Source organism: Elgaria multicarinata, chromosome 8 (assembly GCF_023053635.1).
Source record: "Elgaria multicarinata webbii isolate HBS135686 ecotype San Diego chromosome 8, rElgMul1.1.pri, whole genome shotgun sequence".
Classification (NCBI taxonomy): domain Eukaryota; kingdom Metazoa; phylum Chordata; class Lepidosauria; order Squamata; family Anguidae; genus Elgaria; species Elgaria multicarinata.
The window spans coordinates 93,802,415-93,946,593 of NC_086178.1; the positions used below are offsets into that span (position 1 = coordinate 93,802,415).

Here is a 144,179-nt window from a genome sequence, read left to right on the forward strand (position 1 = left end):
ATACATACATGAAAAATCTATACACAGATAAAGCATCATTGGTTCTTTATCCTTAAACTGGGCTTCACAGCACTGACTGGAAGCTGTCGGAGCAATGGCACCATGAAGGAATAAAATCAGCTTATCTTTAACTGTTCAATGTGATTAAGCACCAAGAGGTGTGTATAGCTAATACTGTCTAACTTGATTTTATATCATAAAAGGTGAAATCTGTTAAAATCTTTATAAAAAGCCCATTTGTAGTAAACAGACGATTTGAAGCACCAAAGTATAAATTCCAAAAACTGAATAATTCAATCAAGGTTAATAACCTAGCCAAAATCATTTAACTATACAATTATTATTTTTTTTGCTTAAAATGTGCTTGAGAATCACCAGATGTTAAAATATAGAAAGTCACAGTTTAAGAAAAAAAAACCACTTTTTTTTTTAACTCAGCCTTCAAAATGGTTGAGATGAACAAAGAGTAAACCATACAAGACTTTGTTCTTTAACAGCACCTTTAGGAATCGTTGTGTAACACTGCTCCAAGGCAAAAGTTGTATAGTTGCTATAAAAACCTATGCCCAATGGTTATATGGCCCTGCAACTCGTGTGAGGGCATAAGTAGACACCGTTATGATGTTATCATGAGTTACTGTTAATGCTCGGCGGGATGGAATTTGGTTGAACTCATTGTCTTCATAGAAAATCTCTTGGTTGGCATTGGCTTGGTGTGCATTCCTGTCATTAGGTTGTAAATTGGTATTTTCAGTGCCCAATTTTCCCGCTTCTTTCTCTTTCGCTCTCTCAGCCATCTTTGCCTCCCACAGCGCTATCCCATGTTTTGGCTCATTTAAGTTTTTATGTTGGTAGAAGACTAAAGAGATCCGTGTGGGATGATTCCTGTTTGGCTTTTTAATAGGAGTTGTGGCATGTAGTTCGCGGCGCGCACATTCAATTAAGATGGAGCCATGTGATGGTGCTACAGCTACTCCGCCAATGTCATTATCCAAGAAGTTATGCTCACTGTCTGACCACATTTCCTCTCCTTTTTCTTCAGGATCTGTGCGCTTCAGGAGCTCACTATGTGGCTGTTTATCCACAGTGGCAGAATCACAATTTGGGGTTTTTTTGAAACCACCTTTTTGCATTGGACGCTCCTGGGAAGAACTAATTTCATTTCTGACTATATATTCTGGAGCATTCGACGGCACTGGTAATTCACAAGAGCTAGCCAACTGTGAGGCAGGAGAGCTTTCTAAGTTAATTTCACAATTTTGCTTGTTGACTACTTCTTGTTCAAGTCTGTGGGGCAAATTCTCTCTGTTGGCTGTGGACTTCGAAACAGTAAGGTCTTGAAGAAATGGGGGCATGCCATTCCTCCTCTCATCCAGCAAAATTCCAGTATGATCACTAATGGACACATCAAAATTCTTACCTTTGGGTGCCACATGAGGTTTGTTACTACTGCATTGTAAATACCCGTAGGGAGTTGAAAAATCTTGTTGACTATTAGTCACTGGCATTATACCACCAGCTTTGTGAGTTAATGGAGAGCAAGAATGTAAACTATCCAGCTTTAAAGGGGAGGAAGGAGCATATTGCTTTAATACAGAGCAATTTTTAGTAGTGTCTGAATTATGGTTTATGGTAGAAAGGTGTTCACCAGTCTCCATTTTTGTCCCAGGTTGCAATGTACTCGTTTTGCTCCCTAAGGGAGGGAAAAACATAAATATTTCAAATGCAGGTTTTAATTTTTCTATAAATTTTAAATAAAAACATGCTCCATATGACAATTCAAATTTCTCCTCAATGCTTCCCCCCCCCCCCACAAACTGGGGGGATTTGGGCCATCACATTTTCAGGTGTATCCTTTTAACTATCAACCTTACAAAGTTAGCTTTCTTTCATGAAAAACTGGAATTCCCAGAAATCCAACAAAATCCTGCAGCTTGTACAGAAATAACATATTTATGCACCCATAGGATTTTTGCCATCCACTCATGGTCTATGCCAATTTTAAGTGTTTAGTGAACAAGCAAAAATAGCATCCTAAATCCAGTTCCATGCTCAGGCTCACACAGTGATCCAAAACATTTGCCTGAGAAGTATGAATATAAACAAAAACAATTGAGTGCCAGTGATATATATAGCACATGGTCTATAGAACATAGAGGTGATATTAACCCTGTTCAGAATAGAGAAACACTTTATATTAGATGGGCAGGTCTGGGATGGAAAGGGAGAGGTCAGAAACAGGGATGGAGATAAATAGGAGCATCTTAAAGGGTAAGAGAGGCAAGTTAAGATGAAGCAAAGGTGGTTGGGAAGAGCCTTCATTAAAGTGAGCTGTAAAAAGAGGGAATATGCAGTATAATCACAGCTATGTGGACATATGGAAGTTTCCACACAACATTGTTTCCCCCCTAAATTGAGAGTATCGCTATATAGGAAAAGTGCCACACGTGAAGCTGTCTAATCAGGGGGTGAGCAGTAAAGACTAGGATTTTGGCGTGTGACATAAAAGTCTAGTACAAGGACTCAAAAGAGAAACATGTTCAAAATAGTGAGAGAGAAATAGGAGCTGAGCAGAGACTGGACGAGAGAAAGCAGATATACCAGACTGCATCCATATCACAAGCAAGGGTTTTAGCAGAAACACAAAAGCTATAAGGAACTTGTATGCATTGGGCAGGTGTGTGTGTGTGTGTGTGTGAGAGAGAGAGAGAGAGAGAGAGAGAGAGAGAGAGGGAGAGGGAGAGGGAGAGGGAGAGAGGGAGGCCAAAAAGAAAAAAGTGATGACTGTTTGCGTATGGAAAGAGAAAGACAAAGGAGGAATTCGCAGATGTCTCTAAGGTGTAGTGCTTTGGGCCAACCGGAAAGTAATTTTAAATTGTCAGTTGGAGAACGACTTGTGTGGTATGCAAAATCCTACATCTTAATACCATGTGCGTGTTTGCTTTTACTAACCCTATTCCTTTAATGCAGCTTTCCCTCCTCCTCTACACCAGATAAAAAGTGAGCACAAAAAGCCAATATGGTCATCTTCTATGGCATCCTTCTAGTATCTCAATGATATTATCAAATGTACTGCTGAGATGTTGTTCCTCTTTATATTTTGCTTTGTTCCGCCTTGATACTTAATATATTAGAGACATCAAGGTTGAACCCTACACAAATTTGAATGCTGATTTAGTTTTAGTGCTATCCCTTTGCCAGCAGATTTTCCCCAGTATCAGCTCACTTTTGAAACTCCATATATTTTACCTACCTAAACTTTGCGATGTTTTACTGGTATTTTCTGGCACTCCATTTTTCCCCTTTACAGGCGTAGAATGCTTCTTTTCTGCTGAAGTTTGCTTCTTTGTTTCTGGTTTCTTCTTCTTTGTTGCTCTACGTGGCTCAGCTAACATTCTTACTTCTCGAGGGAAAGCAGTAAGCACCTGTATTGCCCCAGCTTTTATCTTGGCTTCCAGCCCTTCCTCTGTACCAAATTCATCTGTTTGTGAAATTTTGTAAAGAGGTAACACGTGCAGCTGCTCATCATTTGGAATCACTCCCACTGTACGGTTGTCTTCTTTTGTTAAAGTACAAACCTAACCAGGGTGGGAGAAAATACAATACACTCTGTGTTACTGAAGCAACTTATGTGAAGAAAAATAATAAGTGCTCTTTTCAATTTTTGGTTAAAAAGGACAACATATCCTCTATTTCTCCCTCCCTCACTTCACCAAGTAGGATAATTTTATAGATAAGAGCATGTGTAATATTATACCTATAAAGCTGAAAGTATGTGTGAATGTATGTCCAGAAATGTAAAATGTAGTGTATAGAGGATGTTACTACAGTAATTTAGACACAAGGTGATAAACCCATGGACCACTGTGGCCAAATTCCCCTTTGGTGAATCTGGGTAAAGGCACTCCTGGCCACCTGAACATCCAGGAGCAGCACGGAAGAGTACACCCAAAGTTACTTATGCGAGTTAGAAACTTGAAATTTGGCACGCTGATACATCTGGCAGTACAATGTACCAGAAAAATCTAAAAACACAAAGTTTTAAGTATTTTTAAAGAATTTAATAAAAAACTAGGCTTATGCCTACAACTCCCAGCATGACTTGGGCAGGAGGCAAGATATATCAGCCTTTGGAAGCCATCAGAAGAAGTAGTTATTGATAGCCTTCTCCTTCAGGAATTTGTCTAACCCCCTTTTAAAGCTATCAAAATTGGTGGCCATCACTACATCTTGTGATAGCAAATTTCATAGTTTAACTATAGTGGTCCTGTTGGTCAGTAGACAGGCCAACCCAGGACTAGGAATACAACCTGCTCTGGATGGGTTTGCACTCCTTCTGAAGGATCACATAAGTAACTTTGGGTGTACTCTTCCGTGCTGCTCCTGGATGTTCAGGTGGCCAGGAGTGCCTTTACCCAGATTCACCAAAGGGGAATTTGGCCACAGTGGTCCATGGGTTTATCACCTTGTGTCTAAATTACTGTAGTAACATCCTCTATACACTACATTTTACATCTAAGGTCTTCTTCTGAGTGAGGCTCAGAAGGCGTCAACAAGGGTGAAGGCCTTCTCTGTCAGAGCTCCCCAATTATGGAATGAAATGATCTCCCCGATGAGGCCCACCTAGCGCCAACATTGTTATCTATTTGGCATCAATTTTGCTCTTTTCTTAAGCATTTGGCAACATATGAGTTTGCATCAGGTCCTGAATTTGTGTTATGGTCAATTGCTTAAAATCTACTCTCCGCTCTTAGCTACATGGCCACTGCAGTGTCCACGTAAAAGTTGTTTTCAAATATATATTGTCTCTGTGTATACTTATTTATTTATTTATTTCATTTCTATACCGCCCAATAGCTGGCGCTCTCTGGGCAGTTCACAAAACTTGTCTGTTTGTTAACACACACAGATATATATTAAATATATATTGTCTCTGTGTATACGGTCTGTTTGTGTGTGTTATGTACACTTTTTTAAAGCTTTGTATACTATATCGTTAATGGTTTTTAATGTTTGTAAACTGCCCAGACAGTTTTGGCTATGGGCAGTATAGAAATGTAATAAATAATAATTTGCCAGACTTTTGTCTGATGTGTATTTTATAGAACATATTTTATAGAACTTATGCTATAACACACCACCTAGGTGGATACTCAAGAGAGGGTCTTCTTTGTAGCACTTCTACAGTTATGGAACGCACGACATGCAAATAGTTGTCCATGGAGTGGGCAGGGTTGACTACTGTGTCGTCCAAACGTGCCCAGTGAGTAATGTTGGTTTTTTATTTAAGAAGGTTCCTGTTTTACTGCAATGTATGCATTTTATCAGTTTTATTTTTATTTTGTTGGGAATTGTAGTGTATTTGGGCAGAATCCAATGGGGCACTTATGCCTCTGCTGATTAACTTATGTCCTGCTTATTCCATTGCACAAGTGGTGGCCCACTGCTTGTGGAATGGCTTGCTGGGAGAGATTCGTCAACTTAACAGTCTTCCAGAATTTAAGAAAGCCATAACGACTGATCTCTTCCGGCAGCCTACCCACTTGAATTTTAAGATGCCTTTTAATAATGTGTTGCTTTTAATAATGTATTAGTTTTAAATGTTTTAATTAGTTATATGTATTTTATGGTGTTTGAATTTGTGTTGCACCCTCCCTCGATCCAGAGGGAGAGGTGAGTAACAATTATTATTATTATTATTATTATTATTGCGGAGATTTAGCATCACGGTAACCTGAAACGAGTGGAAGGTGGCAGATCGGTGAAGCTCACATAAAAGAGCTCTGCCAACCTGCCTCCTTCTAGGTTTCCCCTAGGAAGTGCTAAATCCCCTTTGCCTAAGCGGTGAGTCCCGCTTGCGCAATGGAATTGGTGAGACCCACCGCTTGCAGAAGGAAATTAGCGGGGCAGAAAGGAATAGGCAGGAGTGAAAGCACCCCATTGGATTCTGCCCAGAGTTGTGTACAATTGCTTTATGATTTTATTGTAAATTGCCTTGAGCATTCATTGAGGGGAGGGGCAATTCAGAAATAAATTAAAGAAATACATTTCTTGTACAAACATTATAATTCTGAGTTGTATAAATGTGGCTTGTTGGCTAACTTTATTTTATTCTGTTGTTATGTTGTGCTTTTAATGTATTTGATTTATTATTGTGTTATTCATGTTTCTATTTTAGTATGATTGTTAGCCATATTGTGTGCCATTTTCTTGGAAGAAAGGTAGGGTACAAAACAAATAACAACAACAATCTCTGCTATTAAAATATGCCAAAAAATGTAGAGAAGACCATAACTATCCATTTAAAAAGCAACGGAAATTGCGAATAAAAAGAAAGCATGCAACTATGGAGTAGCTACACCAGGAAGAAAATGAGAAAATAGGACACTGAAGCCCAAAAGCATTACATACCACAGTGCTTCCATTGTGCATGTTGTGTGTATCCTTATGGGCATGAGCACAGAAATCAATGCAAGCTGTGACACCAGAAAAAGGCCGACCATCCTTGATTCCCAGCCGACAGTCAGGACCCAGATGCTCATTTTCCACCTAAAAACAAGGTAACTTTATCTTATTTGGAGATAACACTGCATCATGTCAGACACCACCAGGGTCTGGGGAACTGTTCGTTTGAAGTAAAAATGTAGACTGAGAAAACACCTTTTCACACTTACCCATGCATTGTTGTTATGGACATATTTGCTGACCATTGCTGTGGCAAGAATCAAAAGTCAAATCTAAAAATCCAGTTAAAACTATATTTGTAAGGACCTGCAAGCTTAGAAAGCTGCCTTGTTCTGAGTCAGACTATTGGTCCATCTAGTTCAGTATTGTTGACACTGACTGGCAACTGCTGTCCTGGGTTTCAGGCAGGATCCTCTCTTAGGCCTACATGGAGAAGCCAGGGAATGAAGTGAAGACATTCTGCATGTAAAGCAGATGCTACAGGTTCTTCTTGCAATACACTGACTGATGGCAATTTATACACTCACGATGGCAGTTTATTTGGGGAGCCAAATGGCAGAGTTAGCAAGTAAAGGACTGAAGAGCAGGAATCTGGGAGCTGTAATACTCTTAACAATAGTTCAATCTGTTGCATGTCTAACTGAGAAGCAGGCCTCGCTGTGCTGAATAGGGCTTCCTCTCAGATAAGTGTGTACAGGATTGAAGTCTAATTTACATTTTGCCTGCAAAGGTAGCAAAAGGCCTTCTTCAACGAAAGATGCATAAGCATTTGTATTAACTGTCATGCTCAAACCTGAACAGCGTTCTCCCACACTTCAGCAGTATTAAAGTAATGAGGTGTCACAGAGAAACAGCGTGTATTTAAATGACAGAGTTTTCTCAGACCTACCTGGTTCTGGAATGCATCAGGGGCAAGTTTCTGATATAGCGGAGCCACATCAGTAGCTAAACTTTGCAAATTATTTTCCAGATGTTCTTCCTAGACACACAGAGAGAAGTCATCCTATAATTTTATAGTTCGCGAGCAGACCATTAAAAAACAAAAACAAGAAAGCAACATTAATGCAGTTTCAGTATGATGTTCATTCGGCTTGCTGTAGTTTTGATGACTACCCCACATGTCAACTTGCTATCATAATGGCAAAATACAGCAACATTTTAAAGAGTTGGTCAAAGAAATGGGAAAAAACGTCAACAAATCAATCATTTGGCACAAAAGGAATTAATGAAGGATTCCAAGTCCAGCTTCCATTTCTAAGACCAACAACTACTGGAGATCTTGGAAGGGAGCTCACGCTAGCAATGAAAGACAGAAACTTATTTCTTCTGTATACCAAATACTATATTTGGGCATCAGCTACATAATGATAATTGCATTTATACAGTGCTTCAGAATATTCTAAATGTTTCACATACTTTTCGCTAATTTTTACAACTGTCCTGTAAAGTGGGCCATTCTTATTATCACATAGTAGATGGAGAGAGACGTTAGGCCAAAGATAAAAAATAATTTGTTTGAGGCTACCTACTGAGTTTATGGCAAAGCTGAGATATGAACAGGGGACTTCCTGGGTCACAGATTCAGAGACCCAATTTGCACGTTACAACGACTGTGAGGATGAACGGAGTGCGAAAGGCATTTCCACAACCCTCACATAACCCATGGTCTGTTTTATTTAACCCTCGTATAACTCATGCTCAACAGGTTTGCCTGACACAATTTATATATACAATTTGGCATCCCTGGGCACTGCAGCTCATCACGGGATACATAACCCACGATGAGCCATGGCATATTGTCCAAATCTGGTCAATGATATGTGGCAATCTCTCTTGACTCGACAGAAAATATTTCATGTAGAATGCTCACTGTAATTGCATTATTGTAACTTCGTTTAGGTTTTGCTTCACCTGTAGTGACTGTAATGGTTGAAACAAAACAATTATTTTTACTGGATACTTAAGCTTCCACTTCAGATTAACTACAGTTTAGTGTGTCATCCAATACATACACTGTGGTTAATCTTAATTACTGTTTGTTGAAAAAAGTAGCTTCACAAGTTCTGGCTTGTTTGAAGTAGGCTTGTTTCAAACAAATTGTAGTGAAGATTGACTGCAGTCTCTTAGGACTGAACAACATGACAGCCAGTGGAAATAAAACCTTCTAAACCGGGGGAGGGGCAACATGCCATGCCGCCCAGGCCGCATGCAGATCCTGTTGCTCACCCTTGAATTTGGCAGCAAAATTTTGGACAGGGGATAAAAGATTGTTATCAAGCCAAATTTTATTCTTTAAGTGTTCTGTTGCCCCTATGGAGCACTAATTTGACCCTTTCTGGTACATTTTTTCACGGGGGCAATCTAGGGGGCAAAAAAGGCCCCTGGACCCCTGCAGTTGCCCACCCCTGTCCTAAACTCTTCCTCACAAGTACTCCAAATGGGGATGGAAGAGAGCATAAGCCCAAAGCTGGCTGCAGCTTGTTCTTATAATGCTAAACTGTAAGACCAATGTTGCTATCTATTCAGTCTTTCTTCTTGACTCCTTTCTATGCAACAGTCTTCTCCAGCTTTATAATCTATACTACAAGCTATTCTTACCTAAAAGTATAATCTTATACTTCTTTACATTTAACCTCATCTCACTCCGTCCAGTTGTTCAAGTGATCCATATCTGTCTTTACTTTGAATCTATCTTCTTCTGCATTTGCATTGCTATACATGCTAGCTTTAAGTCATCTGCAAAATGATCAATATTCAATATTTAGCTAAAATAATATATTTATCTAATAAAAACAATGACAATGAACACCTTTATGAAGTGAGGGCTCTTTTTCACCCTTAAATTAAGAACAATATGACTAATACTTGCTTCTGCAGGACATAAATCATAACAATAAAGATTAGCAACATCCTGCAAAAGGATGACATACAAATTCAGGAAGTGTTCCATTTTTTAAAGTCCAGGAGTATGGGAAATAAACTTTACATAATTGGAAGTACATTGTTTAAACTAACACCTTGAAGGTAGCTAAAGGTGAATATTTGTTTTTTAATGGGGAGGGCATATTATATGTGCAGACCTGTAAACTACAGTGGACACGAGCTACAATGGACGATTATGGTTTATTTTTGTGAAAGAGTCATTAAGTCAACTGCATGCAAAAGAATAATGTGTTAAGTAAAGAAAAGACTTGATGCGCTATTAACTAATAGTGTGTAAGTGTTTTATTATAGACAGAACTCTCTCAGAAGGATGCTCAGCTGGTATGTAGAAACGATACAGTGATGATAATGAGAGGGTAGGGGAAATTATGAGATTACATCAGATATCAAGTTGCCCTAAATGTTTACAAAGTGTTTGTTTACAGGTGCTGTATTGCTCCAATGGGCAAAATGTCTGCTCCCTTTCTACTTCTAGTCCTTAAAAGTAAATTAAGAAATTATTTTGAGAAAGGAAGTGTGGGGGACAGATGAATGGCGACACACACTTACTTGCTTATGATCATCTGTGAGAAGTCTAAATTTCCTTGGGATTTTGCTTCTGGCAAACTTACAGCCATTGTAATACATACTCCATGAACAGCCAAATGAAAACGATGCTCCACATGTCTCTGGATCAAGACCTTGACAGGCACAAGTACGACTGTGGAAGAGGGAAATGAAGGAAATCACCTAGCACTATAACAAGATTCTATAAATACGTACTCTGTCTAACTCTGAACAGAACGATGCAAAACATGCATCTAACAGTTTACCAGCTGTTTTTGATTATGACCAATTTAAGAACATATGTAAGACATGGTAAATCTCTTCCACATGCGCTGAAAAGCTCCATAGTTTTTCCCCAGGATTCAAAATGTGATCTCCCTCCTCTGCCACACAATGGAATTGCAGAAATCCAAAATACTGTTGATCCATTGCCACATAACACGTCAGTTGTGTCATACCAGAGTGACACCACAACTAGTTATGGGGAGAAAATAGAGAAAGGAAACTAAAGGCAAAAAGGGAAGAGAATTTCCATAGCAAATTTTCCCTTTAGACGACTTCAATTTGTAGTTTTATCATTTGAATGTGACCATCACCATTCATGGACACATATAGGAGCCAAAAGGATAGACCTGTCTAAGACCAAGTCAGAAACAATCTCTGTGAGTGTTTATGAATAATGCAAGAAGGAGGGCTCCTTTTTGGTCCATTCTTTCTTGCTGTCATTGGATCTTATAATAAACATCTTAAAACAATTGTTCCATCTTTCAGGGAACACCAGAAGGTCTCCCAACCCATTACAACCCTAGTTGCCTTAAGAACCTGTAATAAAAGTCTAATTCCAGTGTCACATTTGTTTATCATCAGCGACTTTTTGAAGAAACTGTGAGCTAAGGCTCAAGGGCAAAAATCAGCACTAAATGGGTTATCTGTGTTACTTTTCACATGTGAAATCCTAGATTGCTACTGGATATACTCAAGGAATTGCCGTTAGGAAAATGATATGGATAATGCATTTCAATTTAAGTATCCTGTGCATACCTGCTCATTTACAGCCTCTATAATTGTGTGAGTAAAACCTTATAAAACTCTGCACAAATATCCTTGAAGAAGAACTTAAAAAGCCGCTTTGCCCTCACAAGAGCCATTTTCCTAACACTGCATACATGCCTTCCGGTTATGAACATACAAGTAGGATTCCAATTCATTCAACTTTGATTAATTTAAAATATGAAAATATGTAGCACACTCTCTTTAGATTACCTGACCGCCAATAAGTATAAATATATAAGTATAAGCCAATAAGGAAATGGGTATGTGAAAACCAGCATTTTTTTTGGGTGGGGGTGGGGGGATTCAAACCAGTTTGGGGAAGGCTGGTCTATGTGAATACTGATACACTTATTAGTGGGGTACCTGAGTTTGCATTTCGCTATTTAGAGAAATATACCATTCTTTGATTAGAAAGCTTGAGAGGTTTGCTTGCAACCTCTAGATAGCATCAGAAGGTGCATAGCAAACTGTGGCCCAAGTAAAGGGCATACTCTTAGAAAATGAAGGGGGGACATGTTTTCATACAATTCTTTTTTTCCTAGGGAAAATGGAATGAGCAGAAACTAAATTTTGGTTGTCCCTCCCTCCTATTATGTTTAGAATGGCAATTAAATGCATCCTACTAAGAACATAATGCCACTAAAAATGACTCTGTATAAGCCCCCCACAATTTTTTTGTATTGTAATTATAATTATAATCTGAAATCTAAAAGACTAATTAGATTCATCTGGTAATTATATGTGATAATTATACTTTTATGCATGAAAATACCAGTGCTTTGGAGTGCACTTACTCTTCATTTAGTGCACATCTACGGCTGGTTGGACAGCCATATTTTCTGAGACTCTGGGTCAGTTCCTTGTACAGCGTGTCAGCCAGAAGGTGAGGGATACCTTCCCAAGCCAAAATAAGTATCACAATGACAGCAGTCTGGCAGTGATGTCCTGCACGCTGACGAACCAAGCACAACAACTTTTCTTCATCGCTACTTCTTCGTATCACCTGCAAAACAAATTTGGTTGTTAGATCAATCAGAAAGGATCTAAGATCCTGATGCCAATTAATGGTTTACCAAAAATCTGTCATACTGGATTCTTTCTAAAGATTGTATTATTGCTACTACCACTTACTTACCTGAACCTTTTGTTCTACCAACTTTCTACCATCACCTTTCTCTCTCAAGTTCATTATTCAGAATCAGTCAAAGCCATGAGCCTCACCAATGAAATGCACCTCGCTAACTGCAGCTTTGTGTGGTGATTTGGTACCAATTCCCACCCCACCGCAAGCTATCCTAAATATGCAAACAACAACAACAACAAAAAACCCAAACTAACCTACCAACCAGCCAAAACAAAACCACTATTTCACCATTATTTCTATTACATATTGCTATGAGCTCTATCCTAACATCTTTATTTAGGGTCACGAGTGTACTAAATGATGTTACTTGCTAATTATGAAGTAATTCTTTCTTAAAAAACATACCCACAATGGCTACGATCCCCCGTAAGCCATACATAACAGAACCCAATTTCTATCTCCTCCCCATGGACTATGTGCACAGACAAACATACACAAGTGTTGAAGAGAGGAGGGGAAAAACAGGGCTCTGAGGTCCTTGGGTCCTTCCAATCGTGGGCACAGTGCCCATGCAGGAAAAGATTGTGCCCCAAGTCCAATGTTCATTTTGTGTACCTGGTGAATTAGATTAATGGGGGTAATCGGTATGTATCATGTTACATAGTTTGAAAACTATGAGACACAAGACCAATAGGATTGCAGCTATTGACAGAACTGTTCTAAATCAACACAGATCACTGGCCGTCACAAATCAAAAAAGTATTATTATTTAAATGCACAACTATTTGACTTTGCTGGAGCTACATTTACAAAAGCTGTTTAAGAGGGAACCTGGCTAGCATAAACCAAAGTTGGTGCCCATCCATAGGTTAATTCTAAGCCATGGCTAAAGTTGACAACAATACTATGGAGAGGAAAATTGCAGCAGAATAGAAGGGGAAGAGAAGGGGCCACAAGAACCAGCTCCTAGCTGAGAGACTGGAAGTGTAACATTTACATTTGGCCGATGAGATTTGTTGTCACATTCAACCTGACTCATGTTAAATAATAGTACTGGTACTGCAAGAGCACACAAAATCAAAACGTATGCAAACCAGCATCTAAGGAAGTTATAGGCCATAATATGCAAAGACACCCTCCCTCAAGTATATTATGAAACACATGTAGGTGAAATATAGCAAATGAGACAACAGGGCCACAGCTGTCCATGCAGCCTCTTTAGATGGAGGGATTACCCCCAAAAGCAGCCCAATCAAGGTACCACACTCAACAAGAAACCCAGCCTTCATCTAGACCAGCTTCCCCAACCTAGTGCCCTCCAGACGTTGGGACTACAACTCCCATAATTCTACAGCCAGTTGGGGAAGGATGACCTAGATTTACGTGTTTCACAAGTACCATGGCTCATTTCCCTTTGGAGAAATGTACGTGTTAAGAGTGTAACACAGTGTCAGCATAAATAGATTCACAAACAAACGGGGGAAGTATAGGAGGCCAAGCTGCAGATTCTACATTTAATGGTGCTAGAAGGAAGTAAATGGCAAATTACTCAGATATCAGAATTAAAAGGTCAGAAATGCAGCAGCAGCCCCATGAGCCAAAATCTTACTCTTCTGAGTAGGTGGCATAGTTCATTCTGGGTTGCCACCTGTATTGATTTTGGGATCTTGATTTACTCAGGTCCTAGTCAAACCAGATTTGAGGGTTGCCAAAATGTAACAAAGTCATAAATGCATCAGATTAACTATTTATTGACTGTATTTGGGATGCAGAAAGAAATGAAAACATAGCCCTTCAGCTGATCAAAGTGGGCCTCAGTCACAGCTGGCTGTGCGCTGGGGTCTCTACAGCACACAAGATATTACCCCAGGGGCCTACAGATTCCACCAGGCGGGTAGTGCCCATTACTCCCCTCCAGAAGGAGCTTGAAGCATCCAGGCTAGGAAACAATCCCACCTTCTACAATGTATTTTGAGGGATGACAACTTGTGTATTGTAAGGACCCCACTACACAGTCAGCTGTAATAGAGGCAACTTCAATCAGCTGAAGAACCGTGTGAGCTATCTTAGCATTTTTTTCTACATTCATTTATCGCCTGTGTGTAAACATTCAACTGTTAATCTGATGCATCTGTGGCTTCATTTCATTTTGGCAAACCTTGAATCTAGTTTGACTGGGATCTGAGTAAATCAGGTCTCCAAAATCAATACACCGCCTTTTTGACCTTGGTAGCAGCTCACTGCCTTTAACAGATGCATGATGTGTAGACATTCAACAGGTGCAAGTTTTTCCCATCACTGCATTTCCTTGGCTGCAGGAAGCCACACCTGTGGAATTTCTGCCTGTCATGCAGCTATTGGAGTATGAAGTGTATGAAGTGGGATGGGGAAAGGCGGAATCCCTAAATCCAACATGTCTCATACAAATACAGTTCATTTCACTTAAAATATCTTGATTCAAGCAAACATTTACATTTACTGGACAAAATACTGGAGTCCAAAGCAAATCTCCCAGTCCACAAAATTGTATTATCCCAAGATAGTAAAATTCCTCATTCAATCATTGAAATTTCCAGACAAAGTGCAGTGTCACCAAAGCTCCTAGGGCAATTCTGAATCCCCACTTTATATTACTTTCTAGATAGAATGCCAGTCAAATGTCTAATGTAAAGCAAACCAGTACATTTCCCTATGTGGGTTTTAAACAACTAAAATGCACTGTAAATTGGGTTTTTTTGTAGGGCTGCAAGCTTTAACTGGATTAACTACTAGATCAACTATAGCTTTAGTTATTTAATTGCTGGAGGCCAAATGTAATTAGAGAGCACAAATTTTAAAACCAGTGGAACTGTGATTTAGGAATTAATAACTTATTCATGTGTTGAGGTCATTTTTTTTCCTGGATACTACAACAGAAAATGAGAAAGAAAATATTAACAGGGTCTATTCTTCTAACAACTGGTAGCTTTTGTGTATCGCATTGACAATTTTAACACTTTTAATTAATAATTTAATTTTACAGGAGATATACTACAATTACACGCATCTTATGAAAACAGCATCAAATTATCCCTCAAACTCTATTCTCTCCAAACTATCCCTCCATCTTACGCTTCCTTTAATTCCTAAATGGGCTTCAATGTTGATTTTCATTGTATTATGACCACAATCAAATCAATAAATCAACAAAAAGATTGTTCTTGAGTAGTTCAGAATCAATTTTTAAAAAAATTGTGTTATTTTATGGGCAGAAATCACCACAATTTTAAACAGATTCTTGAGGTCTGTGCATTATTATTCCAAAATAAATGGTTATTTATTTATTTAGCATTTATTTTATTCCAAAATGAATGCTATAACTGCTAAATGGCAGGGGATGTGAAATGGCACTATAATTTTTTTCCTCAATTTTTGACAAGAACATCTTTCATGGATCAGTGCATTCAACTATCCCCATGACTCAAAAAAAATGTGTATACATTTTGTACAAATTGTACAATTGATGCAGAGCTGCCATTTTCAGCAGCAGCCTTGTATTTCTAGTAACATTTAGTTCTGACCCTACCCAGTAATGTAGGAATCTGTAGATTTTCCACATGTGTGATTCACAAAAGACTTACATAGAGTGGCTTCCCATCGTCAGATAACAAATCCTTCTCTCTCTCAGTTGTCACCCCCAGCAGCCATTCTAGCAGACTCAGCTGAAGGAGATGACAAGAGAGAGAGAGAGAGAAGCTACTCCACCACGTCTACTGAAGGCCACCCTCATGAGGGTGCCTCCCTCAACTGTCACCACCAGCAGCCATCCCAGCAGGCCCATACTGAGGAAGATGGCAGCGGGAAGTGGGGCCATTCCATCAGCCTTTCTAAAAGAATTATTTTCCCCTCTTCCCTTCACCATTCCTTTATTTATTATTTATTTTATTTATTTATTGCATTTATATACCACCCCATAGCCGAAGCTCTCTGGGCGGTTCATGTAAGTTAAAAACATTTTAAAACAATATACAAAAATTAAAACCCACAAAAACGTGCAAAATTCACAAACATTTAAAACCACTATATCAACTTTAGAAACGATGAGCCAACGATATTGTAAGCCTGCAGAGGCAGGGACTATCTTATTTAATTGGTTATATGTAGGCCACTCTGGAAACCTTTATGGCTGAAGTGCAACATAAAAATACTACAAAACAAATAAATGAAATAAACTGTGCAGAGCTAAGAACTTTGGACTATTTGTATGCTATCTATAAATAGCATACCAACAAACACACTTCAGTTGACTCTTGCAAAGCACAAATAATTAAGCCCTAGATCTATAAGCATTAACATTCATTGGCACACATCTACATTGGAGCGGATTTTCACAGTGCACTATACTCTTTATGGAACATGAAGTAGGCAGTATCCCAGTAACCATGGTATTTTGCAAGCTTTCTGAGTATAACGACTGCATGCGCAGTGCAGATATAATTGTATGGGTAGTAGGATGCAGACTAGGTTACGTTATTCGGGCGGTGGGGGGGGTGAATAGTTTTACAAGAAGTTTATATCCTGCCTTTCTTCAAGTTGGTGCAAAGAGTTCCCAAGCAGTCTCCCCAAAAGTTCTGCTTTGTTTCAGACCATCGCTATATAACCTCACTCCTATATTACTCACCAGTAGGGAAGTGTATCCATTCACAAAGTAAAGAAATAAAAAGGTCGAGAACACATCCTTTCCTTAGATTCATCCCAAGAGAACATCAATAGCTGGGTAACTTCCTTTCTTCAAAGTATTATGTTGAAGAAACCCAGTGTTTCAACAACTTCAAGCAATTATATTCAGTATTTTATAAATCTGTCATAGAGTGGAAGTGAGTGCAATTGAGATAGGACTCTAGTAACTACTTTAAATATTTACCCTTCATTAAAATCACCCTCTCTATAAATGCTTTAGAGGAAAGCAGTAATTTGTACAAACTTAAGATTTTTAAAACAGCCTATTTTTTCCTAAATGCAGTGATGATACATACATTTATTATTGATGTGTAAGTTATCATACTGTTAACTACTGGAAGTTGCAGTTGAGAATGTAATGTTAACTGGCAGTCCTTATAGATGAACATTGGTATTCACAGAGAAAGGGCAGTATCAGTTCTTAAACATGGCCTACAGTACGCCTTGGCTTTGTTCCAGAAAAAACAAAATACTTAAGATAAGCATTTATGCCTACATGTTTTGGTTACCCATGGCCTCTTTCAGAACCACATTAGCTAACAGCAACTAGGAATGACTAGTTCCTCCCACTGAAACACTGGTGATCTACACAAGGTACATGTATATTAGAGTAGAAAAAGCACACAAGCAACCACCAGGCTTACAATCTCCACTTATAAATTCTAAAATCTATCTGCACATTATTCCAACATTGCATACTTACTAACCCTCAAACCAGAGGTGGACAACTTGCGGCGGCCTTTCAGATGTTTTGACCCCACCGACTCACCCAGAATGGAAGTTGAAGTGGTACAGTCCAGGAAGGACTGAAGCATGTGCTATTGCTGCATGCTTGGATTGGCTAATTAGGTTACTTGCATTCCCATTAAATGACATGCTCTAACCTGTTCTGGCTGCAATTCACCTCAAGGGTGATTGCCATTCCCACCTTTCCTACATGCTGAAGTCTCCTGAATATAAAATGAGCAGGGACAAGATAGTATTACAACATCTTTACAACCACAATTAGCTTCCCACTATGCTGGTGTTCCCTGATGGCATATAACCAGTAGTAATTATGCCAGACTGTTTTTGTAATCTTAAGGTCATAAGGAGTGCAATGCTGGATCGGAGCAATGACCTATCTAGTCCAGTATTCTATTTGTACAGTGTCCAACCAGATGGCAACTAGATGATTTTGTATGATCTAATATGCTAGAGGTATTTAATTCCTCCAGTGGTATTTTGAGTTTGTAAAAAGAGAACACACATAATCGAATGTCCACAATATGATTTTAAATGTCATGGGCAACCATACTGCCTGCAGAAAATTAACTGCTTGGGTTCTACTTACTTGAAATATCTCTTTTAGATTGTTGAAGCAACTGTTTCAACCCTTGGCAGGAGCTCTGGAATAAGGAATAAGTTTTCCGTGAATAAAGAGTACTTGATGTAGACTGTCGCCTTCAAAAATCAGTCAAGCTAACTAATATGAGTGTGCATGGGTTAATACACTGAAAAAGGGAGAAATGACTTTACACTAGTGTAAGCCCAGGACGTTAGGCAAGCTTCTCTCTAGGGTACTCCAGATTAGAGGGGAAATGTCAAAATGGAAGGCCTTGCAGGCTGCCCACAATGTTAGGCCAGAGACACAAGGCCAGCTCTAGTAAAGATTGCAGAGCAGTAGTTTACAACGCAGGCAAGGCAGCCTTAACAAATGGGAGTCACCCTTATCAAATGGAGCCCAGTTTAAAAAGACAAACTCCCATCAATACCACAACTAAGATCATAGCAGCTATGTGTTGCTCCCACCAGCATCAAGAGCAACCAAAGGGCAAAAACTACCAGAGACAACTAGGAACTGAGGTATGTTAACAGCTAACTCCAATGTAAGAGTGTAAATGCTGGTGATCTATTTCAAATACAGCACATTGCTAGAAAATACATTTGGAGAAATTCTAACCTATTCTTCACCAAACAATGCTATAACCATGGATGTAACTCTGTATCTCAGGACTTATCACTAGTATTGGTGAATGCAGTAAATGCTCAAAACTCAAAATGGAAAGCCAGGGTAGATATAAAAGACAAGACTCTACTGAAGGCTGGAAAGCTTGGAGCACTCCAATTTCAACATGTTCAGCTTTGCTTCCCCCTTTAGGAACATAGGAAGCTGCAGTCAGACCATTGGTCCATCTAGCACATTATTCTCGACACTGACTGGCAGCAGCTCCCCAGGATTCTTTCCTTGCCCTATCTGGAGAAGCCAGGGATTGAACCTGGGACCTTTTGCATGCCAAACATGTGCATTATCACACTGGGCTATGCGCCCTTTACAATATACTCTGTTGCCCCTTCAATGCACTCTAATATTTACTACTCCCAAATTGACTACAGATTGAGATGGGCGCCAGAACATCTTAGCTCTAAAGAACAAAGGTCTTTCTTCAGCAACAGAAATGCACATCTCATCCTTTATTTACAATATTACATTGTATAATGAAAAACAACAGACATAACTAGAGTAACAGCCCAAAGGGACAGGACAAAAGAATAGGATGAAGGTTTTAAGATGGTTAAATATGCAATTCTGCGGTCTAGCTGTCTGCTTTACTATATATCACAGCTAATTTCAAACAAATACAACTATTAGAGTTGTGTATAATTAACGCAAAAAATATTTTGGTGGACTCCATAACGTAAGGTATTTATAATGTATAACAACGCCTTATTCTTGAAAGTTTCTCAATAACCCATCAGTGACTATAATTTTGGATCTCAGCTCCAAGCACTGCTTCTAGGGCAAGCACAAGAAAGGAAGGAGAGACACCATGGGCCCTCAGATCTCTAGAGCCGCAACCTGCTGAGAATCAGTGTTCTGCCCAAGCTCATGATCCAACATGGTTGGCAAGTAACACTGTGCCCCTCTGAGTCACTACCTAGAATGACATGACATCCTCCCTCCAATCCCATGACTGACCGCTGGAGAAGTTGGCTAGCATTCCAAGCAGTAGCCAGTCCTCGGGGCCACAGCCATCACTTGCCTTAATAAGTGGGGTGGGGGGAAAGTACCTTCCACTTCCTTGCCCCTCAGTTCTTCAAGCAACCAGCAGCAGCAAAACAAAATTGCTGGGTTTGGTTCTCCACATAGGGGACAGCAACTCCAAGGAGCAGCTGCAGAAGGCAGTACAGCTCTTTCATTCCTTGGCCACGTTGAATAGGCCAGCATGCACAGCCCATAGTCATGCACACAGGAAATTCAGCAAAACTTTTAAACTGCTTGATCTCTCAATGCCTGCATGAACTTTTAACAGAAAAAGAGAAATCAGTCTTTTCCTACATATATGAAGAATTCTCATACACCATAATGGCAGTATCAATACCCTGAGCAGACCTGAGTTTCTGGCAGGTGTATTACATATGTATGGACACACGGAACAGAAAATACAAAGAACTAAATTCGAAGGTGAAATTGAGCATGGTGCTGGTTTTAGAAACACACATTTGTTAAAAAGACTAGTAATGGGCTGATTGTGGGCGGGGTGTGTGTGTGTATTAAGCAGGCACTGTATTATGCTACAGTGTTCTGGCTCCTTCCCCGTCGTGTTGGTAATTCAACTTGCCAAAAGGGCAAAGTTCTCAGCCAATTGCACTCAAGCCTCATTGCTCTTCTGTGAGCAAAGGAGAGGGAGGGGGAAGGGAAGTCCACTGGGCTGAGACCTAGTCAAGGAGGGAAGAAATGCATGTGTAGGTCACCTCTTAGTTTAAAAGCAACCACAGCAACTCCAGAACAATTAGCACGAAGTAGTCAGGAATGCACAATAGAAGCAGAACAACTTTGGTGAGCGCTCAGCATTAGGACGTTCTAGAGCTAGCAGCAGAAGAAATAAACAGAGATACAGTTCTTATGCCATGATAAAATGCAAGTTTTTCCAAAAACCAAAATCTTAAAAACTGGATTTCCTTCACTGATTATTCCAAGAACAAAACACAGAATTTGTCGTTATTCCTTGCAATATTAAATTAAGTTCCTAGTACAAATTTGAAGTCCACACTGAGTCAGTAACCTATTGGGTAAGCATGATTCATGTGAGTTTTCTGCAACACAGAAAATTGAATGGGGAGAGCAATCCTATGGCCCCTAGACAACATCTGGAGGGACACAGGATGCTTTGGAGTCTTGGATCTGAGAATGAAGTCCGTGCTCTGACCTCAGACCCAGGGGTCCAACCTCCCCCCCCCTCCACCTCACAACCAGTACAGAAAGGACCACAACAACTGCCTCTCTGCAGTTGCAGAAATAACCTTGGAGGGACATGGGCATTTCTGTGGGTGGAGAGAGGCAGCGACTGGGGAAACAGGCATATGAGTTATTCCAAGCCCTCCCCAGCCCCGACATCTCAGCTAGATGGGCAAAAGAGCCTGTCTAGCTGAAATGCGGAGCAGGAAGAGTGCAGAGGCAAAGATCGCCTCTGCCATTCCTCCCACTCTGCATTGGATGGCCATAAGGTTAGGAGGTTTACGGCCATCCCCATAGGACTGTGGCTTTAGAGTTTACTAGCCTACAAAAAAGCTACTTCACTGTGTCATTGTCCTAACCGCACAACTCAGGTAATGTCACTGACCTAAAATTAGAGGGACAAATACTCTCATTGGTATCAGAAATGCAAGATGAGGCTTAGATCAAATGGGTCTTTACCAATACGCTTATTTATATAATAAAGTGACTTGATAAAATAATTAATTCAATGAAACAAACCTCAATTGACTCTTAATTTTCCAAGAATGGAAAACTGACAAGTTAACCAGGAAATTAGTTTTCTACGAATAATATTCATAGCTGTATGCAAGCATGGAAAACGTAATGGGACCAATAGCCTTCACTTCAGAGTGCTTCCATTCCAAAAGTGAATTCTCACTTCATTCCAACAGCTGTGACGTCAACTGATTATCAGTAAAGGACAACAAATTTATATACTATTTTCAAACTCAGCTCACTGTACAGGAACCAATTTGAGGCACTTAGCAAGCTATGCCCCAAATGTTCCCGTATTGTTTGAAAGGGATGTTCAAAGATGTTCACAAAAGCAACCACAGAGTCAGAACTGTCACCCACAAATACAAGAGTGAAGAAAGGAGCAATACATCTTATCCCAGGACTACTTACATACATTTCTATACCACCCAACAGCTGAGGCTCTCTGGGCGATTCACAACAATTAAAACCAAACAATTCGACATGTTAAAATACAATATAAAAGTTTAAAACTACAGTATAAAATAAAAATGACCAAATAAAACCTAGCAGCAGTGCAAAGATTTAAAATACAGTAACAAACTTAAAACAGAAACTGAAAGACTAAAATGCCTGGGGGGAAAAGGCCTTCACCTAGCACCAAAAAGATCACAACGTAAGTGCCAGGCAAGCCTCTTTGGGAAGCTCATTCCACAACCAGGGCGCCGTAGCAGAAAATGCCCTCTTCTTAGTAGCCACCCACCTCACTTCCTTTGGCATGGACTCTTGGAGAAGGACCAATGAAGACGATCCTATGCTGACATGGTACCTGGAAGACCCCATCCCAAGGATTGAGTTATTAATAAGACTTGGAGTCGACTAATAAAATAAACCCTATACACATCTGTATTGACCCAGGTACAATATACCGAGAGCTGGTTTAACACAGAGGTACTAAAATTTTGCAGAGAGATCCTCCTTGGATATAAGAGCTTCTCTGTTCTCTGTAGATAGTCACCCTCCATGCATAGAGGGACAAATGAACAGGGAGGGGGCGGAGCTAGCAGTCCCATCCCTGCTCCACCTTCTTGTGTTTAGAACTTACACACGAGGAGGACACCTGAATAGGGATTTCAGATGTAAGAATTGGCTGTATTTAAACATTCTAAACCATAGTTCGTAGGATCATGAATGCTGCCCTTTTCTAAACAGTAACAATCTAGCCTCTGTCATCCATACTTCAGTCACATCCAGACTGGCTACTTTTTACATGGGGCTGCTTCTGTAAATGTCTCAGAAAATATAATTGGTTCAAAATACAGCTCCAGAATTACTAACTAGGGCAGGCTGCAGGGAACACAATGCCAATTTAAAAACAATTTAACTGGCTCCTTGTTGGTTTCTAGGCCCAATTCAATGTGCTGGAGTTAACTGGAGTTAAATTGTTTTAAATGTTAGCTGTTTTTATGGTTTTAAATATTGTATATTGATTTTAATGTTCAGTCGTTTAATCACTGTAAACTGCCCAGAGAGCTTTGGTTATGGAGCAGTATATAAATGTAAATCATCATCATCATCATCATCATCATCATCATCATCATCATCATCATCTGGCAGGAATGGACTAAACGGACAGACACAATACAGCTGCAAAAATAATTCACCAACAACTGAGCGTCAAATTCAATATTATCAAACAACCTACACCATACTATACATACTCACCTGAAACAATCTTGGAAAATGCAGATCATAAAATATACTAGGACCGAACAATTCATACTGACAAAACAATATCTTGCAACTGACCAGACATAACAGTCATAGACAAAAAAGTAAAACACATATACCTCTCAACATAGCAATACCGAATGACAAAAATGCTGTTGAAAAGGAGGAAAAGAGAGAAAAATATACACCATTGGCCATGGAAGTCAAACAACTATGGCAACAGGAAAAGGTCATAATTATTCCATTAGTCACATCAGTCACCAGCATCACATCAAAAAACTATACAGAAAACCTTCAGAAACAGGGCCTACCAAAATTCATCCACACCAACATCTAGAAAGCAGTCATAATTAAAAAATGCTCAATTGTCAGGAAATTCCTGAATCTGTAAAAGACAACATGACTTGGCAAAGCCTAAGTTTGTCTAGAAAAACCGCCATGAGCCAGAAAGAAATAATAATAGTAACAACAATAACAACAACTATTATTCAGGCCCTTAAACAGTTTGGCTGCAGGATATCAAAAGGACTGTTTTTTCTTCTGTGAACCTACCCTTAACTTTAAGATCTTCCCTGGAGACCCTACTCCAGATTCCCTTGCCATGTGAATCACAGTATGGGGCTTCCTGAACAGGGCCTTTTCAACTGTAGCAACGAAGCTCTGGAACTCCCTCATGAAGTTCATTTGGCCCCATCCCTTCTGGCATGTTGACAACAGATAAAGGCTATTCTCCTTCAAGGGAGCTTCTGGAGCTGTCCACTGAGTTGACTTGAGGTTTTTCTTTCTTTCTAATTTTTGTTTTGCTTACTGCAACTGAGTTTAATTAAATTAATTTATTATTAGTTGTCTTTTGTATGCATTCACTTTTTATTATTAGGTTTTGATACTAATTTTGATTGTTAGCCATATGGTAGATCCTTTGGGGGTTTGTAGGTGGTATAAGCATCGTTAGTGCAATAGGAGAATAAACGTCAATGGTTACAAGTAAATATATATTACTCTAAAATAAAAACTCACCCACTTGGCAATCGGACACCCCTGGGAACTTTTTCCTTCTCTGCCTGTGTACACCACTACCTCTATTCTTACGGCACTTCCTTTTGCTCCATACCTGTATAAAGAGGAAATTATATGAGGAAAAAAAGTACAGTCTGTAACATTTACTAGTCATTAATTCAGTTAACAACTGAGCAAATAGTAGCAAAAAGTACTGCAAAATCCATCCCGACCCTAAGAAATTGCCAGAGGCAGTATTGTTTTGAAAATAAAAGCCCACCCCATCGCAAGAAACTGCACATAAAATAGCATAATTAAAAACAGTAACAGATTTGTTTTTAAATGCAAAGTCTTAAAACTCCAGGTACCACCTAATCCACATCACCAAATCAGCACAAATAGGGGAAACTCATATTGTTTCTGAAAGATAAAGACTCTCGCTTTGGTAAACCTCCAAGGGAAGAAAGTTCGAGATTTAGGGGCAGTCACCGAACACGTTATAATACAGCACACTGCTGTTTTTAACTAAGAGAGCACCTTCAGGGGCTTATGCAGGGATGAGAAGCTTGTGGCCCTCCAGATGTTTTAGATATTGCTGGACTCCAACTCCCATCAGCCCCAGTCAGCATGTGCAATTGTTGGGTGATGGGTGGTGTAGTCCAACAACTTCCTAATGGTAAAAGGATGCTGTTGTAGTTGCATTCTTTATTGCAGGCCCCGCATTGAGCAAGGGGCTGCCCTAGATTACCTCCACAGTCATCTCCAGTTCTAGGACTATGATCAGCCTAACCAAAGACAGAAGCCAAACAGCAATGAAGAACAAGCTGGTCCCCAACTGAACAGTTCCATAAGCAGCCCCTGCATCAGCCAGTCAGTGCCATGGCAAATAGGTCCTTACAAGTGCGACCTACAAGATGCTACAACATACTCTCCCTACTTACAGACAGCCATTCCGACAGACACACACACGCACCCTATTCTGCATTTTCTTTTCCAACTATCATTCCACATTCCATGGCTACTAAAGATACTCAATTCTGACTGCTCTGTTTTTGGGGATGCGGGAGCAGGTTTCCCCCCATATTTTTTTTAAAAAAGATTCTTTGTAGTTCTGCAAACTTTGGGGTTCCAAGCATGCTGAACCATCTCTTTAATTTCTCAGTTGCCTGGTTTTAGCTACAATTATGATAACACTCACTAACTGAGGCCTTTATTACAAGGGTGGGGGACCTCTTTCAGTTTAAGGGCTGAATTCCATTCCAGAGAAGCTCTGGGGGAGGGGGTTGAATTCCAGTGGTGAGTGGGAGCCAAAGGCAAAGGGGGCAGGGCCAAAAACACCAGCCTATTTTCTAGGGCTGTGCACCACCTTGGGCCGAGGCCCTGAATCTGAGGCAAGGCGGGCTGATTTGGCCCGCCTCGCCTTGGTTCCGGCTCAGTCCAAGGTGCCCCGAAGCTGAGGGGCTCCGAAGCACCTTGGGCCGCTTGGGAGTGGCACTGGGCGGTCCTCCTTACCTGCTGCCATCACCGCCGCCACCTTGTCACTTCTGCCAGCTTCCGGTGCCGGATGTCAGTAGAACCAGGCCTCACGCGATTTTAAGGTATCACGGGGGCGCTGGAGATTAGTACCTCTATGGCCACCACATGACACACATGTTGTGCAGGAACTGTGTGGAGTGTTTTCCAAAAAAACCCTCCACCATTGTATTGAGTTTTCCCACCAGACGACACGTTTCTCAATGGTAGTGTAAAAACTCCACTGCAAAGTTCTAAAACCACCGTTGACTAACATGTCGTTCGAACCAAGTCGAAGACAGCTAAATTTGCTCATCTGTCTTTGCTAAGAGACTTTGTCAAAAGCATTTTGGAAGTACAAGTAGACAATGTCCACCAGATCAACCCTGTCTACATGTTTATTGACACTTTCTAATAGATTAGTAAGACAGGACTTATCTTTGCAGAAGTCACATTGACTCTTTTTCAGCAGGGCTTATCCTTCTATCTGCTTACTAATTTTGTCTTTAATAATGCTTTCAACCAATTTACCCTGAACACACATTAAGCTAACCAGCCTGTAATTTCCCAGATTCTCCTTGGATCCCTTTTTAAGAATTAGTGTTACATTGGCAATCTTCCAGTCCTCTGGTATAGAGGCTGATCTTACGGACATGTTGCATATTTTGATCAGAAGATAAGTAATTTCAAATTTGAGTTCTTTGAGTAGATGGGTCTGGTGATTTATTTGCTCTCAATTTATCAATAAAGTTGAGTACGTCTTTTGTCACCATTATTTGCCTCAGTTTCTTAGCCTCCCTTCCTCAAACATCAGTTCAGGCACAGGTATCTATCTTATATCTTCTGCAGTGAACAGTGATGTGAAGAATTCATTCAGCTTCTTTGCAATCTCTCTGGGTTTCCTGCTTCTGATATAGTTTAAAAATCTTTATTGTTGGCCTAGATATTGTTAGCGATACGCTCTTCAGAATGCTATTTTGCATCTCTTATTATCTGCTTGCATTGCCTTTGTGCAAGCTTGTGCTCCTTTTTATTTTCCTCACTTGGGATAGACTTCTGTTCTGTGAAAGAAGCCCTCTTTTCTCTAACAGCTTCCCTGACATTGTTTGTTAACCAGGCCGGTGATCTCTTGGACTTGGTGCCACCTTTCATAACTAGTGCTATACATTTTAGCTGAGCTTCTATTACTGTGGTTTTGAGTAACCTCTATGCATTTTGAAGGGATTTAACCCTCTTGACTCCCTCTTTCAACTTCCTTTTTACCAGTTCCCTCATTTTAGAGAAGTTTCCTCTTTTGTAGTCAAAATGTGACTTTGTTGGACTTCCTGGGCAGTTTCCCACTTAAACATATATTGCAACATTGGAATGCAGCCTGAGAGGCTGCAGTTCAAACAAATATGTTCAAAGAAAAATAATCAGAAGTCTTGCTGGGCATATGCAACTCTTTAGACATACCTAAAAATAGCACTCTAAATTATGGCCAAACCCTGATAACAGCAAATATGTTATTAGAGTCTTAAAGGGGAAGCATGCATCTTGCAGCTCTTGCAAAGGAAATCATTCAAACTTTCTTCTTATCAGGTTGGTACCTGAACTTCCCTCAAGCTCAATTTGGCCTCTAGCTCAATCCTCCAATTGGTCACAATGCCCTTTATTTACTTCCTCGGTCTGACTGTCTGTCTTGGATACAGTCCTTATGAACCAACCATGAACAAATGAATCTTCCAGAATCCTGCAAAGCAGATCATATACTCACTTCCTTTCCAACTCCCAGCTGCCATTAATTGTCAATGGCAGTTGAGACTACTGAGCCTCTCTTCCTAGGACAGATTCAGTATTTAGAGAGAACTAGCATTCTAGTTACTGTAGCGCACTGCATATACTGTAGTTCAGACCCAGCATAATCAGGCAAGGGAGTGCCTGGATAAGTACAATAAGAAGAAAATAAGGTATAAACCACTTGTATTACTACTGTCACCAGAACTATTTTACTACATGTATACATTTAATAGATGTTTATTTATAGACGTTCATTTCCTCACCTGTCCTCCATTATTTCTCTGACTGCAGCAACACTTGGTCCCGTTCCAAGGTGTGTATAATATGGACCTTCATCCTTCTCTATAATTTGTTCTTCAGAAAGGGTTAAAAATAGCTGTTAAAATTATTTCACGTACAGAGTGTACACACACACACAGACACAGGCCTGCCCAAATCCTATGAATGTCACCGTGATCTGTAATCCACAGTCTCTGAATTTAGCTAATCTTCTCATATTGTTAACAGAAGAGGGTCCCTTCCATTAGCTATCTATTATTGTACATTGGTCTTCATGTACTGGAGTGTGACTAACAACAATCACATAAAAATAACAGCAGTAAATAAAAAGCCATTAAAATAGTGGCACCAGAAACACAAATCATCCAAAAGTTGGATATGAAAACATGTAGCACACATCTAGCACACCAGCACAATCAACTGCTGAAAATCCCTTTTCAATACAAGTGTTAAAGATACAGGAGCCCTGTCCTTCTTTTCATATGATCACACTAGCTATTATAAACAGCCTTGGGAGGATAATCTACCCTGAAATACTGTTTAGAAACCCATTACATTCATTAAAATAAATATTTTACTAGATTTGAGGTAATTATTGAATTGGCTTATCATTAACAATGTTCATAATTGCCTTTCAGTTTTCTAAAACCAGGAGCTGAAAACATCTGAAAAGTTATTCAATATTACATCATTTTTTAAAGGACACACTGGAGCCCAATGAGCTGACCAAATAAAGCAGCAAGAAACCCGTGGCATGATAAAATATCTCCCCTGTATTATTTATAAAGGTTGTTAGTCATGTTTCTATAAAATCCTGAGCTAAATAAGTAAACTCATTCCCTCTTTGCTGTGGAAGAGAAGTTAAAATTGCCCTATTGAGTACATCTGGAAAAGTATTTCCAATTTTTAGAGGGCACCGTCAAATTTTTAGTTAAGTGGGAATTCTTCCAGCTTTACTATCTATCTATCTATCTATCTATCTATCTATCTATCTATATCTTCAATAAGTGGTTCACAGTGAGCCGGTGACCTTTAACTGGAAGAAAAATTTACAAGCAGTTACTTGCATGAAATATGGAATGATTCAGAAGCATCTTTTCACTTATGGGTGGAGACTCATGAGACTTTGACCACAGGGCAGGTAAGAGGCAAGGTTTGCAAAACAAAACTTCCAAAGGGCTCCTTAATGAGAAAGCACATGTTTGAATTATTTGTTTCAGAACGCCATGCAAAAAATAAACCAAATGGCACTTACCAACACAATCACAGATTGGAAAATCAGTCTGCCCTTTCTTTGTAGGAGTATCAATTAGGTTCTTTGTAGGGGTGTCCAAGAACTTCATAGGAGATTCGAGAAATCTACTGAGCGTATTCTTTGCTGGAGAACATCCTAAAATACCTGCACCCTGTGGATTCTCAGTCCCCAAGCTTCTTGATGTTGGAAATGTAACTTTGTTTGCACACTCCACATTCCTGAGAGTCTGCATGGTATCCCCTGGAGAGGCTTCACCACAGTTAATGGGCATCGTTGGCAGATTCTGACCCTTTTGTGGCTCCGACGCATCCTGCTGAAGCTTTGCTTGGTCTTCCTTGCCCTTCTCATCTGCTCGTTGGCTAAAGATCTGAGGCAAAGGATGCACTTGAGCAATATTCATGGTTTGCTGTACCTGAGAATTCTTGTCTTTTTCTGTAAACGTATGTACATTTTCACTTCCTTGGTTCAAACAGGATTCTGCTTCTAAGTTAGAAACAGTCAGAAGATTATTGGAGAGTAGGCCACTATGTTGCAAAGCAATGTAGGCACCACTTGGAGGATTGGTGCCCTGTGCATCATTGGAGCCCACAGTTTTGATGTGCTCAGGCACCATTTCATGACCAAACAGCTTGTCTTTTATTTTGTCTTGCGCTGAGGCAGGTAAAGGCCTGTGGAATATTATTTGAGTTTTGGGGAGAAATAATGCAGCTGGTTTTTGTTGCGATGACAAAGTACTCCGATTCCGTGCCTTCTGTACTTTGGTTTTGGAGGGTTTTTTCCCCAAAGCAGTTAGCTTTGAATCTTGTGAAACAATCCGACCAAGCTTGCGTAGTTTAGTAGGCTTTTTCGGTAAGTCCTGTAATTCACTATGCGGGCATTCTTGTTGTAGCTGATTTTGTTGGTCAGATGTTACTTGAGGCTTCTTTTTTAGTCTTTTTGCCCTTGGTACTGGTTTATCATTTTTCCGTGTCGGCTGCCTTTGCTTGACTAACAAGGAGCTGTAATTATTCCTTACGAACACCGATTGTTTCTTCTGCAATAGGCACTGATCCTGTTTAAGTTTTGATTGCATATCGGGCGGTATTCGACTGAGAAGCGATGTTTTCTGATCTAGGCTTGTTTTGTTTGATTCAATTATTGCTGCAAGTTGAGTTAATTGGGTGGCTACTTCTTCTTCATCCTGGCTGTGAATGCCGTCCCTAATTATAGAATTACTTTTTGAATTCAGGCCATGAACAGACTTTCCCTCCCATTTCCCAAGCATCTCTACTCTGTTCCTCCGTTGTTTGATAGTACTTGAGTTTTTGGAACATGGCCCAATGGCAGCTTTATGAAGAAGAGGATATTTCTTGGTAGTATGACCTGAATTTCCACTGGACACTAAAGCAGAGAAAGACTTGGTATCGCGTGGGGAGCAATGTAATCTACGCAACAAGCTAGATGGACCTGGGGATTTACTGGGGAATTCAGAAATAGCACCTTGACCATTGTAAAGCAAACTCTTAGGAAGGATTCTTTTCTGTGAAGAAGCATGAGAAAAGAGCTGCTGGTCTTTTTGTGGGCAAGACCCTTTAATTGCTTTCAATGTGGATGATGACAAATAACATGAATTATCCTTTCTGTAATTGTTAAGTGAATGTGAAGTTTGCTGCTCTGTACACTGAACTCTTTCTGTTTTGGCTGATGAAGAAGCTCCTAGAGGGAGTTCTGACAAACGTGTTAATGCCTCAATAGCTACAACCTGTTCTACAGTTAAATTTCGGTTTTTAATCAGAGATAAAAAAGTTGACTGAAGTGATAAATCTTCAGGTTGGGGATTTTTGCTTGGTATTTTTGAAGCACCATCCTCAAGGCTGTCATCTTTTTCAAGGACAGGAGCACAAGGTGACTCATCTCGAAGATCTAAAAGTGAAATGGTTTGCGAAAGCAAGTTCTCAGTTTCCTGAATGGCATTACAGTTTTCTGTCTGTTTCTCTAGAACGTGACCTTTCTTTTCCGGAAGAGCACCACACGTTCCAGTTGTCAAAGAGCTGGTGCTGTTCAGCTGAGCCGCAGCCCCCCAAGAGGCACCAGAGTTGCTTTCTTTGCAGATGTTCGCCAGATCTGCAGTTGTACTCACATCTGTTTTTTTCTGCGACACATCACATTCTGCTGGTGAGTAAGGTATGCTTTTAATGCCATTTTTAGACGTTTGGGCAAACAGCTTTTTGGGCTCATCTAACACACTGGAAGAATAAACCGCTTTTGCATCCTTTTCAAACTGTGTTGAGTTCTCATTCCTTGTTCCAGTTCTACAGAGGTCACCGTTCACATGAGCACTAAGCAATGGCTTCTCATTCTGTGCCCACTTCTCCGTTTCTAAGCCGGTCATACTTCCCTTTTCATTCGTCTGTACATTTTCCCAGGGCAGTGACTGGTTTGGTTTCACCTTGTGTTTTTCGCCATGGCTGTGGGCAACACATTCCATGAGCTCTGGTCTGTAGCCATTGACTGGTTTGTTTCCCGAGTTTTCCTGAAAAATAATACATACACATATTTTAGCCAATGCTATAAGCCCTGAAAGTACAGAAGCATTGAAACTACACTAACTATTTTATAAACAAAGGAAGTTAACATCAGCAACACAACACTAACAGTGTCGAATATGTGAAAACTCAGTTTATTATTCCTCCCGCCCCCGCATTTGTATACTGCTGAATATAGTAAAATCCCTCAGTGGTTCACAATATTAAAATACATTAGATACAACTAGCTGTACCCAGCGTAACATACGCCGTTGTAGCATGTCAGCCTTGGGCAGCTCGCATGAGATTAGGCCGGGGCCTGGGCTCGCAGCAGGCAAGCGGCCTCCCACCCGGCCACCAAGGGCCCCGGCCGTGCCTCGCTCATGCTCTGGACTGTGGCGCTACCCCGTTCGTGGGGAGCAAAGAGACAGAAAGGGGTGCAGGATTACCTTGGAAAGCCAGGAGCCAGAAGGGCTGGAGGGGGGCGCAGGCTGCTTGGAGGCCGCCGATACAGCGCCGTCTGGCAGACTTGGGGGGCAGGGAGGTCGGAGGGAGGGGAAGCAGGTGTCCCCCTCTCCCGGGGGTTTCTGTCAGCCTTGGGCCGTCCGCCCAACTCGCATGAGATTAGGCCGGGGCCTCGGCTCACTCATGCTCCAGACCGTGGCACTGCCCCCTTCGTGGGGGGGGGAGCGAAGAGGCAGAAAAGGGAGTAGGATTACCTTGGAAAGCCCAGAGGAGTGAGTCGAGGGACTTAGCAACCTGTATCAGCTGACGTTACATGTTGTTACTGTTGCTTAGCAACCTGTATCAGCTGAAGCCTTTACGAAACATACCTATGCGTTTTATATAGATAGATAGATCGATAGATCGATATAGATATTAAAAATACAACATTAAAAACACAGTTTGCCTGCCCTATTGACTTCAATGAAATTCACTTCTAAGTAAGTGTGGTTAGAATCATATTTCAAGAATCAAGATACCAAGTTTGCATACTTTGAAATCAATAGGTTGAACATCCAAATAACACCACACATTTATTTAGGTGCAGTTATAAAGTTTAGGTTTTCACTTATATAGAGACTGACAGCCAGGGCTGTGGAGTCGGAGTCATGGAGTTAGAAGCAATTCTTGGGTTACTGGAGTCAGAGTCGGTAAAAATGTACCGACTCCGACTCCTAATAAATTTAAATTGTATATAGAGTTGCGATATGTCCCTGAAAACTAAGATTGTCCTGGATTCCAGCCAATTCCAAAATATTCTGGCTGGTTGGACAAAAATCCCGGATTCGCAGTCCAGCTGGCCAGAGAAATTCAGACCCCTTCAGCGGATCGGCAGCAGCAGAGAAAAAGACGGATCAATGTGCCGCCTTTTCCAGAGTGCCGCTGCTCCTTCACAGGCAGGCTCAGTTGAGTCACCATGACTCAGGTGCTCCAAGCATGTGAGTTCCAAGCACAAGGCGGAGTTTGGTAACCTTGGCTGGTTGCGGTAAGCGCTGGGCCCCGCTGGGTTGTTTGTGGGGGAAGAGAGTTTTTTGGGGTGTATGAGGGAGGGAGTGGGGGGAGGAAGGGCTTCTTCAATAAATAAAATAAAAAAACCAGACTGTCTTAGCTATAGCCTTTAGACCCGGGCTTTAACAGGTTAGGGTTCTAAAAAGTTGTGTGCTTGCAGTTGATGTATGAAATATATAGGAAATTTATTTCCTATATCGATATATAATTAAAGGAGTCAGAGGTTTTATGTGCCGACTCCACAGCCCTGCTGACAGCAATCTCAAATAAAATAGTAGAACTGTATAGTCTAACATTTTACACCCTAGGGCATGACCCCACATTCAAGAACTGCTTCTTTTTTATGGGAATAAAAAGGCCAAAATTGCTTAACTGAATATGCATCTTGAGATTAGCTCACTGATTTGTGAGCCAAAGGAAAACCCCAAAGACAGCAGGTACATGTAATCAGGAAAACGGAAGAGGAAGAAGGGGAATAACTTATATTGAAGCATAGTCATCCTTATCAATTTTGAGCTTTTGAACTATTCAGACATTAGGAAATGAATATGTCCTTTACTGAACCTCTTATTGCATAAAACCCCCAACAGTATTCTGACCTTTGTCATTCTAACCATTATTATACTGTTGTGAGTTCTTGATTATTCAAGAAATGCGATAGAAGGGCGACTGGAAATAACAGTTTATCAACCACAGCCCTTTTTATTAGGTTATTTCAGTTAAAAAAGTTAGTTCACTCAAATGTAGTTAGTTAGTTCATTATTTATATTGTAATGGCCACTATAATATTTATTTATTTATTGCATTTTTATACCACCCCCTAGCCGAAGCTCTCTGGGCGGTTTACCAATATTAAAACATTGAACATTTAAGAAAACAGATATACAAAATTTAAAACCCGTAAAAACATAAAACAGATAATATATAAAGACAATATCTGTTTAAACGGATATTGATCTGGGGTAAGTTAGAAAGCTCAACATCTGCTGTTAAATGCCTGGGAGAAGAGAAAAGTCTTGACCTGGCGATAAAAAGATAACAATGTTGATGCCAGGTGAGCCTCATTGGGGAGATCATTCCATAATTGGGGGGGGGGGGTTTACCACTGAAAAGGCCCTCTCCCTTGTTGCCATCCTCTGAGCTTCCCACAGAGTAGGCACCCGGAGAAGGCCCTTAGATGTTGAGCGTAGTGTACAGGTAGGTTCATGTCGGGAGAGGCGTTCCATCAGGTATTGCAGTCCCAAGCCGTGTAAGGCTTTATAGGTTAAAACCAGCACCTTAGGTTGATAGGAGTCAGTATGGATATCTGGCAGATATGAGGAGTGCATAGCTCAGTGGTCAAGCACCTGATTGGCATGCAGGAGGTCTCAGGTTCAATTCCCAGCATTTTCACATAGGGCTGGGAAAGATCCATGTCTAAAACCCTGGAGAGCTGCAGGGGTAATAGAGGAGTAACATTAACAACATTGTGTGTGTGTGTGTGTGTGTGTGTGTGTGCGTGTGTGACTGGCAGAGTTGCATCATGGCTCCATAAAGCTTTCAATGGTGCTGTACCACAACCTTATCATTTCTTAAACTCCACTTCTCAAAAAGGAGGATGCCCTGCGGTAGAGTTTGTCCCACTTCTGCCTCTAATCTCCATTTGCCCCCTGATGTGGGATAAAGCTGGGTCTGAGAACAGAAGAAAAGCAGCAGTTTCAACATGCAAATCCAACCTGCACTGTTAGTACAAACAGATAAAGTGATTCCCTAAAGGTCATACCTGCAGAATGGCAAGCTCCAATAAATGCCTAGAGCCACAAATTTCCCAAGTCACTGTTTCTGGCTCCAAGCCCATCTCTCTGCATCATTCAACTGCTATTTCATCTGGCATAATCATCACTCAATCTGATTCAGAGATGGAGGAGGGCAAGAAAACGTTAACCAAGTTTAGCCTGCTCTTTGCCAGGAAGAGAACCTGGTCCTGGCTGCTGCTGTGTGCATGCATAACACAAGTACCATAAAGGCTTTTAGCTTTATTCCCCTTAACCATTTCCCAATGACAGACACAGGCAGCCAGCTGATGCTACAGCAACTGCTGTCACCGATTCAGTTCCCCCCAGCAACACCAGCAGCCAGTTTCTGGGCTGGTCCTTCACTGAGCACGACAGCAGTTGAGAGCCCAGCACTTACCAAGCCAGAGTTAACTCTTTGTACACTGGTCGCAAGGACAGAGAGGCAGACTGAACAAAGAAAAGTTGCCTCCAATGTTGAGACAGACTGAAGAAGGTCTCATTAGGTGCAAAAGACGGCTGTAGTGTCAAAGGTAGCAAACATCAATTTTTGCAAATCAGTGGCAGTGTTTGCCAGATAGATCCACTTCTCAGCCACTTACTTTTTTTTCCTCATCTCCCACACAAAACTGAAATAGATGCTAATCTGGGAAAAATCCAAGCACACTAGACTTTCCTTAAAAGGCTGGTAGAGAAATCAAACTCCTCCATATCTTTTGCAACAAGCTGTGCCCACCCCACACTATAGAAGGACGGGGTTTTCCCACTTCTCTACTTCCAAAAGACAAAAAAGAACACACATACACACACACACACGAGAGAGAGAGAAGGATAACTCTGGATTAAGCAACGGTTGGATGTGTAGCTGAACCAGAAATATCAAAGCAGGAAAGAGTAGATTAGGTGAAGGAGTGGAATGGGTGAAGTAGCAGAAGCCTATTCAAGTCTCAAACTGGCCCCATGTTTAATTTAAAACCTTCTAGCAATCTGAACCTATTATTTGAAGAGTGACATTTTATTCACTTTTGCAAATAATTTCCATTAATGAACAACTCATGTTTTTGTTCATTTTGAAAGGTTTTCTCTAATGGTGGTGCCTTTGCCATAGGAACCAGACTATTGAGTTTCTTTTAGGTAGAGAGGGTTTATCTAGCAGCAGCAGTTAAAAGATTTTATAGCGGAGGCGGCATTATCTAGTGGTGAAGTCTAATTGAGAGCTTTATTAAAAACTGTGGCAGTGAATTCTACAGACCCAAGCCTCAAAGTTGATTAAAAAAAGAAAAGAAACATAGATGGAATAACCCACATGCTGTTCTATCACATCTCGTAGCAGTGGCGGGATAACCTATATTCTTTCACATGTCAGTTTTAAATTCAAACTATATTGCTACAGCATCTAACCAGAACAAGCCCAGAAACACAGGACTCGATAGAACAAAACCCAAACTGTCAAGAATGCACATTTTCTTCCATTTTAAAATTAAGTGGCTCTACTCCTGTATTGGGAAGATGAGCATTGACTTGAAGCATCCCTAAATGTCTATCAGTAAAAAACAAACATTAGATAAATAATTTTAACAAAGAATGAAAGGAATAACTATGCTGAGAATCTTACAAAGAGGATTAAAAAAATCCCACCCCCCATAGCTTCCTTATTTCTTGAGTGCCATTTTTCTTACTAGAAAGGCTGGATACAAATAAATAAATTTCCAGAAATTTTACATCTCTTAGTCTTTCTATAAAAATCTTATTACATAGTTTTAGAAGTCATTTGGTAGAAATAAAAGCTTGGTAACAATATTTAAACACTTTTTCTTAAATATTTTATTCAGCATTCTAAAATTTATTTATTTATATTTATTTCTTTTTACTTTATTTTTATACTGCCCAATAGCCGAAGCTCTCTGGGCTGTTCACAAAAAACAAAACGATAGAGTACAGCTTGAAATATAAACTTAAATCACAATATAAAACCATAGTTATTTATTATATTTCATAATCCACAGCTGTTCATTTTTTCAGGAAAACAAAAACAAAAACAGTCCATCGAAAAAATGGGAAATCCTGTTTTTCCCCTGGATTTTTCCTGATGGTTTCCCAGTACATCTTTACATCTTTAGTTGAGATCAGCTTCCGTTGGTCTCACTTACAGATGTAGAGGACATACGCTGGGAGTGGGGACATGAGCCAGTTCTGCGCCCATCTTAGCAGAAGAAAGCCAGTTCAGTGATACTGGGTTGTTTATTAACTGCAATGTGGAATGCCAGATGGTCTCAAATCTGCACCTATTTGGAACCTACTAAAAACTATCAAGCCAGAATACAGATAGTTACTGCTCTGTCTTGCTGAGTAGTTGTTCAGCAGCTTCAGGCACACCAGATTACCATCAACAGTGATGAAAATATTTACCCAGGGGGAGCTAGCAGCTTCAAAGATTCAGTTGCCTAAAGACACCTTGCACATGCCCCTCATGCACCGGAGAATGAGCTTGCCTCAAGCCAGGAATGCAGTATAAAGACTCCTGACAGGTGGCTGCAGGTGTCCATGCATGTTCTTCCCAAATACACATCAGCTACAATATGTTATATTGTGGAGAGGATTTTTTTTTTTTAAGAATAAGGACACTTGGTCCTGGCCATGAAGAAAGTCATAAAGGATCTGCAGTGCAGAAATCCAAATAAGCTTATAAACTACATGCAATTACAATGGGCTATTAAAAGAACAAAACCAGATCGACTAATGGTTGTTCATCTTTCTTCTGCTCTATATAAAATTACCGCCACCCAGCTGTTGGGTATTAGGGTAGGGAGCAGAGTGAAAAGTTAAAAACCAACTCCCAGGGCTTGGCCATGGACAGTGGTCTGGAGACAGTCAGGAGCTAGCAACCAGGACCAAAACGCAATCAGGATTCAAGGTCAAACCAGAAACCAGGACTAGAGAACAAGCCAGGACTAAAGGGCAAGAACAGAAGTGCAAGACACACTAGTGCTCAAGTAAACGTTGTTCAATCACTGCACAGCTAGAAAAAGAAGTCTTCTATACTCCTTCCTGCCCAGGAAGGGCCAATGGCTAGTTTGGGTGCATGGAGCCAAACCAGATCTGGAAGGTTCTTCCTTGAGGAACTGTGACTACATGGAGCAGTTCCTGACATCAATTTACTTGTGAAAATCACTGGCACAATTTGTTTCAATCAAGTCTGATCCAGCCCATTCTAAGCACCTGCTAACTTGTCTGATATGGATATAAAAGTTATTTAAAAGGAAATAGCTCTAATTTAATAAGATAGTGTTATTCACTATATCAGACACTACACTTAGATCATTTGTTAACATCAGGGTCTCTTTGACACCAGAATTCTATGGTTCACAGAGCAAAATGCAGGCAGACAGGCAAGGAGTGTTCAGAATCTGATTACTTGGATGGAATTTACACACTTATCTGGCATTATAGTTTGAAGCCAATGACACTTGTAATTTGTATTTTTATGTGTTGTAAACTACCCAGACAGCTTCAACTAGGGGGCAGTATATAACAACAACAGCAGCAGCAGCAACAATTTGCCTACTCACCTGGGGTGAGTTTTCATTGCCCTCAATGAGTAAAAAAAATGACAAACTTTGACCATTTGCAGCCCTCTAGAGGTTTTGGCCTACAATTCCCATGATCTCTCACCATTGGCTCTGCTAGCTAAGGCTGATGGGAGTTGTAGGCCAAAACATCTAAAGAGCCACAAGTTGCCCACTCCTGTTTTAGAGTCCTTAGACCATAAACAACTCAAAGAGGTATGTATGGGAAGGCTAGGAAAAATGTTTTCAGCTAGTAAAGCTATAAATGAATCTGAAACGGCGTATAAAATTATAGCCTATGCGGCAGAGTCTTGCTATTTACTGTTTTACTCTGTACAGCACCATGTACATTGATGGTGCTATATAAATAAATAATAATAATAATAATAAACACAGCCAGGCAAAACAGGTAAAGTGAGGCTGTCTGGCCCAGCTCCATGGCCAGATACAGGGGAAACAGACAAACACAAAAGGTTCACTGTGGAGGTGTGCCGACAATTGTGTGGGGGAAAGAAGCCTTCGTGGCTTGTCCTGGTGGTTCCACATAGATCCATCCTCCGATCGGAGTCCACCAGGGGATGAGCTTTCAGCATGGTGGCCCCCCTTCGATGGAATTCCCTGCCTCTGGAGGTCAGGCAGGCGCCAACTTTGTATTCCTTTCAGCGCCTCCTGAAAACATCATTATTCCAGGAAGCCTTTCCTTAATGACTAGCCACGGTTTACTGTACATTTTGCTACGTTTAAAATCTATTTTAAAGTGTTTTATTCTGTTTTTATTTTATCTTGTACACCACTCCGAAATTTTCAATGGGGAGTGGTATATAAATATTGTAAATAAATAAATAAAATAATTTGTCCCCCTGTGTGTGTTCCTGTTGTTTACATAATTACCCGCACAGCATGAACAGGAGCCTGTCTTATCACTTACAAAATAAAATACATTATCTAGTTAAGTAAACTGTAATCCTGCTGCCCCAAGCACAGATTTAACACTAAGAATCAGGTTAGTCAGCTGGCCACTACCAGCTAAGGTGCCAGAGACAAAAAGTTCTGCAACTTGTGATAATGAACTTCATTTCTGGAAACAAAACTGGAATATTGGCAGCCGCAGACAAGTGCCCCAAATACAACAAGCTGCTGAATAATTATCACTGATCTGAAAAACAAAAACGAAAAACAGTGGCTACAGTTGCCAAAAATAGATAGATAAGCCAGGTTTCTGGAGAACCATGGCTTATTGTGAACCACCTGCATGCTTCTGCGTGTAGCTCGTTTACTCCTGCTTGGCTCCTGCTTATCCCCACAATTCCTGGGTTAAACAACCCAGGAATTGCCAGTGTAACATCCAAACTGAGTCAATGTAAATTTTTGTTTCAAGGAGGAAATAGTGAAGGCTTCACACAACCCTGATAGGCGATAGAACGCAAAGGAGACAAGTACATTCTCAACGAAAATCACACCCCTCTTATTTGTGCCTGCAGTTAATGACTATATTTGAATGTCATGACCGACTAAGGTTTATTGTGGCAGGAACAAGCCTAGCCTCCCTCTGGTCCTGTCAGGAAATGAAATCACTCCGCTGCTTGTTGCTATGGCGACAGCTGCAGCGTGCCTTTTGCCGAATAGGCAACCCTGTGGGCATAGTGTACACCATGGATGACTATTAGCATATCACATTCAACGCAACATGGTAATACTCAACCATGGAGTGGACTATGCCCACACGGTTGACTACTGTGTCGTCCGAATGCACCCTCATTATGTCTGAACCCTAAACTGTGGTTAATCTTGGCTTTGGTTTGTTTTGGAAAAAAGCTAGCTGCATAAACAATATTTGAAGTTGGCTTGTTATAAACAAACTATAGCCAAAGTCAACTACAGTTTGTCCAGGTTCAGATGACACAGCTGCAATTAATAAAAAATGGAAGCAAAAGCTTCTAAATTCCTGCCAGCTGCAGCATATTAGCAGTAGGGGGTAGGGAGTAAGTGCACGAGCACAGACTCATTCCCGTCATGATAAACCAAGGTTTAATTGTGACATTTGAATACAGCCAATTTGGGCTCATCTACACCAAGCTGGATATTGCACTATGAAAGCGGTATATAAAAGGCAGGAGCCACACTACTGCTTTATAGCGGTATTGAAGTGCACTGACAACTGCTGGGGCCCATTGGCACATACCATATAACACTTTCATACCACTATATCCTGCTTGGTGTGGCTCCTGCCTTTTATATACCGCTTTCATACTGCAATATCCTGCTTGGTGTAGATGAGCCCTTTGTCTCTGGACCTGGAGTTGTTTTTGTTAAGTCTACCTCTTCAGCCTTCCCCAACCTGATGCCTTCCAGATGTATTGGACTGTAACTCCCATCATCCCAAGGTTGTTGGCTACACTGGCTGGTGATATTGAGAGTTGCAGTTCAAGACTTCCAGATGGCACCAGGTTGGAGAAAGTTGGAGAAGTAGTGTAAAACCCGTGTTGCCACAGGAGCTACTAGTGTGAGAATAATTAGATAAAAAATATACTCTCTCATTTCCATTCCCACTGGAAGAACTGTATACTTTTAAAATAAATCTTCTACATATAAACTGGCAAAGGTGAAAACAAAAAAGATGTACTTTTTAAAAGAAGCATTTACCATTTCCAAACCTACAGAACCACAATTCCCAGAGTTCTTTGTGTGTCCCTTGGAAGAGGATTATTCCCCACCACCACCAATGCAAATGGTTTTGGGGGTGTTAAAGTTCATTTTCCCATTTCATAAGCTTCCCTCCCATCACCCCTTGAAAACTACAACTCCCATAGTGCTTTGCACTCACTCCCTCAGCTTTCCCTCAGCCTATTGTCACTGGGCCTGCTCATAGTGCAGCTCCAACTTCTCCTCTGCTGCAGGTCGTCCATGGCAGCCACTTTCTTGGGGGTCTTCCTCTGTAAGCTGGGCTGGGCTGGGCTCGGGCTTTGGGCTTGGCCATGGATGCACCTGAGAGGGACTGAGGAGGAGGCTGCACTTACATGAGCAAAGGTAGCACATGGATGGAGCTTCTCCTCAGCATGTTCATGTCTCTCCAGCCAAACAGGCCAGCTTCACCAGCAAGAGGGAAGCCTGGGCAGGACTCACCAGGGCCACCATGTTGGCCAAGGTGTGGTGACAGCAACATTGACAGAAATACAAAATATTTCCATTGCCAGAGGAATAGGAGACTGGTGCAGGGCCAAGAAATATAGTGGTTTGCTATTAAAACTCAAGCTTTGAACTTTTCCACAGTTTCAAAATGTTCTGCAAGTCTACACTACTCAAGCTTCAATTTAAAATAAAAATGAGCAAAATTTGTCTTGTAGATATCGAGTAATAACCGTTACACTACTGTATTCCTATACAGACTAGTGTAAAGCCCATGCCACCATGGGTACTAGCACTCTTGCTCCTTTCTTGCTTTTTCCTGCCCACAGTCCCCTCACCACAGAGGGGCGCATGAAGAATGCAAATGCCCCGCCCCACCCCCTCCCTTGCACACCCCAATTGGCCGTCTCTGTCCCCTTCCCCTCCCCATTGGCAGTGACAGCCTAACTGTGCAGCTGTGCCCTGGGACCGCCTTCATGCCACACTGATTTGCTGAGCAGGGTTGTGTGTCATCCTGCTGGCAGAAGGGCTACCCTGCCTGTTTGGCACAGAGGAAATTAATTGCTACGGAAGCTCGACTTAGAACTTTTTTGAACTTCCAAAAGTATCTACTCAAGTGTCTACTTAAAACAAAAATGAGCAAGATCAGTCTAGTATATCTCAAGTAATAAGCCTTACACTACTGTATTCTTATATAGATTCTTTTAAAAGGCTATTTATAATGCTAACACATGAGCCCCAAGTGTAAACTCAGGGAACAGGAAGGCACTCTGTGGATCATTATTTCCAATTTGTTCAAAACCAATGGCCATCAGAAAACAGGGGATCACAACAAAAGGTTTCCACAATAGCAGATTTTACTAAAAAAAATATTAAATTGCCAAATTCTCTTAACAGGAATCTTTGCCTGGGAGCCACATACAACAGGCAATAACATAAAAATAATGATTAAACACTATTCTATTCAAAATACATGAAGCTTTGTGAACTAAGTCAATAGTACAAAAAACATCCTGAAACACAAAATAAATACATCATAAAACCATGTTAGTAACATTACAAAACCAGCTACGCCTCGGAAAGCTCTCGCAAACTTGCCAAGTTTTACCTCAACATTTGAAAAGAATGTAAGGATGATTTAAGGCCGATTTCCCTGGGCAGAGAGTTCCAAGACGCCACTGCACCTATAGGAAGTCCCTACTCCGAAATGTCACCATGCGTACACAATTTGCAAACCACCATGTCTAACACAGCCCACAAGCCACATATGGCGTCCTGTCAGGAGTCTGTTTGGAGTTCCGTAGGGGCAAGTATACATGGTATTCAGCATCATGCATCACAAACATGTAATTGCAAACATTTCAAACCAACACAGAGCACTATACTTGAGGCAAATTGAACCTGGAAATTAGTGTCTTCCTTCCCAAGGCCACTATCATCAATTGCTCTTGAAGTCCAAGTGAGGTTGGAATCCAGATTTCTGAAAACTAAGAATTACAATAATTACGGAACACAGAAGACTCTCTAGAGCACTGATCTGCCACCTTTTTACACTCTTCAAAGCAAATATTGCAAAGAATTGCTTCCACAGAAGAGATGGGTTGAGAAAAGAGATGGGTTAAGAAAACTGCCCCTTCAGTTTGCTCTGGGCACCTGTTCAGAGAGATCTTGGAATTCAAGCCAGATCACAGCCAAGTTTAATATCAGGCAAAAGAGTTCAGGGTTTATTTATGCCAAGAAACAAAATGTGACAATACATTGAAATGATAGGAAGAAACAACTAAAAGTCATGTGTGAACCTTTTTATCAGATTTCCGGAATCTAGTGTCCTCCAGATGTGCTGGTCTACAACTCCCATTACCTCCCAGCCAGTACAGCCACCGTGCTTGGGGAAGACTGAATACACCTGGGGGGCACTAAGTTTGGAACATGTCAGAACTACCGGTACTCTTATGCTTTTGAGAGCCTGCTTGGGTCTTACACAGCTCATCATCTCCCTTGGGCTTACACCCTCCACTATTTCCCTTTTCTCTTAGCAGAGAGACAACCCCTTTAAAAAGGATTTAATCTTCCAGGATCAGGGGAGCTTTTGCATTGAAATAATTGAGATCTATGTTAGTTTGTTTGTTGCTATCTCCCAGCAGTGAGAGGAGTGAAAAGCTAGAGGAAAGAGCAAGAAAGGGAATATGTGAACTTTTGTCAGCTCCCCTTCCTCTTCTAGCACCCAGCAGTGCTTCCCAGACTGTTCTGGAGGGTCCTTCAAAATCTATGGAGCAGATTTTTCAGAAGGTGGAAGGGGCTGCAAGGGGAATGGGGAATGTCCCATCTTCCCCACCAGCAAGAGCATTGTCTGGACACAGGGCTTTATGTTTCCGCTGGCCAGATTTGTATTTATAGCCACACAGCAGTATGGTGTGCCTATACGTATGTTAATTACACACAAGCAACATAAGCTCTTTAGATACTATTCCCTGTCCTTGAGATCTCGAATCAGTTCTTTGCACTATGGCGACCAGCTTATCTCATTTACTCACCTATGTTCTGGGGCCTATAAATCTGTTCAGCAGTACTGGCTCTAGCTGTCTCAGGAATGAAAAGGCCCCTGACTATGCGCATTTATTTATTTATTTATTGCATTTATATACCGCCCCATAGCTGAAGCTATCTGGGTGGTTTACAAAGATTAAAAAACTGGACATTAAAAATCAATATACAAAATTTAAAGCCATAAAAATATAAAAACAGCTAAAATTTAAAACAATTTTTAAAACAATTTTTATGTTTTTACTTTGCTTCTTTCTCTCTAACGGGAGTCAGTAGACTCTGACACTCTCAGATTTGCGGGTGTTCCTCCATCTTTTTTTTGCTTATCTTTTTTTACATAAGGGAACCCTCAAGCATTCTACACACCTCTCACCTCCAGTGGTACAGACCAGGCAGGTGGGTACTAAGTCTATGTTTCCCTTGTTCCTTCTAGTCTTTGAGCTTGCATAAAGCCTCTTTAAAAGTTTTGGATCTGGTTCAGTACATCCCCTTTTTCTAACATGGTATTTTGGTGCAAGGACATTTTGAGCCAGGTTCTTCCAAGGATCAAGGCTGTCCTCTAACAAGTCAATATTCTGTGTTCACAAGTCCACAGGCACTCATGCAACACAATGCAAAGAATGCACACTGACTTCTTGTTTGCTCAGGCTTAAGCCCCTGATATTGATAGCCCAGTATCAGAGATCTCTGTGTGTGTGTGTGTGTGTGTGTGTGTGTGTGTGTGTGTTTATGAACACAAATATTGAGAAAACAGCAGTACCAGGAATAACAATGCCACCTGATAGCAATGTGTACATGTACGTACTGCAGAAAGCTCTCCCATATGGTCCAACCAGCCCCCAAAGCCCACTTACTGGAAACCCAACATGAAACATAATATAAGTAGGGGGGGGAACCCATCAACAGAATTTTAATATTCCTATTCATATTTATAACAGCTCCATTCAGACAATCCCTCCTCTGTTTCTCTTGAGAATGGCTTCTCTCTCCCTTTCCTATTTAGCACTAACCAAAATTTGCTGCAATACCCAAGTAGTCAAAGAAAAGTTAGTGCTTGCCCTCCAAACCAGAATCAAAACCCATAGTTGTCTCCTCTCAAAATTCCTGGAGTGTGCTACTTAGTCTTCTTTTGCTCGCCCCTCCCCACACCATGCAACCCCTTCCAATCTGGTCTATGAACCCCGCCGCACTCTACTGAAACTGCCCTCACAAAAATCACTGATGACCTCACCACCACAAATCAAAAGGTCCTCATTCAGTCCTCATTCTTCTGCTTCTGATATCACTCTTTATTAAACTCCCTCTTTGTCCTAGGTCTCTGTGATTCTCAGATGGTTCCCTTCCTACCTATATAATGTTTCCATAGGTGGGAAGCCCTCTGCTTTTCTTCTCCGTGTTGCAGTCAGGGGCCAAAGTATAATATATATTTCACTATCTTACACTGTCAACTGTTATTCATTCAAGAAACAAATAAAGCAGGAACAGCACCCAGTATTTAGACATTTCCTGATTTTGCTCAATGTAGACTGGATTGTGTTTATAGAGCTCAACAATACTGGCTCTGCTTTGTCTGACACACAGAAAAACAATGATAAAAAGTAAACAAAAGAGCTAACCACTATAAAACCTGGTTATGCTGTTGTAATATTCATTTAGCATTGCATTTGTTATTGTTGACGTCTGTTAAGCATTGTAGATCTCCTATATGCCCCCTCTTTTTTAAATCTCCATCTGTACAGTTGAACTCTGCAATCTCATTTCTAAAAGTAACTTTGGCACTTTTGGAACTTAGCGGAAAGACTGTACTACTTCATCAGCTGTTATGCTCAGTTGGTTGTTTTCTGATTTGTTCCAATGCCATCTGTACTAATAAATATAACTCTCCCTATCCTAGTATGCCACCATATTTCAGCTGCTGCATTTTACCATCAAATTCATGTAAGTCTGAAGCATGAAGAAATCCTTGTATTCCGAGAAAAGTATCACACACACTGTGGATAGGATGCATGTCAAATAATTCAAGAAACATGGGGGGGGGAGAGAATTCACACATCTAAACCTACGTTTGTTATACCTGCCTTGCAACTTTGCTACCCATTTTCCCCACATATTTAGCCATTTCACAAACACCAATAAAAATTGGAGTGCAGGTTAAGAGAAGTTCCAACATGTGTTAACATATGGCTTAGTAAGGTGAAAATACTACCACAGTGTACCATAAGTGTGTATTTCAATACATCTACTGAGCCTCTTCAAAATCAGTGGATGATACACAACTTCTGCCGTTAAATCTTTGCAGTAAGCCATGCAAGTTTCATACTGTTTTATGTGGTATGTATGTGTTAGATTTCCTTAAAGATGTGTGCAGATAGAGAGTTGGCAGGTATCTTCACCAATAATCTTTATTAAAGCCATGGCTTTATTATTTATTATTGTTTATTACATTTCTATACCATCCAATAGCTGATATTTCTGTCCAAATTTAGGAAACAGTAAAGTAGTTGTGTAGTGCATGAAAAGCCTATCATACCATTTGTATGCCTTGGGGACTGGTTGTCAGATGGACAACATTCCCTACCTGTTCTGTACCCCTATTCTAATTCATGTAGTCCTCTTAGAGAGGTTGAATCATCATTTAAGATTATCCAGGAACATAAACAAGCCTGACCCTTGGGTGGCATCCTTATATATTGTATATTAATAAATTACCTTCCACAGTCGCTTATACTCCCATCAGTCATTTTTTAAAGACACCCTCGGTGAACGATTCATATCAGTACTGCTGCTAGACATGTTACTATACTGACACTGACAGCTTTTGCTTGCCCTTTTTGTACTTACTACAACTGGACAGATATGGTCTCGCTGTTTGCTGTTATTAGTATTTTACTAAATCCATATCTTGTTTTCTACTTGCCAAAGGCTTGTCGGTACAATGGGAAGTATTTTCTTTCTCATATAAAATATAATTTTGATGTTCTAACTTATTGGTATCTCCTTCTCTTTTTCTCCCATCTCTGTCTGCCCCATTCTTGTCATACCATATTCTCCAATGACACAGAAGGGCACTGCAGGCACAAGAGGGTTAGCAACTCTAATGGACCAGGAGGATTCTAAGAGGGACATTGCAATTCTAATACTAAAATGGCCTTCCTGGTACCCTCCCGATGTGTTAAAATACAATGCCCTTAATTCCCAGCCAGCATGGGAATTGTAGTCCAACACAACTGGGGGTGGGCACCAGGTTGGAGAAGGCTATTCTAATGTCACCAAGTGCAAACTTCCTTAAAATCATTTCATCCTTATGACATTTAATTAGCACAAATCAGTTTATTAGAAACAATCATTTTCTACTTGTATGTTTGATGGTAATTAATGATATTATTCCTGATAATTGTTTTTAATTTTGTTGTGTTTTACATGGACATAGTTCTCAATTTACATTTGCAGGATCATAAAGGATCGCTAAGATTTATTTATTTTTGAGAACTTGCAAATTGCATTAAAGCATACTAGCATATTTTAGTTGAAAGCTTTTACTGCCAGTAGCTAAGCCTTAGGAGAGAATGGGGGCAGAGGGGTCAGGGGGAAATGCCAGGAAACCTCCAAAGAATAGGTGATCATGGGAAAGGGAGTGGGGTCAGGGGGGCTATCTAAGGGTCAAATTTGGCCCTAGGCCTGAGCTTCTGAACAAATGGATTACACATGCACCCAATTCCTCACCATGCCCAGACCATAGTAAGCAACATGACTGCAAAAGCAGATGAAAAGGAAAGCTGGGTGTTATGACAGTAATCTCCAAGAAAGTGTGTAATGCATTAGATTCATTTGTTCATCAGGCAAAAAGGGCAGTCGAATAAAATATACCCTATTGCAATACAATGAAATCTATATGTATCTTTTATGTATTTTATAATTACTTTTGTTCCCTGCCTCGATCAAAATGGAGAGGCGGGTAAGAAATAAAATTATTATTATTACTATTATTATTATACTTGGCAAATATTTTTCAAAACTTCAATGCTCTGTTTCATAATACTTTTTTTTGCACCGGGGGAGGGGTGTGTGTTCCTTCCCACCAAAATATCCTTGAAAAAAGAAGCAACTTCCAATTAAAGAATGTAGGTTTGGCTTTCCAGATTTTGGTTTTTATTTATTTATTTATTTATTTATTTTATTGCATTTTTATACTGCCCAACAGCTGAAGCTCCCTGGGCAGTTCACAAAAAGTGAACAAACAAACAGTATAAAACAAACAGTATAAAAACATGATATAAAATACACGTTAAAAAGTGATTAAAAACATACCACACATGATTAAAACATCTTTAAAACATTCTAAAATTTTATCATCGGGCCTATTTGTTGACCCCATACTAAATTTTGGTCTTTTCCACTTAAGATCAGATTTTCCACCTTGATACACGTTGGAATCTTCCTGTATGTATCCTCACTCTAAATAGTTGGCATTAGGTTTTTAGCACATTAAAACAGATAGGGTTCCTCCCACAATTACGGCTGTTAAAGACGTGTGGCACATAATGTCAAGTCAATTACATTTTGATCCATTTTCTCATGCTAAATTGACTCTATGGGGAAACCAAAATTGGTAAGAAAACGTTTTTTATGGAGAACTTGGACGGATACATTGATTTTTTTACCTTGGATCAATTAGTGGATGCTGATTATGAGATTTTGTCATTCTTGGCTTTATATATCAAATGCACTTTGCTTGTTATGGCTAAATGGCAATACTTCCAACTCCAGCATTTGTTCGAATCTAGGTTTGACCCTCCTGCTTTTACAGCTTCAGTCTCTGCTATTGGAAGCACTTGTTGAGCCTGATCAGTTATATTAACCCACGATCCTGTGTATAAATACTTGTCAGCAAATAAATATGATACCCAGGGTCTTAAGCATGAATGAATAGGGAACTGGACTGTCCTGTTTTACCCTATCAATGGATTGCTGCTTTAGCGCCTGTATCTGAAATGTCTATGGATCTCAGATTATTCAGCAGAAACTCTTGTTCCTTGTCTACTGGATGCCAAACATCTCTTTAACAAGGATTTTTCTAAGTTGGAGGTGTAACACAACTAATGCTTCTTTTAAGCATATGTTTTGGCAATACCCATTGGTTGCCTCTTTTTGTGAGGAGGTTATTATACAGATAAACCCTGTATTGGAACAAACTTTTAATATTTACTGATGGACATGTCCTGTGAAATTATCTACCTGCTTCCTGGAATTTAATGCATGATTAGCAAATGGATTCTCTGAACCCTTTTGACAGCTAAATGATTGATATTACAACTTTGGAAAAATAAACGCCCACTTCCTATAATGTAATGGACTGAGGACCTAACAATGCTTTCAACATTTGAATGGACGGTATATAGAAACCACTTGTGAATGGATACTTACTTGCCAATATATATTTGGTCTGCCTTTGTTGAAGTTTACATATAATTCTTACAAATCTGCATTATATATATATACACACATATACTTCATATGCATATAATGTCACTGTTAAAAAAAACCAATGCAATAAATAATCAGTTTCCAAAAACCTCTCATGCTTATACATACAAACAAATTTAGGCATGACAAAGGCCAGGAAGGGCTTACTGGCAGCCCATCGGTGCATCAGGACTCTATCCTGCCATTTTGGGTCTCCCCACCTCTCTCTAACAGGTAGAGACAACCGCCTACTACCTGTATGCTTGGTCACCTAGCATCACCAAGTTGGAAGCAGTGCTTACAATGTACTGTTTCCAACTTGGTGGGTTCCCACGCAGGGCAAGAAGAAATGCCCCAAGCTACATACTCTTCTCATTTTGTGCATTGGGCTGGAAGCAGCACATCACCTGCTAGCAACTATATTGGATGCCATTTCTGATCCAACCAGTCCCTTAATGGCTTCCACAATAACACTTGTGAAGTCTTTCCATTATCACAGAACCTGTGGGGTATCCTCAATTGCTTCATGTGGGCTACTCACACCAAGCTGGAAGCAGCACATCACACAACACTTGCACTGACCAAAGTCCTGTTGCCAACCCAAGCTGAACCTATGCATACTGAAAAGGACATCCCATAAGCCTATTCTCGCAAACGTCTTGGAGTACTCTGTCACCAGAAATGGAGCCTTGCTTAATACTTGCATTGGGTGAGACACAGATTCTGACTTCAGGGGAGCCCAGCACAAGGGGAGCAGAAATCTTGCAAGGCTGAACAATCCCCAGCAGCAGCGACATCACTTTGAACCATGCAAATAAACCATAATGTGGCTCCCCTACCCCAGACATAGTATGAGATGTACCCCCACTCTGGCACTGGATGATCTTTGGGCACTACAAGCAGGAGTAGCTCATGTGGATTTATGCCTAGATAGTTAGATTCCTGGTTGAACTGTGAGGCCTCAGCACACTGTGGAGGTATGTGCTTGGTACAGGCATGACTCCACACACACATGCTGCTCCCTGGGAGCAGGATTCAATTGTCAGTACTACTGAGGACTAGACCCCCAGGATCTATTTGCACTCATGGAAACCTAAGTGTCTTATCCTCTATGCCCAAGATCCAGAAGCCAATTGTACCCATAGTCATGTCATCTCAAGTCCAAAACTTTATATCACACATTTTCTGTATTGTGAAGAGAAAATCATCAATATATTTATTTATATCCTCAAAATAATAATAATAAAGAAGTAAAACTTGGTTATGAAAAAACGACTCTGGCTCAGTGAAAAGGGTAGATAAAAATCTACTCATTAAATTGGAGGTCTTGCCCCAGGACTTATTGCATCCAATAAATAATAATGTGTAGTCAAGATCACTTACAAGGAAGTGCTTCTCAAACAACCTTGAACAAGCCTGTTATATTTACAACATTGTTTCCATTATGCCAATGTATGCATGCTGGATTGCATCCTTCCAGCACAGCCAAAGTTGACTAATAACGCAATCTTAGGCAGGCCTAACTCAGAAGAAAGACCTGGAGTTCAGCTGGGCTTACTCCCAGGTAAGTAGGTGTAAGATTGCACTGCAAGTGGCTCTACCCCCAATAGAGCTAAACTGGTACAATCCACATGTAGGTTTTCCATTTCAAGCCTCATGTACTTTTATTTACTTGCTGTTTCAGCTGTCTTCTGGTGGCAGCTGAAAAACAGCAGCAGCAAGAAATGAGTGCGAGGAACACATCAACGGAGTGGAGCTGAATGGAGCATATAGGAGAATTTCTTAGTAAACTCTGCCCAAATGGATTTTTGGCTGTGGACCGGTCTGTTCCTTCTTTAAATTACCATTTCTTATTGAGTATTTTTACCAGTATCCTAAAACATATTTACTTGAAAATTAATCCCATTCATTTTGGTGGAACAGACTGCTAAATTAGGATTGTAGCTTGAATTTCTGTGTTTATTTATTTATTACGTTTTTATATTATCCAATAGCTGAGGCTGTTGGCTTGTCAATTAAAATGCAAATAAAATAAAAGTCTAATTTGCAAACACTCAGCTCCATAAAAAATATCAACTAATATAAAAATCAATGCGTTATCCCAAACCCAAGTGGCAAAGAGTGACCACGTGCAGTGCTAATAAAGTTATGGATGTATTTGAAAAACATAAAGCACAAACACACCTCAGAACTCATTACCATTCTTAATACAAATGGAACTGTAGCACATTCAAGTACTCTTCAGTACAGTTCTATACATGGGACTTACTTATGAGTATACATTGTGTTTACAGCCTATGATCCACAGAGTTTAAAGGTACTTAAATTTTCTCTAAAGCCTATCCAAAGTGTTTGAAGAACTCATTTTATTTTTATAACTAGTTCCCTTCATTTGCTACTGTTTTGTCTAATTATCACATGTCCAATTTTTAAACAACGAATTCCAAATAGCACAGCCGGCAAAATACAAGTTAACTATTCCACCGCTCATGCCGAGTAATCTTCTACCATCATCCTAGTTCCTAAAACATGGTATACCAGTTAAGTTGGTAGCCACGCCAGGGCTTCATCACATTACATGAAGTTATGCCAGAGTCATAGGCAAACACCCCGATACAAACACACCAACATATATGCACAATCCATTTTCACTTTGGAATCCTGACAGTAAACACATCGGCCAAGATTCAGAATTCTGCAAAGCTCCAATGACACACTGAGTCTGCTTATGTGGGAGGTGCCCAAATTCTCAACTATGGGATGGGGATTCCCCATAGTAAACAGGGATTTCCTCCGCACGTGCAGAGGAATTCCCTGTCTCAGTGAAAAGAACATGATAGCTATTTATAGGGGTCAGTAGTATATGTGCACAAATAATACTGACTATGCACATGAGAACCTTTTTCCTGCAGCTTTTTGCCTGTGCAGCTCCATGCCAAACCAATCCGCTTTTGAAACTCCACTGAATTTAAAAACCTGTTTTCAGTTCAACACACATTTACGGGGTGGGTGAGGGAGAAATCCATATTTTGTGAGGAAAATCATTTTAAAGACTTACCCATTTCAGACCGCAATTGTCTGAAACGTGCTAATGGTTACAGAATAACCAGAAATTCATATTTATTTTGGAAAAATGAGTTTGGACACCCCACACTGAATATTCAAACACTGACATCCCTCAGTTAATGTTTAACATACATCCTGAACAGCTCTTAAACACAGCCTCCTCTTTAAGAACCCAATTGTCACTTTCAGCAAAAACCTAATCATAATTGCTCAGAAGTAACTCAATGAATTCAATGGGATTTACTCCATACTAAGCATGTTTAGGATTGCAGCCTTAATGAATCAAGGATGATACAAATCCTTTTCAATATATCAGGAACGGTTAGATTTTAAACTGCAGCTTTGTGCACAAAGAGTTAAATCTCTGCAAAACATACCATAACCAGGGAAAGACAAAAATGTTACCATTTTTTAATATTAGTCATAAATATGTAAAGTAGTACTTCCTGGCATGTCCACCCTTTTACTTTCTATATCATGTCAAGAAAGCCTGTTTAAAATGGATTGCTTTTTTCTGTACAAATTATTAATACAGCAAATGATCAGTTATTACCTTCCGAACTGTTTGCTTTCTCTTCTGAGGCCTTTTGTTTTCAGTTAGCACCTAAAGAAAGATATATTGCAAAATAAGTCTTGGTGAATAAGCAAAGAAATTTATTTCTTAAAGCATTTTCCCCCCTTACAACCCTAGAACACAATGTTTAAAACACAGCCATAGGGGCTTTCTATGCAAAACTTTAAAAGGAACTGATAAGACTTTAGACGCTGAAGTCACCGGAATCAAAACAAAAACGGGAAAAAGGGGGTTAACAAGGAAGGAGGGGAAAAAAATAACCTTTTCCCCCACTCAAAGTCGGGTTTAATAAGGCTCTGCATTCTTCACAGCAAAACCCACAAGGTAGCCATCTTGCTTCCTTCTGCAGAAGAACCCTCTACAGTGTAGCACTTCTTCACGCTGCTTTTTGGGTATTATTATCATGGTGTTTTAAAAAGGAACAGCAGCAGCAGCAGCAACAGAAAGCAGCAGCACAGCAAGCTCTGCCTGCCAACACTAGGGACGTGCTGGGCATGCCTCTGAAATATTATTACGAGGGGGGGAAGAAGAAGGGGGGGAGAGAAGAGGCTCCAGAAAACGATCAGCCAATGGCAGGGCGAGGCCAGCCGCTTCCAAAGCGCTCTTCCCTGCCTAGCCCTTCCCAAACAAAGGGTCTCCTATGTGTGGGCTTTACTCCGAGCAAAGGGACATCAGGGCGGGTGCAAGCTGTGACATGGACTCCCTGCGACCGCGGATCCGGCCGAGGGGAAGGCAAGGCTGGAGGGAGAGAGGCAGACACGGCAGGGGCCAAAGCGGAAGCGAGGTGTAAAAAAAGGAACGAATGAACGAAAAGTCCCCAGCTTGGGGTCTATCTGGATGATCCGAACGTGCGAGAGAAAAGATCCGGACGAGGAAAGGGAATATGATCCCTTTGGGGAAAGCTGCGATCGCTCCCTCTGCCTGACAAGCATCTCACACTCACTCACACTCACTCACTCTCTCTCACACACACACACACACACACACACACACGCGCGGAAGGTATTGTGCATTTTTACTTTATAAGGCAAGGGCTACAGATTAAGTGCTTTTTTTTCTTGCCTTTTTTTTTTTTTTTTTTTTTTTTTTTTTAGAAGAGGGTTATGCGAGGACACAGGTACCGCTAATGCCTGGGCAACCCACACTCCCCGTTGCACGCGCACTAGCCGCGCCTCGAGGCTAATTAATAGCTAATGATAAGAAAAATGAAGGGAGTCGGAGGGAAAGGGCGGCTGGGGGGGAGGAGCACGGAGCGACAGGGAAAAGAGCCGAGACAGGTTAATATCCTCCGCCTGTTGCGAGGGCAGGGTAAAATATTTTGCGTGCTCAACAAGTTGATCTTTTCGTTTTTCTTTCTTTTTTGAATCCAGAGTCATTAAAGAGTCCCCAAACACTGGCTGGTTGGCCCAGGTTAAGGCATTGTTCTGCCATGGTTTCAGAGAAAGATAGCTCTTGTTCCTACAAACGCACACACAAGCTAATGTGTGACAACGCAGCCCTTGTACACATCTCCTCCTCCTCCACCCAACAGCAACATGATCGATTTAATAAAGGAATAAATCTCTTCAGAAAATTGAGATTCAATTGGGTTTAGTGCAGAACACTTCATACTAGCAGTAAGCGCTTACAACATGGTCAAATTCTACATGGACAGAGAGAGAAGAGAAAAAGCAGTTTAATCAGCTTCAAATGCCTTGAGAGTTTCAGGCAAAATGCCACCTCCGCTTCAGTGGTCTCTCTGGGAGAGAGAGTGCTTCCAGACAAGGCTTTTTACCTCACCATTGCGCTGCCTCATTCACAGAATTTTACATTGTCATCATCCAGTCATGATCCTCCTGTGTTTTCCCACCACTTCTGTTTTTTTTTTCTTTTCTTACTGCAGAAAATCCATTAGGAGAAAAAGCTGCACAATGGCCCAGTTCACATGTCATAATAATCCCTGCGTTAATTCCAGGGCCAAGCAACAGCACGTAATCGCAATGCCTCAAACATGCCCATTGGTTTCATCCCATTCCTGGATTTTTATCATGATGTCTAAACCTGGAACTCTGGGGTTTTTAGGTGTTAAACAACCCTGAGTTAATCCAATAATTACCCATGGTCAACTCTGAGCTGTGAGATTATGGGAGTTGTTAGTCCAACATAACTAGATGGCACCAGGCTGAGGAAGACACACACACCCTATATCCAATGCAATTTGCAGCAGTTCCACAATTCTTCAACAGATAAGTTGAAGTAGAAGGGTTCCCTGAAGGATGAGAATTTAGAAATCAGCAACATAAACAAAGTCCCTTCCTGGTAGAGCATACTGGCTATGTTGCATGTTTAGAGAGAAAAGAAGCCCTACAACTCCCAGCATTCCCCAGCCAGCCCTAAGCTACTAATCAGGAAGTTCCTGGTTCAAATGTCACCTCTACCATGAATCCAAGAGGTAGCCTTAAGTAAACCACTTTCTCTCAGGCCGAGTCCATCACCTACAATATGGATGGTGATAATGATACAGACCTTACAGGGTTGTTGCAAGGATTTCAACTATATAGTGCATGTGAAGTTCTTTGAACACCTGAAAGCACTATACAAATGCTATTGCTAAGTATCATTATTATTGCTTCACATTACAACTTCCACTACTTTATGAACTGAGACATATGCATTACTCACATGATTTAGTCCATTTCTCATTTTATTTTTATTTTATTTTACTGGACGTTTTAGGACATGTCTTGAACTAAACACGCCTCATGTCAGCAGAAAAATTCTGTAAGTTTCTTATTTGCATATAAAGAATACTGTACTGGAGTGGATACTATTGGGAAAGTCAAATGTTTAAACTTACTAATCCAGCTTTGCAAATAAATCCGCAATGGTTACTAGCACTCACAACATACTGAAAGCCTCCAACTACCTACTTTTCCATGTTACAAGATCTTCCCAGACTGCTCACCAAGAACCAAATCCTACACACAACCAGATAAGTGGCTATTCATAAGCCTATATTTGTCATCCGCACTGTAATTTAACACCACATAAAATGCATTATAACCCATTACAGTTTAATCAACTAGTTACTAATAAACACGTGAGATCATCATAGGACGCCATGCATCTAGTTCTGTAGTTGGGAAGCTGCCCCATTAAAGAGGTATTCTCAAGTGCTCGGGGACATGCTCAGCTTACCCTGGCCTTTCCAAGCCCAACACATAGTAGGCTTATCAGACAGACACACAATGGGCCTGTTCAGACATGCTAAACCATGGTTAGGTCACTAACCCATCTGCAGTAAATGGTTAGTGAGCATGTTTAAACCATGGTTATGTAGCCACCATGGTTCGGAATGTTTCACATGAATGTTTCACATTAAGCATTTTGAGCTAAACATGGCTTAGCATGTTGTGTGAACCAATCCTAACCATGGTGACAGTTTAAACATGCTCTCTAACCATTTACTGGAAAAGGGTTAGCAGCCAAACCATGACTTAGTGTGTTGTCTGAACAGGCATGCAAAGTCATGGTTCACTCGACACGCTAAGCCATAATGTTTAGTTCAAAATGCCTAACCACTGTGGTTTAGCATGTTGTCTGAACAGGGTCAATAGTGACCAAACCTCAACCTATGAATACCAGACCAGAAGGAAAGCTTCTGCCATTTCCTGTTCCCCCCGAATTAGTGATTAATCCCAATTTAACCAAGAGCAAAGGTACATACTCACAAGAAGATTAGTTACCCCTCATCCAACCTGAACTACCCTACTGCAACAACAATCAGTGTGGTTAGGCACTGGTTAAAAATGGTGATTTCCTATGCATAACTTGAACTTTTTCTTTATTAAAGTAAAAGCCATTTCATGAGTTATTCTTTTTCTGAATAGAAGTATTTCCATGTATATGTGAAACATATATATACATTGACACATGTAACAACTGCATATTTTGCTGGTGTGGATTTGTCTGTGTGCACAAGCGCATATTTACAAAATGCGGTGGCTTACATGGGTGTTACTTTTAGGTTTTTTCTACCAAGAACTCATGCCTTTTCTGTAGAAAAATTATAGCGTATGAAGCAGTTTACTATGACAAAGTTTGAGAATTCGTGCAGCCCAATCTTCTGTATGTTTACTCAGATGTTGGTCCCACTTTCTACAATGGGGTTTATTTTCAAGTAAGTGTGCATAGGATTACAGCCTTAGGATAAAATCCTGTGCCCACTTACCTGGTAGTAAGCCTCATTGAACACAGTAGTACTTAGCTCTGATTAAATATGCATAGGATTCCACCGTTAATATAGTTTTGATACATCACAGCTTGTTGTTAAAAAAAACAGAATTTTCATCTGCTATCCCTTCACAGCCAAGATTCTAAAATTGCATTTATGCACAGAATCAGCCAAAGAAAGGACATTTTGAGGATGTAAGGTGCACCTGGATTTTTTTCTTATCAAGTTTCTGAAAGTGTATCTAAGTTATATAAGCAAACTCAGTTCCTGTTTGCCTGTCTAGTGGAAGAAAATTAGGTAAAAGTTGGAAACGCTACACATGATTCACTAAGTGTAAAGCATCAACTAATACCTTCCTTGCTAGCTATGCTGCGCTGTAGGAGCCTGTCAAATGTTTGCATTGCAGAACCGTTCTTCCGTTTCTCACTTTTTACCACGTTGCAGAATATTCTGCCTACAAATATTTTACTCTGTTTTTACAGGAAATTCCCCTGTTTGTTTATACACCATAAAGGCCAAGCAGGGACAAAAATGTTACTGATGCCATTTTTAGAATTCTCAGGATGAAAAGTGTTTGTCGCCGATACAAATTAGAAGAGACAGGGCTAGATTCATAAACTGAGAGCCTTATATTCAAGGTACAAAATGCACACCATTCCCCCCGTCCCACAGAAGTGCCCACAAAAATGAAACTGACAGCAAAAAAGAAATAAAAGAATAGGGGCTAGCTCATTAAAAAGGCAGAGAGAAGGCTTAAAGGAAAGGGTGAAGAAGCAAAGCCACTATACAATGAGAAGGTCAGAAGAAATCAAAGGGAAGCATGTTTAGCCTAGAAAAAAGATCGACATAAAAGCTAGAATTCATCCTTTTCTTGAACTGGCCTCTGCCGAAATCTTTTTTGTTCCTTGCCTTAATCGCTTCTTGTCTCAACTCCTGCCATTCTTTCATGGTGACCCGGGCAGCTGTCTGTTTGCTAGATAATAATAATAAAAAATACACAGGTACACATAATATTGCAGCAACAATGTTGTTGGAAAGCTGGAACTAGCTTATGTACTCCATCACTGTTCGGCTTTTAATCAAAAGCTTATGTGCTTTATGTGTTCAAATGTTTCCTTGTTCATTTACTTCTACAGAGTCCCCACCCCCTCAAATGTACTCAGAAACCTTTTTCTTAGACCTAATACCAGTTTGGCAAGAGAGGGTCCACTTCACCTTCACTTGCTCCCTCAAGTGACCCTGGAAGTGCTCCAATGCCACATCAGTGTTGGATCCTGGAATGGATCCTGGTTATGTTTCCATGGATTTACTAATTGCTGAGGAGCTGGAGGAATCAGAAGACTCAGCAGAAAACTTAAAGGTCAACGTTGCACCTGGACATTGATGTCATGATTGAATAATTGGTAACTTGATTGTTTCAATTAAGGGATTGCAAGCAGTTGCATCACTGTACAGTTAGCCTATAAAAAGGAATGTATTCCCATGTACATGTATCAGAAATGATCACTCAGTAATGATCTATGTATCAGAGCTGTATTGACTGACCGTATATAAGTATTTGTATTTGTGATTGCCATAACTAAATTATATTTTTATATGCCAGTAAAGGTTTGTTTAAACCTACTGAAAGTCTCAGTCTTAATCTGTGTCTGTGCTGACTTTGCTGGAAACCGCTGCAAAAACTCTGCTATATGGTTATTGGCCAGAAGCCCAGTCTGGCAATAACTAAATCAGGTTGTAAATATAAAACCAACATATCCCAATAGGTTATGGGCCCAGGTCCCAAAAACAACCAGCAAGCAGAGTGGTTACAGCAAGAACAGTAGGACTGAAGAATTAAGCCGTGGTTGATTAAATTCCTGAGCGTCTTTGTTGAAAGTCGTTGGAACAGACAGCCGGAAAGCTATTTCGTATAGCTGGTGTCTGAAAAATCACATGGAGAGAACTGGCAAGAGTGGTTTTGAATTTAAGGGGGCGCTGAGGAAGCTGAAACTGTATAGCTGGTCAGGCCCTAAAAGAAATTAAACCACTGAAGGGGTTGTATATCAGAAACAACCTGTTAAATTGAAAGTATGGCACTAAACGTTGGGAACACTGTCCCTATGGAATTACTTACAGACGAAAATTACATGTCATGGTCATTTAAATTAGAAATGAGCCTGAGAAATCTTGATCTGTGGGAGGTTGTAACAGATGCCCCAGCAGAAGATTTGAATGCAGCAGATTTACGGGAGTGGAGGCGTCGCGCTGAGCGGGCAAAAGCCCACATTGTTTTGTCCATGAGGAATGACCAACTGTCGTATATAAGCAGAGAAAACACAGTTGATGTTATCTGGACTAAACTGAGAACTGTTTATGTTAGTGATACCGCAGGAGCTAGAATAAGTTTAACCAGAAAGCTCTACCGTACACTGATGAAAGAGGGAGAAGATGTAAAAGCCCATTTGCAGAAATTAAGAGACTGTTTTGAAAGTCTAAATGCAGCAGGCTTACCTCTGAGTGACGAAATGAAAACGTATGTGGTTCTGTCGAGCTTACCACCGTCCTGGGACGTGCTGGTGACAACTTTAGAAGCAATGCGGATCCAGGACATGACTTTAAATTTGATATCGGGCAGATTGATAGAAGAATGTCAAAAGAGGACTTTGAGAAAGTCAGCCCAAAGCAGTTCAGGCGACAAACCAGACGCGTTTGCAAAATGGTCTGGGTATGAAGGGGTTAAGGCTTTGGTGAAGAAGGAGGAAAATGAGTCAGCGTTTTCAACTTCGAGAAAGCCCAAACCTAAGAAACCTCTACGGTGCTTCAGGTGCCAGAAGTTGGGACATTTGCAAAAGGATTGTAGAGTTAAATTACAATCAGAGCCCAACAAAGAGGACAGAGGGAAGAATAAATCAGTGCAGCTAGTGACGGCAGAAGCAAGGAGTCAGCTCTGCAAGCAAGCAGAAGGAAAGAGCTTCCAGTGGCTCATAGACTCTGGTTCTTCTACAGTGATTTCAAATAGACCTGAGTTCTTCCAGGGCTTCAGGGACTCTTCTGAAAAATCAATCACGCTGGCTGATGGCAAAAAAGTCCAAGTGTCTGGCGAAGGCTCGTGCAGACTACCTTTTTTGAAAGAATGCTTTGATAATGCATTGTTTGTCCCCAGTTTAAGTTATTCCCTTCTAGGAGTGTCAAGTTTAACAGAAAAAGGTTTCTGTGTGTCTTTTGAAAAAGACAAATGCTTTATTCGGAAGCATGGACTCCTAAGAGGAACTGCAAAGCTGCAGAATGGATTGTATTTTATACAGGACAATCCAAATGAGGAAGAAACTCCAGAGGTGCAAGCAGGTTGTATGGAAACCTTTGAAAATGTTCCTAACCATGACAATTGCATCCATGTTTTACATAGGAGACTTGGGCATTCAAGTTTTAAAGTTCTGAACAAAACTCTGAGTTTTTCAGAGGGTGTAAAAGTTTAGAAGTGCAACAATTTTCTGGATTATTTGATTTGTAAGGTTGCCAAGTCTAAGGAGAGGAATATTCCACGTGTCAGAGACTGGCGGAGTCAACACGTATTGGGACTGGTGCACATGGATCTGACCGGCCCGTTTCCAGAGAGCTATGGAGGAGCCAGATATGCTTTAGTCATTCTGGATGATAAAACCCGTTTTTCGTGGGTATATTTGTTAAAGCACAAATCTGAATGTTTAGGCACAGTGCAGGAATGGGTTACATTCATAGAGAGAAAACTCCAGAAGCAGATCCGGCAGCTGTTGACAGATCGTGGAGGCGAGTTCCAATCGAATCGTTTTAAGCAGTTTTGTAAAAAGACTGGAATAAATCATAAATTATGCAGCCCGAGGACAACGCATCAGAACGGCAATGTTGAGAGGCGCGTCGGCGTGCTTAAAGAAAAAATGGAGTGCTTATTAAAGGACGCCGAGGCAGAGCCACAATTGTGGGGAGAAGCGTTTGTGGCAGCCAATTACCTTTGCAACAGGACTTGGACTAAAACCATAAATAACATACCTTTCTTTTTGCTTTACAACAGGAAACCAAATCTACAGCACTTGAGAACTTGGGGGAGTTTTGCTGTTGTAAATGTTCCAATTTCACAGAGACGTACTTTTTCTCCCAAAGCAATCAGATTGTGCTTTGTAGGTTATGATCACAACAACTGGAGGTTCTTGTGCGAAGGGGGAAGGATAGTGGTCTCTAGGTCAGCTAAATTTAGTGAAGCGAATTGGAAAAGGGTGCACGACAACCCGGAAGTGCTGGTAGAACTAGAAAGCAGGCAGGAGCCTGAGTTATTGGTTAACCGTCAGAGTGTAGAGGCTCAAGAGTTAGGAGAGCAGGAAAAGCAGCAGGAAGAAGCTCCAAGACGCAGTCAAAGAGTTAATAAAGGCATACCACCAAAACGGTACGGCTTTGAAGCTTGCTGTGTGAATTATGAGCCTAATTCTTACTCTGAAGTAAAGAAGTTGAATTCTTTAGAGAGGCAGCAGTGGGAAAGTGCCGAGCAGAGGAAGCAAAACAGTCTTAAAGAGACAGGAGTCTTTAAGGAAGAGACGAGTTTGCCAGCAGGGCAAAAATCTCTAAGCTGCAGGAAGGTGTTTAGACACAAGCAGTTTGAGAAGGCGTGAAGAAATTCAAGCCTCGGCTGGTTGCCAGAAAAGTTAAGGAGGCAGTTTGAAATTGAATGTTCTTCCAAATGTTTAAATCTTTTGTTGTTGGAAAGAGTTTTTCCTAGGATTGAAAAAGGATCAAGCAGGTGAAAAAGAAGTTTTGCTAAGCAATGTGATTGCAGGATTGCAAAAGGAAAAAGCCCCATGGAAATGAATGTGTGAAGCAACCTGCAAAAGAAACAGCTTTAGCAACTTCAGGCTGTATCATTTGGTGTTGAGAAAATGTTATGTTCAGTGAACAGTTTGATTGTCTGTTTTGTTACTATTCTCAGCAGGTTTATGATGACGTTTGAAAAGATAGGAAGCAAGTGAAGTTTTTTCTATGAGGCTAAGTATTGTGCTGGTGTATGGTAAGGTTACTTGGCTAATCCAGTTAAATAAAGGACTTTTTAGGTCCCGGTGGAGAAGCCAGTGACAGTTAAAGTTAAAGCACATAGCCACAATTTTTCAAAACATGAAAGAACACAAAACAAGTGGAGTTTATTGTGAGTCTAAAGAAAACCTTGCTGACATGTTCACAAAACCACTAGGTCCCACCAAACACAGGGAAGTTTGTGAAACTTTAGGTTTCAGGGAGGACAAATGAAAATAACTGTACAATGTGTTGTTAAATCCTGTGTAAACATAAGAAGGGGTGACTTTGCTGGAAACCGCTGCAAAAACTCTGCTATATGGTTATTGGCCAGAAGCCCAGTCTGGCAATAACTAAATCAGGTTGTAAATATAAAACCAACACATCCCAATTTGGGATAACCAACATATCCCGTTTCCTTGTTCATTTACTTCTACAGAGTCTCCCCCCCCCCCAAATGTACTCAGAAACCTTTTTCTTAGACCTAATACCAGTTTGGCAAGAGAGGGTCCACTTCACCTTCACTTGCTCCCTCAAGTGACCCTGGAAGTGCTCCAATGCCACATCAGTACCAGAAAGAGGAGGGCACTAGGGTAGGACAAGTGTCACCCATCACTTCATCATCATTAGCGCCATAGAGCTTCAAGACGCAGCCTGAGAGACACTGAGCCGGTTCACACGATCAAACAGCCCACTCTGAGTCGAATATTAAAAAAACGCCTGGGTTCACGCAACACAACAGTGTGGGTTGTTGTTGAATCGTGACTTGTCGTTGAACCATGGGCTGTTGTGTTGTGTGAGCCAGGCCATGCTAACAAACCATGGTTTGTAAACCATGAACAACCCACATTTCACAATCCAACAACTAACCATAGGTTCCTCTTCATGGGTTGTTCGTAGTTAACACACCATGGTTTGTTACCGTGGCCTGGCTCATACAATAATCCATGGTTCAACCTCAAGTATTATCATATTGAGTGAACCCTGTTAGTGTCCACAAGCTGGCACTGCACAGCCTCATTCTCCAGACCTAGTGCAGCCAGGAAGGGAGGGGGTTCCCTTCCTCCTTAACAAAGCTTGGAGCAGCAATACCCATAGTTTAAGACTGGATTGGAATAGAGAATTGGAGTGTCCTATCTTGCCTAACCAATGGACTGTTGCCCTAGCATCTGTATCTGAAGCTTCTATGGATCTCAGGTTACATCTTATTCAGCAAAAAAAAAACCTGTTTCAGGTTTATTGGACTCCACAACGCCTTTTTAATAAGGGTTTGTCTAACTTGCACAATTGTTGGAGATGTAATGCATCTAATGCTTCTTTAACTCATATGTTTTGGTAATGCCCCATAGTTGCCCCTTTTGGAGAGGAGGTCATAATAAGGATTAACTTCATACTGAAACAATCTATAATATGGGACAACGTGCATGTCTTCCTAAATTCCTACCGGCTTCTTGGAAGTTAACACATGGTCAGTGTAAATGGATCTTCAGAGCCCTTACGGCAGCTAAAAGACTTATACTATCACATTGGAAGGACAAATCCACACCTCCCATAATGCAATGGATCGAGGACCTAATAACATTATAAACATTTCAACAGGTGTTACACAGATATCTGGTCAGCTTTTCCTAAAGCCTTTGTATAACTCTCTCTCTCTTTTAACAGTACACATGATGGAAAATCACGATAATCTTATATATGTAATGTATGGTGTGTGTTTTCGTTTTCACGATGTATTTTCTGTTCTGTTTTGTTGATATTCACAATAGAAAATAAAAGATTTTTTTTAAAAAGAAGCTTGGAGCACGCTGAAGCCAGCAGAAAAAAGGAGTCGGTGGGCCTGTTCGGACGATCACAGAGGGTGGGGGTGGGCAGTGGAACCACAGTGCAGGGAGGGGTAGGGAAACCATGGTAAGCTGGGCCCCACATGATCACAGAACCACGCCAGGCAGTGTGGTTCCCTTACCCTTCCTCTATCCACAGTCCCGCCATTGCCGTCCTGCCACAGCAACTGCTCATCCCAGTGGCCACTGTGGCGGGAATGGGATTGTACCAGCCACAGCAGTGTTGCTAGACAATTGTGACTATAGAGATCAGCCACGCAGGCTAGAGTGTCGCCGGCATTTCCAAGCACTCTAGTCAACAGTCTCTACAGTTGATCACATTTATTCCCGGGGAGCCTAGCAGACGACATGGTAAGCTACCCCAGGCCCCCAAACACATTCTGCAGAGCATGGATTCTGAGGGTGGGTATTGGACCTACCATGGGAGCAAGAAACTCCACCCCTGACATGCTAACCCCTTGTGGGTCACCCCGAAACACAACCGACAGTGGGTTAGCGTGTTGTCTGAGCCCAACCAACAGGTCTCTAGCAACCTTAGCTGTAACTATGTCGTTTGCTTTTGCTCTAACCAGTTTCACTTGAAGTGTTTATTTTTCCCCACAAAGATTATCTGCCTAATCAATGTTATTGCCAATTAGGACAAGTAATATAAGCTTTGGAACAGCCTGGCCAATAGATCAAAGTGCAATGCTTTAGGAGGGCTCATCAACTCTACAGGTTGGTTAAAATTAAGCAAAGTTGCTTAACTTAAAGCAAAATGTGGTCTAAAAGATTAGCCAGTTTCAGGGAGCAGAACAATACTCAGCCTAGGTTTTATCCTTAAAATATAGCCATATAAAGCAGTAATTCTCAAAGTGGCCTTCACCTTTGAATGTCAGTGGGTCGGTGAATCCGCTCCGGGTTTCAGTCAGAACTCTAAAGGAGCTATCAAAGATGTGGACCTTGGATAGCTTCTTTAGAGTTCTGACTGAAACCAGGAGCGGATTCACTGCCTCACTGACATTGGAGCCACCTGCCTACACTAACTATGCTGACTTATATGGCCTTGCACCTTCCCACCTCTTTGTTGCCCTCACCCTTCTCTTCCTGTCAGGTCCCTGCAACATCGCAGATACATCAAATGTGCTAAAGGTTGCATCTGGGAAGCCGTAATATAAATGTGTTCAGTTGAAATCCTACACATGCTTACCTGGGAGTAAGTTCCATTGAAGTCAGTGGGGCTTACTTCTGAGTAGACATGCACAGGATTGTGCTGCTAATGTCTTACGTTGTGAACAATGTTTTAGAAATGATCTAATGTAGTGGTGGGCAATTTCTGGGGCCCCCCACTCCAATCTTGTTGGACTGCAACTCCCATCATCCCTCAGCCTTAGCTATGCTGGCTAGGGCTGATGGGAGTTGCAGTCCAATGGGCCACAAGTTGCCCATTAATGCTACTGGCTAACTGGCCATTTAATACCAGGCAAAATTAATGTATGGCAACAAAAACTGTGTAAGAGGAACATACTACACACAGTACCTATTCTGGAATTTTCTTCAGCTGTATTATGCAGAAATGGCTGAGCAACAATTACTGTATTTTGTGACTTGTGCAAAATAAACTGCCAGGATTTAACAAGTGATAAATAAGATATTGTTTCTAGGTCAAGTTCAAAAGCTTTGTCTGAAATTGCAGGGTGCCAAGTGTTTGCTGCAGTGTTGATGTTTTACCAATTTGAGTGAAAGTGTATGCTATTTAATTCCTGTTATCATTAGTGAACCGTGGGAAGGATGATTCATTTGTCCACTGAGACTGCTGCAACCCAATGTAGTCTTGTCAACTGCTATCTGATAGAATTTTGTTTGTGTACAAGACACTGGATATCAGAAGAGACCAGACAAGACCAAAGAAATGTTTACAGACCATAAAACCCTTTTTGAGGGATTGTTGTACAAGTTAAGATAGACAGCAAAGATGCTGCTCAAGGTCACTCTGTTTTACCTTCTGGCACCTCAGTCTGAAACACATTTTTGTGACTTTGTCCCACTGATTTGTTCCACTGATTCAATGGAACTTAAATCCCAAATAAGCAGAATGTCAGATAGCAAACTAATATCTTAAGGATGTGGACAAGATTCTTAAGAAATGCAAGGCCCATCACATGTGTTCTTGATCCTTGTCCCTCTAGGCTCATAATATTGGCCAGAGTAAGGCTAGGGGATTGGGTTGCTGACCTTTTTGAAGGTGGTTGAGCTTCCAACACCTCCTTAAGTGAACTATTGTAAAGCCCCTCCTGAAAAACAAAACAAAGCATCGCTTGATCCCTCTGATTTGAATAACTTCTGCCTTTTTCAAGTAAGCTATTTGAACTCCTAGTGGCAAACCAGCTCCACGTTTTCTTGCATTATACTAATTTATTTGGATCCTTTCCAATCTGCTTTACAGTTGGAACAATAACTGCCTTGGTCATCCTGGTGGATGACCTGAGATGGAGATAGCAAAGTGATACTATTAACTATAGCAGGTTTCATAAGTTGGTGTTTTGCAATCTTGGTTTGGAGAGTTCATTCAAATTGCACTTGGCTGGGTTGTGAACCATGGCAAAGCAAAGAGCAGTTTGATTCAAACAGGAAATAAGGAACTAAGCCCCATGCTCAAGGAGAGGAAGGAGCTTGCACAGCACTCACCATGCTACAAATCACGGTTTGGAAGATCATCTGGATGCTGCCATAACCTTACACCATGACCCAAGGTATGATTTGAAGGCAGCCACCTTGCTGAAGCTATGTAGATCTCGGAGGGGAGACCACCTCGGTACCACATATAGCCCTTTGAGGTCCACAATGGAAGAAAGTGTGGATATGAATGTAATAAATGTATACTTTATTTTATACTTTAAGTTGTACTTTATGCTTTTAATTTTTGTGAACTGCCCAGAGAGTTTCGGCTATTGGGCAGTATAGAAATGAAAATAAAAAATAAGTGCAGAAGTGACATCTAGAAAGAACTGTAATATATGCACCACTCGAAACTACTACATCCAAAGTAACCCCACTTTTTCTAGGGATGGTTGTTCTTTTCTTTCCCATAACAACTTTTATAGTTATGCCCTACATTATTACCATTATCCAAGCTGCACAAGACATCGGAGAACTATGGCATTTCAGTTGCACCTTTTATGCTATGTTGAGGGAAGTGAAATACCTATCATAACCTATGTTCACTGTCAGCTAACTGGCACATTGCTGCCAAACTGTCCTCAATTATCCATTCTCACAGATGCAAGGAACAATCAAATTGATCAATATTTTTTCAGCTTGGATAGTAAAATCCACCAAATCAGTTAACACGTGTGCATGTTTTAATACCAGCATAAAGGCAATTCCCACCAGTAGTTTGGAAATTAAATTTTAATGCCATGCACAATTCATGGAAGCTCCCAGGCTTGCAATGCCTTACAGTGGAGCCAAGATCCCTACGTTAGCTGCTCTATTCTAAACACCCTCCCAACGTACAGGAACATTCCCTGCCGCGCAGGAAACTTCCAAGGAATGCTATTCACCATCCAGTGGAGTCTGGCGGCGTATCAGACACAAAAGTAAAATAAAAACATCCAATTAAGAAGAAACAACCATAATCCATTTCTAAGCCATCACAATTGGGGCTAAATGCTTCCTGGCTGGCTTGGTTGATTTTCCTACAGCTCCATCCTCTGGCTGGATCTGAGAGGCAGCGCTCAGGCTGAACGCCTGCATCTGACATTCTCAGATCAGAGGCTCACGGAGGCACACTGCAGACTCAAGTTATGAGACCCCACAACCAAAAAGCTCCTCCCTGCCATTGCTATGCCTCCAGTTCCCTATCGGGAAAAAGAGTGAGAAATGATCACACCTGTTTCTAAATTTACAGGATTATTATAGCCCTTCTTATGTATTTGCAATTTTGTGCAGATGATGTATTTTATGTTTTATTCTATTACTTGTTGTTTTAATTTTTGATGATTAAGTAGTTGTACATCACTAAAGGAGAAGGTAATAGGCAGCTAATAAATATAAATACATAATAAATCAAGACTGTTGGCTTTGTGATTGGATCTCAAGGATTTAGAAATACCACATTTCCATTCTCAGGACAAAATTCAGTCTAAGAAAGCAAGGGAAAAACCAGAACAGTATTCTATTCTGAAAGATTACGCATAATATTTACAAAGAGATGAAATCTAGGTATATTAAAGAGAAAATAAAAGAGAAACAATCTTGAAATTACTGGTGCTAAATGCTATTTCTGAAATCACTCTGCATTATTGCATTGAAACAAATCCAGCATTCACAGTTCAATTAGTACAAGATAGAACTGAGTGCTAGCTACAGTATCTGCTAAAAATAATTCCAATTTCAGTGATTGCATCAACATCATCATCATCATCATCATGGGAAATGTTCTAAAAATGGAAAAGGAGGTCCTAATTTCTCTGGGTTCTTTTTCCTTCTTCTAGTTTTTGTTCTAAAACTAGGCAAAGTGAATTATGTTTCACTTTTGCTCCACACCTGAATATATGTGGAACTACTTGTTTGCTAGACATCCAAATCCTATGGATATTTACATGGAAGTAAGTCCCACTGAATTTATTTCAGTGGGTTTAACACTGTCTTGGGTGGTGGTCATACATTAGAACATTACCATTTTTAACAGTGCAAGTATTTCTAATATTTAAACCAAATTACAAAACAATTTTTGTTTTAATGGCCATATACCAGATTTTAGAAAGAGTTATAAGAACATAAGAGCCATGCTGCATAAGACCAAGGGTCATCTAGTCCAGCATTTTGTTCACACAGTGGACAACCAGTTGCTTACGGGAAACCCACAATCAGGACTTGAGTGCAACAGCACCCTCCTGCCCATATTTCCCAGAAACTGCCTCTGATACTGGAAGGTAGCATATAGTCATCACGACTAGTAGACATTGATAGCCTTATCTTCCAGAAATTGGCCCAACTCCCTTTTAAAGTCATCTAAATTGGTGGCCATCACTACACCTTGTGGTAGCGAATTCCATACTTTTATTCCATACTTTATAGCCCCCTTCCAACTCTACTATTCTACTATGTGCTGTGCGAAGAAGTATTTCCTTTTATCTATCTCCCACCAATCAGCTTCATGGGACGACCCCAAGTTCTAGTATTACATGAAAATGTCTCCCTATCCACATTCTCCACACCTTGCATCACGTCTCCCCTAATTTACACTTTTTCTAAGCTAAACAACCCCAGCTGTTGTATTCTTTCCCCACAGGAGAATATTTAAATATTTCCTATGAATATTTAAATATGAATATTCTTTGCTTACCTCTAAGGATATCATTACAGGCGGTAGCGGGAGGGGAGGCTTCTTCAGTTCCTCGCATTTTCTCTTTTTACATATCCGATGGCTCGTTTTGCGTTTCCTGCAGCAGCTGCATTCTTCACAGTTAGTTTTCCGCAGGCATGGCTCACATACTCCGCACCGTCGTCGCTTTTTCTTTTCTACGACCGGTTGCAAAGAGGCAAATGAGGCAGGAAGATCACCGGCTGGATTTCCACAGAAAGACAGCTCTGAATCTGCAACTGGATTGGTGTCACATTTCCTAGTACCCTGAACAGAGTTCGTGTCTTTTCCGTCACTTCCCAAGGGATCCTGAGGTTTCAGAATTGGAATTGATTCATCCGGCACAACTGCCCTTGTACTTGGACCCCCTGCAGTGTCTGAAAGCAGCCATGAATTAGCATCTTCAGGGGACATGGGAACACTTTCCTTAAAGACCTCGCTGCTGCTGCTACTTATCAAAACAGAATCAGCTGAGTGTTTTTCTGGATTGAGCAATGTAACAGGCACAGCAGCCGAATCTAAAACAAGTGTTTCTGCAGCAATCCTTTCAAGTGTCCGCTCAAGATCTCCCAAGATAAAACTTGTCAAAGAGGTATTAGAAACTTGTTCAAAACCGGATACTTCATTTGCTTGGCTACATTCTGGATAATTTTGCCTGGAATTGAAATACGAATCAAGTGCTTTATAGCTTGGCTCCAGTTCCAAGTCCTTTGGTAAATGAGATTCCGCACAAAGGTCTGGATCTTTTAAATAGCCCTCTGATTCAGAGATGCAGTTGGAACCAGGTTCTTCTTGAACGGCAGGCTCAGGATTTTGTTTGAGATGGGACTCTGGTAACACACGTGGATCATCTATCTGCAATTTTGAGATTAATTCAGAGGTAATCAAAATGGCAGCATCAGGTTCACAGTCAGTTAGCACCAAACCACAGCCAGTTTTGGAGTGAGATTCTGTGGGAGACACTGGCTTTTTCTCAAGTACCTTTGAATTTGTTTCAGACAAAAGACTCAACGTGGAATCGGAATGTTCCTTGGGGACAGGAGGCAAATCCAGACTATTCTTCAAATGTGACTGCACAAGTGTCCCCAATTTGTTTTCATGTACTTTTAAAGCAATGGCAGAATCAAGGTGTAAAGACTGGGGAACAGGCTCAGCCAAAGTTTCATTTGAGGTAAGAGTAGAGAAATCATGCAGGGCCTGCTCATTAGGTACAAGTGCTTTACACTTGCATTCTTCCTTTAACACCTCTGGATTATAGATACCTGGTATGTCACCATTAGAAGCAGAAATACTACTTTCAAGAGACATCTCTCCATTTTGGTCATGGCTGTCACATTCAGAGGAGTGATCTCCTTCTGCATCACACAGAGTGCCGGCTCCTTCGGGAGAAGTTAACTCACCGCTCTGGTTTGCATCCTGTTTAAAAGCCCTTGAAGTCTCTTCAGCTTCTTTTCTTTTTAACCCACAGGAGGTTCCCAGTTCAGATTTCTCTCTTTTCCCCACATTTTTTACTGGGCCATCTTTCTTGGCTCTTGCAACTGGTGATGCTTGGAACAGTCTATGGGAAAATTGTTTCCTACGAAGAGTCATGGTAAAGCCATTGTAGCTCAAAGGCGGCTGCTTATGAAAAAGAACATTATCAGTTAATCCCAGATTCATCCAAGATGTTCCAGAGAAGGCTTTGGTGACACTGCTCCTGAGAAATCGGCATGATGAACTCAACAGGGTTTTCTGTTCTTTTGGCTTTTTCCTGCCATCATTCTTTTCTTCCATTAACTTTTTGCAGTTTGCAGAACATTCTGCCTTTGGGGAAGTTTTCTTGGCATCTTTTGTTGCTTGGCAAGATTTCTTTTTGACTGGGCTCGGTTTCTTTTTGCTTATCTCCTCTTTTTTAACTAATCGTGAAGATCTGGCATCACGAGCCATCTCTGTCAAGCAGCAGATGTGTAACTAGGAGTGGAATGGAAGATCATGGATTCTTGCAAACATTCTTTTCTTCAGTAGAAGCCTGCATATTCACATCGGTACTTTCTGTGTAATACAGAGCTGAAATAGGCAGAAAAAAATAAGACTTTAAAATTAATATAATCTTTGCACAGTGCTATCGAACATTTGTAGAACTTCACATGCATATTATCAGCAGTCTTTACACCAGTCGTCTCCAACCTGGTTCCCTCCCAGATGTTTTGGACTACAACTCCCATCAGCCTGTGCCAGCAGGGCCAATGGTCAGAAATGTTGGGAGTTGTAATTCAAAATCTCTGGAGGGCACCAGGTTGGAGAAGGCTGCTTTGCACCACACTGTAAGGTGGATCTGTTGTCTTACAGATTGCACAGGGAACGGGCCCAAGGCTACCTACAGAGCTGAAGGCTGCGGCCAAATGGGATAGGTGGACTCCCATTGTTAAGAATCAAAAGGCAGCTATTCTGCGATTTCTTCCTTAAGGGATTTTCTTCTGGTAAAAAAAAAAGACCAAAGAAGCGGTGAGAAAACACAGGAGGACTACACATTGCAGGTGACTACGTCGGGACCCCCATAACATTCTTTGAATGAGATGGTGCAATTGTACAATAAAAGCCTCCTTCTGGAAGCAATCCAGAAAAAAAGTCCTACAACTCCCAGCATTCCCTAGCCAGCCATATTGTATGGGGAGTAGTGGGACTTTTTCTGTCTAAACATGCATAGGATTGCACCTTAAAGTGCCAAACAAGTTAGCGGGATCCTAAAACTAGAGGAAGACTCATTTCTCCCACGTGAACAGGGGGGTTACTTTTTAATGGTTACATATCCCTCCAGCCACTAGCTCATACTACCCAATTTGACTTCTACTGATTTTTTTTTACCACCTACCATACCACCTAAAATTAATCTCCAGCTTTGCTAATATCAGAGCTGCCATGTTTCTCTTCATTGCCGTTCTCCCCTAACAAGAAACTTGTGTGTTGCACTTAAGACTAGAGACAGATCCAGGTAAAGCCTAATCCAATTAAGGCCCTGTTCAGACAAGCTAAACCATGCTGCTTAACCACAAAATGATTAATAGAATGCAATGCATTCCATTAATCATTTTGTGGTTAAGCAGCATGGTTTAGTGTGTTGTCTGAACGGGGCCTAAGTCTGCTATCTCCTTCTATACACTTATCTTAAGACTGTGACTAAATGCAGGCTTTGTGGCTACATCAAGCCAGTTTCCTCCCTTCCATTTGACTCTGTGGAGCATCCAGCCTGATGAAGCATTCTGGAGAACTCAAAAACTTGCTCACTGTTTTGTGACATTTGGTTTGGTCTTAATAAAAGTGTTGGCTGACTATGGAACTTAGAGGCTAGCGTTGTGTGGGAGAAGGATCATGACTCAGTGGTAGAACATGTGGTTTGCATACAAAAGTCCCAGCCCATCTCCTGGCCCATGTCAACTATAAGTCTGTATTATACTGATTTACCCATCTGGCCCACATCAACTTACTCAAAATAACGACATCCCATAATTTTATACATCATTCCCTCAATCTTGGGATCTGTTTCATTTCCCAATATTTAGCATAAACAATTCTAGCTGCAACAACCATTTGGAAAAACGGTGTTTCTTAAACTTAACTTTTTTCAGGACGATAAATAAAAAATGGAATCTGAAACATATTCTACCCAATATTTTAAACAATAATTGTTGTTATGAAAATTGAATTACCACTTTGTTTGAAAGAATAACATTTACAAAATCACAATCCATTGTGGTTATTTTTCCTTGGGAGAAAATAGAATTTACGAAATACTATTTTTATGACTGTGAAAACAACCCTTTATTTAGGCTGGAATACACAGCACGGCTACATCTGAGTGCAGATGTTTTGATTCGGAAAACTTCCAAGCATCCAAGCATGTGGTGGATGCAAGGTAAGAAAATCTAGTAGACTAAAGAACAATCCAACAAAAAATGGGATCTGCACATTTTTAACAATCACTGAATTTAGTGACAGTTGATCTAGGTGGGGAAAAATATCCTCACCCCTTTAAATAGAAAAGCAGCTAAATAAATGAAGCAAGCTACTTGGGGAGTTGAGAAATCTCCTTAGCACAAGGCTTTCAAAACAAAGTCTGGACAAGTATTCATCAGGGACTGCAGAGATAAGAAATCTCTAGCTCCAAGGCTATTGGCAATCCCCTCCCCTCTAACAGTTACGCACCTCTGGCTTTGGCCAATTTCCCACCCACCTTTTATTTTATACTATTAATGTAGCAAGGGCAGTATAGTGGCTCTACTGAATAATAGTACTGGGGGCCAATGAAGCACCTCCCTAACTGTCATATAGAATTTCCCAGCCTTTTTCCATTTATCTTCCTTCTGTGCCTGGGACAATAGTGAGATCAGCTAGCAAGGATACAAATTTGTTTAGCTACCCTTGGAAGGTTCACACTGTTTGTTTCCCCACCCCCACCCCATTGTGTGTGATCAGGACTGCCCAAAGTATTTTGGTGCCTAAGGTGAAAAATGCAAGTGGCCTCCCTCTACCATCATGCAATTGCTCAGTTCCTATTCATTTCAAGGGGCTCACCAAGCAGAATGCTGTTGATTGTGCCTCATGGATCTGATCTTAATGGGGCCCAAAAAATGCTGGCGGATGTGGGAACCTCACCTTATTCTTATAATAAGGATGCCTCTGTGTCGGAGTTTGAGAATCCCTTCATAGAGCCATAAAGATATGTCCTTGTTGATCGAACAAAAAGCTCTCTATATGACAATTGCACAAAGTACCATGCTAAGCGATGTGGATGCACTCCTTAACAGAAGAACCCAAAACTCAGTGGTCGAGCACATACTTTGCATGTAAAAAAGCCCAGTTCTGATCCCTAGACACTCTGGTGACAAAGGATCTCAGGCAAGATAAAATGGAAAGAAGACCATAATTAGGGCTGTGCATGCCCTCCCCGAACCGCTTTGGGTCAATCTGGACCTCCCCTGATCCGATCTGGAACTGGATCGGGAGTGAGATCTGGAGGTCTGGATCAATATTCGGATGCCATTTTGCCCCCCCTTCCCCACTTAACTGCCTCCGCGGTGGATGGCGGAGGCAGGTAAGTGGGGAAGGGGGGACAACATGGGGGTTGAATAAGCCCCCTCCCCCCTTTACCTAGCTCCGTTGTCTGCTGCCACAGCAGTCTGTGCAGCGGCTTTGACTGCCGCCCACGCCTAAGGCCGGAAATAGGCTGTGGCAGTCGAAGCTGCCGCATGGACCGCGGCAGATGATGGAGCCAGGTAAGCCCCCCTCCCCTGGCTCCGCTGCCATCGGTGCACGGACTGCGGTGGCAGCGGACAGGAGAGCCAGGTAAACTCTCCTCCCCACTTACCTGGCTCCGAAGCTTTGGAACGGTCCGAAGCGCTTCGGGTCGATCCAGACCTCCCCTGATCCGCTCCAGAACCGGGCTTAGGAGGTCCAGATCGGCCTGCTCCGTTTGGGATTCGGGGATCCATAACGGAGCGGAGCACACCCCTAATCATAATGACGATGATGATGATGATGCAGGTGGGAAAGACCTTTGCAACCCACTGTTAGTCCAAGTAGACAATACCAAGTTAGGTTACATTAGGTTAGATCAGGGGTGCAGAACCTCAGGCTTGTGGCCAAATCTGGCCCACCTGGAGTTCCCTAGATGACCATGCCCCTTCCCCCAGCCCCAATACCTTCCTTGACCACCAATCATTTGGTGGTTTCCCTGCTTTTGTACACTTCCCCACCCCACCATTCTAAAGGGTTGAAATGCATCTCCTAAGACTTAGTTACTAGAAGTAAGAACTTTCAATTAAAACATGCTGGTATTCTTTGGTATTTTGGCCTGCCCCTTTCTGCCTTTGGCTCCATCCATTATTGGAATGCAGTTTCCAAGAGTTCCTCCAAAAAGGAATTTGGCCCTCAGGCTGAAAGGTTCAACACCCCTGAGTTAGACCAGCCTTCCCCAGCCTTGTGCCCTCTAGATGTAGTTCAAAGCATCTGGATAGCACCAGGTGGAGGATGACTGTGTTAGAAGGACTAATGGTCTGACGCAGCATATGGCTGCTTCATATTTACTAGAACGTTGTTCTGATTCAGTAAAAGGCAGACCCCGAACTCTGATATCCTTATAAGACATTTGCTTAAGAATTATCTTGTGTCAACGTAGAACACATTTGACCTCTCTAGAGCTGTGATTTCCAGTTCTATGTATAGCATTGAGCGATGGCTCAGAACTTCATGCAATACACCCTGTAAAAGCAATGCAATCTTGACAGCTGCTAAGCTCATCAAGATAAAAACTAGGATCCTCCCTAACTGTATACCGATCCTGACACTAACTTGATAAACTTTATTGCAAGTGTAAAGTTTCAGCCATAAAATGCAGTACAGTTGTTTATAGATAGGTATTTGTTTGTATGGACTACATCAATGCTCCTGGAACATTCAGATACAAAAATCCACAATTATGGCTTCCTTCCAGGTTTACAGTCAATTCTTTCAGCATTATAGGAATTCTCTCCTCTGTTCTAAACCAATATACAGTGACACAATCCAACATAGAGGTGTAGTCTGAGCTTATCCATGTTTACACATAAGTAATCCCACTAAGTAGAATGGAGTTTTCCCCCAGGTACATGCAGGCAGGATTGCATCCTTAGTGTGTTTCAGCCCAACGAAATCCATGGGTTTAAGCACACAACTCTTGTATTGGTTAAATTGTACGTACTATTTTTGTGGAAGTAAACCCTACTGGCCTGGTTTGCACATAATACTAAGCCATCATGGGCATCCGCTCATAGGCGCAAGGGGGTGCAACTGCCTCTCCCCGATTCCAGCTATGATGTAATTCAGAGAGCAGCAATAGCAGCTGCCATGCTGCACCTGCCCCATCTATCTCTGCTCTAAGTTTCCAGCCACACAGGCAAAGCTCAGGACAGGACAGAAGGTCCATAAATTAAACACTGGAGTGGGGGGAAGGCGCCCTCAAGTTTAACTGGCCCTGTGGGAGTGCCTCCTCATAAGGCAAAGAAGTAGTAGCAGACAGCAGCATAACCGGGCTCCTCCACACCAAAGTAGCTCTATTCTGAGAGCGGCAACAGCACCTCATGCTGTGCATGCCTGCCCTTCCTATCTTTACTCTCCTGTTCCCCACGGGTGAGTGAGGGTAGCCAGGAGAGGCCAGTAAATTAAACCTGGGGGTGTCGGGATGGGATGCCATCAAACTCCGTTGAGCTTGGCTGCAATGCAAATGGTAGAATGTGGGTGGTGAGGCTGGCTTTCTAGCAACCCCAGCCAGGTAGTGCCACAGCCTTTTAGGCCCTCCGTTTGATAAAGCAAATGGCAGGCTCCCTCTCAAGGACTGTTAAGTATGCAAATCAAACTGGCCTGGGCCCCCTGCTTAAGTTCACTTTAATTTAAGATGAATTGGAATTAAGGGGAACTAGTGAGTTGTTTTTCAGCCCACAGGTGAAGGGGGGGGAGATGTGGGGAGAATACAGGAAAGTCGCTCATCTGGAAAGTGTGTCTGTGGGGACAACTCTGACAATCCTAGAATCACGGGGGGAGACATGGTCCTTATGTGCACTGGCTTTTTGTGGCTTAATGCACCCCGCCCTCCCCAGTAAACATGCATAGGATTGGGCTGTTAATGTTGGTATGTGAAGACACCTTAAAATCCTACGCTTTCACCCAAAAAGTCTGGGAAAGTGCAGATTGGGAACAAAAGGGAGAGATGGTTAACTGTCACATTTTGAAGATACCCATTCTAAATTTCATCCATGCTCATGGGCATCCACAAGGAGGGGCAATTGATCTCCCTGTGAATGTCCAGATTCTCCTCCTCCTCCTCCAAAAAGCAAGTCTCTAACCCTTGAAGAACCCAAGATATGAGGCAAAATGTGCAGCCACTATTCCGCCTACTCATTTTGTGAGAAATTAGCCTGCTCCCACGTTTTAATATTATTAGCCAATCAATGAAGTCACAGCAATAGTAAACATACCCACTATCTGGGTGTGTTAACCCTTCTGAGTGTGTTAAGCCTTTTTGGGGTCTTCCCTGTTAGGAGGTGGCCATAGCTCAGCGGTAGAGCATATGCTTTGGATGTAGAAGGCCTCAGGTCAATCTCTCTTACCTCCAGTTAAAGCAAGGGGTGCCAACTTGTGTCCCTCCAGATATTTTGGCCATCAACTCCCATGATCCCTCCCTATTGGTTATGCTGGAGAGATGGTGGGAGTTGTAGGCGAAATATGACGAGGGCCACATATTGCCCCTCTCCCTCACCTGCCCCGAGTTAAAGGTACTCTGGGAAAAGTCTTTGACTGAGACCTCAGAGAGCTGCTCCAGTGGCTTGATTCAGTTTCATATGCTATTACTAAACTCAATTCTCTGTGCTCTAAACAACTGCATCAATCATGATTTGAAGATGGTTTGGAAGCTGCAGCTTGTGCAAAATGCAGTGGCCAGACTGATATCAGGAACCAGGTTTGAACATATAAGACCAATTCTGGCCCACCTGCACTGGCTGCCTATACATTTCCGAGCCCAGTTCAATGTGCTGGTTTTGACCTATAAAGCCTTGCATGGCTTGGAACCACAATACCTGACAGAATGACTCTCCTGACATGAACCTACCCATACACTGCGCTCAACATCTAAGGTCCTCCTCCTAGTGCCTACTCAGAGGGAAGCTCGGAGGATGGCAACAAGGGAGAGGGCCTTTTCAGTGGTGGCCCCCCAATTATGGAATGATCTCCCTAACGAGGCTCGCCTGGCGCCAACATTGTTATCTTTTCGGCCCCAGGTCAAGACTTTTCTCTTCTCCCAGGCACTTAACAGCATATGTTGAGTATTTTGGGATTGTTAACTGACCCCTAGATAGCTGTTTTTACAAGGATACTGTCGTTTCTATGCTTTTTATGTTTTTAAACTTTGTATATCTGTTTTTAATGTTTACTGTCTTTAAATTTTGTAAACCGCCCAGAGAGCTTTGGCTATGGGGTGGTATATAAATGCAATAAATAAATAAATAATGGTCTACAGTATATACAGAACTTGGGCTGTAAAGTTTAAATTAAAATTATTATACATCTTAATTCTATCCATGCTCACCCAGTCTTCAGACCCACTGGATTCAATGGGGTTTACTCCCCAGTATGATTCCTAACTGTGCATAGGTTGTGTTTGCGCTTTAATCCCATTGATTTTAGGATGATTATTTATACAGCTCTGTCAAAGTACATTGTGCTTTGAAGGGGGACCAGAGGATCTTAAAATCTAAATGTGATCAGCAGGGGGAGAACAGCGGGAGGGGAGGGAGGATCGGTATTTGTTTTCTGTGACGAAGGTTCGGTGCCTTGAACAGCTGCATGATAGGCAGATATTCAATAGGTACAGGTATCTGTTCTGGAAAAACTATACCAGTTGAGTTTCTCCCTGTCCTACAGTTGTAAACAGGACAATACCACTGACGTGGGGTGGGAGGGAGGTGGAAACTCTAGGAGTAGGGATGTAATTGGAAAAAGAGACTAGGAAATGAGCAGAGTCCAGGTCACAATTCTGGCCCTTCCTCTTTAATCCTTTTGCTGTAATTTATTATATTTAAATAATTTTCTCCACAACCCCAGTAGCTAGAAATAAGCTCTTCTTTAAAAGAAAAAAATCTAATGTGTGTGTATGTGTGTGGGGGGGTAGATTCTGAAAACCTACCAGGTTTCTGTTTTGGTAGTCATTGCTTTTGTTATCTTCATTATTATAATGGACATGCCGATTCTTACAACACAGTCCTAAGCATCTGTACTTAGGAAGTAAGTCCCATTGAAGTTATTCTCCCATAAGGGTATTTAGGGTTGCAGCCGTGCAGGGAAATCCTGTGCATGTTTATTCAGAAGTAAAAATTGTGTTTTGTGGCGTTTACTCCCAGAAAGTGTATATCTGATTTTGATTTCTAGATGCAGAACTTAGCATAATTATGGAGACGTTTGACCAGGAAAGGGTTAACATATCCTGCCAAAGGGAGATGCAGCTGATAATGACCATCAGGCAGAAGCAGGCAGGGCCTATGCTATGCTTAAGCCAGAGTCACATGACCAATTGCCTAATAAAAGGACAGGCCAAGCTTGAGAGAGAGGGAAATTTCAGAAAAACAATTGTATTTGGAGGTGGGGGAGGGGAAAAAAGGGAAAACAAACAGAATAGGGGAGCAACCTGCAGAGCTTTCTGTAGGTGTCAGGAAAAAAGCTTAAGGGGAAATGGTATTTCTGTTGCTCTAATGTATCTAAGAAAACTACACTTTAAAGTTGAAGTATTGGATAAAATGTGCAATCAATCCAAGAGTTTGCAGAGACGTTGACTTTTGCACAAGATGTAGAAGTTGTCATTCCACATACTCGCATTTTCTCTGCAGACACAGATGCGGTTTCTCTACCTAGAAAAAAACCTTAAACTTGTGAATTGGCCCTGAGAAAAGCTGGGATAGAAAAATAAAATAAAAGTGATTTAGTAACAGTGCAAGTCTATGCATGCTGTTTACTCGGAAGTAAGTCCCACTATGTTCAATGGAACTTACTCCCTAGTAAGGGCAAACCATTTGAGTTACAGATGAAGGACAGAAGCTGAGAGAAACAAGTGGCCTGACTAAGGCCACCTAGTGGCTAAGATGAGACTCACAGCTCTCACCCTTGGCCACTAAGGTATACCAACGCCTACAGGCCCAACCCCACTGCACAGCATCTGTGGGCCATTGCCAGGGCCCGAACACAGTCCAACACTGACATCTCCCCTAGGCCCTCTTTGTTAAGACATTTCCCAGCAGAAAGTGCCAGAGGCTTGCGCCCAGAACTTACGCCAAGCATTGCTGCTGCTCACTATGGTCATGGCCAGCAATGGCAGCTGAAGGCATTTTCCCACAAGCCTCTCTAGAGTCTGCCCCGAGCTCTATGCCTCTGCTTGCACCGACCAACTTTACAGAGCCTTATTCAGTCACCAGTATTTAACACCAACTCTGACTCATTCCCTCTCGCCCACTCCCTATTGAGCTGGTACTCTAGAAAAGTATTTCTCTTAGTGAAAATGGATTTGTTAATTGGCGTCAGGAAGAGAGAGCAGGAAAGGGCACACACTTTTGTTAAAATGCATATGGTATGACACCACATTCCTCTACCACCCATTGATTTACACTGCTCACAGCGCATTTTGCATAGCGCTGCTCCTGTTTTAGGAACACATTCTCTATGTTGACACATGCTGGGATTATTCTAGGGCAAATGGGCTTATCCTGATAGATGCTGGGGAGGGGCCATAGCTCAGTCATAGACCACATGCTTTGCATGCAGAAAGTCTCAAACTCTGGCATCTCCTGGTAGGGCTGGAAAAAATCCTGCCTGAAAGCCTAGAGTGCATTGACAATACTGAGTTAGAATGACCAATGGTCTGACTCAGTATAAGGCGTTCCTATGATGTCATTTGGCTTATGTTAAAAAATAATAATTGCTCATTAAAGAACTTAAATATGCATCCCATGATCACATGCTTCTAAATATAATTTTCCCCAAAGTTATTTCCAATCACCAAGGCTTATCCAGCAAATATCTATGGTGCATCAATTGTAAACTCAAACTTTTGAGGGGGGCATGGCAAAGATGAGACAGACCAAATGATACAAGATTTATCCAAATACTATACTTTCTAGTCTCTCTCTCTCCATCTGCTCACTTCTATTGTGTAGTGAAATATAGGATGAAACTTGTCCCTCTTCAAATTGTCACAATTTTATTTTACTAACAGGATATCTCCACAGATCTTCAGACATCCTCAGTGCAGCCAACTTAGGCTAGATGTGTTTAATGTGCATTTCAAACTGGCACTGACCGGCACAGGAAAAACCTTAGAACAGATAAAACCTAAGAGATGCATTGCTTTGCCTTATACTGTGTGTATGGTCAATACAACCATTCTTTTGTTGGAGTACAAAACTGCTGCTTCAAGATTATCTTTTCACTAAGCAGCGCTTCAGGACTAAGTTCCCTTTTGTCGCTGCATCAGTGGGAATGTTCCACACTCAGAAAGCCACCACACAGAAATTACTTAATGACAGCCTCCTTGTCACCTACAACTTTTCAAAATTGCTCCATCAGTTTTCAAGAGTAGAGAGGAACTCAGCCTTCACACCACAGCTTTTGTGCAAATTCTATATTAAGCAAGGATGACTGTATCTCTTGTTGACCCTTACAATTTGCTAATTACATATCGGAACTTTTCGAAACGAGAGGGGCACATACATTCCTGTTATTGCAACTGGATCGATTGGTTTGTTTCCACAATGTTTTAGAAACACTTCATAGTTCATGGGTCAGTACACCTATGGGTGGTGTGGTAAACGTGCAAGATCGACACCCCTGGGTGTTCACTCGATTAAAATATGCAGTCTGGATTTTTTCCTTCAGAGTGCATGTTTTAACTGAACACTTACTTGAGACTAAAGTGCCACATATCAACATTGAAGCAACAGCAAGACAGAATTATCCAAAATACTTAAGGCATTGCTGAATTGCCAGTTATCCAAATATAGATATCCATCATATCATCCCGCAATTAAGAGCTGCTTCACACTTTATGCAGCAATCCAGGTATACAGGTATTCTGGTGGTGTGCGCTATGGTAAACCATGGGAGACCAACTTCTCCAAACATGCAGTACGCAAGTGGGAATCCCGTCCAATCACAGCTCTATCCTGCACATTTCCCTGAGTGTTTGGGGAGATGCATGTGCCCTTCGCAATTCATGCTGGATGATGAAGGACAAGTCCAAACAGCAGCTTCTTCTGTGATCAATTCAACACCCATATATTAAATCGGAAAGAATAAAACAAGAGCGGAGTCGCTTCTCCCTCCAGAGGTGGGGGCAGGAAGTCTCAAAAACATAATTTCTGACAAGCGAGCCACGCTCAACCTGCAATTGCCGTTGACTGTGTTGTGGATGGGAGAGGGACATGCATGCATATGAGATGTCAGGGTGGTGTGCATTTACAGAAACCATGTGCACTGCAGGGTTCAAGCGCACATCTGTCTCCCTTTTCAAACAGCTGGAAGGCCAGTTTCTTTAAAGGAGAAATGAAGCAGCCCTTCCCAACGGCAAGAACCAATGTGTTGTTAAAAGCTGGGTTGCAGCCCTTTTCTAAGTACATCAGGGAACCCTTCTGACACAAGAGACGCTTTACCTATGGAGAGCCTATTTTTAGGGAAGTGGAACTGAGAATTGTTCACTCATGACTCAAGATTAATGTCGTGTGATCAGAAGACTGGCTTGGCTCATGACTTTTTGCCATGGCATGTACTCCACGGGCAGGGGCCATGTGCACACTTGACAACCTCCTATGCTCAAAGGGCAATTCTGGAGGCAGGTAAGCAGGCAAGTCGCCTGTCCACCTCCTCGAGTTTGCTGAACTGGCTCTTAAAACAAGAAGCTCTGTTGTTGAGCAATAATGACATATAGAGAAACTCCTTTCCCCAGAAGCAAGTTATCAGCAACAGAAGGGGGAAGGGGAGGGGGGAGGAGGACCAAGCCACCGCCTCTGCTCTTGTTTCAAGCAGATGGCTTCCTGGAGTGGGATTTCTTTCTGCAGGAGGTAGTAGCCAGAGGTGGTCTGGAGCTTCCATTGTATAACTGCCCTCATAAGAGCTGCTGAGGAACCAAACAATGGGTTAAATTCGATTTTAATTTACCACAATGCTCTGAGATCAGCCAAGATCAGCCAAGATGCACTGCTGTAAAATCTAGACAGGGGATAATTTAACCCATTAACCATATATATATATATATATATATATATATATATATATATATATATAAAAACACACACACACAGTCTAAGCAAGCAAAAAAATTAAGGCAACTTTTAGAAGATGCTATTTGACTTTTCCTTTCCTCCAAAAACGAAAGCTTGAGAAAAAGAGGCAGGATTGATGATCTGTGTCCTTTAAATTCTCCCCACTCCACCTTTGTATGGAGATTTAAAGCAGTTTTGCTTGCCTGGCGGGTTTTACTAGGCAGACTTGGGCTGCTTGAATGCAAATTTGCACCAGGGGAGTCACATAATGGACCTTCTCGAGTTTTTTGGGTTTGTAAAAAAAGTAACAATAGGGATATTTGGGGTTGTTTTTTCCCTAATTGATGCACACGTCCAAATTCTCCCGTCTTCCTTTCCCTCCCCCAGTCATTGGCAGACGACTCCTCGGCAGAGCAGAACTTTTTTCACCATCGTTTAATTCCTCGCATTCCACTTCTCCACATCTATCCTACCGAAAAGTGCACCGAAGTTTGGGAAAGGGGCTCTTTTAACCAACCCTCTGAAGCGGATCGCACGTACTCCAAAGAGCTTCCTCACATCCCCTCTCCTCCTCCCCACATGATCGGCAGCTTCTCTGGGAATCGATCCGCTAATACGTACCAGACTCGTTGCGTTGTCAAGAAGATACTAACAGGAAAAGGCGACCCTTCGTGCATGGCTTTGCAATCCACAGCTGCAGAAAAGCAAGGAAACTTTCAGAGTTCGCCCAGCCAGCGTGTCAGGAGCAAAAATAAAACTCCAATGTGGAATATGGAGACAATCCCCCCCGCCCCCGAGCAATGGGGGAATAAAACGTGCTCTCCCCGGAAGGTTAGTAACTTCCCCGGCCAGACCCTCTGGGAGGGAGGCTCGGCTTTGCTGAACTCTCGAAGCTGGACCGAGCCCTCCTAGCGAGAAGAAAAATGCGAGCTGGATCGCCACGTCGGAGTGGGATTGCTTACCTCTCACCCGGGGCTCCTGGGGCCAGTGGCTGGCCCAATGCATATAAGAGTTACGCTCAAGACGCCCCTGCTAGTATAAAAGTGCCAAAACTAAATTCCTTAAAAAAAAAAAAGTGGGGGGGAGCAAGTGTCTATCTGCATACATAATCAAATGGGATGGGAATAAGAACTTTCCTTCAAGAACCAGGCTTAAAATTTTATGCCTTGAATCTGTCTTTTGATTAACCTGGGCTCCAAGTACACCAGAGATAAGCTTTCTAGTGTCATGTCAAAATGGTCTCTGGTGTTTTATGCCCTGACAAACTCCAAATGCACTTTTGTATGCATATAATATTTACCATTTTAACAGCCTGCTCCTCTGCAGGGCTAGGCATGCCTAACCTCATTGATTTAAAATGTAAAGTTACATTTTAAATTGAGTTAGGCATATCTAATTCTGCATAGGATTGGGCTGTAAAAACAACACGTACATATTGTCGGGGGAATGTTAGGGGTGCCTTAATGACATATGCACACCGATGGTGCTATATAAATAATAATAATAATAATAATAATAATAATAATAATAATCATGCAAATATACACACAATTTCCCCCAATCTTAACCAAACCATTACCCCTCCTGGTTTTCTAATAACAGTAGCTAAGGTGGGGGGGGCAGGGTAGGGGCCCTTTGCTCTTCACCCTCATAAGTGTGGTGCAGTGGTTAGCATATTGGACTAGGCCCAAGTTCAAATCCCCACTTAGCCTTTAAGCTCATTGACTGACTTTGGGCCAGTCACTATTTCTCAACCTAAACTACCTCACAGTGTTGCGGTGAGGACAAAACGTGTTGAGAACCATCTCTGTCATCTGGACACTGTACAGCATGTAGAAATATACTCAGAGCCTGCAGCTAGGCAGGCATAAGTTGTGCAAGATCTGCTTCTATGTTTGCCAGAAATGGATGGTTCACTGCTGTATCCTAACTGTGTGAAGTGATCCTGAGTGTGCACTCTTGTTTGAGAAGTGTCTTGCTGCATCACACCAAGATCCACCGTTCTTTGCAAGAATCTAAAAGATGCCAGATGGCCCAACAGTGAAACCACACTTTAACTTCTGTTCACCCCTGACCTTAATTATTAAATAATAAAATAACATTCTTGGCAGAGTATCTATAATTTGTGCTCTCAATACTGTGTGCTGATCGGTTAGAGTGTGTGTGGGAAAATCAACCTTGCATAGAGTAACTCTTTCTCCAGCTTCAGGGTATGTAAAGCAGCTACACTGACCAGGTTGAAATGACACACTGTGTCTTGTCATGGGTTATGTAACCCACAATAAGCTGCTTTGTCCTCAGCTGCCAAGTTGCATATACAACCCCCCACTTGGGGGTTGTTGTGTTGTATGAACCTGGCAAGGGTGGGTTATGCAAAGATTAAACAATGCTCACATGACCCTAAAACAGATCATGGGTTATGCGATGCTAGTTTAAACTTTGGATAACCCAACTCGCTGGGTTCGCATTACATGACAATCTCTGAACAGGGGTTCCATATTCAAAATGGCAGCTGCACATGCCATAGTCTCAGACTGGTCTCAGACTGTTAATCACTATTGTGTAGAATAAAAAGTATAGGAAGCATCCACAGAAAAGATAAGTAACTTTTTATCTCATTGAACAGTACATTCCCCTCTGAACATAAAGTGAAAAACCAGTCACAGAGATCACACAATCAATAGTGTGGTTGTGTTCTTGTTGCTGCTGCTGCTGTTAATTACATTTGAAACTTTGGGAGGCATATGTGATCCTTGTAACAACCCTGTTAGGATGTGAAGGGATAAGTAGGCAAAGGCTACCCAGTAACATTTAAACCTTAATCTTCCCAGTCTGCGTCCAGTGCATTACAACATACCACCACACTGGATCTCATATGCTCTCCTTCACCTGTGTGTAGCAAGAAGGGTCAGGCAGGATTTAAAAAAAAACAAAAAAAACATTTATTTAAAACATTTCTTGACTGCTTTTCAGGGCAGAAGCTCTCACAAGGCAGCTTACAACAATAAAATGCATAAAAACAGTTAAAATACTAAAAGCAATAATACATAAACAAAATAAAATGGCAATTAAAAACAATAAAAGCCAACAAAACCTGTAAGAACAACAATGGCAATAACAACAGTACTCATATCATGAGAAGGCCATGGTAAAATAAAATGTTTTCAAGGCCTTCTTAAAAGCCTGCAATTTGCCCATCTAATACTTGGGCAGATGCATTCTGCACCAGTTGAAGTTACCAAACAGACTTCAAAGACAGCCCCACATATAGCACATTACAGTAGTCCAGCCTGGACTTGACTAGTGTGTGGATAACTGAGACAGTCTGACTTTTCCAGACAGGGCCACAGCTGGTAGGAAACCCATGCAGACTGAAGCCACTGTTGCAGGTGAATGATAGTGATCTGATGTACTATATATTTGTACCCAGTCCCTTACATTAGTAATGTAGAGATGTGCTCATTAAAAGCTTCCTACTGGTTTACAGTTGAGTGGCTTATGCCCAGGCAAAACGGCAAGTAATTTAGGTACTTCTATCTAAGTAATTTAAGGTTCTCAGTGTCTGTTTCCAGGTTTTGCTTCATACTTTTAACAACAACTGCAGATACTAGCATGTGATAAGTATTATCTTAATTTCCTAAGAAGGTTCACCTGGTGTTTCCTTCAAACCAAGCTGCTGTTAGAGCATAGGTGTAGGCTATGCCAGATTGATTGATTGATTTGCCTGCTGGCAACTGTAAGATAATTTGGGGGAAGGTAATATAGCTCTGAGTATGTCTCACCAGTGTTTCCTTACACCAGGGGTGGGCAACTTGTGGCCCTCCAGATGTTTTGGCTTACAACTCCCATCATCCCTCACCATTGGCTAGGACTGATGGGAGTTATAGGACAAAATATTTGGAGGGCCACAAGTTGCTCACCCCTGCCCTACAGAGTGGTGTATATTCTGTAGAGTGTAAGAAGCCATCCCAGCTTAGCTCCAAGCATCACTTCCTGTAGCATCTATACTTCCACAACATCAACTCCCATCTTTCCAAACAGGTATAGTTTTTTCTCACACTGACTTCAGTAGTAACACAATTAACTTCTGTACTCTTCCAATTTAACAACTGTTATTCCCCTTTGGTTTCCAAGGGCATTCTCACCTAACTATATCAGTTCAGAGGTATTACATCTGCACCAGCCTGAACCACTTATAAACCAGCTTATATTAAATGTAGATATAAGGAGAGTTGTAGGGCAATAATACTTGGATTACTTTTAAGTCAAAATATATAGGTTTGGCAATGATGAGGACCAATACTGGGACTGAGCTAAAAGAAGAGATTGGCAGTCTTTGACAAATTAGATAGAATCCACAGGGGTAGCCTGCCTAGATCAAATTGTTCTCTTGGCAAGGACAACCCCTTCCAACTTCTGAATTCTGCATTTTAATTGCATTTATAGCCCATTTTACAATTTTGATGCATTGTATGAAGACATGATTTATCACTCTCATATGAGATAATACTTTTGCACGAATCAATCTGATCACAATCACACATACACCCCCATTTGAATGGGCATTGATGTTACCCCCCTTCAGACTAAAAACAGCAGCAATTTTAATGCAGTGCTGGCTATGTAGGGGAGATTGGGCAGCTTCCCAAGTGAATATGAAATATTTTCACTATTAATTTCAGCTCTTGAGTGCATAGTTAAATAATTAGCTTATGATATGTGCCCTTCCTTGAGCCATGTGTCTCCTGAGACTAGTGTCCCAATAAGCCCAGGAGACCTTTTTTAATCCAACCTTGAGGATACATCATGCTTCAGACAAACTGAGCATGTAGGCTAGCAAAGCTTTCACCCTGCAGTTATGTGGGCAGGAAGCTAGTTGCTTATCTCTAGGAGATCTGTAATAAGAAAGGAAAGAAAGTAAGTGAAGAGGAACAGAGTTGAGTGACAGGAAGAGGAGTCCATATGAATGTATTGAAAGAATGCACAGAGGGGTTCAGGGGGCATGCAAAATAGCCTTGTCCACTATTGGAACTGTGTTCCCCCCTCCTCTAATGAATGTCAAATGGACATTAATAAGAACATGCTCTCTGGATGTACATCTGTATGCATGGAGAGCTCTTACACTCAAGGAGGCACTGTGATTGCGCAAGGTGCCTCTCCATCATGGCTCATCACATATAGGGCCCCCTAAATATTACAGCTGACTTCCTCGGTCGACAACACCTGGATCCAGGGGAATGGAGACTCCACCAGTAAGGGGAGAGACCACTCTATTGTGTAAGCAGGATTTGGTGCCTCCTTGCCAATTAAAGTATGCTTTTGCAGAAACATTGTCAATCCTTATCAGAATATGTTGGTCCTGAACTAGGTGAGCCAAGTATTTAGAGCTAAATGTACTATGGATTCTCTGCTGGGGGGATCAGGTTCCATGGGCATCTTGACCCTGACAGTGAGCTCCCAGCTGAGGATGCTAGAATCTGTGGCTTCTATTATTCTCAGCAGGTTTTGCAGTGGGATGAGGGGGGAATACAGTGTAGGAGTTTGTGAGACCGCCCACCAGAATAGTGAGGTCCTGACCTCTGGTGGGAGGAGTAGCTTAGTATATGGAAAAATGGAGGCCTCCGGAGCAACTGGTACTGGCCCCCAATTCACCGGGGAAAAGGGTTGTAAGGCATGTTCCTGGACTACCGGGAACGTGTCCCTGCATGCATGGGGCCTTCTACTTTGCCTGTGCAATCGCGCAGGCCAAATAGAAGGCCCCATCGGCGCGGGAGGGGGAGGGGGCTAGAAGGACGCATCCCCGGACTTCTGGGAACGTGTCCTTCAGTCCCTCCCATGGCAATCGTGGAAAGAGCGGGCAGCTGGGTTGGCGGTCGCAGCGGCAGCAGACGGCCTGCCCACGGACGGTTCGTCCCCGGCCTGGCCCTTCCTGGACCGCCTTTGAAGCCCTGGTCTGTCCATGGAGGCCGCAGAGGAGAAGTGGCTGAAGAGCAGTGCTGGCAGAGCAGCAGCAGCGGGGTGAAGGTAAGTTGGCAGCTGCTGTGTTGGTTATCCAGGTGGGGTGGGGGAACCACATGATCTTCCTCTCCTGTGCTGTCCCCCTCTTGGTTACCTCTTTCCCCCCTCTCTCTTTCTGCCAGCCCCTTCTTTCTCTCTTTCCCTTCTCTCGCTCTCTGTCTCCTTCCCCTTTCCTCCCTGCTCAGCAAGGCAGGAACAGATCTCTGTCCCCATTCCACCCCCCTTTCTTTCCCCTTTTCTTCCTGCCCTGCAAGGCAGGACCAGATCTCTCTGTCCCCATTCCCCATCCCTCTTTCTTTCTCCATTAATCCCTGTCCTGCAAGGTGCCAATACTAGGACAGATCTCTCTGTCCCCATTTCCCACTTCTCTCTCTCTCTCCTTTACTGTTCCTCCCTGCCCTGCAAGGTGCCAAAGCAGGAAGAGATCTCTCCATCCCCATTTCCCCCTTAAGGGCGGGGCATGTTGGTGGGGGCTGGACATGTTGGTAGGCATGCCCCCTTGAGGGCGTGCCCATGTTGGTGGGCATGCCTCCTTGGGGGCTGGACATGTTAGTAGGCACGCCCCCTTGAGGCTAGACATGTTGGTGGGCACGCCTCCTTGGGGGCTGGACATGTTGGTAGGCACGCCCCCAAGGGGGCGGCCATGTTGTCCTCCTTTTTGGTTTCCAAAATATGGTCAGCCTTCGTGACTATACTGTACTCCAAACTGATAGAGAAGCAGAGTCACCTAGAATGTAATAGATGAAAACCCAAATGGGAAACATAACTTTAAAAATGTATTATTCCAGTGATCAAGCTGCTTGGATGGACTAGTATCCACGATCTGTTTGACTACAATGTACCCTAAAAGTGTAAGAGCAGAGAGCAAAAATGAAGCAGTGTGGACAGGGAGAGTCACTGAATGGCACTGCCCCAAAACTCTGTGACCATAATATATTGAAAAATGAGAGAGCAGCAGAGTCTCCCAAAACCTGATGGAAGAAAACCTAAATGGGAAACAAAGTTTAAAAGATTCAAGTAATTAAATGGTAATGCCTTGTGAACTGAAAAATGTGCAAAATAAAAAAATTCAGTCTATTCTTTAAAATTAGAATGAACACTCTATGTCCAAACTGAGATTGGCCCAAAGGGCAGATGCCCTAGAAATGAAACTATGTCTGACTTCGAGATGCCCCTTACTTCGAAAGGCCCAAAGCTGCTTGTCTCACTGGCTGCTGAGAAATAAAACTTTGACTGACTATGACCCAAATCAGCCCTCCTCTACCTGGTGCCCTCTAGATGTTTTGGGCTACAACTCCTAGCATTCCTAATCACTGATCATGTTGGCTGGAGCTAATGTTAGTTGTAGTCCAAAATATCTGGAGGGCACTAGCTTAGGGAAGGCTGACCCAAACCCAAAGAGTGTGACAAAACCAAAAACAACAGCCTATAGAGCAAATCAACAAATATTACTTTGGCCCAAATTAAGTCCAGAGAAGTGTTATCCAAAGCGTAAGGAGTCTTCGTAGCCTTATCAGCTCAAATTGCAGGAGGGTGGGCAAATTGTGTCTTGGTCAAGGCTTGGGAAGATACTTGGCTTTACTCATCTACTTAATCTGTACAGTTGCCATGGTCCTGTGTTTGGACTCCATGAATTCTTTTAATCTGGATTTCTGGAACACTATGTCATACTTTCCCCAAATCTCTAGGGCAGGGTTGCAGAATCTCTTTCAGTCTGAGGGCCAAATTCCATTTTGGAGAAGCTTTCAGGGACCACATTTCAGGGGTGGGTGGAGATAAAGGCAAAAAGGAATAGAGCCAAAATACAAAAAATACCAGCATGTTGTAGTTTAAAGTTCTTGCTGACAGTAACTAAGCATTAGGAGAAGCTTTTCAATCTTTTAGAATGGGTGTGTATGTGGGCGGGGGGAACAGCATAAAAGCCAAAAAACAACCAAACAATCAATGGTTGGGGGAAAGGAAAGGGAACGTGGCCATCTAATTGGACTTGGCCCCTGAGCCGGAGTTCTCCATCACTGCACATCAAACATTTCTGCTTTCAGAGCCACTGAACATTGCCATGTACTGGGCTATAGGACTGCCAGCAATGGTGTGTAGCAGAGCCAGGGCTCACAGGGATGCAGCACCATCCCTTTTTACTTGCAGGGATGCTGATGTCATTTGGCACCTTCCTCAGAATTCCCTGTTCCCATTGAGCTTAGCTACAATCCTCACATTAGCTGGGGGGTGGGGGAGATGAATTTTCCCACCAATAATATATTGTTCCCTGCTGGAATGTAAAGTATTGGGGGGCAGTATCTTGAATGGGCAGTTGAGCCATTAGCTTTACAAGAGATGAAAACTGCCAGAACTGGGTTGTTGTTGTTGTTGTTGATGATGATGATGATTTCATTTCTGTACCACCCAATAACCGAAGCTCTCTGGGAGGTTTGCAACAATTCATAAGGTAATAAAATGCAGCATAAAAATATAAATATACAAAATTTAACACAATCTAGACAGCTAAAAATAGTTTTAATAGAATACTAGACCTGTTTAGATGGCTGGCATAAATGCCTCGTTATATGCCATTAAGTGCTTAGAAGTAGAGGACAATCTTAACCTGGCATTGAAAAGATGACAGTGTGGATGCCAAGTGGGCCTGAATAGGGAATTCATTCCATAGTTGGGGGGGGGACCACTAAAAAGGCCCTTTTCTTTTTCACCATCCTCCAAACCTTCCTCAGAGGTGGCATTTGGAGGGGCGGGGCAGATGTCGATTGTAGTGTCCGAGGATGTTCAGGTCAAGAGAGGTGTTCCGTCACTGCAATCCTGAGCTGTGTAAGGCTTTATAGGTTAAAACCAGCACTTTAAAGCTGCCTGGATTTTTGAACTCTCCTTGCGGGCATGGCTATGGGGCCTGTCATGGTGAGTGCCTGAAACTCAAAATTTACCACTGCTCCACTGACTGCCAGGTTTCCTTATCTGTCAGCTTTCTTCATCAACCAAGACATACTCTCCATTTCCCTCTTGTTGAGATGGTACTAACAAAACAGTTAAGCTGATGCAGGGCTACTAGAGCTACCTCTTGTACTAGAAGTTCTTACCACTAGTGGCATGTTGGGTAAATATTGATCAGTGCAAAGAACTACCTCTCTTCCCTTCCTTCCGGCTTCTCCAACAGAACCAGAGACTCCCTCTCTTGAACCCCAGAGGCATATAGGGAAAGTATTTGATGATGAAAATCACAAAGAGGCTGAGAAGGGGTATGATAGGATAGTAATGTTAGTTTGCATCATATTCTCTTTCCAAGGAACAGGTGGTTCTTCCTATGCACCTGTTGCATGAGTGTTAATTCAAAACCATCAAATAAGAAACATCACCCATATTCTCCTTGGCAATACAAACCAGTGTCTATATGAGAAACAAGCAAAACGAAATATTCACACAAGATGTCGAAAGGACAAGTACACTGGGAAAGCACAGCAAGTACCAGAAAACTGTACAAGACAGAGTGAAACCAGAATATAGCTACAAAGCCCACAGGAACATCCATAAGAACACCAGAACAGCATTGCAGGCAGGGTTCTCAATTTCACTGGAGTTACTAATTATCAGAAATGTAACTGAATGAAAAAAGCATATATTCTAATGGAACAGAAAACAAAGATGCCCAGGATAATACCACTTTTGGGTCGTTGCTAACTCTCACATTTCCAGAAATTAGCTGGAACTGAGTATGTTAAGTACATTAAGATCAGACAGATCTGATTGTTATTGGGAGACAAAATATTGAGCTTGGGGGAATATTGGTCTAACACCTGAAAAATAACATCTTCTTATGGCAATAGAGTGAGAGCCTCGTATAGCGCAGAGCGGTAAAGCAGCAGTTTCTGCAGCTGAAACTCTCCCCATGGCCTGAGTTCGATCCCAGCGGAAGCTGGTTTCAGGCAGCCGGCTCGGGTCAACTCAGCCTTCCATCCTCCCGAGGTCGGTAAAATGAGTACCCAGTTAGCTGGGGGAAAGGTAATAACGGACGGGGAAGGCAACGGCAAACCATAAGGCTTGCCAAGAGAACATCAGCGAAAGCAGGCGTCCCTCTAGGAGTCAGCAATGACTCAAGTGCTTTGCACGAGAGCTTCCTTTCCTATGGCAATAGAAGAGTGGCAGAGGTCCAAAATATGACGAAGTGTAAACAAAGAATGGACTCCCAATACAACTCCCAATATTCCCCAGCCAGCCAGCCAGCCAGCCAGCCTGCCCTCCCCCAACCTGGTGTCCTCCTGATGTTTTGGACTACATCTCCCAGCATTCTTGATCATTGGTCATGCTGGCTGGGTTGATAGGACTAGAAGTCCAAAACATTTGGAGGGCATTTGGGGGAATGCTGGGTTATCGGGGAAGCCTCCAGCTCAAGAGGATCACAAGATCCTTACTTTTCAACATTTCACCATCACATAGAAGAGAAAGAATTTTCAGTTTCAAACCATACCTTTGTGATGTGCAGTATTTCTTCATTTTTGAAACAGCAACATAAAGAAATTAGTGTGGGCTATGGGTAGAGTATTGGACTTGAACCTGGTTGCACTTGGATTTAAATCTGCCATGGATGGACTAAGTAGCCTTAATCAAATCTGTTTCCTCCACTTTATTCCTCAATTTGTAAAACATTAAATCTTTAGTGCAAGTTCTTCCAATATTCCCACATGTCTGTTGACTATTGCTATTCAGTGACAAGGAAAAGGTGCTTGTTCCTTTTCCCTTCAACTTTTACCAATTCCCCACAATAACCCTGACATAAATGCAGCAACCTCCTTGCTGCTATGCAGGGGGTTGGACTCTATGGCCTTATAGGCCCCTTCCAACTCTACTATTCCATGATTCTATGATTATTTAGCTTGGAAAAAAGGAGGCTAAGGGGAGACATGATAGATGCTGACAAAATTATGCATGGTGTGGTGAATGGGGATAGGGAGACAATTTCCCCCCTCTCCCATAATACTAGAACCCAGGGTTGTCCCTTGAAACTGATTGGTAGGAGATTCAAGACAGTCTCCTCTCTTCCCTGACCTCAGAGAGGCAGCCGGCACAGTTCCATCCATTTATTTATTTATTTATTTATTTATTACACTTATATACTGCTCCCGTAGCCAGGGCTCTCTGGGCGGTTTACAGAAATTATAAAATTGAGATAAAAACAAGTATACAAAATTTAAAATTCTAAAACACAGAACATACACACATAAAGCATTAAAAACCGTTAAAAAACTAAACATGTGGGTGATTAAGATGTGCCACCATATGCCTGGGCAAAGAGGAAAGTCTTAACCTGGCGCCGGAAAGATAGCAGCGTTGGTGCCAGGTGAGCCTTGTCAGGGAGATCATTCCAGAGTCTGGGGGCCACCACCGAAAAGGCCCTATCCCTCGTTGCCACACTCCAAGCCTCATTCATGCTGGTTACGAGGGGGAAGGGGGTTCGCCTTAGTGTTATGTCTGGACGCCTTGCACTGAAAACTGTGGATTCAAAGGCGTTGTTCAATATTTTGAGTCTCGGCACCCACCTCTGCCTTTCATTAAACCTTTTGAGCAGTTTACTTGTCCTTTGTGGGTAGCCATAGCTCTTTTTTAAAAATAATTTTATTTGAATTTTATAACACATACAATAATCATACTACATCAACTCAATATACCACAATAATGAAATTTTAAAAATAACTTATTAAAATAATATAATAATATCTCGTGCACCCCACCCCCGGGAACCCTTATTCTCTTTTCCAAAATTGTAATGTATCCTGCGACAGTTTACTCCCTTTCCCTTTTCCTAATGCAAATTTAACAAATGGGTAGCCATAGCTCTTATGGCAGCCATTTTGTGTTGCTGCTGAGGAAAATTTCTTGACTCACCAAATGTACCCAAAGGCTCAAAAAGACTGTCTACCTCTGACTCAAAGTCCAGCTGAAATCTATTTTATTTTAGCTATGTAGCCTTTATTTTTACCTACTTGGCAGGGTTCATTTGCTAAGGCATTGCAAAATGGTCAGTATCCACCACAGTAGAAAGTTAAGGGAAACATTTTAATAAGGCATGGGAAACATGAAGGAAAAATCCATATTCAACTCAAAGACCACAAAGAATGTGCAATTTTTCAAGATTTCTATATCTCTTAATAAGGCAAGATATTACAAAAAGCAGGTGGATTGATGTAGGGGCTGATTGGATCTTGTTGTTAGGATATCTGCATAGTCAGAATCTTAAGGTGATATGGAGAATGGTTTACAGAAAATATCCTCTCCATTCCATTTTAAGATTCTGACTATACAGACTACAACATCCAGTCAGCCTTCCCCCTGCGTTTTGCAACATCTTGCCTGATGAGTTCTGGAGATCTCGAAAGCTTGCACATTTGCTGCGATCCTTGAGTTGGCCTAATAAAGGTCACTATATGGATTTTTTTTCTTATTGCCAATGTATCCCCTATGGAGTAGATGGTTTAGTCCCTTGGGCAGGGTTCTCACTCAGAGGGAGAGAAGAAACAGCTAAAATAAATAGAACCAGTTCTGCTGAAAACTGAATATTAGAAGAATTTGTTTAATTATAAGCTCTTATCAGCTTGTATAAGGTAAATTGAACTGTTGTGTACAGACAGTAGCATTTCAAGGGGGTGTAGATTTTTTTTTTTTGCATTTTTGATATTTGTACTAATTATATTATTGCAGGGCTAATACTCTGAACTGTTGTGTTACTGGTTGGGGATTGCCCTGTGAAATAAAAATGGAGGGGAAAAATCTACAAAAGGGACTTCCGAAATACTCGGCACCTGGAGATACAGAACCAGGCGGGACTGGGCTACAAGCAAGAGATCCATGTTTTTGTTGTTTGCACATAGAAGGACAAATTGTGGCATGTTTCTGTAATTGGATGTTTATTGTAATTAAGCCCCATAGGACCCACACGAGTAGAACTTATACCAACAGACTGCCTTTGTTTTTCCCCCATGGCATGAAGAATGGTGATTGAGCGCTTCCCGCTCTCGCCCCTGCCCCCGCGCTTGTAATAAGCGCAGAAACGGCTCACGTATAGTTTGTTTCTACCCCGCCCTCAGGAAGGCAAAGCAATGATGGGGAGAGCTCTGCCTGTGGAAGTTCAGCCTGTCGTGTAGGTCTTAAAGGCAAAGAAGCCGGCCAGCCGAGGGAAAAGGGGGAGGGGACGAAGCTGGCAAACCAAGAAGAGGAGGGGATATTGGGGCCCCATCCCCCTCAGCACCGAGGAGTACTGGATGAGGAAGAAGCCTGATTCTTCTCATTTGAAGCTTGGGCGAACGAATCCTTCAGACAGACAGACAGACAGACAGGCGGGCGGGGAGAGAGAGAGAGGCCAGCAGCGGGAGGAGACGCGCCACTACCGGCGACTGAGCAAGTTCTCTCGCAGTCTTCTGACGCTATTAGCCGGCGCCGCTGGCCTGGCTCAGCAGCCCAGAGAGGCCGTGACCAAGGCGATGCCCGAAGCTCCTCGTCCCCGGCTGGAGAGAGCGCTCCCTCGGAGGGGCTGAGAGGAGGCCTCGAGCCAGGCAGGACAGCAGTAGCAGGCAGCCCCCCTCCCCCCCCTGCGCTGAGCCCCGCCTCTGAGCCTAGCTGGGCGGAGGCAGAGACCGCCCGACAGCATGCGCTGGAGACACTAGGCACGGGCTGAATCCAGCCGCTTCTTCCTCGTCTCCTTCGTCCGGCGCTTCCGAGAAAGCCCGCTTGGCTCCCCATGGCCACCGAAGCGGCGGCGGGGCCCAGCGCCCGGCTGCCCTCGTCACCTGCGCGGACGGACTTCTACTGGCTCCGCTCTTTAGCAGCGGGAGGTAAATATGGAACAGTTCTTTATTTCGTGAAGAGCCGAGCCGGAGGATCTTGTCGGCTAGGCACAGTTACGTAGGCAGGGGGGCTACCTGGCTGCCTTTCTGTGACCAGCACACTAGGGCGGGACAGGCGCCCCTAATGATGTCCGTGGTTTGCGGCACCAGGCCCTGTCCTCCCAGCTGAGGTGAAGGTGAAACAGAGGCTTTTTCAGACTGGGCCTTCCTTGCGCCGGCCCCCTCAGTGATAGCGTTCCCATTATGCGCTCGGCTTTGAATGTTTTGCGTATACATGCAGAGGAAATCTTGATTTCATTTAAACAATTACGGCTTTCAAACACGTGTTCGTTGTTCAGCTGAGAACCGAAGTATGGCCTGTTCTGCTTTGCCCTCGACTCTCTGCTAATATGATCAGGAAGTGCTTGAAATTAATGAGGCATTTGGTGGGTCTACTCCCTCTCTCCCTAGTATTAAGCAAACTATTAGAGCACTCGTGTAAATAATTCTTGAAGGATAGTACCTGTTTCCTAAGAGTTCTAAGCTCATACCTATACCCTATATTAGGATTTGGCAGAAGGAAGATCTGGATGTACTGGAAGTTCTCTAGGTAGATGGCAAAGATTTCTGACTTCTAGTTGCTTAACATTAGCAGCAGCAACCCCCCCCCCCCCCCACAATAAATTATACTACTGAAATGAGGAGAGCTTGCTGTAATCAGGGGTGGATTTAAGGTTATGGAAGGACTGTGAGCTGTGTTCAGCTCTGGTACTCAAAACAATTTCTTGGCCAGAGTTATTTAATTCTAAGTGTATTTTCCTTGCACCTGCCTCTGGTTGGTGGATATCAGTGTTCTAGAAAAAACAAAGGTGATCCCCAAAGCCTGAAGGTTGCTATTCTTTGCTCTGTGTAAGTAAGAGATGAATTTACGACTGGCAACACTCTTAAACCAAAGTGTTTCCAGACCTTTATAACTGCTATTGATTTGTGGCTATAATTACTCTGATAAACAGTAGGGTACAGACAACAGCACCTTTCTCATAATTTTGAAAGATTTGATGCAAAGTTGTTGGTGAGTCCATGTGGAAAGAAAATGCAAATATTTAAATGGTAGGTGTAAAATCTTAAGGAAATAATTAAGAGTGCAATATTGCATCCTAAACAGTTTACTAAATTTTAGATAATCTGCAGTACCTAATTTTGGCTGTGAAGTTGGGAGATATACTTTTAATGCTATTTTTGGACTACTGGCATTGTAGTGGTTAAGAGTTAATATATTGGTATGACTACTGCCTGGGAATTGTTTGTTATGACAGAAGAAGATCCTATATTTATGGGATCTTTACCATAATTTTGACTGACCTACCAAACTACTTTACGTTGATGATCTGGAAAGGCCTGAATTGGTGAGCCAAAAAAGTATTGAGGTTGGAAACCGTGATTCAGCAAAGATTTTCGATTCTTATGGTATATTAGAGATAGTCATATACTGTCTGGTGGCTGAATTGCAGGCCCAGATTCCAGAATAGCCCACTTGTAATACAGGCGGTTGGACTCCAACAAGAATATTTCTTGTTAGGTTTTCACACTTTGGGGAAAGATGAGGAATTCCCAAAATTTCTTATGAAGCAATTGCTGGAAATTGTAGAAGACATGCTATCTATCAAGATCAGTATATATAGCTGATTCATCATACCTATAAATTTTTTCAGAAGAAAGTGAACAGGACACAGAATCCTGAGTCATTCATAGTGCGTTGTGAAACACAAAACTTCAACACAAAACTTAAGTTCCTGATGCTTTGCCCGCAGAATAAATTATTTAGTATTGGTCCTTTATGTTAAATGTTCCTTTTTTTCAGTCCAAGTACCTGTAATCATAATGTTGGCACAAATGCCCATTATCAGTTATTTTGTAAGACAACATCTCATTTAGTAATGGAATATAGGTGGGTTCTCCAGAGCTCTATAATCCTTATAACAATCCTGTAAGGCAGGCCTCTGTTACCTTGTTTTACAAATCATAGAATAGGAGAGTTGGAAAAGGCCTATAAGGCCATGAAGTCCAACTCTGTGCTCAGTGCAGGAATCCACATTAAAGCATACCTGAAAGATGGCTATCCAGCTGCCTCTTGAAGGCCTCTAGTGTGGGAGAGTCCACGGCCTGCTTCCATTGTCATACTGCTCTTAACAATCAGGAAGTTTTTCCTGATGTCCAGCCAGAATCTGGCTTCCTGTAACTTAAGCCTGTTTTGAACATCTGGGATGTTCAAAAAGAGATCCTGGCCCTCCTATGTGTTACAAACTTTGAAGTATTTGAAGAGTGCTATCATGTCTCCCCTCAGTCTTCTCTTCTCCCAGTTCTTTCAGTCTCTCCTCATAGGACTTTGTTTCCAGACCCCCTGATCATCCTCATTTCCCTCTTCTGAACCCCCTCGAGCTTATCTGCATCCTTCTTGAAGTGTGGTGCCAAGAATTTGACACAGCACTCAAGAGGAGGCCTAACCAGTGCCGAATAGAGGGGAACCTCACGTGATTTGTAAGTTATAGTTCTATTAATGCAGCCCAAAATAGCATTTGCTTTTTTTGCAGCCACATCTCACTGTTGGCTCATATTCAGCTCATGATCTACAACAATTCCAAGATCCTTCTTGCTTGTAGTATGGCTGAGCCAAGTATCCCCCATCTTGTAACTGCGCATTTGGTTTCTTTTTCCTATGTGTAGAACTTTGCATTTATCCCTATTAAATTTCATTCTGTTGTTTTCAGTTCAGCGCTCCAGCCTATCAAGATCACTTTGAAGTTTGTTTCTGTTAGCTAGCCCACCCAATTTTGTGTCATCTACAAATTTGATAAGCATTCCCTTGCCTCCTTTTCCAAGTCATTAATAAAAATGTTGAAGAGCATTGGACCCAGGACTGAGCCCTGCAGTACCCCTCTCATTACCACCAGTTTGAGAAGGCACCATTGATAAGAGTAATGACTTTCCATAGGACACGTAATAAGTTCTTTGTTGAGGTATAGGATTAAGAAATGACCAGGGGAAAAACAGTCTTGCCTTTTACCAACAGCTAGATTTGCAGAAATCAACGCTGAGGTTTTTCATGGTATAGTAACCTTGATTGTCTACAGATCAAGCTGATGTTCTTTTTGATATTGTATTGGTTTTATATGCTCTTTTAATAAATTTTTATGTATTTGATTTATATTGTATTGTTGTGCTAATGTTGTTCCCTGCCTTGATCCAAAGGGAGAGGTGGGTAAGAAATAATTATATGATGATGACAATGATGATGTTAAAGGCACAGGAGCAAGAGTTGGTCAAAAGGTTGGCGACCCTATTGAGGGTGGGACTTGAATAAGGAACTTCCTGGGTTGTTTACACTCTCACATCTTTGTATATCTTCATACAATCAGGCTCTCAAAACTGATTTAGAAAACTGTTTGAGATTGACAGTTTCACACCTTGGCAGAAATTTCTATACTACTTCAAAGATTTCCTCTTGAATTCAAGCGTTTTCTTAGTGTGCTTTTCAATTTTTCAGAGATTGACCTAGTTCATAGGCTCATGGAGAGTTAAACAAGCTTGTTTAATCCTCTGGCCTGCGATTTGCCTAATTACCTGCTTGGGCCTTGTCCCTGAACTTTGGCGGCATGGTGGGGGGAATTGTATAACCCTTGATGATTGTGCAAACCAGAGTAATAATAGGCCTACTTTGCCAGTAAAGATCATAACCACTGAGCTAGGAGAGTCATGCTTACCAGGTATGTGCTAAACCTTGAAAAGATAAAAGTTTTAAAAATAACTCTTGCTGAATGTTTGACATGGCTATGTGATTTGGCAGCTAGTAAAGTGTTCATTTTCGTTTGTTTGGAAGGTGTTGCAGGATGTTGTGCCAAAACAACCATTGCACCATTGGATCGAGTAAAGATTTTGTTGCAAGCTCATAATCATCATTACAAACATCTAGGTAAGGCAATTTCTTTATATCTTTGTGGGATCTAATACAATTTGTATTATTGGTAATGGAAGTATACTTAATTTTAAAGTTTCTTCTGCAACAGTTAGCATCAAATACTGTCCTTTTTAAATTGGAGATGTGGCAGAAGTAGAGAGGAGTGTGATTATAGATGTGGTTTCCCATGACATCATCTCAGTGTGATGCTCTGGTGCATCTCAGTAACCCTGTTCAGACGGCATGCTAAACCATGGTGGTTAAGCATTTTGAGTTAAACGTTATGGCTTAGCATGTCGTGTGAACCATTCCTAACCATGGTGGCTACATAACCATGGTTTAAACATGCTCACTAACCATCTGCTATCCACTCGCAAGTCATGCCTATATAACACCCGTTTAAATGTTAATAGCGTTGTTAAGTCCTCAGTCCATTGCATTATGGGAGGTGAACATTTGTCCTTCCAACATGATAGTATAACTCTTAGCTGTCATAAGAGCTCTGAAAATCCATTTGTGCTGACCATGTGTTAACTTCCAAGAAGTTAGGAGGACATGCACATTGTTCCATATTAAAGATTGTTTCAGTACAAAGTTTATCCTTATTATGACCTCTTCCCAAAAGGGGGCAACTACAGGGCATTGCGAAAACATATGAATTAAAAAAGCATTAGGTGCATTAAAGAAGCATTAGGTGCATTACATCTCCAACAGTTATGCAAGTTAGAAATTTATTAAAAATGTGTTGTGGAGTCCAATAAACCCAGAACAAGATTTTTTGCTGAATAAGTCGCAGCCTAGTGTGATGTTCTGGTAGCCCCAGCTCTCTATTAACTAACAGTGCAATCCTATTCCCATCTGCTCAGAAGTATCCAAGTCCCACTAACTTTGATGAGGCTTACTCCCAGGTAAGTGGGTATAGTACTGTAGCCTAAGTCAACAAACTGGGAGCTTGGCTTGGGAATTAACACACTGTTCCTGGAACAATTCCCTGCCCCCTAACCACGGTTAAACAGTTTGTTAGCACCAAGGTCAAGCCTCTTACCTCTCTGCCTCCCTTCAATTTTTGCCCAGGATTTTGCATCCTTCAGTGAAAAAAATTAAATTACCTTTTGCAGCCTCTACATTCATCACCCACTCTACTGCTCATCTTCATACTCCTCTAATTCCCTATATCCTTTATTCTTTCCTCCCCTATCTCTTGATCAGATGGTCACTCTCATCACATGTCACTTTGACCCTATTCCCTCTGGTGTTTTAGTTACTATTTCACTCAACTACTATCCCCACTTTTCATCATATCGATTTATTCTTCTCTTCAGGCACCTCCCTCCCCCTCACCATATTCAAACATGCCACTATCTTCCCCCATTCTAAAAAAACCAAAAACTCCAACTCATCCTTTATGGATCCAGGCTGGAAAAAAGGGAACTGACTAGGCCATGAGCAGCAGAGGTTTCCTGGTGCCTCTGCCACCCACTGCCACAAACAAGCTCCAACCTTTCCCTCTGACTCTAGAAGGGAAGTCCAGTATAGGACATGAGGCAATGGCATTTAGAACACTTCTGCCACCCACTGTTGGAACAAACTCCAGCCTTTTCTTCTGGGGAAGGCTGGAGCTGTCTGTTTGGCAGTGAGCAGCAGGGATGGTCAAAGTGCCTTGTTTGTGTAGTGCCAAAGCAAGCCCCAAATAACTTCTCCAGCTCCAAGTTTGGTGCTAGAGGCAAAGTGAGGTTGTTCACACATTTGTGCTGAGCTTCTGAGTCTCTCTGATGCCCAGAATAACTGAGGTGAACTCACATACTCTCCTTTCCAACTTCACTGGATCTTGGGGATGGAACAGGATTTTGCTGATTTTGCTGACCTCATGTACTACGGTGTGATGTTGGGGTAACCTAGTCCTAAGCATGTCTACTTGCAAATCCATCCTGCTGAATTTGGTGCATAAAGCCTCATTGTACATAATGCAACTTGTTTCTGAGTAGACATGCCTAGGATTGCACTGAAAAGGAGAGGCAGAGCTGTAGCTACTCCAAATTCTGACTTCCATTTGCATATCCCAGGAGGCTGTACTCTTGAACCAGTGTATGAGGCTGTTTTGGGATGGATGAAGGTAAACAAGCTGAAACTTAATCCAGATAAGATGGAGGTACTGTGGGTTGGAAAACCAACTACTTCGGACGGAGGTTTACAACTGGTCTTAGATGGGGTTGCACACTTCCCCTAAAAGACCAAGTATGGAGTTTGGGGGGGAGTCCTGGACTCTGAGCTAACTGGGGAAGCCCAAGTGGCTGTGATGTCCAGGAGTGCATTCGACCAGTTTAGGCTGGTATGCCAGCTGTGGCCCTATCTGGAGAGGACGGATTTGGCCTCAGTAGTCCAGCCTAGACCACTATAATGTGCTGTAGGTGGGCAACCTTTGAAGATGGTTTGGAAGATTCAACTGGTACAGAATGTGGTCACCCGAGTATTGGTGACGATTTGAGCACGTAATACCTATACTGCGCCAGCTGCACTGGTTACATGTTTGTTTCTGAGCCCAATTCAAAGTGCTGGTTTTGACCTTTAAAGTCCTAAACAGTTTGGAACTAGGTTACTTGGACCACCTTCACCCATATAAACCTGCCCACACTTTAACATCAGAAAGAGGCCCTTCTCATTATGTGGGTGTCCACATGGAAGAGGGCCTTCTCTGCAGTGGCCCCAAACCTCTGGAACAAACTTCCATCAGCGGTCTGCCATGCACCTTCCTTGCAGGCATTTAAGAAGGCCTTAAAAACATTTTATTTTACCTTGGTTTTTGCATGAAGAATATTATTATTGCTGTTATTTTTATTATTGCTGCTATTGTTGTTCCTTTTGGTTTTATTGTTGGTGTTATTGTTTTAATTGCTGTTTTATTGCTTTTAATATTTTATGTATTTTATTGTTGTAAGTCACCTTGTGATGGCTTTTGCCCTGAAAGGTGGCCAAGAAATATTTTTTTAAAAATAAATAAAATAAATGAATTGGCTACCAAGCTCAGCTAAATATCTAAACCACTTTGTTTAGTGCAAAACAATGAAACAATTCATGAGTTTGTTGTATGTGAGGAAGTCTCTAATCCAGTGTATTTCATATGATTTCATTCTCCTTCCTAGCATTTAATCTTTCGCAATATAGTACAACCTAATAAAAATCAAAGCTTCAGTGTTTACCAATTAATTGGTTAGATCAATTTAGAAAATCTTTTGATTAATTAAAAAGAAGCTGCCGGGTAGATTTTTTTAAAACCCCATTTTTAAAATACAGATTATAATCATCCTTTGAAGAGGCATTCCCTCCCGTTAGAGAATGGGGAATGCGTCTAAGATGATGCCTGCTGTAGCACATGCATGCACCAACTAAAAACAAAGGGTTGAATTCAAACTTAGTCTTACTTGGAATAGTAGAGTAAAAAATAAGCCAAAGGCAAGGGCGGAACCAAGGAATCTTCTGCAATAATATTATTAGTAAAAGGTTTATTAAAGTGCCAGGTGCCTACGCATTTCGAACACGGTTGCGTTCTTCCTCAGGGCTTTATCTAAAATACAAAGAAATCTTTTGTATCATAATATTTACAATTGGAGGCATTTTCCAAGTAACCATGCAGTAAAAATATATAATATCTAGATAGAAAAACTTTAAAACAATATGTATAACGAGACATACAAATTTGATGTAATATATCATTATTCAGCCAATTGGAGTATCTATGCAAAGTATAACAATCAGGAACGAATCATCTATGTTAAAATAATCAACAACAGTATTTACTTACAACGTTAGTGCTGTTGTCTGGAATAGACCTGTTGAAATCAGTGGGATTTAAGTATATCATGTTTCACTTAAGTCCCATTGATTTGAATGGATCTTCTCTAAGTTTGGATCCAGCACAAAGTATTTTCTGTAGGAAGAGCACTTTTTGTCACGCACATTTATGTAGATTTAATTGATTGATTACAGTTTCTTTCATTGGGTGACAGACATATCAAAAAAATGCATTTCACCTACTAAATAATAATAATAATAATAATAATAATAATTTATTTATTTCTTACCCGCCTCTCCCTTTGGATCGAGGCGGGGAACAACATTAGAACAGGAATCAATACATCTTAAAAATTCATGATTTAACATTGATCTGGATAGGCCTGCCGGAAAAGGCTAGTCTTTAAAGCTGCCTTAAAATCACACAGAGAGTTAATTTCATGACTCTCCTCTGGCAGGCCATTCCACAATCTGGGGGCGACAGAAGAAAAGGTCCTCTGGGAAACTGATGTCAGCCTAGTTTAAGCTGACTGAAGTAAGTTCACCCCAGAGGACCTGAGTGTGCGGGGCGGACTATATGGGAGAAGGCGATCCCGCAGGTAACCTGGACCCAAACCATTTAGGGCTTTAAAGGTAATGACCAACACTTTGTACTTTGCCTGGAAACTAATTGGCAGCCAGTGGAGTGATTTTAATGTTGGGGTAATATGCTCAGCCCTAGATGTACCGGTGACCAACCTGGCTGCCATATTTTGAACTAGTTGAAGTTTCCGAACTAGATACAATGGTAGCCCTATGTAGAGCGCATTGCAGAAGTCAAGCCTTGAGGTTACCAGCGCGTGCACTACTGTCTTTAGGTCTTCTGTCTCTAAGAAGAGGCGCAACTGGGGTATCAGCCGAAGCTGATAGTAGGCACTCCTGGTCATCGCATCCATCTGGGCTGTCATTTGGAGCGACGGATCCAGGAGCACCCCCAAACTGCGAACACAGTCTTTCAGGGGGAGTGTAGCCCCATCCAAAACTGGCTGACACACCTCCAAACCTAGGTCAGAGCCCTTGACAGCAAGCACCTCTGTTTTGTCCGGATTCAGCTTCAGTTTGTTTTTCCTCATCCAGCCCATTACTGCCTCCAAGCATTCATTCAGAGGAGACACACTATCCTTAGCTGACGCTGTTATTGAAGGCATAGAGAAATATATTTGGGTGTCATCAGCATACTGATAGCACCCCGCCCCATGCCTCTGGATGATCTCTCCCAGCGGTTTCATGTAGATGTTAAACAGCATTGGGGATAGGATGGCACCTTGTAATAAAGTAATCATATTCAATGTTATTCAGATTAAAGTATATGTACTGTGTGTGGTGTACTTTTGCAGAATGAATGACTAACTTTTATTTAATTCTGGCAAACTGTCTTGGACTTACAAACATACCTACTGTATATCCCTCTGAACAAAAGTTTTACAAAGTAGGTGAGGCAGGGTAAACATCAGCACAGGCTGTTTGAACAAAGTTCTTGTTAGCTGTTTGTAACTCCCCTTTTCCTCTTCAACTGTGTGCTTTTCATCTCCCAGGTCTCCCTTTTTCCTTTCCCCTTCTGTTCTGAGTTTGAAACCTGACTTTTCCTTTTCCCTCCTTCTCTTCCAGTTATCGTTTTGGATGATCTTGTGTATACATTTTAATTTAGTCTCTGAATTGTCTGTAAGGAATATATCTTCACTCCTTAGTTCTTTCAGTCTTTCTGTTCCTATCATTTCCCCTGCCCTTCTCCCTGGGCATGATGTTGATAATATAAGCATCTATTGGATCCCTCAGCTATCACTTTTTCGTTGTCCAATCACTTTCTACTTCATTTTATCCTTCTTTGCTCTCTATCTTTCCTGGTTTGTTAAGACATCAACTCTGCTCACACTCTTCCTTCCATGTTGTCATCAGTGTTCAGTCTTGCTCTTTTTGTTCATCATCCTCTACAATAACTTCGGTTATTTCTTCATTGTCTTAGCTCCTGTTCTTGTGCTTCTGAGTGTACATGGCCAACTCTCATGACCTTTCTGGTCTTACTCATTCAGATTTGTTTCTTTTCTTTATTTTCTCTATGTTTGTTCATTCTCACTTTCTTTCTCCTTTGTAGCCTCTTTTTAAACTTTTTAAATTCGCTTTTCTACCCATCCTTCTTCCTGCACACTCTCACTTTCTCAGGCCAACAGCCAGTCCTTTGTGAATAAATTTTCTCCTTCCTCTTCTATATCTAGTCATATACTCTTGCTCAATTTTCCTTCTCTTCTTTCTAAACAGCTACTTACATCCTTGAAAATGTTTTAACAGACTGTTTTCAGCTAGAGTAGAGGTAATTTCTACATGTGGAGTGAATGGCTCTGTGGTGAATATAAGAATAGAATTCAGGAAATAAGATTTTATTCCTAAATTCAGTGCAGGTTTTGGCTCGATTCAGATCAAAAGCCAAAAAACGGGAAAAACCTACAGCATATGTTGAAATACTCAGCGTCTTTTCTTGGCGTTAGCAAAGCATTGGAGACCGTGGATACGACATAGAAGTAATATCTTGCGTTATTAAATTACCCTGAGGAAGGACCCTTAGGGTCCGAAACGCATCGGATTTTGGTTTATAATAAACTACATCCTTAGTTCCACCCCTTTGCCTCTGGCTTTTTTGGCATCTCAATTCAGATCAAACCATGGACTCCAAACCATGGCTAGATTTATACCAAGCAGGATATAACCCTATGAAAGCAGTATATGTATGGAATGTGTCATGGGCCCCAACAGTTGCCAATGCACTTCCAATACCGCTATAAAGCAGTAGTGTAGATCCTGCCCACGGCTTGCCCCCAAAACTGGTTTGGGCTTCGAAACATACAGACAGTGGTGTAGAACTGCTTGTCTGCTTTCATTTTCCACCTCCTTCATTCTCCATTCTATAGGTATAGTTGCTTCTGGCCGTGGAGCAGTAACTGTAACTGTGGCTTGTTAATTTGGACATAATGTCAAATTATAGTTAGCACAAATGATAGATTACAGACTCACTTTAAATCATAGGTTCTGATTGTAGATTAGGAACCATAACACAAAACTATAATTAAGGATCTTTATTTTAAAAAAGATTTAGATGTTGGTTCAGCTTCCTTAAATATGGTTTGTTTCGGTGTGATGTCTATATTAAGCCTTTTTGTTTGCTGCTGAAAAAACTGCTTTGTCCTAATCCTGGGAACATATTAATTGAAACCGGAATTTGCTGAAGTAAGAAAATACCTGTTGGATCACGACATTTTAAATAATAGTGTTAAAAGATTCTTCAGATGTTTGCATATATTATTTGGAGTTTTGACCCGACTTGATTTCTGAAAACTACTCACATTTCCTGTTTCTCTTGTATAATTTTTCATATGTCTAGGCAGCAGTACAAACCAGGAAACTATTGCAAAATGACACATTGGCAGAAGAATAGGAAAGTATTGAAGTAACTTTAACATCCTTTGAGGATGTGATTGTGATTTCCTCTGCTATAATCTTAGTGAGGCTCATCAGTATAAATGATTGAATTTCTTCTAGCACTTACATCTTAAGCATTGACATAGGTGCACTTGACTTGAAGATTATAAGTTATTATAACAGTTGCATATCCAAATTTAAAAAGTGTACGTCATCACGGTGTGTGATATATTGGGCAGACACATTGTTTAGTACTCGTAATCTTAAGTGCTCATTTATTTGTGCAAGATGTCTTGGGATTGGACTATATGCGTCATGTTGTAAATTGTATTCCATGTGTTAACATTCCATTTTCTTTTGAGTCCCACCCCCGCTCAAAGCTGGAGTGCTCCCTAGGGATTTTGTTGTAATCTGAGAGAATGGCAGTGACATTTAGCATTAAAACACCATTTCTGTTAGCTGAGTTCTTTCAGATTTGGTGGCATTCTTCCCTTGCATATGAGCAAAGTAGTAGATCTTTACATGTCTAAATGTGTGAGTCAGTAATACTTGAGGCAAATATTGTAATACCTAAATGTGTGATTTGTGTTTCTGACAGGTGTGATTTCTACGTTGTGTGCTGTACCAAAAAAGGAGGGTTACCTAGGATACTATAAAGGAAATGGTGCAATGATGATTAGAATTTTTCCGTATGGTGCAATTCAGTTTACTGCATTTGGCCAATATAAAAAGGTAATGCGATTTATGTTTCTCCTCCTGCATTCTCACACACAGTGGTTTAAAACTTATAAAGTGACTGTGTTATTTTGTTGTGAAAGGGGCTTTAAAAATTCCACGTTTAATCTAAATACTTGTAAGTAAATATTTTCTGAGGACCCTAGACAGACCATCAAGAATTTTACCTTTGCAATCCAATTTAAAAACAAAAACATAGCAGTGCAACAGTAAATATTGGCCAGATGAGGGTAAGTAAACAATCTACAGACAAAATATTGTTTATGGATGCTTTATCTATGAAAGTGGCCAATGGGATTACCTGTGCTAGATATGATCATGTTCTGTCTTTAAAAGAACATGTTCATCATGGCAGCCTGATCTGAACGTGAGCCCTTTAGTGCTGTATAGCACAGTGTAGGGAGACTCAGGCAGGTGGCCAAGAAAAGTACCTTTCATTTCTCTTCTTTCTTCTCTCACTCCCACCTCTCAACCCTGAACAAAGCTACAAAGCTCCTATTTTGAGCTTGCTAGAGCCATAAGCACTCCTATGCTGGGATGCACCACAACACTTTGTCAGTCCTCATTTATATAAATCAAATATTATTTGCACAAAGCTTGCTTCTTTACTGCTTTACAATGCCATCAAGTTATCTCTACCCACATTAGATCTCTCAGCTGAAGTGAGCATTTCTATACATATATTAAACAATAAGCAGTGATAGTTGACATCTTTGTTGTGGTGGATTTTTTAAAATCTTTGCTAAAGGCATATTATATGAGAAATACCCTATTTCTTCGATTCTAAGACACACTTTCCCCCATATAAACATCTCTAAAAATGGGGTGCATCTTAGAATAGTGGGTATGTCTTAGGTTTTTTTTTTCTGTTGGTGGTACTGAAATTAGTGTGCGTCTTACAATCGATGGCGTCTTACAATCGAAGAAATACAGTAGATCAATGAAAGCATTGCAATACAAAACTATGTGTGGCAACACTTGAAGATGCTTTAAATGTTTCAACTGGAGATTTTGATCTTTGCTAAAGGCGTATTATATTCTTGTCTCAGGGACTCCTTCTCCTAAATGATTCCTCAGGTCTCCTCAGATACATGAGGCCATTCTTCATGTCTCAACCTTTATAGAGGTAGATCAATTCCATAGATCAATGATTTTTTTTAAAAAAAAATCAGGGAAACTTGGGAATTACTTCTAAGAGTGAACCTGAGATGGGTCCACTGAGAAACAAGAGGAAGGTATTCACATGCAGGGTTGCGTGGATAGGGAAGCCTGAAGTTTGCAAAAGTAGAAAAAGTCTTTAAAACAAAACCTCCCAAACCAGTGCAATATGGATTAAGGATGCTCAGTGGCCACAGAATGTTTGTGTGAGTTGGAGAAGAAAAATGGAAAACGAGTAGAGGTTGGGGGAACAGAACACCCTGCTTGAGTTCGTTACAATGTAGTATCTGGAGGCAGGCATAGCTGCTGGCTGTCCAGAACCCTGAACAGAAGCACTTCTGCTAGGAGGTGAAGATACACTGCAGCATTTTGTTGCAGGTCTATGTGTGTGTTCTGATTTTAACTGGTATTCTGCTGTGTGGCAGTGTTAATATGTATTTATAGACTCTCTGCAGGCCTAAATAGTGCCAATTGAAAGTTGTTTTTTCTAATTTTAATCTGCTTTGTGTGCTTCTGTGAAACATATATTGTTAAAAGGCTGTTAGATTTATTTATCTATTTTAAAAAATGAAAAACAGATTTATTATATTCAGTTAAGTTAAGGGGAAGATGAATTATCAGTTGTCAAAATTCTTTTAGTACCTACAGATGAGAAATCCATTACAAAATTGTGGGGGGGGGTCTGTGATGTGACTTATTAGAAAGAGATGTTTTAAAAGATTTAAAACCTAAAGGAGAAGTAATTAATTAAATGGATCCATAGGAACAGGTTCCAGTATCTCAATGGAATTATATTTGTACACAAGGATAGGATAAATTCCTGGAGGCAAAGGCTATCAATGGCTACTAGCCCTGATGGTTGTGTGCTATCTCCAGTATTCGAGGCAGTAAGCCTGTGTGCACCAGTTGCTGGGGAACACGGGTGGGAGGGTGCTGTTGCACCATGTCCTGTTTGTTCATCCCTGGCCGGTGGCTGTTTGGTCACTGTGTGAACAGAGTGCTGGATGAGACGGACCCTTGGTCTGATCCAGCAGGACACTTCTTATGTTCTTACTCAGTCAAAATCAATATAGCAATGAAGGAAGACTATAGGTTCTATATCAGTGGCATAGAATAAGGCATAGAATATTTTAGGTAGAATAAGCAGAATATATGGCAAAACCACTGAAAAGTTTTGGAGATTCCAAAGGAGAAAGTTCAGACTTTTCCAGTATTTGGTGTCCCATAGATATCTTAATAGTAATGTCTCTTGTAGGACATTGCAAAACAAGCAATGGATACATCATAGGATGTGATTTTTCAGTGGCTTCACAAGGTAAGTTATTAGGTTAAGGCCATTAAGGCTGCAGTCCTATACATACTTACCTGGAAGTAAGTCCCATCGAACTCATGGAACTTACTTTTTGAGTAGATACATATAGGATTGCACTGTAAAGAAAATTATTGTAGAGAGCTTGACAGCAAACTAGTATTTAGGAAAGAATTGTAGAGGATTGGGGAAGACCCCAATGATGTTAATAGGTTTTCTTCAAACATTCATGGCGAAAAATTTCTCCTACAGAAAAATGGCAACTGTTTATCTATTTCCGAAATAAAATTTGATGGCAGTATGGTCAGATAGCAAGTACTGGCATTGCTATAAAAAACCAAACTATTATTAATACATTTAAAACATTTATTACAGTAGACTTATGCAATACAAAGTGTGGTCAGGGAGGAGTGAAGAGACAAATCATCCTAAGCTTGCTGGCATACGTTGGCCAGTGCCTTCTTTTGTAGATTGCCCAGATACAAGAGGGCAGGGCTCCTGCAGTTTTATCTGTTGTGATAAATTTCACCAGGGGCTGCATGCATACAAATGACACCTGCTGAAATTCCCTTTCAATGCAACTGTTAAAAATACAGGAGCCTTGTCCTCCTTTTCATATGGTCACCTTAGCCAGTGCAGAAGTAGGAGGATGTATGGTTTTGTTGGGTTTTTCAGTCTAGCAGTTATGTTTTTATTTTAAATCTCCCATAGAAAGGAATGGGGGTGCATAGAAATAGGTATTTCAGCCGCAGGGTGGATTTCAGAGGTCGTATGCACATCTGTTTCTTCGAAAGCTTGTTGAGATGCATGCTCAGCTTGTTGAATATAATACTATTATAGCAGTGTTACTAGTTCTTAAAATGTAATCCATGTAATCCGTGTAAATGTAATTATTGCACTTTAAACTGCTTGTATTGAATTATAGAATGAAGTTCACTTAAAGTATGCAAAGGAATATTTTTATACCGAAAATTTTGTATTTTTGTAGATGGTAAAGAAGAAGCTTGGTATTTCTGGGCATATTCATCGGTTACTGGCTGGATCTATGGCAGGTATTTCATACTTGTGTATACTTTTTTAAAAAATCCTTTGCTTGCCATTTATATTTTGCTTTGTTAAATCAGCCCAGACTAAAGGTCTTTGTTTTATCAATAAATGGTAATAAAATAGATGGTGTCTAGCAGCATCCAAAACGTTTGCATAATTGGAAGTAGCTATAAAAGCTTTTGAACAAGCAAGATGAGGCTGGGGGACTCTCCCACTCTTTTCCCCACTGGCTATAGGAAGTGGGAACAGCAGCTCAGAAGTAAGAAACGATTTTCATCAGTGGCCACCTACATGCCTTCTAGGAAGCTCACAAGACAGCGATGCACAGCAGATTCTTGGAAAGCTTGGAAATAACTAGAGGTGTGCTACACCTGAAATGTAGATTGCATTTTTGGTTATCATAGCTAATTTTCATTGGTAGACCTAATTTACAAAACAAATAGGAGGAGGAAATGAGAGGATGAAAAAAAAATGGACAGAGAATTCACTGCAGGGGAATACCAAGGTAGCAGTAGCATTTTTCCTGGCATAATGTGCTGGTAAGATATATCTAGTGCAAATGGAGAGTTAATATACGAGAGAGGAAATGAGCATGTGAATCTTCACGTTGTAGGTAATGGTGCAAAGGTGTTATGGGCATGGAATGTAAAATGGAAGGGAGAATGCAAATACATTTAAATTTGTAAGCAGCTCTAATCCTGAAGGTGATATACAGTATAATTTGGGCATTAAAATCACTGACAAATCTTGGAAAAGGCTTTCCTAGTATTGCCAGACTAAAGTCATCCTCTTAGCACCAGGAAAAAAGAAACAGACATGAGGGTAATGTCAGGAAAATACTATGAAAAGTCTTTTGTAATGCGGTTATTTGAGATGGCAAAGTTAAACACTATGGTGGAAATTTTCAACTTTGGATTTCCTGAGTCTTGTGTAATTCAAATCTCAGCCGTAACACTTCATTGGGGAATAATTGCTTTACATTTTCCTTTAAGGAAAAAACAAATTGACTAAAGCAGAGGGAAAAAGCATGATTTAAACTATTTAAAATACAAGGGGCCTTCGTCCCCTCCCCACTCCCACCACCAGTCCCATATGAAGGTATTTTAAGAACAAAGGGATTTAAGCTTTCCAAATGCAAAACTAAAAAGAAGTGCCAAACATGTTTCTTCAACATCATTATGCTAGTTTTTTTCCTGAAAAGAAATAGTTTTGGAATAAGCATGAGAAACATTCTGTTTTAAAAAAAGAATGTCATCCCCTGCTTGTAATTGATTTCAAGAAAGCAGGCTTAGTTTTCTAACCAGCGTATCTATGAATTATGTGATCCTGCAAGGTTCTGCACAATGTTATGCCTATGAGAAGTCCCTCTGAATTTAGTGTTACCTCCAGAACCATTATCTATGTTCCCAAATCTTTGGAGAATTGATTTGTAGGTATGGAAGTATACATCCTGCAGATGCGAATTCAAGGTTGCATTTTAAAAAACTCAGTAGGTGATTTTTTTTAAAAGGTATAACTGCAGTAATTTGTACGTATCCTCTTGACATGGTGAGAGCACGTCTAGCATTCCAAGTAAAAGGGGACCACGAGCACACTGGAATTATTCATACATTCAAGACCATTTATGCAAAGGTAACTGGTTTTTCTTCTTGTTATGTGTTGCTGTTTTCTATTAATATTTTGGAGATGGAAAGTGATTATGGTATCTGGCAGGAGAAATAGATTAGTATGCTCATCAACTTGCCTAAGTTTTTGATGCTAAGAAATTAAGAAAAACAAATTAAGGATCTTGAAGCATTTGGTCTGCGACATTCTCCCATTCCGTGCTCCTATTTTGATTTGTTGTTTGCAATCAGCTTAAAGAGAGGACAGCAGTAGAGTCAAAAAAAATTTGAAGCAGTTCTTTATTTTTTTCAAAATTATACTGTTATTTATGAAGATTTTACAGCAGTTTAGGAAATAAAACATCTAATAAAAACAGAGCAATTGGAAAAAACAATGTCAGCAAATAGCAAAATGAGCATAATGAACTGAACAAGAGCAAGGCAATAGCAAAAATCTGCTTCTGAGCAGGTCCTGCTCGTTGTGGAGCCCAATCTAAGACCAAATTAGACGTGCATGCGCTTAATGAACATGTGCTGCCCAGTTTGGCTATTAAGCGAGGGTGGGGAGGATCAATCTTTAATTTCAAAATGTTCATGTGGGAGAGGGGAGTGACCTCCAACCCAACCCTACATTATCGTGCCACACTAGGTGTTTTGAGATGCTTTCTGGTATCAGAGCTGGGCAGGGATAAATCATCTGATAACACCTAGGTTGGGTTTTGCACCCCTCTCATGTGCTCACTTTGACATTAAAAGTGGACACGCATGCTCATTGTGTGCATTAATCACATGCACATTTAGTTTGGTCACTAGCTTCTACATAAGATGGAACCTGGAGCAGGACATCCTCAGAAGCTCTTAAAGTTAGGTTAGGGCTTATACTAGGGAAAAGGTTCCTTGCGGTAATTGGGACGCAAACCATTTAATTGTCAACCTTGAGGCATCTAGGAAACCTTGCACACACTTTGGGATCCAAAGGTGTCTCATGTTCCTTTTTAGAAATTAGGTCTCTGTGTATCTCACAGAAAATTCAGTGTGAGTAGTGTGTATGTTTTTACAGCCCTTACTTCATTCTTCATAGCAACATTCATGTGATGTAGATCACTGCTGCACTTATTTCAGAGTTGTGGAGCTAAGGATGAGAGGAGATGGTTCAGTTCAGATGTCAGTGAGCTGATCATGGACTGGTGATTGGAAATGGCCTATTTCTATGCATTTCTCTCCCCTCTTCCTCCACGGTTTGTGGTACTTAGTCCCTGATTTTGAGGAAACTGTGGTTCACAGCAACAATAGATTGCCCAATTTGGATGCCACAGCATAAACAAAAAGTCTTGAAAAACATGGAAAGAAGAGAGTAGAATGTTCAAGCTTATGGCCTTATTTTTTGACTGCTAGCAAAACTGCTCCATGATTGTTGAATTGAGCCAGCGATTGTGTTGTAGGATACTCAAATGATAACATGGCTGGCTGAGACTTGTGCTCTGATCACTCTAGTCTGAGTCTAGTGACTGGGTCTGCTTTTGAAAGAATTGGAAAAAGCATATGTTGGTGAAATGCTTAAACTCTGTACAATTAGTATAGACATTCCCCCCTTAAAGGGACGGTGCTATATGCACAATTAACTAGGCATAAGCAGAAAATGCATACCTCTCTCTTCGCTTAAGTTCACCCTTCAACCTTTGCATTTTTTTATCTTTTAGCTGAAGGATAGGTGTTTTGTAAACAACTTTGGCATAGCTGGAGTGCAAAAATATATTGTCAAACAGGATTAATATGGTGTGGGATAAGTATTGCAATTATTAGTTGCCACCTAAATCCTGCAATGACATCAGTTTGTGGTACAAACTAATTGAACAGCCGGACTTGCATTCATCTCTGCAAGTTTGGATCAGAGGGTAGAATTTGCTGGTGAAGACATTAGTATATAATGCCTTAACAAAGGGAAAAGGTGGTTTTCTTCCCTGCTCAAAACATCAGTTTAATTTTGTCTGAACTTTGTACTCAGTGGAATTAAATACTTAACTGTTATTTTTTGTTCTTGTCATGACTGGCTTACTCCAAAAGGAAGGTGGTATTCGAGGATTTTATCGAGGGCTTATGCCAACAATAGTAGGAATGGCTCCTTATGCAGGTGAGTTGAACTTGAATGTGATCCTTTCTGAGTTAAGGTCTTAGTGTTTAATTTTGGTTTGAAAAACGTTCACTTTGCTTCCCTTAAAGTAAATAATCACATATGTTTTCTGCATCAAAGGTTTGCACAGACCCCAGCAGGGAAGAATTGCTGTAGGAAATTGGTTGTGTTATAGTGACTTGTTGGACATCTTATAGTGACTTGTAGGTTGGTTAATTAGCGTTATTCTTTTATTGTCTTTCCTAGCCTCCTTGCTAGATTTTGTAGGGCATGTCTCCCAAAGTAGGCAGATTTATAATTATATAATTATAATGCTCTTTTTCTGCTACTGTCCTTTTGTTGCCAACTGTGTGAAAGAAAGCACAAAATATAGTAAGAGCTAGTAATGTAAGTTGTAAACAACTATTACAAAAAATGAAATAGTTAAATTGATTGAAAATATGCATAACCGCAGGGACTCATTTGAATTTTGAACAGTGCTTTTGGCACCTAGCCCTCTGTTTTCTAGTATTTATATTCATTTTTTGTGCTCATCTATCTGCACTCATCTATTATGCAACTCTAAAATGCTGTATAAGTCATGCTGCCTTTGGTCTTGGTTGCTGGGTTTGATTTTGACATGAAGGGGTTTTAAAATGTGCTTAACTTTTGGCTGGATTGTGCCTATAGTGTTTATGTAGCTTTTTGCTGAGGTAATGTTTGTATTAAAGTTACTTTTTTTTCCTTTCAGGTTTCGCATTTTTTACTTTTGGTACCTTAAAGAGTGTGGGACTTGCCCAAGCACCCACTCTTCTTGGGAAGCCTCGCTTAGATAATCCTGATGTCTTAGTTTTGAAAACTCATGTAAATTTGCTATGTGGTGGCATAGCTGGAGCATTAGCACAGACAATATCGTAAGTTATTCAATTATTTTACTACACCTACTGAAGAATTGTTAAGATTATTTGCACTATGAACTTCCTTTGTTCCAGTACTTTATCTTGGAAATAATGAAATCTAACTATAATTTCAGTCTTCAGTCATTCTTTTGTGGTCTAGGAAGGAAGCTCGTTGCTTAATTTTAAAAATAGCAGTATAATCCCAAGACAGGAAAAAAAGAAACTTTCATACATGTATTAAAAAAAAGGCAGTACGTTACGTCATGGTTTTGCTGACAGCGTAGTCAGTTCTGCAAAGGATTTTGAAGGGTTGTAGCTCTTGAGTTGTTTAGAAGTATTTTCTATTCACTACGAAGACTTACTCTGAAATCCTTTGACCTGAGGTACTGGTTCATTGATAAGGGTGCAGTTCATCAGCAACTGTTTTCTTTGACAATTTAAATAAGGCTTGGAGGGGAGTAAAATTATACTTCTATTCCAAAATTGTAAAATTGTAGTCATAGTGTAACAGATAATGGACTGGGCTATATTGGTCAAACTAAGAACATAAGAGTTCTGCTGGATCAGAGCAAAGGTCTATGTAGCCTAGCATTCAGTGGCCAACCAGATGTTTGTGGAAAAACCACAGTCAGGACATGAGTGCAATAGAAAGAACCATCCCATTTGTGTTTCCCTGGTCAGAGATGGACACAGAGTGCCTGATGCTACCAAATTGAGGAAGCTAAGCTGATGTGGACCTGATCAATAAGCTAGATGGGGGACCACTAAATATATTTCATTATAATCTTTATATATTAGCATAGGATGATATTTATTAATTTAATATTAAAGTACTAGAGTAAGAAAATTAAAATATGTTTCTCTTTGTATAGTAGCATTTTATTTCAACTCAATTAGACTTTAGTAAATTTATCCTGCCTTTAGAAAGCTAAAGGTGGTGTACACGTTTGTCATCACAACAAACTTGCTGAAAGTTTGTGACTGGCCAGGTCACCCAGTGAGGTTCATGGCTGAGTGGGGATTTGAACCTGGGTCAGTCCTAGTTCAACATAGTAACTGCTATACAACACTGGTTCTACAAAATCCTAGGGATTTTAGGCACTGAATTTCAAATATGACTAGAGCTTATTTTTTTTTTAAAAAAAAGACTAACGACAAATGGCTGCAAAGGGAGATTGGTACTTCTGTTTCACACAGCTTGCTGCCCATGATTCCCCCCCGCCCCCGGCTGCTATTAGATTTTCATATATAAGCTATTGAGCAATTGGGAGGTGTGTTACATTTTTTTGCTGTATTAAAATATCTGGGATTTATGAGGAAAAAGCTAAGCACTTTAAAGTTCCACTGATTTCAGTGAGATATAAACATGTGCTTTAATTCTCACATTGAAATCAAAAGGGAAGTATTCAGTGCAACTCTGCTGCTAATGTAAATGATGGTATGCTAGTGTAAGTGCTAGTGCAATGCCAGTAGTGTTTGCTGGTGTGAATGGTTTTCTATCTTATTGGATACTGCTCAAAGAGACTGAAATGCTTACTATTGGCTGGATTGTGTCCTTTTCAGATTTACTCAACCAATGCAAATTGGGTATGGAGCCTTACAGCATTACACAGATGGTGTTAAACTTCAGTTTTTTGTAAATGTATACAAAATAGAATTTGTAGCATGGTATATAACATCTGATTAATGTCTGTATGTTGGAAAACATGCATTTCCTGAAAACATCTAAGCATTGATATTTGATCTTCTAAAAGAACCCTAATGTAATGAGGCTCATGATTCTGAAGTGGAATAAAACACATGATATTACATGCAGAAAGTTGTAGGCACAATCTCTAGCATCTTCATTTAAAAAAAGAAGAGAAATCTTGGGCTACATGGGCTGGGAAAGGCATTTGCCTGAGTCTTGGGAGTGCTGCTGCCAACCAAAAGGGACAATTTTGGGGTAAGTGGATTAATGATAAGTATAAGGCAGCTTCATATATTCCATGCATTCCTTACATTAACGTCTTTTAATAACTGCTTCATTGTTCAAGTACTTGTAGTGCTATGTTTATACACACACCCTTTTTTCCTGTCTAGATATCCTCTTGATGTAACTCGTAGACGAATGCAGTTGGGAGCGGTACTTCCAGATTCTGAAAAGTGCCTGTAAGTTTAATCTCTTAAGTTAAATTCAAAACTGTTTTAAAATTTACTCTACTTCATCATACTGACTCTAAAATTTTTAGCATGCTCCTCTTGTTTATCGGTTCAAAGAGATGTATATTACTTATAAAGCTTACACTAGCTGAATACCCAGAGAAGCAACCCTTGCTAATCTTCTGTAGCAGAACATGGAACAAAAGTGGGTAGGGAGTGTCTCAACGGACACTCCATGATCAACAGATAGTGCATTAGGAAGAGGTGATCCTCCATATGAGGTAGGAATGCAATTCCCATCAGTCCTAGCCAGTATAACCAATGTTGTGGGACAAGGGGAGTCGTAGTCCAATAACATGAACCTACCCATACACTACGCTCAACATCTAAGGTTCTCCTCCGAGTACCTGCTCCGAGGGAAGCTCGGAGGATGGCAACAAGGGAGAGGGCCTTCTCAGTGGTGGCCCCCCAATTATGGAATGATCTGCCTGATGAGGCTCACCTGGCGCCAACATTGTTATCTTTTTGGTGCCAGGTCAAGACTTTTCTCTTCTCCCAGGCATTTAACAGCATATGCTGAGTTTTTAACTGACCCAAGAATAGTTGTTTTAAATGGATATTTTTTTATATAGTTTTGGCGGTTTTAAATTTTGCATATCTGTTTTTAATGTTCATTGTTTTTAACTTTTGTAAACCACCCAGAGAGCTTCGGCTATGGGGCAGTATATAAATGTTATAAATAAATAAAATAAGATGAAGTTGTAAGCCTGTTCCGGACTACAGATTTGACTGTTCACCTGACGGACTGCTCTACCATACAACCTGCATATGGAAAACTGACACATCAGGAATCCAAGTTCTAGTCTAGTCTTTTTTTCTGACAGCCAGGTTGCTTTGCCATACAGCCAGGGCTCATATTACTGGTTGGCATGGTCAGGTACCTGCTGACTGCCCCAAGATTCAGAAGAGCCCACAGTCATCCCTGTTGACTTACCATCAGGGGGCCTGCTCTGCATTGCCAGTGCCATTGCTTGCTGTTGCTCAATCAATCCCTCAGCTGCATGTTTACCTAGTAAATGGAAGTCCTCTCAGATAGGAAGGAGCTGAGGTGTGGAATGGAGTAGCACAGGTAAATATGTTGGTGGAGGAGAAGAGAATGATTACTGACAGCAGCAACTGGTGAGGCCCCACAAAAGTCTGTTGCTGGTCTTGTGTACAACTTGCAAATAGAATTGTTATGTGAACGAATCCCCACTTGCAGTCTGGAGTGATACAGTCCAGAAACCGGCTTACTACTTCATCTGCTGTATGCGAGAACTTGGCCATAGATCATAACCTTTTCTTTTTCAAATCCTTAGCAGTTGATTAAACTCTGGATATCAGGCAGCCTTACCATGCAGTAAGAAAAAGCCAAACAACTGATTTTGAGGACTGCAGAATAGAAGGCAGTAGAACTGGCCCATAGACCACAATCTACCACGATAAGAAGTGTTCTTCCTTGGTAGTACTCTGTGCAGTTTCTGCTCATTTCACTGGGGCTTCTGTAGGAGACTTAGGGATGGATTGTGCTCCATAGTCACATATGTGGAGTTTGGGTTTACAATCAAAAGCACCAAATAACTGGGCCTTCTCAGCAGGCTATATATTCTTTTTTTTCTATATGCTGCTTACGAAAGAGGTCTAATGCATAACTATATAAAGTTTTGGAACCTCATTAACTGTTTAGCATCTCTTCTGGATAAGATTTGATCCAATTGCCTAAGTGCTCCACATTTGAAAAAGTTTCCTAACTCTGTGGATACTTGCAGCTGAGGCTTTTGTAGAACTGATTTGCACATAGTGTGCCCGGTGAGTCCCATAGCCATTTTGAATATTCAACCTCTGATCGGGCCTATTGAGGGTTGCTGTGTGATGTCTGAACCTGGACGCTATGACCTTGTTTGCTTGCAACAGCAGTGTTCTGCGGCAAATAGTGTGTTAATTAACCCACAAGTGCACACTGTGTGCAAGCCGCTTCTGGTTTCTAGCAACAAATGCCTTATTTGTAGGTTATTACTGTGTTGTCAGAACCTTTGCACTTTGGTTTGTTTAGCCTATGAATAACCCAAAGTTAACCCATGAACAAACCTTGGTAGTAACTTGATGAACTGTTAGTAGTAGCTAGATTAATTGTGGGTTGTTCAACTCATGATTAACCTATAGTGTCAGGGTTTGGATTCTGCATAGCAACTCCCAATTGACCTGATTGGGGTTGAATATTCAAAAACATGGCCAGCATGCACCATAGGAAATCATGGGTTAATTAACCCATAATTTGGGGCTGTACCCCCGCTTCATTCATGGAATTTTATGTGTCGTCCAGATGGCAATGCCTTCCACTTGTAACCTTCCCATGTTTTCTGTTCATCAGCCTTTTTTCTTTCCAAAAAAATCCCATTGTGGAGGAAAAATTGGAATAACTGCACAGTGTCTTTTGATAGTGCTAGGAGCAATCTTTCTGGAAGCATCCTTCGTGGTAACAGGTTTATGAGGCAGTCAAAACGTCTGTACATTTGTCTTGTTTTTAAAAAGTTCTTAAAAGCAAGCATTTTGAAAAAATGTCATTTTACCTTTTTAAGACTTATTCTATTCTTTTTCTAGTACAATGGTACAGACACTGAAATATGTTTATGGAAACCATGGAATACGAAAAGGATTATACCGGGGTTTATCTCTGAATTACATTCGGTGTATTCCTTCACAGGCTGTTTCTTTCACCACGTATGAATTTATGAAGCAGATTTTGCACCTCAATTAAAGACTCTTCAACATTTAATTGAAAAGCATTTTGCTTATTTTTGTATTGTAAAATTTCCCATGTCAAATGATCACTGTGGAAACACTGGTATTCATAGTGCTTTCTTTAATAAAAGAAGTTATAGTGTGTAAATTGGAGGGTGCTCAATAAGGTTGGGTAAGTAATTTAGTTTGCATATAGTGTGTAAGATCATTGTTGGAAATACAAATAAATTTAGTAAACAAACTTGTTACAAAAAGGAAAACATTTTATATTGGTTCTAAACTATTTACATTTTTGTATCCTATTTAAAGAGTTCACTTGCTTTTTAAAAAGTTGAGTGTCTGCTTTACTAAATTGCAGTTGCAGATGCACTTGGAAAGGCATTCCATTGAACTCAGCTGGACTTGCTTCCATGCAAAAAAGTTTTAGGATTGATGTGTTATTCTGCAGTGCACAAATTAGTTACTTCATTGTTAATTTCTGAAATCCCTTGTATGGGGTAGTCCATTATTTTATTTTCCAATAAGTAGAAAGTAAGCAATGTAACAGTTTGTTTTTTATACAGAACTCCTTGACTGGGATCTAAAGAGGTCATTAGGCTATTACAAGGGGCTTGTGCTAGCCCAATGGAATACTTCACTTTTTTCACTTTTTTCAACAGTTGGGTCCTCATGTCATATTGCAAACTGCTTTTGAAACACCCTGTTGAGGGTTAGCACAGATGTGAAGTGGGAAGCTTTTATAGCTGCTTTTAAGATGGAGGAAGTGGTGAATTTATCCTTGTCATGCAACACCCTTTCCCCCCCAGCTGCTGTTAGCTCCAAGGCTGCAAAAAGAAGAGTACAGCTGCTTTGAATTTCAAAGCAGCCATGTGGAATTAATATTAAGAAAAAACCCAAACATGGGAGTTTATTATCATGGATCTCCCATGTCATTTCTAGTTAATTACTGAGTTTCAAAAACACTTTGTCACGAAGCATGGGTAACTGCTTTTCAAGAAAACTCTAAAGCCTCATTGGATTAATGGAATTAATTTCATAATCCTTGGATACTGTACCTGGTATTTCTACAAAACAGTACAATTCCATACATGTCTACTCAGACATAGGTCTCCTTGAATATAGATTGCAGCCTAAAGAAACTTAATCTTCCTTATTTTATTAAAATCTCAGGAAATATTGAAATATTTGTTATGTGGTATACTCATTAGGAAACTCATTTAAAAAGCATAAAATATGCTTAACATAAATCACTAGATTTATAAGGTTCAGTTGAATTTCTAAAACAGGGCATGAACAAATAAAAATAATTATGGGTCCAACTGCAGAAGGCATTATACCTCTTTGTGCTGTGCATGCATGATGCTACTGAAATTTAAGGTTCTTCTAAAATTCATAGCATCTTGTATATGTAAATTTGGTCTTTGCTTGGGCTTTATTTTGGTCAGATAGAGAGCTTCTAACACAAGACTGCATAACGCATATGGACAAAGGTGCAAAGGTGCCTACTGAAAGATAAGGGAAAGGAAAACCAAAAGGATAATACTACCCTGAGGCAACTGTTAAGCTATTAACCTCAGATTTGCTGCCTTACCTGTTTTCAGTAGCTATGTTTGCACATGCAGCTCATGCAGTATATTTTACTAAACTGAGTGATTTGTGTGTGCCTTCCATTACAACTTCTCTGATACTAGGATGCAACTTTATTAATCCCTTTATCTCTCATAAACCTGAAAAAGAGTACTACCCCAACAATGGGAGCTTGGGCTTCTTCAGTCAAGTTCTGTCCACATTACATGAGGATACTGTACTGCAGTGCGGATGGCCTTGCTGCCCAACATGGGTGTGGCTATGTCTTTTTCCAGTGGATCTGCCCACTTTTGGCAACAATTCTTGCCCATGTTGCCTGCAGTGATGCCTGGAAATTTGGGTAGTTAGAAATGGATCAGCATTGGCAGGCTGATAAGCATGTCAATAAGCATGAACAATACCCCCTCTTTCTCTAGTAGCCCTCCAATTTCAACTTCCTATTCCAAGTAGCATGTTGTTTTTTTAAAAAGTGTTTGACAATCTATACTGGTAAAATTCTGATGCTATCAAACAAATTATAAAACTATGGCAACAATTCTAATAATTTTACTGCAAAGCAATTTATTTATTTATTGTAAATGTTGTATATAGAATATGAAACTGGTAATAGCTGTGTTACCAAAACTAGCAGCTGTAAAATGGCTATTGCTTATGGTCCACAGCTGGGACATATAATTTTAATGTTCTGTAGTTGGATACTTTTTTTTATTAAAGTGTCTTGAATAGCAACATGACTAAATACCAGCAAATATAAATGCATGCATTTGAAATTATATATTTTGTTTTTATGCAGATTTAAGGTGTTTGATGAAATGATATTAAAGTGTCTGCAATTAAACTCTGGCCTTATTCAGAACTTCTTTAATGAAGACATAGGAGTTTTGCTTCTCAGCTTCCCAAGTGACAAAATGTGGTCATAACTTGGAAAAGTAGACATGTATTGGGTTGCAATGTAAAACTTTGTAATTCATTTCCTTATCGCTTGTCACATTTATTCAATAATAATAATAATAATAATAATAAAAATTTCTTACCCGCCTCTCCGATTGGATCAAGGCGGGGAACAACAACAAGCATAAAATACATAAAATACTGATTAAAAACATGGTATACACTGTTTAAAAACATCCTAAAAACATATTAAAATATCCTAAAATTCTACTGGATAAGCTTGCCAGAAGAGATTAGGCTTGACAGCCTTCTTGAATGCTAAAAGACTGTCAAGCTGATGAGTCTCAACCAGCAGGCTATTCCACAGTCTGGGAGCAGCCGCAGAGAAGGTTCTTTGGGTTATGGTTGTCAGCCCAGTCTTTGCTGGCTGAAGGAAATTCTTCCAGAGGACCTGAGAGTGCGGGGCGGATTGTACGGGACAAGGCGATCCTGTAGGTAGCCTGAACCCAAACCATGTAGGGCTTTAAAAGTGATAACCAACACTTTATACTTCTCCCGGAAACTAATTGGCAGCCAGTGAAGAGATTTTAGGACTGGTGTGATGTGATCACCCCTAGATGTTCCAGTGACCAACCTGGCTGCCATATTTTGAACTATCATTTAACTCCAAGAAACTGCTCAGAATGGCAGCTTATATAGCTGGCACTGGTGAGTACTTATGGGCTGTCTATCTCCAGTAAAACATGCCACTCTATTCTGCTCTTGTCTCGAATATGTGCAGTCTCTTTGCAGTGGCCTGGTAGAGTTATTGGAATATAGTGCATAGATCCTGTATTCCCCACTAATTTTATAATCCAATCTTTTTAAAGGCAACTTTGATAGCAAAATGAAATCTAATAGTTTCAAATCACTTAACATTTGGCATGTTTTACTACAAAGGTTCTCAATATGGTTTTTACTTCATATTGTAAGTTAATAGAAGTTTAGTACCCTGCGTTCATGCACTCCCCACCCCTCCTTTTCTGATACAGCCACCAAGAAGAAATTAATCACAACTTTCCCTATCATTCCAACCTGGACAAACTGTGGTTAATTTTAACTATGCTGGGTAAAAACAAGCCAGCTTTATTGAACTATGGTTTGAAGTTGGCTTGTTGCTATTAAGTTTAGTTGTCTGGGTTCAGCTGACATCGCAAGTGGTAGTTAATAAGTTTTTTAAAAGCAAAAGCTTCCAAAATCATGACAACTATACTAGGATTAAACCTAGGCTTGGCTTGTTTTTGTTTTGTTTAATGCTAAAGCATAATTTAAGCCTTGAGTCTGGACAAGCTCATTCTCTGTTCCTGATCATATTTAATGCAATGTTGTCACCTTCAAAGTTGGCAGCATTGGCAGTGCTTCTGTATCGGAGCTACTTAGCGCCTGTCCTCAGCAGGTAATGACCATTTCAGAATACCCTAAACCTCTCACTACCATAGGCGTGCGCAAGGGGTGTGCCCAGGCACATCCTAACATCTCAAGCAATAAGCAAATTGAAGGGGCCATTGAGTGCGGATCCAGATGCAGCAGGAACAGTCCTCCGGCTGCTCCACTGCCACACTGAAGAACCACTGCCTTGGAGAGAGCACCTTTGCTCCCAGCAGCAGGAGCGAAAAGGAACAGCTCTGGTGGGAGCCTCGTTGCCCGGAGCTGAGCTTTAAAGAGGCCAGGAGGAGGGCCCCTGAAAACTAATATCACCTCGTAAGCCCCTCCTCCGCCCAGTGTTACCACAAAGTCCCACCCATGTTGGGGCTTGACCGTCTCCTCATTCCCCCCCACAACCTGCAGCAGCACTCCCAAGGTCAGGCAAGCCGAATGTGGAGTTGGGCATGTGTATTAAACAGTGTTTAATAAATATACGAATAAAAACTGTCTTTTATGATTGAGTATTCAATAAATGTTCACCTTTAAAAAAATCCCTAGGTGCACACCCTAATGAAAAGTGCTGCGCATGCCTATGCTCACTACTTGTTGAGGTAAGTTGGGGAAGGGGAAATGGAGCAACTGTGTGGAACTGCACACATACATTGTTTTTCCATGTCATGGCTTCTGGGTGAAAGTCAGGTTTAGAGGAAAACATAAACAGATCCCCTTGAACTTACATATTTTAAACCACAATCAAAACCTAAATTGGTGCTTATAGCTTGTCTAGTAAAAATCAGATTGGCACTTGCCAGTTTTGCCATGGCACAAAAAGATGGCTCCAAGACACAGATCTTAAAAATCTTCAAAAGATTCTCCTGCAAACCACATCAGGTCATAAATCAACTCTGTCCATACCTGTTTGTTGGTGGTTTGGGGGAGGGATGCCATGAAAGAGCAAATCATAAAAACCCATGTGCCTGAACTCTGGTATAGTTTTTGTTTGTTTTACTGTTCAAGCTATAGACACTCACGTAAACCTTGGATGTGATTTGGGGGGGATCCAATGTAAAAATCATGCACATTCATGAGGATCCATTTTTATTTACAACAGACTTTCTGCCTTCTTTCATGCAGTAGGTTTCCCTGGTTGTCTTATTTTTGTGAACCGCCTAGAGAGCTTCGGCTATTGGGCGGTATAAAAATGCAATAAATATCAACACTGCCACAGCAGCCATTTGTTGGTAACAGCTATAATACCCAAAATTCCAAAAAGGTTGGGGACTTTTACCCTATTGCTTCGATTCTAAGACACACTTTTTTCCTCATATAAACATCTCTAAAAATGGGGTGCATCTTAAAATCGCGGGTGTGTCTTAGGGTTTTTTTTCCGGTTGGTGGTACTGAAATCAGTGTGCGTCTTACAATCGATGGCGTCTTACAATCGAAGAAATACGGTATATACCTAAAGCCTTGCCAGCTTTTCATGAATACTACCACTTAAAAGTAGTACAGTAATACTAGTAGGAGAACAAATGTAGAATTCTACTAATTGAACTTCTTTTGGCCTGAGGCTACAAATCTGTATAGCTGCATTCCCATATTAATACCAGACTTGAAATGGCACTGCTAGTCTATTGGGGCAGGGGACGGACCACCTCAGCATACACCTGGCCTCAAATGTTGGCGAAGTCAAAACAATTTACTGCTGAGGCACTAGTTTAGAGCCTATTTTTTGTTTTAGTTCTGCTCAGGAAACCCATCCCCCACAGCATTTCTAGCCTTTCCCATTACAAACGTTCCCTATTTCTTTACAGTTCCTCCTCCCTAGGTATCAGGTGATAAGTGTTTTCCTCTCTGGAACAAAATTTGCCTCAAACGTTATTGGAATAATTGTGTACTAAAGGCTCAAAAAGTACAACGCTCTCACGCACCACTTAAGGACGGCCATTGCCAGACTATTTTGCGCCCTAGGCAAGGCGAGCTACTTGCAACCCTCCAAAAAAAAAAAGTGTGAACTTCGATTCAGCTGTTCAAGAAGCGTTTCTGAACTATTATATTTTCCTTTTATTACGTTTTTTCTTAAAACAGCTAATTTGTATAAAACGGTGACCCTTAAAGGGCAGTAGTGCGCTCCTCTGAGGTCTGCACCCTAGCCGGCCTAATGGTTGCGCCGGCCTTTCACTTAAGCAAACCCTCCTGCTATCCGTCTCTCTCAAACTGCAGTGATCACAAGGCAGACATGGTGCGGGTTTGTGAGTTAGCGTGACGAGGAGTGTGTGGTATCATGTTTTCACTGGAGTGCTCTTTCCCCCCAGAATACATGTCTCAGCGACTGCAAATACAGCAACACCGAAAATAGTTGCCTTCAAAGTGACAAAACTCTGTGAAGCAAACGACCACATTTAAGGAAAGAAAAAGAACTCCCCTCTGTGCGACAGGAGGCCACCTGGTGCCCTCCAGGTCTCGGACTACAACTCTCATAATCCCCTGACCATTGGCGATACTGGTTGTAGTCTATTGTAGTTCGAAACTTCTGGAGGCCGGGGGAGGGAGCACTAGGCTGCTGACCCTGAAGCAGCAAAGCTTCACCGGCTGCTAAGAAGACGGAGGGAAAAGAAGACCGTTTAACGCGCGCAAACGGAGCGCAGCCAGAGAAAGGAACTCCTCCTCCGGCACCTCATAGGCCAACGCGGTTGCTGCGCCTGCGCTATGGCGTCCTCCCCATTTGGAGACTTCTCCATTTGGAGAACTCGGGATGGCGGCGGGCCGGGAGAAGAGGGAATTGCTGGATGAAATGATGCTGGAAGAGCTGATGGAGAGGAGCTTCTTTGATGACCCGCCTCCGGTGGAGAGGTGCTTGCTTTAGGATGAGTTAACAAAAGCGCGCGGCATGAAGCAGCAGCTGCTCCTTCCAATCCCATTCCCCGTCTTCCCTGCCTGATTGCCGGTTTGTCACCTGTTCTTGCTAGCGCTCCCCATAGCGCATGGAAAGGGGGAGAAAGAGCATCCTCTTGTTTAAGGTTGTGGTTTCTTGGGAGCCTAGTTTTGCCGGTTTCAAGACCGCCTGTAATGGGAGGGGCGTAGCTTTGGGGCACATGCTTTACATGCAGAAGATCCCGGGTTCGACTTCCGGCTTCTGCAGGTAGGGTGAGGAAAGGGATCCCGGAGAGTCGCTGCTCCCAGTTGGGGTCGGCAATGTTCCCATGTTTCTGGGAGGACTCTCTAGTCATAATGGATAATGTTCAACCCAGCCTGTGCCCACTAATTCTTCTTTGCAAATGCTCCTTTGAGGTTGTGTCTGCTCACACACTCCGCTCGCCTGCTTGCTTGCTTTCAATCGCACAAGGAAAAGGAGCCGGAGAAAGGAGCTTCGCAGGGGCAAATGGGGGTAGGTGGACGAAGGGTTAAGACGCCCCTCTTTTGGCTGTTAATTCTCCTGTAAACGACTCTCCCTCTTGACTCCTGCACTGGTATCCTGAGGTAAATATGAGGTTTAAAAACCTGCATTTGTCTGGTAATATGTTAATCCCAGCTTCATATTCCATTTATATGCTATTGCCCGACACTCTTGAAAATAATCACCCATAAATGTAGTTTGATTTTGACATGGATGAATATAGCTACAGTTTTCTGCAGAACATGTCCTGTTTGTGGGCTTCCCAAAGGCATCTGGACGCTAAATGTTGGGCTCTTCTTATGTTCTAATTCTCCCCTTTGGAGTAGTATATATTCCTATAATGCTATTAATACCAAAGCTCATCTAGTTATTAATTTGTCTAAGTAACATACAATGTTAAATGGTTAGGTGCTCCTAGATAGTGTGTTGGCTAGAAGTGGAGAAAAGTGTTACTTCATCTTTTTGTGCTTAACATTTCTAATGTATGGTGAAACTCACGGGTTTTATCTGCAGTGATATCTGAGCTGTGCTTCCCTTTCAAAATGTGTGTGACTACTCCATTGTCCATGCATGTATTGTATATGTAACTATAATTTTAGGTTTCCAAAGAGAATCACTGGTTTCTCGGATACTGTGCTCAGCAAGGGTTTGAACAACAGATACTGTGTTTTACGAGTTCAGGAAAATGACGATGTTGAGAAACGTCTGACAATCACAGCTTCTTCTTTGCTTGAGGATACAGAGCTGTGCATCCTAAGGAATGACTGGTAATTGCAGTGTAAATAGTAGATACCTTGTATGTTGGGGAATATGTCATCTATACTTGTTACCATACCATTTCTAGCTAAGTTAAAAAGCCAAAAGCCAATTCTATGGAACAAGTATTTAAAGTTCCTAGCTGCTCCTAAGAATTTTAGGTAGGGGGCATGAAGACACTGAGTGGAAACATTGCAATAAGTAAGCAAGTGGACAATGCATCATCTCCCCCCCCCCCCGCGCACACAGTTTTTCTATGTCACTTTCTTTTTTACTTTGAATGCTTGCTTAGAAGATAGCACATTATTTACGAACTGTTCTACAGACCTTTTTTACTAATTAGCCAAGGGGGAAAAAGGGTCATCACTTTAGCAGTGGCAATCCAAATACACGTAGACTGAGGCCTTTTATCCAAAGAGCTTTTGTGTGTGTAAATAAGTTAATTGCTTTAAGAATGATATTTTGAGCTTGTTCCAACATCTGCAACTCTGCTTTTCTACCCTTCAACTCAGCTGTTCACCATAGGATTCCCTCTCGTCTCATTTTACCATCTTTCCATATATATCCTTTCTGAGCAAGGTGGATTGTAATGCCCCCCTGAAAAGACAGAATATAGCTTTCATTGGAAAGTTGACAACCTTTACTTGTTTTCCGTCATAGACTATGTACATAGAGCTGTACAGTAATAATGGATAGTTTAATTAAACAATAAAAATAAATAAACCCATGTCAGCTGTTTAATCTAGTCTATATTTCTTTCAGGATTTCTGTTCCAGTTCAGCCTGGAGATATCATTCATCTAGAAGGAGAATGCAGTTCTGGTATCTGGATAGTAGATGCAGATTCAGGATACTTAATTCTGTATCCAGATCTACTACTTTCTGGCACCAGTGTATCAAATAGCATTCGATGTATGAGGAAAGCTATATTGAGTGAAAAGTTCAGGGTAAGTGGAAAAAAACCCATTGGATATTACAAATGATTTGATTTATAGGTATTAAAGGTATTCTCAAATATGTAAATAAATCACAATTTAGTTTAGAGAAAAGCGACATAAACTCACTGGGCAGGGTCTGTCTTACTGTTTTGTATAGCACGTGTTTGTATAGGTTTTATAGGTGCATGCATAATACCTGTTATAAATAAACCTGTACTGATAGATTCTGAACCTCAAATTATTCATTTTTTTAAAAAAAAATAGTACTCTTACATCCATCATTATGACTGGTAATCAGGCAATGGAGACAATGAGTGGTTTTTATTAGCTTCATTTGTCAAGAGACTTTTTGTTGGATTTGAGAGACTTTTTGTTGGATTCAGACTTTGCAGCCATCTGTTGTGCCTTTTCAGCAGTGAGCCGTGGCTACTCTAATATTCTTAGTTTAAGATAGCACTTAGTTTAAAATAGCACTTAAAGAGATTATCCTCACAATCTTCAAATGGTAGTATATGTAGAAACCTATTATCTGACACAAATGGGTCAACAAGAGCATGTTACTCTAGTGCTCAGTGTCTGTCTTGGGGGGGTTGTCTGTCCAACGCATTGATGCTTGGGCTCCTCACTGGGTCCTTTCCCTTGCCAAACTCCGCCCCCAGGCCTGGAGACTACCAGGGACTTGAGAGGAGACACGGGGAGAGCAATCCCTCTGTTATCTCTGATCACAGATTGAAGACAAAAAGAGGATTGGGGGGACAATGGCATTGCCTGCCCCGTATCCTCTGCCCAGTGGCTGTTTTCCAAGATTGCAAAAACTCCCTCAGAGGACCTCAGAGATGTCAGAAAGGGGGAGGGCAGAGTCCAGGATACAATGTTTCCTATGGCCTCTCCAGCGTGCCTCCTTTAGACAGGCTCAGAGGAACATCTAGAGAAAAAAAGAAACAGCAGGAGCATGGAGTTACATGCGTATAAAATGCATGTTTTTATTTTTATTACCCACCCATTCACATACTCTCAGGATGGTTTACACTTAAAATAACAAACTCTAGAGAGTTTATATTCAAGTAAAAAGGACTGCCCCTTTATCTTGCAACTTAAAATGGCAAGTTTAATGAGATTATTAGGTTAGTGATTTTATTTTTCACTTTCCTTCCTTAACATTCCCTACTTACTTACAGTGCAAGTGCAAAAGCAAGGAAAACCCCGTGGGGGAGTATCTGCTTACTTACAGTGCAATCACATGCATGTTTACTCAGCAGTAAGCACTTATTTGCTCCCTAGTAAGTGTGTGTAGTAAGAGTTGGGGAGTGGGATAAGGTAACACTGTCCAACAAAGCTTCTGTAGAAACAGTGTATTTTGTAGATCGATGCACATATATTTATGTGAACAGTTTTTGGCATTTATCGGGTCGTTATTTTGTTTTACAGAGGTGTGAGTCTGGTTCACGTCCAATGCTGATAGGTACGATTCTACATGAAATCTTTCAGAAAGCAGGAACAAATTTTACGCAAGAGAAACTTCGAGAAATTGCCTCCTCAGCTGTTCATGGACCAAAGTATCTAAAAGAGCTGTAAGTGCTATAAGAGATTAAAGGCTCAATCCTATGCATGTTAAAACAGAAAAAAGTCCTAGAACACCTAGTATCCCTCCATCTAGCTATGCTGGATTGCACTCTTAAGTGAGTAGTATATATTTTTCTTAGCTTTAATGCTTAGCATAGACCAGTTCACAGAGTCGTTCAGTGATGGCAGGAATTGCTGCTGTAGTTGTCTGTACATATGAGTACTATTTGGGGATGGTTAGGACTGCGTGTGTGCAGTGCAAAAATATACCATGTGAACTTACCGTATTGTTTCAGAGTATACAAATATTCTTTGTATTATATGAATATACTTTTGTATAACCAGGTTTTCAGCAGAGCAATTCATTTACCAAGCCTTTTTCAATAGCCTCCACTACACTCAGAGATGTGCATTTCCAGAAAATTTTGAACTAGAAAATGTTCAAACGCAAATTAGGTTAATTTCCATAGGGTCATTTGCATAAGAAATGTTTCATTTTGTATTGAAAAAAATTGCAATGCAAATTAGGTTAATTTATGTAGAGGCATTTGTATAGGAAAACTTTCAGTTTTTCTCCCAGTACACTTCAAGTATTTGCCCTAAAATATTGAAGAGGAAAAATTAAAGCACACAGTGTAATTTAAATGTTATGTTATGTAGAAACTTATATTGAATTACTTGTGAAGATGTAAAAAAAATGGCATATACATCCCTTGGATTGTATAAATTTAAAGAATAACAAAGGCACTGAAAAGTGTCAACACACTAATTAATTTTAGCAACCCAAAGAAATGTGCATGATATGCTAACAGTCACTCATCTGTTTCAACACAGTTCAGTTCTCTTCCACTGAGGTTGTTAGAGTACCTTCAGTTTTGCTGTTACTATTCATTAGTTCCATTTCAATCTGAAATATATATGTATTTTAATGAAATATATGTGTGCTATTGGTAATCACCTGAAAAACATTAAGTACATCTTAGAAACTGCCAACTTTGCCTAATATTGTATTTGCAATTGGCATACATTTCTTTTTACTAATGAACTCACAAACCAGAAAATTTTCCTCAAACTTTACAATTCTACCCCACATCATTGACTACACTATAGTTGTAATGCATAATTTCTTTATTTTTTAATCTGGGAATGTCTATACATGCTTAAACGTGTGGGCAACCACATATTTTTCTTTGAGGAACATTTTATTTATTTATTTATTACATTTCTATACTGCCCAATAGCTAGAGCTCTCTGGGCGGTTCACATACAAATGATAGATATTTGTACTTTAAAGATATTTCCCATTGCCCCTTTTTTGTTCTGCTGTTTGCTCTGTAGCATCAAACTTATTTTCCTCCTTTTCCTCCTGAAGGTACCAGTTAAATCTGAAACAAAATGATATAATGCAAGAGATAGAGGAATACCTTCCATCTTTTATTAAATGGGCAGAAAATTTCATGTCCAAACACAACCAGTCTAGCCAACCTAATATGCAGCTAAAATTGTGAGTAACTGTTAACTTGACGACAGCAACAGTATGTTATTGTGGTTTTGCCAGTGCTATAGGTGTGGGTAAAGGATTTTTTTTTAAAAAAAAAAAGTTGTACAGCTTCCTATCCTAAGTTGGGTTGTGCAACTCGTTCCTTGACAAAGATTCTAGGGCACTTTAAACATCTGGTGATAGAAGAAATGCAGTGGGTTGGATCCAGATCTGCCCTTCCATCAGTGGAAGGGATTGAGATCCAGCAGACAGTCCCACCAGAGGATGGTGGGGAGACTATTTTTACCCAACTTCCTACAGCACCTTTTGCCACTTCCCACACTGTTCTGGAGGGCCTTGATCTCCTCTAGAACTGGTTTTTGGGAGTGACAGAGGGAAGAAGGAATTGGTGAAAAATCCCCTCCCCTCCTCTGCAGGAGCATTCCGTGAGTGGAGTTCCACTCACAGAAATTCTGGATCCAATCCAGTATTTCCCTCAATTCTTCACTTAGATTTTTTTTTCATTTTTCTTTCTCCCCACCTGTCAAGCTAACCATCAACCAGGTCAGAGCATTTGTACATTTATGTCTTCAATAACTTACTTTTCTCTCATCTGTACAAGATACATCTAGTCTCTATTACTTGTCAGCAGAAATTTGCCACAGACCTCACGTTCACGTCTTTTGCTGCATGTTCCACTGTTGCTTGAATCAGTTGTTAAAACACTGAATCTCAAAAGCTGCCTGAAGTAATTCAGCTGACTTGTTCTGTTACTTGGGAGTGAAATAGTTTAGGAAAAGCAAGCCCTTTAAAAGATTAAGGGTGAATCCCATGCATGTTTAGACAGGAAAAAAGTCTTACAATTCCCAGCATCCCCCAGCTAGCATGGCTGACTAGAGGAATGCTACGAGTTGTAGAACATTTTCTGTGTAAACATGCATAGGATTGCACCCTGAAGCTGGCATATACATATGAAGCTGGCGTATACCCACTTAACTGGCAATAGCTCCCATTGAACACAATGAGACTTACTTCTGAGTAGACTTATAGGATTGCATTGTAAATGGATTTTGCCCCTTCATCAAGTACTTATTTAGGGAAAGGTAGCTTTTTTGTTTTCTGAGGGAAACAATTCCAGTTAACAGGCTTTATTGTTTTCTGATAGGCCTAGAGATAAAGATGACTCCTCTTGCACTGTCAGAGTTACAGAAATCCTGGACGTTGAGGAGAACATCTGGTGTCCCAGGTTTGGCTTAAAGGGCAAGATTGACGCTACAGTTGGTGTAAGAATTCACCACAGAGCTAAAACTCATTTCAAGATAATGCCGCTGGAGCTTAAGAGTGGCAAGGAATCTAACTCTATAGAGCATCGAAGTCAGGTACTACAGTATGCAGTTGTAATAGCTTAACATTAAAGGATACCTGAAAAGCAGTAACTAGATATGTATAGAAGAGTAGCTGTGCTAGTCTCTTACAACACAGATTTGTGACAACCTCAAGAGGAACTGACTTATGCAGCTGACATGATGGATCCTCTTCCACTGACTAGAATTGAGACAGCCCCTAACTTCTTGGACAACAAACTACTGGAAGTAAAGTGGTTGGGACAAGTCTGGCTGAATACTCATTCGAGCACAACTGAAGACCTGTGTAGTCTATGGTGATGTTTCTAGTGAAGTCATCTTACCATTCTGCCAGTAGAACTGTTCTGGGGACCATCAATAGCCTGTTGTGGCTTATTTGTGAAGCATTTTGCAGATGGCCTCTGCTAGTCGCAGTTGCTTAGATGAATATCAGTTGAATCTGAAGATCTTTGGAGAGGTCTGTGCCACAGTGTGCTTACTTACCCCTTTCCCATCTTGGCTGATAACTGCTAGCTATGGGATGCTCTTTGGGATAGTCAGAATGGTGCCTAATACATCTTTCATAGAAGAGTCTGACCTGACTGATGTCAGTCACAGCTTGGTAACTTTCAAATTTGGTTACTGTAACATGCTCTGCGTGGGGATGACCTATTGGGGGGTGAATGCAGTTTTTTAAGCCTTTCTTACTAAAGTAAATTGGTGAAATTTATTCAGTTTGCTTCTTCACTTAAGCTTCCATTTTAATAGTGTTGAATATCTTTTCAGGTAGTTTTGTACTCATTGTTGTGCCAAGGAAAACGAGTTGATCCTGAAGCTGGATTTCTCCTTTACCTTAAAACTGGTAAAATGTTTCCTGTGCCTGGAAATCGTCTTGATAGGAGAGGTAATTTTTGTGCCTGCAAAAACCCCTGGATAGAGATGTATTTACAATAAAACAAGCAAAAACAAAACAAAAAACATAAAGCAACAGCAGAGTTAAATAGTAGATAAAAATAATTCAAACTACAGTAAATAGCTGTATAAACAAAACAGATCTAACTTGGCATCAAAAAAAGAGTAGGTGCCAATCGAATATCTCTGGGGAGGGCATTCCACAAAATGGGTGCTCCTACTGAAAAGGTGCTTTTGATAGCTGTCTGCCTAATCTCACTAAGCTTTTCATGTGCTTTTTTCTTATATTTTGAAATTTGAGAGAATCTGGACATTGTTTCCCCCCCTCCTTCTCTTGTAGAACTAATTAAACTAAGAAATCAGTTGGCCTTCTATTTGCTTCATAGTATATGTGAATCTGACATGGGGAAGGAGCAGACGGAGCTTGCATCTTTGCCTCCATTGATTGATGATAGTCAGGCATGTAGCTATTGCTCTCAGAAGCAGAACTGTGTGCTCTATAGCAGGTAAATCCCTTTTTTAAAGCTTGGTTTATAAGTAGCTCTTGTGCAAGTTGGCCTCAATTAATGTTAATGAAACTATGATAGGTTCAATTTCTACACCATGGTATGAATAAAACTATGCTGCCCAGAGGACTTTGGGTGGTATAAAAACATTGTAAATAAATAAATTGTAGATAGAGGTGTATTATGGTTGACTAATTCCTTCTGTACAAGTCCAAGACGATAGCTGCAATTGAGCATTTTCACAGATTGGTGCCATATTTATTTTTTTCTGCCTTTTTCCCTCCAAGGAACCCAAGGCAGCATACATAATCCTCCTACTTCCCGTTTCATCCTCACAATAACAACCCTGAGAGATAGGTTGGGCTGAGAGTCAGTGACTGGCCCAAAATCACACAGTGAGCTTCGATGGTTGAGTGGGGACTAGAACCCGGGTCTCCCGACTCCCTGTCCAACACTCTAACCACTACACTACACTGGCTCTCACTGGATTTACTGTAATGTCTGTATACTGTGTAATGTCTATATCATGCCATGTTGTGCTTGCTCTAATTTTGCAGCTATAAGCCATACTAAACAGGAATGCAGACATGACTAAATACAATAGTGATTCTGTGAAAGAACACATCAAAAGGGTAGCACAAAGTCAAAGAAAAACAACAGGATGGAATATAGTAGATTTTCAGGGGGTGAAAACTCCTAAGAATCTATCTCAAGTTAGCACAGACTTCTTTAAACTTTAACACTCTGTGAAGTTTCTTAGCATAAAAAAAGCCTTTATCATAGGCAACCTGTCACCATAATTCCAATTATAGGTAATTTTCAAGGGGGACTCATTTTGGGTTTGTTTTAGGGCTGTAGAGCACAAAAAAAATACTTTAATTTCTCCGGATATGGTTGCTGCTACTGAAAAAGAGATCCGGCATCTGAAGCCCTCTCACTTGGAGTATTTCCGTCTCTGGTATCTGATGCTAACCTTGGAGTCACAATACAAAGATGGAAAAAAGGGGCGTAGAAACATATGGATGATGCCTGCTGCAGAAAGGTAAACGGTGTTGTTTTCAATGATTTTTAGGTCATTTACTAACTTCACTTTAGATTTGGGGACACTAACGTAGTGCCCATGGGCCTCACTGTGCCCTTTGGTGCCTGCCAGGATCCCTGCCCCTCTTGATTTTTCCTTTTAGATTTTTAATTTTATTTAATTGAGAGGCTGGCATGCTGCAAAGTGAAGTGCCAGCCTTCAGCAGCAACTTTATTTCCAAGAATACCTATGGGCCCCCAAAGCCCAGAACTTTGTTTTGAAGCATGCCCAGGCACCCAGAAAATAGAGAAGGTAAGCTGGAAGCATCCTGGAGGCCCAGGAAGGAGTGGTGGAGTATCCTGGAGAACTAAAAAGAGGGGCAGGGAATAAGGGGATGTTTTTCCTGTACTCTATGTATGTGTTTCGCCTGGGCTTTTTGTGTGTGTGTTTGTAGGTGCATATTTTGCCTGTGTGTGTTTCAGCATCACCAGTATGCCTTTTTTGAAAAAGATAATTTGTTGTATGTTTGGGGAGCACATATGTGATTATATATTTGGGGCTCAGACCTCACCTCTACTTGGTACTCTGTTTTTTGTCTCTAAGCCTCATCAGTTTGTCTTCTGTGAAATGGGTACTTAGAGAAGAAAACTGGGTTTTGTATGTTTTCAAGCTTGGACGCTATCTTTGCCTTTTACTTAGGTTTTTGGGCAAGTCAGTTTTGTTTTTGACTTATTAGGCAAGCCCTCCCCCCCCCCCCCCCCGCCATAGCAAACACTTTTTGAGCATCCACATACTTTTTCAAAAAAATTAAGGTGCCTGCTGATCCGAAAAGGTTGTGGATCCTTGCTTTAGATACTGAAACTGCTGTTGTCTTATCTAAGTTTTCCATTATGTAGTAAGGGCTAAATAAATGAAACTCCTTGCAGTTTTCCCTAACCGTTAAATTATTAAGTCATATGGGCTAGCAATTGTGTACTGCAAGTTATCCAAGACTATATTCTTAATTTTTGTAGAGAGAAACATGGAGATTGTATTGGAAACATGACTAGGATGGAATGCGTACAAGAGGTGACTGATGGACACTATCTACACTGGTTCCAGCGTAAAAATAATTCTATGCCTGTAACAAACCTGATGGTGGGCGACAGAGTTGTTGTGAGTGGTGAAGACAGCACTTTGCTTGGTTTGTCTGCTGGCTACGTTCAAGAAGTCAGCAGTACTAAAATCTCCTGCTTATTGGATAGGTAATATAAAGCAAAATTGCTCAATGCTTTAGTTGTTAGGGCAATTTAATATTATAACTTTCCTGAGTCAGCAGCACAGTTCACATATCACAGCTACCTAGGATTAAAAAAAACTGGGTAGCTGTGAGTGGGTGTGCTGGCTTCTGCCTATCCCTACTAAGTTAATCAACCCAGAAACACTTTGTCCCTGGGTTGTTTATTCTGCTGTTCGAACCCAGAATTGGAGGTTGTTGGGGGAAGAACAACCCAGAGTTGTAACACATGTTTTGTTCTTGAGTTACAAATCTGGGTTGTTCTTCCTACAAACCAGCCTCCAAATTCTGGGTTCTGATGTGCTAAACAATCCAGGGATGGAGCATCCCTGGGGTTTTTTAACTCAGTGGGAGTGGGCTGTCAGGAGCCAACTCACTCCACTTTCACTGTTTTTGATCTGTGATCAAGGTCAGTGTTTTGTGTGTCCTTCATATCCAATAGAAAATCTAATCTGCTGATCTCTTTGGATACGAATGCTGCTGCTGTACTATCAGAATAAATAGTGTGGTTTTTAAAAAAATTCTTTTTAATTGATTTTTTCAATATTAAAACAATTTTGTAAACAATTTTAACACAACTTCATGGGTAAGTATAACAAACTATACATAATCTAATACATTTTGTTATGATGTTCTTCAGCATAAATAGCGTTTTTAGTATAGCATAGGCGAAAGTTGGGTCCCTGCCAACTTAAAACTTAAATTTAGAAGCTGGAAAGGGGAAGTGAGTGAGGAGAAAACAGAGGTGGAAGATGCAAGAGTAACAAAACAGTAAAGAGAGGGGAGAAATTAGAGTTGCAAGGACTGAGTATGAGCAAATACTGCTTTTATTGCAAATAAGTATTGCAGATGTGACACCAACTTGTTACATTGATCTCTTCAGTTTACAGTGACAATTGCAAATGCTTATGGTATAAATTTTCTTGCCTGCTTGCCTTATTGAAGGATAGATGTGTGGATTTTTAATCAAGGTGCTTCTTGGGCTTCACGTGGATTTCCACTAAGTTCAAAACAGGCTGTTTCACACCTGTTCAATAGTGGTAGCGTTTTGGGCTGTGTGGGTTTTTTTATTTTTGTTAGAATGTGTTTGTGTGTATGGCAGGCATGTTTTATACAGATCCACGTGCCCAGGAGCTAGCATGAGCTCTGTCTCCCTGCTGCATGTATAGAGAAGTGGGAAACTTGCACTGCCACTGTATTCAGGATGGAACAACCACTTTAGTGTATGTCTTCTGTGCAAACAATGGGGAATATGAGCTACTTGGGGTTACGGAATCTAACTGGTCATTGCTTCTCTTTCATGTATTCCAGAAACTTGTCACGTTTCCCCAAGGACACTATATTTAGCTTAGACCACGAAGAAGGAGCTTTCGGCATAGATGGACCCTTAGGAAACCTTTCTAAACTGATGGAAAATTCTCCTGCCAGGTCTGTTTACATTGATTTTATTTCCATACCTAACATTATTCCTAGAAGCACATTAATAATTTTGACTTTGTTCCTTCCTCTCTTAACCTCTCCCCTTTTTAGTGAAAAGCTTCGTAATTTAATAATAGACTTTCACAAACCACAGTTCATCCAACACTTGAGCTCTGTCCTTCCTCCAGGAGCAAAAGAGACTGTTGCAAACATTCTAAAAGGTACAATAGATACATTTTTAAAGAAGTTTAAACATGCTGATATTATTTTAGTAAGAGTCTAATTCTGTTTAGAAATTTGCATTTCTGTTTCCAAAGCAGTCTACTTCAGTAAATTAATGTGTTCCTGCTTAATGGTTCAGTTACAAAACCTTGTGACTTGAATATATATGAGGGCTTTGGGTCCTATTGAAATATTAAAAAATCATGATGACTTGATCAGTTGTTCAAACTGTATAAATACTTATTTTGCTGAACAGAGCAGGAAGTACTGTTCATACAGTCTTATTCCCAAATAGTTTAAGGCATATAATCCCATCTCACAACAAACCTGTGAAGTAGGTTAGTATTATTTGTGCCTTACAAATTGAAGTGCTTTGACTGAGTGTGACTTTGTCCAAAACCTATTCAGTGAGTCAGGGTAGAGATTAGAATTTGGTCCACAGGCTGGAAGAGGTTCCTCACCCCTGGACTACATCCATCAAATATAGGCTTCAAAGTTCATTGACCACACCTTTTAAACCCAGACTTGCAAATAGAACTCACCTGTGGCAAATAAAAATTGCCTCTAGTCAACTAGGCAGGGGAACTTTTGTAAACTAGGAGCAACTTCTTTCAGGTAGGCAGTGTGCCACACATGACTAACAAAAGGTATGTATGGGCAGTCCCATTAGCAAAAGGTTTGTGGACTAGTATCTTTTGTGGATTTACTTGCAATGTTTTAAATCTGGACAATTTAACTCTGAAGATCAGCAGAGACTTCTCTTAAAGCCCGTACTGCTAGAACTAAGCTTTAGCAGAGGCATTTCCAACTTTTTGAATGGGGAAAATCTGCGTAAAAGCCAGGAAACCACCAAATGTTTCGTGATTGGGGAAGGGGCGTGGCCATTTGGAGAACCCTGGAGGGTTGTATTTGACTCCTGGGCCTGAGGTTCCCCACCCCTGATGTAGTGGAAAACCTTGGGGGCTCACAAGTAGAGTATGGGGGGCTCACAAGTAGAGTATGAAGTTGGTGACCATCCCTGGTTACTTTTCCCCACATCTGTTGTTTGGGTAGAAGTCCTATGCACACTGATTTGGAAAAAGCTTTGTTGAACTCAATGGGATTAGCTGAATAAAAATGTGTAGGATCAGGTTGCACGAAGTGTACTGCCTCCGTACATGGAGTTAAAACTAATTAGGGATTTTAATCTTAAAATTTTGATATGGTGAAATGAATATGTTTAAAATGAAGAATGAATTTACAGGGTTAATGAAAGTTTTCTTTGTTTCATATCCCAAAGGCTTGAATAAACCTCAGAAACAAGCAATGAAACAAGTTCTCCTTTCAAAGGATTACACGCTCATTGTTGGTATGCCTGGAACAGGAAAGACCACTACGATATGTGCTCTGGTAAGGTCTGATATAATAGTGAATAAGAATATAGTAAGACTATGTATTTCATACTGCATTGGCAATTGTCAGATGATTTGAATGAGGATCTTGTCAGTAGGTCAGGACATATGTCTCTGTTATTTTTTTCAAAAATATAAATAACGCTGTGGTAATAATTCTTTAGTCTATATGTTAAAATTTCTCTGCTTTAGTTTGTGAGTTTGAGAAAGTTGTTTAATATGAAAATTCACTTCTACCTCTAACGTTTGGAAAACGTTTGATTTGGAGACTAGTATATCTTATAACGTTTCAGAAGTGCAGTGCTTACTCTATAGTCTATATAAATACTTTGTTTTATAGATATAATGAAATTTGATAAAAAATGTATAGCCAGATTCTCCCTCACCTGACCCACAATGAAGGTTTATAAACACGTTTTCTAGAACATTGGCTGTCGTTAGAACCACTATATGTATTATGTAACATGGAGAAGTTCACTATGGAGTTTCATGTTGAACACGCTCTCCCATAAAAAAGTGATTTTTTTTTAAAAAAAGGTAAGATGTATTACTTCAAGAGCAAAAGAGCTAATATAGGTTAAATAGCAATCTAAATGACCTAAGCCCATACTCACATTCAAGTGTTTCTCCATAGTCTTCTCATATAACAACTCTGAGCATGACACTGCATAGTGCATGCTAACAATCTTTTTTTTTAATATGGGGAAAAGGAAGAGGGGTTACTTTAAAATATGTGCAAGTAATCCTCATTGAAATAACTACATAGAAGGAATGTTTGAAAAGTCCTGAACATGCTCATGAATTTCATGCATGTAGACCTTAAGGTTGCAGACTTTGTGCCTGGTTCAAAATTACTGTACCTTCAAAAATGTAAAGTATAAGAAGTTTCTTAAAAACCATTGTGTGCAAGTAATTCTATGTTTAATGTAGATATTGTTCATAATACTGATTGGGGAAAGGGATGCTCGGAAGAGAGAATGTTTGAAAATTTCAGATCTATACTCAGAATTTCCACCAGTGTAGTTTATATGAGTTCCCCCTCTGCCATACAGACATACATACAAGAAATGTGTGGGGAGAGCCACACAGACTAGCCCTGCCCTTCCCATTGCTGGGGGTAGGGGGGAACCATAAGGAAATACAGATTAATGCCTCCTTCCTTCCCTTGTCTTCTTTCCCATACCTTAGGTCCGGATACTTTATGCTTGTGGATTCAGTGTTCTCTTAACTAGCTTTACTCATACTGCAGTTGACAACATCCTTCTGAAATTAGCAAGGTTCAAAGTAGGCTTTTTGCGGCTGGGTAGAGCTCAGAAGGTTCATCCAGACATAAAGAAGTATACAGAAGAAGAAATCTGCAAATCCAAATGTATTAAAACTGTAGCTCAGTTGGAGGAACTGTATCATAATCAGGTAAGGAAAAAATGGCTTCTAGGGCTCTAGAGGTGTCAAAATACATTTCAAAGATGAATATATAGCAGGAAGTTTATGCCTGTCAACCATTCATTTAGTGACTGGGTTCAGACATCACAACTCATGACCACTTAAATAAGCCACAATAGATTATTTAACCCATTGTGGCTTATTGTGTCACCTGGCAGGAATTTTTTTAACCCACAATGGTTTATTTGGCCAGATTAACCCACTCTGATAACCCTTGGTCTGTAGTAGGCATTATTTAAGCCATTGTGAGTTATTATTTCATCTTGTGGTTCACCGTGGGTTATTTTTGCTGGCAAGAGTGGTTCGGATTGCTGCTACTTTGCTCCTCCAGGGCTTTGGGAACATGTTAAAAGCCACTGAGGCAGCAGTCTCCTGATCCT

General features: G+C 41.0%; 3 protein-coding genes across 3 annotated transcripts in view; 2 read left to right on the forward strand and 1 right to left on the reverse strand.

Annotated features, from left to right (window-relative positions):
- Positions 1-381: 381 nt before the first annotated feature.
- Positions 382-71,549, reverse strand: TET1 (tet methylcytosine dioxygenase 1). Its single transcript, XM_063133065.1, has 11 exons — positions 69,606-71,549; positions 53,183-53,233; positions 29,077-31,588; positions 27,806-27,896; positions 24,273-24,366; positions 11,802-12,010; positions 9,958-10,108; positions 7,355-7,444; positions 6,412-6,549; positions 3,254-3,578; positions 382-1,693 (listed from the first exon to the last, which is right to left on the reverse strand). Exons 1-11 carry the CDS (start codon positions 71,547-71,549, stop codon positions 561-563), a joined length of 6,738 nt encoding a protein of 2,245 aa, XP_062989135.1. The 3' UTR covers positions 382-560.
- Positions 71,550-96,879: 25,330 nt separating this feature from the next.
- Positions 96,880-124,698, forward strand: SLC25A16 (solute carrier family 25 member 16). The gene is made up of 10 exons (XM_063133037.1): positions 96,880-97,281; positions 101,150-101,242; positions 109,065-109,198; positions 112,657-112,720; positions 114,226-114,347; positions 116,384-116,450; positions 117,181-117,343; positions 119,411-119,479; positions 122,111-124,023; positions 124,065-124,698. Exons 1-9 carry the CDS (start codon positions 97,188-97,190, stop codon positions 122,265-122,267), a joined length of 963 nt encoding a protein of 320 aa, XP_062989107.1. The 5' UTR covers positions 96,880-97,187; the 3' UTR covers positions 122,268-124,023; positions 124,065-124,698.
- Positions 124,699-128,888: 4,190 nt separating this feature from the next.
- The window catches only part of DNA2 (DNA replication helicase/nuclease 2), a 21,410-nt gene continuing 6,119 nt past the window's right edge, over positions 128,889-144,179 (forward strand). Inside the window, exons 1-14 of the mRNA XM_063133290.1 lie at positions 128,889-128,986; positions 130,130-130,297; positions 131,049-131,232; positions 132,652-132,794; positions 134,159-134,290; positions 135,432-135,645; positions 136,396-136,513; positions 136,862-137,027; positions 137,878-138,069; positions 139,062-139,292; positions 140,636-140,752; positions 140,855-140,964; positions 142,245-142,354; positions 143,545-143,769. Of these exons, the coding sequence (XP_062989360.1) occupies positions 128,889-128,986; positions 130,130-130,297; positions 131,049-131,232; positions 132,652-132,794; positions 134,159-134,290; positions 135,432-135,645; positions 136,396-136,513; positions 136,862-137,027; positions 137,878-138,069; positions 139,062-139,292; positions 140,636-140,752; positions 140,855-140,964; positions 142,245-142,354; positions 143,545-143,769 (2,208 nt within the window). The remainder of the gene's footprint in view (positions 128,987-130,129; positions 130,298-131,048; positions 131,233-132,651; positions 132,795-134,158; positions 134,291-135,431; positions 135,646-136,395; positions 136,514-136,861; positions 137,028-137,877; positions 138,070-139,061; positions 139,293-140,635; positions 140,753-140,854; positions 140,965-142,244; positions 142,355-143,544; positions 143,770-144,179) is intronic.

Excerpts from the sequence above, each read along its gene's own strand:
- TET1 (XM_063133065.1), bottom strand. The coding sequence starts at position 71,549 with ATGGCTCGTGATGCCAGATCTTCACGATTAGTTAAAAAAGAGGAGATA. Across the intron at positions 24,367-27,805 it reads AGAGAAATAATGGAGGACAG|GTATGGAGCAAAAGGAAGTG; the intron begins GTGAGGAAATGA and ends CTCTTTATACAG. Across the intron at positions 3,579-6,411 it reads TGCACAATGGAAGCACTGTG|GTTTGTACTTTAACAAAAGA; the intron begins GTATGTAATGCT and ends CACCCTGGTTAG.
- SLC25A16 (XM_063133037.1), top strand. The coding sequence starts at position 97,188 with ATGGCCACCGAAGCGGCGGCGGGGCCCAGCGCCCGGCTGCCCTCGTCA. Across the intron at positions 112,721-114,225 it reads ACTGGCTGGATCTATGGCAG|GTATAACTGCAGTAATTTGT; the intron begins GTATTTCATACT and ends TTTTTTTAAAAG. Across the intron at positions 117,344-119,410 it reads GCATTAGCACAGACAATATC|ATATCCTCTTGATGTAACTC; the intron begins GTAAGTTATTCA and ends TTTCCTGTCTAG.